The sequence below is a fragment of the Coregonus clupeaformis genome, chromosome 33 (assembly GCF_020615455.1).
Source record: "Coregonus clupeaformis isolate EN_2021a chromosome 33, ASM2061545v1, whole genome shotgun sequence".
NCBI classification, from domain to species: domain Eukaryota; kingdom Metazoa; phylum Chordata; class Actinopteri; order Salmoniformes; family Salmonidae; genus Coregonus; species Coregonus clupeaformis.
This window is the reverse complement of record NC_059224.1, coordinates 24,498,278-24,620,255: the sequence shown is the minus strand read 5'-3', so window position 1 is coordinate 24,620,255 and position 121,978 is coordinate 24,498,278. Positions and strand designations below refer to the sequence as shown.

General features: G+C 44.9%; 3 protein-coding genes and 1 pseudogene across 7 annotated transcripts; 1 reads left to right on the top strand and 3 right to left on the bottom strand.

Annotated features, from left to right (window-relative positions):
* Positions 1-5,625: 5,625 nt before the first annotated feature.
* Positions 5,626-25,199, bottom strand: fez2b (fasciculation and elongation protein zeta 2b). 3 transcript variants are annotated; one of them, XM_041860464.2, is made up of 9 exons: positions 24,645-25,199; positions 10,916-11,024; positions 10,592-10,708; positions 10,325-10,466; positions 9,267-9,508; positions 7,807-7,887; positions 6,696-6,771; positions 6,435-6,500; positions 5,626-5,769 (listed from the first exon to the last, which is right to left on the bottom strand). In XM_041860464.2, the coding sequence occupies exons 1-9, from the start codon at positions 24,944-24,946 to the stop codon at positions 5,753-5,755; spliced, it is 1,152 nt and encodes a 383-aa protein (XP_041716398.1). In that variant the 5' UTR covers positions 24,947-25,199; the 3' UTR covers positions 5,626-5,752. The 3 variants fall into 3 exon arrangements, with proteins under 3 accessions (XP_041716398.1, XP_041716396.1, XP_041716399.1); XM_041860462.2 differs by having other exon boundaries at positions 9,267-9,532; positions 24,645-25,196; XM_041860465.2 differs by lacking the exon at positions 7,807-7,887 and having other exon boundaries at positions 9,267-9,532; positions 24,645-25,194.
* A 588-nt stretch (positions 25,200-25,787) lies between these two features.
* Positions 25,788-49,782, bottom strand: wdr26b (WD repeat domain 26b). 3 transcript variants are annotated; one of them, XM_041860459.2, is made up of 14 exons: positions 49,052-49,782; positions 46,946-47,045; positions 46,333-46,389; positions 42,460-42,596; positions 41,817-41,914; positions 37,910-38,084; positions 34,558-34,696; positions 34,136-34,276; positions 32,067-32,186; positions 31,425-31,570; positions 31,060-31,138; positions 30,788-30,917; positions 29,121-29,315; positions 25,788-29,031 (listed from the first exon to the last, which is right to left on the bottom strand). In XM_041860459.2, the coding sequence occupies exons 1-14, from the start codon at positions 49,339-49,341 to the stop codon at positions 29,006-29,008; spliced, it is 1,833 nt and encodes a 610-aa protein (XP_041716393.1). In that variant the 5' UTR covers positions 49,342-49,782; the 3' UTR covers positions 25,788-29,005. The 3 variants fall into 3 exon arrangements, with proteins under 3 accessions (XP_041716393.1, XP_041716394.1, XP_041716395.1); XM_041860460.2 differs by having other exon boundaries at positions 37,928-38,084; XM_041860461.2 differs by lacking the exon at positions 49,052-49,782 and adding an exon at positions 48,701-48,817.
* A 3,922-nt stretch (positions 49,783-53,704) lies between these two features.
* Positions 53,705-65,352, bottom strand: LOC121548712 (adenylate cyclase type 3-like). The gene is given in 20 exon segments (XM_045210047.1): positions 53,705-53,914; positions 54,081-54,205; positions 54,270-54,396; positions 54,530-54,646; positions 54,914-55,060; positions 55,208-55,366; positions 55,579-55,710; positions 55,757-56,053; positions 56,951-57,067; positions 57,167-57,254; positions 57,396-57,557; positions 57,689-57,798; positions 57,888-57,989; positions 58,130-58,295; positions 58,418-58,576; positions 58,751-58,878; positions 61,160-61,271; positions 61,441-61,577; positions 62,698-62,847; positions 64,675-65,352. Coding segments are annotated over 20 exon segments (3,402 nt in total). The 3' UTR covers positions 53,705-53,725.
* Positions 65,353-67,061: 1,709 nt separating this feature from the next.
* LOC121548709 lies at positions 67,062-72,388 on the top strand (annotated as a pseudogene).
* The last annotated feature ends 49,590 nt before the right edge of the window (positions 72,389-121,978 follow it).

Genomic DNA, 121,978 nt, shown 5'->3' with positions numbered 1-121,978 from the left:
AGTGCTTTCAGAGCTATGTCGACAGAATGTGGTGCTATCACAGCGTTAACAATTGCTTCCATCATAGTACGAGCGCTTGAACATTTTTGCGCAGTCTCGGAATCAGGAAAAGCCTTTTTTAACCAGGCAGACGTGCAAAAATTCCCTCCGCAGCAGTAACAGCATCTTCTGTTTTACCTGCTCTCACAAAATAGTCAGTTAATTTACCTGACGAACTCTCTCCTTTACCTGCAACTTAGTGTTTTGCGGAGCGTATGTGGGCTTCTAGGTCGCTAGCACCTTTATTTGACACGTGCCAGCTTTGCAGGTCATGCATTCTGCTTCACACCGATCCCGACCAAGACGAAAACACGGGAATTTTCTCTGTAAATCGTATGTGAATGTACATTTGCTTTTGGCCATTTTTACGTTGTTCTGCAGCCATGTGCCACTGTTGACAAGCAAGCTGCTGCTCTGTCTCTTGGCTGTTGCCATGGTGAGGGTAATGATTGAGATGCAGTTTGACCAATGTTTGCGTAGGCCTACATGACCGACCAATGGTGGCGTGTGAGAATGCGGGACCTAAAGAGAAAGGTAAAAACAAGGCAAAACCCCAAAAACGCACACATTGAATGGCGACTGTAGAAAGCATAATCCCGGACATTTTGGGCGATTTAGAAATCCCGGCCGGATGCATTTTTTTAGGTCCAAAAAGAGGACATGTCCGGGAAAAAGAGGACGTATGGTCACCCTATTTCAAGACAACTTAGAACTCGGAAGAAAACAAGGTTTCATGATGTCAGTGATCTTCAGGTCGGAACTCTAGAAAGAGGCCTGAGTTCCCGACTTGGAATTCAGAGTTGAATGACGGTCAAAACATATTATCCCAGTCGGAGCTAGTTTTTTCCCCCGAGTTCCCAGTTTTCTTGAACACACTGAAGTCAGAGATTTCCCATTTCTGAGTTTCCAGTTGTTTTGAACATGGCAGAAGCCATGCTGGATTGAAAACATGGCCAATGTATTCAACCTTTTCTGGCCCATGGTGTTGGTTTGAATGTTTATCCTTTTCAACTTGGAAAAGAGACCCTTTCAGACAGATGTTTTAAATCCTTAAACCCAGACTTGGACCACACACCCTCTCCACCGAATAGCAGGCAGGGGAAGCAAAATAGTGATTGCTTTGCGACGCTTGCTGTTAGCCATTGATTACTTCCAAACCACTCGTTGAACTTGCGATTTCCGACTTGTTGTGTCATGTTTATGTCCAATGGCTGATTATCTATAATTTCTCTTCATATAGCAAGGATTGAAAAGGATTTGCCAGAATATTGTCCACATGATTCATAATAATGACTGCTTGTCTAGCTTGCTAGCTAAGATTTTGAAAGTATGATGTTGACATGATCAGTCCAATCAAAGTTACGGGTAGATATGTGATTTGACTTCATTTCATCTGTGGCCAATGGCCTTGAGCCTTCTTGGAGGGGCACTTCTAATGTAAATCTACTGTATGGCATCACCCAAGAGGGCTTGAACTGCCTAGCTCTCCCTGTAGATTCTGCGGTGACATAGTGTCCCCATGAGTGACAGAACACTAAGCCTATCACGACGCAACTAGAGAAGATTACCAATGCCTATGCTCTGTATTTTCACTGGCTTCCCCTCCACCACAGAAAGCACTGAGCTAGGCTGAAACACCTGCATTTTGGAGCTGATTTACTCAAGAAAGAGACCATGTTTGTATGCGGCTTTATTAACTCAAGGAATATTTTTTATTTTACATTGTTTGCAAACTGATATGTGACACACAATGCCAAAATAACTTGCAAAAAAATAGTTATATATATTTTATTTTTTTAGCTAAACAGGTGGGGCTCTGCTTAGAATTAATCCTATTTGGCTATGACTGCAATGTTGTGCAGTTTGGTTTTACTGCTCACGCCGACCTACCAGACAGCACGCTTGGGTGAAATAGAATGGAATAAAAAGAAATGAGTGCAAATAAATGACTCACTTCAGATTGTCTAAGAAAAGGACTTGTCTCGTGAGCAAGACTATGACATAATTCTGGGACAGATATGCATGAGTGCTTTCATGAAATAGGAGAAGACTCCCGAGGAGGTAGAGAGAAAAGCTCTGTTTCACTGAGAGAAGAACATATCCTTGTTTCAATTAGCAGTATTAAGGCATCCATTTATATTCACATTTGCTCTTATAGCTACACTGACCTAACATAGAAAGAGAAGAGTAAGGTATTTTTCATTTGATATAAAACATATTTGTACATTGACTTGCTGTTGCTTGCATGTAAGAATGCCTTTTGATAGGTTTCTGCACAATTTCTGTTTACAGATTTTATCAATTAAAAGTGTGGACCAATGTATTTTGATAGTAACTTGAATTAGAGTAAAAAGGTGATTTAATACCAACTATTGATCATCATGGATGCACCTACAAACCAATAGCATGACACCAAAGTAAACATTTTATTTGAAATTAGTTCCAATGCAATTCTGGCACAAAACGTTTGTACCACTACAGTCGATATGGTTACAAAACAAACATTTACTGAATAAATTAATGTACATTAGTACATCATGACAACAAGACAAGTAAACATAAAAACCCAAAATGGGGGAAGAAGTATATTGCATTAAAAATAAATGAATAGATTCTATTATACATTTCTGGCATTTACAAAGGCAGCCTTATTTGTTGCATGTGTTTATATAAATATACATCTCTAGATAAAGCGTGTATATACGCTGATATGTCTGCTAAAATAGAGGGACCAGGCAACGAGGGGCGGGGCTTCAGCCTGAGTCAATAACCTTCTCTGATCTCCGTGACAACCCCATGCCGCTCCAAGACAACCAGAATAATACTAGTTCTCAACTCAACTCCAGTTTCAAGGAGTCCAAACCACACACAAGCTAGTATACATTTCAGTTCGGCTTAACTTTCTTATTACAATGTGGTTCAATGCTAAGGATCCCTTTAGTGTGACATTGACATTTTAGTCATTTAGCAGACGCTCTTATCCAGAGCGACTTACAGTTAGTGAGTGCATACATTATTTTATTTTTTTCATACTGGCCCCCCGTGGGAATCGAACCCACAACCCTGACGTTGCAAACGCCATGCTCTACCAACTGAGCTACATCCCTGCCGGCCATTCCCTCCCCTACCCTGGACGACGCTGGGCAAATTGTGCGCCGCCCCATGGGTCTCCCGGTCGCGGCCGGCTACGACAGAGCCTGGATTCGAACCAGGATCTCTAGTGGCACAGCTACCACTGCGATGCAGTGCCTTAGACCACTGCGCCACTCGGTGACCTTATTCCTTATCATTCATTTTATTTCCTTGAAGTAAAAGTAGATAAAGCGCATGCTAGGGGTTCTGAATGCTTTTGAAGCTTGCTACAGTTGAAAGATAGTTACATATGATTCTGTACAGTACGTAGAGGTCTACTAGCTTTGCTGGCTTCACTTAATAAAGAAAGATGCCTTCTGAGACCCTCAACTAAAACCCAACATCTCTTCATAACATACACTTTCATACAGGGAAAAGAGAGCTTCCGTTAGACTCCATGATTCCCGCTAACTACCCTGGACTTCGAATAGTGAGGACTGGCACTACCATCGATTTACAGCGGCCCGCCGAGTACCTGGGATATCTAGTTGCTGTCTATAGGTGTCAGGCTGCCTTATTACAGAGTTAATGCAAGCTGGTGCTACAACGACCACTTAGCTAGATCTTCAAGTACTAGCCTATACTTGTCTGAAGCTTTATCACTGATGTTAGTATACTACTACTCAGGCCTAGGACAGACAAAAACGACTACATGGCTACTCAAGCTGTAGGATGATGGGCTTGCTAATGCTACAACATTATCCCCAAGCATGGAGTAACAACATCTACACTCTTCATCCTAACACGATCCATATTGCTGTACTTCTGTGGACAGGCTGGCTGCTGTAGAACAAACGCTCTGGGTGTACCTGAGTAGTGATAGACCGTGCCTGATCGGTTTGTGTGCTATTGTAATTATTGTGCACTGAGCTTAGTTACTGCTGACGATTTGAAAGGATTGTGGCGTACACAGGTGATATTATAGACAGTGCTGAAGGTTAGTGGTTGTGGATGTAGACAATGGGTTTTTGAAATGTTTGTTTGAAGGATCTCTCCTACTTTTGTACAGAAACCTCCGTACATCCTTTAAATTGTCTACATAAGTACATGCAACGATTTGGTGATCGACTACTGTTGCTACGTCCACTGGACAAGACAAGATAACATGTCATCACTAGATCCCCAACCTTTACACAACATCAAAGAGTTATTGGTTCTAAAAACAACATGGCAGGATCAACTCATAGCAATTTAACGTCCTAATATTATTTCTGTATCCATTAAATTACTCAAATAACCCTTAACTTACTGTACGTTACAGAGGATGTATGAGGCAAGTATACAGGGTGATCACTAGGAGGGGTCAGAGGTTGACGGCTAGTGTTTACATAACAATGGTGATGTCATAATAAGTGGCCACACACACTACTGGCAGTGAAAATCTCTCTAAAAATACAGAAAAAAAAAAGTTTGTTCTTTCAGTTACCTTACTAACTTCTGTCATTATTTTTCCCTGTTTCGAGAAGTTATCACTTTAAAAAAACATTTTAGATCTGTGCAATTTCACATTGTAGTATACAAAATAATGCTTCATAACATTTGACCGATGTAGCTCCCTAATCCTATGTAGCAGCATGCAAAGACATACACAACCCTTCAGGGGGTTTATGAAACGTAAAACCTAAGAGATGGGGAAAACAAGGCTTCTGAACCCCACTAATCCCCATGGTCTGTCAATCATTAATTGCTCTGAACCAATAGGAGCTCTCTGATAAAGTGGAGAGCTCTCATTGGACACCATGACTGATCCCACCCTAGTTAGACTGGTTCAAGAAGTCTTATTTCCCCATCCCTCCTATATATACACAGAGGGCCGGATTGGCCAGTTTAACAGAGAAAAGCTGCATCCCAATTGTCAAGTGACTTCTTCTCCTTGTCTCCTCACCCTAATCTTTACTGATGTGAAAAGGCAGGCAGGTGAAGGTAGAGGAATTTGTTTTCTGTCTCCAGTTCCTTCACATCAGTGCAAATGGAGGATAGGAGATGAGTACAGGAAGCCACTTTAGACAATGAAGAGTAATACTGCTAACATGCAGAGAAGACATTAAAACTAATGTGAGATTATAGCATTACAACATTAAAAAACATTTAAGATTACACGTAAAATGTGAGAAAATTATAATGTAAAACAGGCATTAAAATGTGAATCTCAAAGGTCGCGGGAAAAGTTGTGGTGGAGAAATAAAATACTCCATCAGGAAGAGTCCACATTATTAGGAGGGTGGGGTGGGTGACTCTCCTTCCATTGGTATGTTCTAGAACTCTGCATCTCCTGATTGCAGGCAGGCTCTAGCCTTTTGGGGGCTCTAAGAGAGATTTGGTTGGGGGCCCTCCAAGCATTTCTACCCATTTTACCATGGGATAAAAAAATCTCTGCAGTTTTAAAGTTAATTTCCTACAATTCAACACATTTTACCATGACTTATGCCATGTTATTGATATCTGAGTGAGAGTGACTAACAAAATCAATGGGGGCCCCCTGGAGGTCAGGGACAGTAAGCTGAGTACCTAAAATAAAATAAAAAAGGTGCTTATGCCTGGAGTGTTCAGTGTTGTAGAACTGGTGGCTCCTCCACTGGCTCTATGTGGGACACAGCACTGCAGGGACAAGAAGAACACCCAGAAAACAGCTGTCAACCTAAAATGATCTACCACATTGAGGAGAGCAATTAAGAAAGGATGGGGGGGTGAGCAAGAGTGTGTGAGTGAGTAGGAGGAGGGAGTGTGTGTAAGATAGTGGTTAAGTGAGTGTACACCATAATCACAAGCACAGCAAAGGCACACTACACTACAGCACATAGCCAGTGAAGGGGGCTGTCTCGGAGGTGTGTGAGAGCGGGCTCTCCACACATTACGTGTGTGTGCGCGTTTCTTGTATGCATGTGATTGTGTGTGTGTGAGAGCCTCACAAACCTCCATGTCCACCACTCTCATACCAGAGCTAGCGACAGAGCGGCGCAGCAGAGGCGAGAGACAAGGAGGGTAAAGGTCAAGATGAAAGGCTCAGAACAACCCTGCAGGCCTTCAGGGAACAAAGTACACACTGGAAGTAGACCCTCCTAATAACATGTGTCCTAACTGAACCCTCGTGTCCTGCAGTATCTTTCTCAGGCACTAGGTCGTAGTGAGACTGTCAATCTAGACAACAGCTCTGTTTTGAATGGGCGCAATGTTTTCTCAAAGTAATTGAGTACCTTTGAGAATGTACACCCTGTGCGGTAATAACGGGAGTAAGAGTTTTGTAACTGGTAGGGAGGGTGTACCTTTGAGAATGTAGTCTGTTAGGAGGCTGGGTACCTTCTCACTGTCCTCCCTCATGGCATGCAGAACTGCATGGAGAGAAGAGTGAGAAAAACACAAACACAGACTTGGGATGAGTTAATATCATGGTTATAATATGACATTTCAGTCTTCACATTACAGCTTTCATCAGTCGGCCTATGGTGAATTGCAAGTTGACAGACAAAGTGTGGTTTGTAAAAGAAATAAACCGTTGTAATAAACAGGAACATGTCAGTACTCACTCTTGGTGAGGATCTGAAGGTCTTCCACAGAGGGGGAGCCAGCGTTCTTCTCATATGGGATAACTGTGGTCAGATACTGAGAGCGAGAAACACGTCACAACCACAGAACAAGAGGAGAGAGAACAAGACACAGGAGAGAGTGAATGTAAAGGATGGAAGAACAGAAAGAAAATGAAAAACTGCACCATGATACAATAGAAAGTTATTGAGAATTTAGCATATGATGCAAAACTCGTCATACAGGCTGTAGTTCTGCCTGCTTGAACGACAAATAGATCAGATACACATAAAAACATGAAATGACCCCGGGAATCGATAGAACATCGCCCAGTGATGCAGAAATACAATATAACATTCAAAATGGGTGAATATTTCCTTTAAAGTGGAACCAACAGCATTTTAACTACTTTGCAGTGTTTTACTATTCGAACGGTTATTAAAAGAGACCGCGTCATTTGGCTGGCCAATTCCCGTCATCCCAAATTCCATGACCGTCACAACCCTAAACCTTACCATCACCATTTGTATAAATTGTTGAATTCAAGAAACTGATTATTTGAGAGAGAGAAAGTCATTGGTCGACTCTGAGCCAATAATGAGTGAAAGTAAGTTGTGATTGGTTGGCGTGTGGCTGTAGGTGAGCGATTGGGTTAAGGCCATTGGTTGGTTTTAGCTTGGTGGGAGACAGTTGGGCATTAGTAATAGGAGGATGCTTATTTGCAGGAAATAAGGAGTGCACACTATTGGATGATTCAGCATCAAGTTACAGACAATAGTTACAGCCAATCTCAAGGCTAAATGCTCAGTCAACAAGACAGGAAAAGCATTGGGGGAAAATAATAAGTCATAAAAAGAGAAGGATATGAAAGCTGAGAAGGAGAGCTGCTTAATTTGTGTTTGATGGACAGAGAGAATGAGCCAGAGGATGAGTGAGAGCAGAAAGGAGGGCTTGAGTTAAAAAACTGATAGAAAAAATGAAAATGAAAGATGGTAAAATAAAGAGGACACGTGGAAAACACAGCAGCGGCAAAAGCTGTAGAGAAAATAACTGTCCAAAAAAGTATAAGAAAAACTTAAAAAAAGACGAGAGGATAGCTAGAGAGAGGGGCACCTGTTTGTCCCCTCCTGTGATGCCGAAAGTTTGACGGAGGCCGTTCTGAATGACAGTGGACAGCCCTTCCATAGTGAAGAGCTAGAGGAAGGGAGATGAGGGAGAGAATGCAAGAGAGATAAAACTAGAGAAAGAATGAGAAACCCTCCAAAAAGACATGAGAGCTCTACAGAGCAGGAGAATAAGAAGAGGGGTATAGAACTGGATTCAACCCGCCATCGTTTCTGGTTCCAAAAAGGACAAATTATCTACACGGAAGTCCAACAGTTCAGATTGGACAAAAACAATGGCAGGGTGAATTCAGACCTACTGGATGCTTTATTTTACAGTCCTGATTTCAGCTGGTATTTACAAAGACATGTCAAAATGGCATACAACAAAGCCCAATAATTACAATGTAATGATGTAAATAAATACATTTCCACCATGTAAATAGCGGACTGTATAATAAAGCGTAAGGAGAGAGAGAGACCCAACAGGGTCTACAGGGTGAGTGGCAGAAGTTAGTACAGTACTTCCATGCATGCATGTTTCTCATGCATTTCTTCTGTTTCCAGTGCATGCATCTACCCGTGTGCACAATACACTTACAGTGGTGTCAGAAATAATTAAAGTAGTCAAAGGTTTAGTATTTGGTTCCATATTCCTAGCACACAATGACTACATCAAGCTTATGACTATACAAACTTTTTGGATGCATTTGCAGTTTGTTTAGGTGTTTTTCCCCCAGATTATTTTATGCCCAATTATTATTGTGAGTGAGAAAGTTGCAGAGGGTCAAAAGATCATACTCCCAAGACACGCTAACCTCTCACCATTACCAATAACAGGAGGTTAGCATGTCTTGGGGTATGATATTTATGCCTCTGTAACTTTCTCACTCATCATTGTTCACGATTAATTCAGGATTATGCGTAATCATGGTAACATCCACATTAATGTAGAAGTCTTTAGAAACCTATTATATTCTTATTTACAATAACAGTGATTCCAAAATGACACAATCCATTATTTACCATTCATTTCTATTGGGCACAAAATAATCTGAAAATAAATCAAATCAATAAAAACGGCAAATGCATCCAACAAGTTTGTAGTCACAAGCTTGATGTAGTCATTGTGTGATAGAAATATGGGACCAAATAATATGGGGGGTCAATAATTTTGACCACTACATTTGAGTTTAAAAATTATGACTTGTTAAACAAAATCTCTTTCTCTGAGCAATTGTATTAGTATAAAATAATATAATTTTCCAATTTTTTGGAGCATACAATTAGGTCAGTACTTGAATTATTTACTTTATATAGTCATTATCGCTCATCTTTATCAAGGGCGTCAATAATTTCGGACCCCTCTATCTATGTGCGTATGTGTGCATCACAACGTGTATTATATGCATTTAAATTTATACAATACTAGGTGTACGAATCTGTGTATCAGTGCCCCATCTCGCTCACCGTCCCAGGGACATGTGTCCTGTCGGCCCTCTGAGCGCTGCCTGTGGGCCTGATCTTCTTCTTCTTGCGGAGCAGCTCGCGGTGCTCCTTCTGCCGATTCTGCACGTCGATGAGCAGCGAGATGAAGCTGTTCTTCACCTCCTTCTCAAAGTCCAGCTCGTCTCTCAGGGCAAGGGCCTGGATCAGCTCCTCACTGTAGCGCCTGATGGCAGTCTCCACCTCCTCCAAGGCCTCGCTCAGCTCTGAGAACGAAAGAAGACGCAAGCCTGGGGGGAGGTAGGGATTAGAACATAAACATACTAAACGCATACTTATATAGGGCTTGACAAATACCATTAACACATGGCAGGATAACACATCACATACTTACATGGTCAGTCCCAAACGTTTGCATTACATCTTGATATGATGTGCATTTAAAGTTACATAACAAGTATGCAGTAATTGCTGTCCAGTTGTATCTAATGTCTATTATGTAACAATGCTACTGTGAGCCTGTATCTGCGGTCCAGTTGTATATACACTGAGTATATAAAACATTAACATTTCCATGACATAGACTGACCAGGTGAATCCAGGTGAAAGCTATGATCCCTTATTGATGTCACTTGTTAAATCCACTTCAATCAGTGTAGATGAAGGGTAGGAGACAGGTTAAAGAAGGATTTTTATGCCTTGAGACAATTGAGGCATGGATTGTGTATGTGTGCCATTCAGAGGGTGAATGGGCAAGACAAAATATTTAAGTGCCTTTGAACGGGGTATGGTAGTAGGTGCACCGGTTTGTTCAACAGTTTCCCGTGTGTATCAAGAATGGCCCACCACCCAAAAGACATCCAGCCAACTTGACACAACTGTGGGAAGCATAGGAGTCAACATGGGCCAGCATCCCTTTGGAACAGGGGGGTGGGGGTGGGGGGTGCACAACTCAATATTAGGAAGGTCTTCCTAAAGTTTGGTATACTCAGTGTATATGTATGGGGTTGTGTAATACAGCTGCAAGGAGCTGTTTATACTTGAGCAGTTAGTGATTTAGATGAGAGTTAGGAATAACTCACGGTCCTCATAGCTGGTGTTGGAGCTGGAGCGTTTGAGGTTGCTGAGGTCTTGGGAGAGCATGGACAGGTCTGTTTGGGACGGGCTCTCATCTTCCTCTGGGTCTGGAGACTCCTGCATTATCTCCTCAATCTCCTCAATCACCTGCAACACACACACGCATAGTTTGTGTTAAGAGTGTGGCTTTGTAAGTAGTAGTGTGTGGTGAATTTGAGACATGATAGAAAGAGAGTGCGTTGTCTGTCAAATGTGTGTGTGTGTGTTTGTACCTGCTCTGCAGTGAAGAGCGGCTCATCATTGATGCAGGACACAATGATGGAGTGCATATCCATCTGTTCCCTCAGCTCCTCATCATCAGACAGGTCCAGAGGCATGTTGTCCAGCTTCTGTCCATCACATAGAGGGAGAGAGAGAGAGAAGAGGGCGAGAAGATGGACAAAAAGAGAGAGATTGGGAGAGAGAGGAAAAAAGAGAGATGAGTCAGCTTGGCTGAGCTAACGAACAGGTGTGCGGAGCGGGGGAATGTGTACAGAGTGGGGCAGTGCAGACCATGTGTGTGAGTGTTTGCCTATGGGTGTGGGTGTGTGTCTTACCCCCTGCTTGCAGAGGTTGAGTGTGGGGAGATGCAGGGAGCGAATGTGAGATGTCTTCCAGTCCACTGGCATCACGTTGCCATAGTTATCTGTCAGGGCATTCCACACCCTGAGGGGGAGAGCGAGAGGAAGAACGGTGGAAGAGAAAAATGGTGAGGGGAATGAAGAGAAAGAGGGTGAGAGAAAGGAGGAAGAAAGACAGAAAATGTTAATACACTGCACATAAAAAAAACTTTCCCCCAGTGACACAGCATTAGTTGGCAGTTGAGTCATCCTCTTTTCACCAGCCACCCACACCACTTCCCTCTGTCCCTGACGCAGCTCGCCTCTGCCTGATAAGAGCGAGGAATCTAACATTTTAATAGCCTAGTCATTTTTTATGCCAAATGTATTGTCCAAGTCCTTTGTCAAAAGATCTTTGCTTTGTGCTATACTACAGGAAATAGAGAATACATTTTGTACATAGATACCGCTACACAATGGGAGTGAACATGTGTAAGATATGTGAGGATGTGTTTGTGTGTGTGTGTCTGACCCGGACTGCTATGAGCGATGCGAGGATGGGCACTGTGAACCCATGTGTCAGAAAGGTTTTGCGTCAGAGAGATTGCTGCACACACACTCAACTGAATACACGTGTTCTTCATATAACCCCAGTCTCTCCATCCCTCTCGCTCTCATACTAACACAGCATCATTATCATCAAGGAAAGGTTCTCTAAATGGGGCAATGCTGGCAGGAAATGATTTGGCCCTGCGGCTGTCACCCTGTGATTCTGGCATTGCTATATTTTTAGGCAGTCAAGAACACACACACACACACACACAGATGCAAGCCCTGCATAAACAAAAACAAGCACACACAAGCCTCTCTGTGTAGCTCCATGGGTAGTTCTCCTATGCCAAGGAAAGTTGCTCATGAAACTTTTCCCTAAAGCACATCCAGATACATGAAAACACACACTCATTGTCACGACTTCCTCCGAAGCTGCCTTCCCTCCTTGTTCGGGCAGGCTTCAGCGTTCGTCGTCACCGGCCTACTAGCCACTGCCGCTCCATATCTCATCATTCCATTTGTCTTGTCTTGTCAATTACACACACCTGGTTCATATCCCCTCATTAGTACATGTAAAAGTGTTCCCTCTGCCCCCCTTGTCCTTGTGGGTGATTGTTATTTGTGAGTTGAGTGTAGCTCGGTTGAGCTACCCGTACCTTGTCTTTCTAGGGATATTGTTCCCCGTGTGCCCGTATTTTGTTGACGCTACCAGCGTAACTGTGTCCTACGGAATAAACTCTGTATTCTGTGATTTACCCACCTGCGCCTGACTCCTTCAAATCACATTCTCACAGAATCACCCACCCGCACTATGGAGTCAGCGGGAGAGGAGCGCACGCCTGGAGTCGTGGCACGGGTCCAGGAGCATTCCACGATACTGGCCAGCTTGGGAGAAGCGATGGATCGGGTTCTTCAGGTCGTCCAACGCCTGGAGAGGAGAGTACCCAATCTGTCGAGACCAGCTGGCCAACCGGATCCAGCCGCCCACACCCCAGCACCCGGAGGGATCCAGATTTCCCGACCACGGGAGTTTGACGGGACGGCGGCGCTCTGCCAAGGATTCCTCCTCCAACTGGAGCTCTATTTCTCCAGCATCAGGCCGGCCCCATCGGAGCGGGAGAGGGTGTCCGCCCTCGTCTCCTGCCTGTCGGGGAAAGCCCTGGAGTGGGCCAACGCGGTGTGGAACGAAGGAGGAGCCGCGTTGGAGAACTACGGGGAGTTCGCTCGCCTCTTTCGGGCGTTCTTCGATCACCAGCCCGAGGGTCGAGAGGCTGGCGAGCGGCTGGTCCACCTGAGGCAGGGGACGAGGACCGCGCAGGACTTCGCTTTGGAGTTTCGGACTGGCAGCGGGGTCCGGGTGGAACGAGCGGGCTCTTATGGACCATTTCCGGTGCCATCTGTGGGAGGACGTCCGACAGGAGCTAGCTTGCCGGGACACCATGTTGTCTTTCACGCAACTGGCGGACATGGCCATCCGTTTGGACAACCTGCTGGCAGCCAGAGGACGTCCTGGAAGGGGTCTGCTCGTTCCCACCCCGAGCTGATGGAGCTGGGTGGAGCCGCCATCCGAGAGAGCGGAGGACGACAGCGACAGTACACCACACGGAGTCGTCAACGCTCTTTTGGGTCTGGAGGCGGCAGGCAGGGCACTCGCATCACCCCAGGTATCGAACACCCACACTCGTTCAGAGCCCTCTGCTGCGCACTGTACCCTACCCATCTACTTTCCCGATCACATGGTAGTTCCCCAATGTAAGGCGTTACTCGATTCAGGTGCAGCTGAGAACTTTATGGACAGGGCATTCTCACGCCGTCTAGGTATTTCATCAGAGCACTTGATTGTCGACCATTAGGGTCCGGGTTTGTTCAGGAAGTTACTGCACCAGTCACCATGATTACCCAGGAGAGCAGATCACTTTTTTTTTAAATTATTGAGTCCCCTGCTTCCCTGTGGTATTAGGTATCCCTTGGTTAGCACTCCACAACCCCACCTTCTCATGGGGGGGTTCTCACGGGGTGGTCACGAGTGTGTCAGGGTAGGTGTCTAGGTGTTTCTGTTGGTGCAACCACGGAAAGTCCGGAAAGTCCAGTACCTCCACCGTGCGCGTTCCCCCCCGAATACCTCAATTTGGTGCATGCGTTTTCAAAGACGCAGGCTACCAAGTTACCACCTCATTGGGCGGGGGATTGCGCGATAAACCTCCGGGTAGATGCTGTACCTCCCAGGAGTCATGTGTACCCCGTCGCAGGCTGAAACGGCGGCTATGGAAACAAATGTCACCGAGTCCCTGCGCCAGGGGTATATACACGTCCCTCCACTTCACCCGCCTCCTCGAGTTTCTTCTTTGTGAAGAAGAAAGACGGCAGTTTGTGCCCTTGCATTGATTATCGACCACTGAACAAGGAGACGATCAGGTTTAGTTATCCCCCCCCCCCTCATTCCGTCAGTGATCGAGTCAATGCATGGGGCGCGCTTCTTCGCCAAATTAGATCTCAGGAGTGCGTACAACCTGGTGCGTGTTCGGGAGGGAGATGAGTGGAAGACAGCATTCAGCAAAACCACGGGGCATTATGAATACCTGGTTATGCCCTACGGTTTGATGAATGCTCCATCCGTCTTACAGTCCTTTGTGAACGAGGTGTTTCGGGACATGCTTGGTCGCGGTGTAGTGGTCTACATCGATGACATTCTGGTGTATTCCACTATGTGCGCCGAGCATGTGTCCCTGGTTCGCAAAATGCTGCCCCGACTGTTGGAAAATTACCTTTATGCCAAGGCAGAGAAGTGTATGTTTTTCCAGCAGTCCGTCTCCTTCCTCGGATACCGCATTACCACCTCAGGGGTGGAGATGGAGGGGGATCGCATTTCAGCCGTGCGTAATTGGCCGACTCCCACCACGGTTAAGGAGGTGCAGCGCTTTCTGGGCTTTGCCAACTACTATCAGAGGTTTATCTGGGGCTTTGGCAAGGTCGCAGCTCCCACTACATCTCTGTTGAAGGGTGGGCCGTCCCGGCTCCGCTGGTCTGCTGAGGCTGACCCGGCCTTCAGGAAACTGAGGGGTCTGTTCACCTCAGCCCCGGTACTGGTCCACCCCGATCCATCACTACCGTTCGTAGTGGAGGTGGATGCGTCCGAGGTAGGGATAGGCGCTGTCCTATCTCAACGCTCGGGCACACCACCCAAGCTCCACCCCTGTGCCTTCTTCTCTAAGAAGCTCAGCCCGGCGGAGCAGAACTACGACGTTGGTGATCGGGAGCTGTTGGCTGTTGTCTGAGCTTTGACTGTGTGGAGGCATTGGCTCGAGGGGGCGAAACACCCTTTCCTCGTCTGGACGGAACACCGTAACCTGGCGTACATCCGGGCAGCAAGGAGGCTGAATCCTCGCCAGACCAGGAGGGCCCTATTAAATAAAATAAATAAATTGGTAATTTAGCAGACGCTCTTATCCAGAGCGACTTACAGGAGCAATTAGGGTTAAGTGCCTTGCTCAAGGGCACATCGACAGGTTTTTCACCTAGTCGGCTCGGGGATTAGAACCGGCGACCTTTCGGTTACTGGCACAACGCTCTTAACCACTAAGCTATTCTTCACCCGGTTCGATTTTACACTGTCATACATCTCGGGTACAAAGACCGTGAAGGCAGGCGCATTGTCATGGCTGTATGACACAGAGGAGAGGCCCAGAGACAACACCCCCATACTCCCGGCTCCTGCATTGTGGCGCCGGTAGTATGGGCGATGGATGCGGATATAGAGCAGGCATTACGCACAGATCCATCTCCACCTGTGTCCAGCTGGACTGCGGTACGTGCATGCTCTTATCCGTGATTGTCTGATCTACTGGGCACACACGTCACCCTCCTCTGGTCACCCAGGTATCGGTCGTACAGTGCGCTGCCTGACCGGAAAGTACTGGTGGCCTACCTTGGCTAAGGACGTGAGGGTGTATATGTCTCCTCCTGCTCAGTGTGCGCCCAGAGTAAGGCACCTAGGCACCTCCCAGCGGGTAAGTTACAACCTTTACCAATTCCACAACGACCATGGTCTCATCTAAGTGTTGATTTCCTGACTGATCTTCCCCTCTCCCAAGGTAACACCACCATCCTGGTCGTTGTGGACCGCTTTTCAAAGGCCTGCCGCCTCCTTCCTCTGCTCGGTCTCCGCACGGCCCTGCAAACTGCGGAGGCCCTGTTTACACACGTCTTCCGGCACTACGGGGTACCAGAGGATATAGTGTCTGACCGAGGTCCCCAGTTCACATCCAAGGTCTGGAAGGCGTTCATGGAACGTCTGGGGGTCTCGGTCAGCCTGACCTCTGGGTTCCACCCAGAGTCTAATGGGCAGGTGGAACGGGTAAATCAGGATGTGGGTAGGTTTCATGTGTCTCTCCTCAGGCCGGTGGTGGCTGGTCCGCTCCAGGAGTCTGAGGTGCGAGAGGTCCCTCCGCCTCCCTGGACGTCGAGGGGGCCCCGATATACTCTGTCCGTTCCTTCCTGGATTCGAGGCGTCGGGTGGGGGGCCTTCAGTACCTCGTGGAGTGGGAGGGGTACGGTCCGGAGGAATGGTGCTGGGTTCCGGTGAGAGATATCCTTGATCCCTCCCTGTTGCGGGGTTTCCACCGTCGCCATCCGGCTCGCCCTGCTCCGCATCCTCCTGGCCATCCCCAGGCCGGGGGTCGGCGCGCTGCTGGAGCTGCGCGTCGGGGGGTGTACTGTCACGACTTCCTCCGAAGCTGCCTCCCCTCCTTGTTCGGGCAGGCTTCGGCGTTCTTCGTCACCGGCCTACTAGCCACTGCCGCTCCATATCTCATCATTCCATTTGTCTTGTCTTGTCAATTACACACAGCTGGTTCATATCCCCTCATTAGTACATGTATAAGTGTTCCCTCTGCCCCCCTTGTCCTTGTGGGTGATTGTTATTTGTGAGTTGAGTGTAGCTCGGTTGAGCTACCCGTACCTTGTATTTCCGGGGATATTGTTCCCCGAGTGCCTGTATTTTGTTGACGCTATCCAGTGTAACTGTGTCCTACGGAATAAACTCTGTATTCAGTGAGTTACCCTCCTGCGCCTGACTCCTTCAAATCACATTCTCACACTCATTCCTCCATCTCCATGTCATCCTAGCTGTGCATCTCTGCTTGGAGCTAGGTCATTAGCCAGCTACAGTAGAGCTTGTTAGTAGGCAAGGCACGTCCTCCAAAAAGGGCAGTCACTCATGAAAGGACTCCTCTGCCCTCAGTGCACTGCTCTTTCAGCCCAGCTAAGACTTTTGTCCAAACTACCCCCTCCACCTCCCCATGCTCCGCTTCCCTCACCCACACATCCTCCTCACCCTAGTCTCCTTGTGTACTGTGTGTATATGTGCTCTCTCTGTGTGTATGTGTGCATGTCTGTGTGTGAATTTAACTCTTCTTTCCTGGAAATTGATATTATGCCCAAAACGGAGCTGACAATGTCACTGCTGTATCTGTATTGAGTGTGATAGCCTAGGAGGCCATTTTAGGGAGATGACACTGACTGTGCTGAAGTCAGACCATGCTGCTGATGAGTCAGCTCAGTTGGTAGAGCATGGCGTTTGCAACGCCAGGGTTGTGGGTTCGATAAAATAATGTATGTGCTAACTGTAAGTCGCTCTGGATAAGAGCGTCTGCTAAATGACTAAAATGTAAATGTAAAATGTCAATGATATTGATAGCCTAGCTACCCTTGTTTTAACGTGTTACTATTATAAAATAACCCCATTCTAAGATAACAGTGATTGTTCAGTTAAGGCTTACATATGGGAGTAGGGCTGTTGCGGTGACCGTATTACCGCCACACCGGTGGTCACGAGTACTGAAGGCAGTCATATTCCACGTGACCGTTTAGTCACGGTAATTAGGCTTCTCCAACCTCTGATGCTGCTGATGGTCATTAGTAGCCTACCAAACTTGCTAACTTCCTGGTACTCAGCACTCTATTGTCCCTCTAATCACTCTGACATCAATGCAAATGTAATCGAAAATCTAATCACACACACTTCATGAGAGCCCATGAGCTCATGTTGCGCAACATTTCAATAGGCTATGAAATTGCGCAAGAAAACAGAGTGATGGCCTCCACTGAAAAGAGGAGGATCAGCTTTCAATAGGCTAGGCCTACTATTTTTATTTGTCAACTTTCCTAATATTAAGCACATTGCTTATATTTACAACAGGAGTATAGCCTACCTGGCTGCCATGAAAATAAACCACGGGGAAAAGCGTTCCATTTTTTCCCGCTGTCCCTGTTTCGATACAGGTGCATGATAATGGTCCATTCAAAATCAAAACAAATTTCACACATATTATTTAGTATATGTAAAGACAAGATTAAATCAAGAATAGTCTGATGGGTGACAATATTAGCCTATCACTTGTTAATGACGCCCAGCGTAAGAAACAAAGCCTTTTTTTGCGACTTTTCGAATCATATTAAAACATATGAGGTGTGAGACTAAGGTTTGTATCACAACTAAAGTGGCCAAATAACTTCTTAAAATTAAGCACATTAAATCCGTTTTACAAGGGGTGTAGAGCCTAACTGGCATACATAAGCAGCGCGTGAGTTTCAAGTTTGGGGAAGATAATTTTCACCATACAAATGCACCTTTATAATACAAGCATTACATGCATAATTGCATTTGCGGTGACTTTTGATAAAGGTGTTTTCTGCTAATGGAACATTTGCGCTTATAGTCTACTACCAGGTGCGCATTGCTGCGCTTATAATGTGAAGAATAAGCCTAATAGTTTATCAACATCTTAAGCTAAACGTTCTGATCTGTTGCGTCAGCCACATTGCATAAAAAGGTTTTTGGGATGCTAGTGGTTGTATTAATTTGGGATCTATCGCATCCCACAACTGTCCCAGACTATGTTTGGAATATTTATTTCTCGCACAGAATAGAATAGGTTGACCTTTGTACTATGGGGGATAGTATATTGACATAGGCTAGTGCTTTTGCTGTTCGTTAGGGCAAATCATCTTGTTGGCTGACGAAAAGTAAATGTGGACAGTTCTTCCAATATCTTCAATATGCACCTCGGAATTGGATAAGGACGCGCGCAGTTGCGTCCCCGACGTGTCCGTCTTCACTTGTAGCCTGTGAGAAAGACCACATCACTGGCCGCAAAAGGCATGGATTTTTTTAGGGTGCATTACGGCCACACAAAAGGGATGCCGCTGTGAAATTTGAGCCATTATCAAGTGCTTGTTAAATTGTGAATGAGATACTGCGAAAAAACTAAGCAGAACACATGCCTTTCAAGCGACTTTTTTCAAATCATCATTAGAGTCGCATCATGCAGCCTTACAATGTACTAAAAATCTAAACATATAGCCCAACGTTTGTAGAACAACTAAAAGTTACATTAATAACTCTAAATGAAGCATATAGGAATACCTATTTCTTTGTTAACCACTCAACACATAACAGCCGCATGTGCACACTCCCTCAAATCGTTTGGAGAAAATATCCTTTCTATTTTATTCAGCTTTGTTCAATTGTATTCTTCATTCTATAAAATAATGCCACGGAATTCTAAGCCATTCTTGTTTGCTAAATGTACCTGTGTAGCCCACAGCCATTTGGCATAGCCAGATCAGGACCTAACATACGGACAACTCAGAGTATGCTATTCTGTTCTTCTGAAATAGACTACAGTGAGGGAAAAAAAGTATTTGATCCCCTGCTGATTTTGTACGTTTGCCCACTGACAAAGACATGATCAGTCTATAATTTTAATGGTAGGTTTATTTGAACAGTGAGAGACAGAATAACAAAAAAAATCCTGAAAAACGCATGTCAAAAATGTTATAAATTGATTTGCATTTTAATGAGGGAAATAAGTATTTGACCCCTCTGCAAAACATTACTTAGTACTTGGTGGCAAAACCCTTGTTGGCAATCACAGAGGTCAGACGTTTCTTGTAGTTGGCCACCAGGTTTGCACACATCTCAGGAGGGATATTGTCCCACTCCTCTTTGCAGATCTTCTCCAAGTCATTAAGGTTTCGAGGCTGACGTTTGGCAACTCGAACCTTCAGCTCCCTCCACAGATTTTATATGGGATTAAGGTCTGGAGACTGGCTAGGCCACTCCAGGACCTTAATGTGCTTCTTCTTGAGCCACTCCTTTGTTGCCTTGGCCGTATGTTTTGGGTCATTGTCATGCTGGAATACCCATCCATGACCCATGTTCAATGCCCTTGCTGAGGGAAGGAGGTTCTCACCCAAGATTTGACGGTACATGGCCCCGTCCATCGTCCCTTTGACGCGGTGAAGTTGTCCTGTCCCCTTAGCAGAAAAACACCCCCAAAGCATAATGTTTCCACCTCCATGTTTGACAGTGGGGATGATGTTCTTGGGGTCATAGGCAGCATTCCTCCTCCAAACACAGCGAGTTGAGTTGATGCCAAAGAGCTCCATTTTGGTCTCATCTGACCACAACACTGTCACTAAGTTCTCCTCTGAATCATTCAGATGTTCATTGGCAAACTTCAGACGGGTATGTATATGTGCTTTCTTGAGCAGGGGGACCTTGCGGGCGCTGCAGGATTTCAGTCCTTCACGGCGTAGTGTGTTACCAATTGTTGTCTTGGTGACTATGGTCCCAGCTGCCTTGAGATCATTGACAAGATCCTCCCATGTAGTTCTGGGCTGATTCCTCACCGTTCTCATGATCATTGCAACTACATGAGGTGAGATCTTGCATTGAGCCCCAGGCCGAGGGAGATTGACAGTTATTTTGTGTTTCTTCCCATCAAGGACAACTCTAGTATTTTAGATAATTAGCAACTACTTACTACTTTTTAGCTACTTAGCTAACCCTTCCCCTAACCCCTAGCCTAGCTAACGTTAGCCACTTAGCTAACGTTAGCAACAACAAATTGTAATTCGTAACATATCATAAGTTTTGCACATTCATAACAGATTGTAGGTTTTGTAAATTCGTAACATAAGATTTGTAATTCGTAACATATTATACGAAATGGATGATGGACATCAACAAATTAATACATACAATATGAAACGTAACACATCACACTAAATGGAGTTTCTCAGATTTACACACAGAATAATAAGAAATGCTCTGAGACCAGGTTGAACCACCATATACCCACCATCACTCTAAACAGTCGGGTAAACAATACCTTCCTGTAGATATTTTGTCTCAACCGGAAGTTTAAATGTAATTTTATAAAAAATTCTGGCTTGTAAGGTACATTTACACGATTTTGCAGGGATTTGTTTCAGGCTGTATATACCCATTAATTGTGTATTACTGCCTGATTAAATCAGACTAAGCTGAAGTGTGCCTTTTCAAAAACAATTACAAAGATTTACCTCTGTGTATGTGTTTGAACTTGTTTAAATGTCACAATGAATGAATGAAGATATGGTTATTCAACAGTGAGTCAATGGAGAACAGCCCAGACTCCTATCTGTCCGGTCCTGTCAATTTAGACAGACTCAGACGAGTCTATGATGAAGATCAAAGTCAGTATTCAATACAATAACTAGCTACAGTGCTAGAATTGGGAAAATGAATTGCTGTGCACATAGCTAGCTAATGCACGAGAAAACGGTAGCCTAGCTAATATTTTTAAGTCACTAATGTGAACGGAGGGACAGTTTACGAAATCATGCAATGCAAATATCACGGTAATTTTCAACATCTCCTTGTCCCAGTCTGTAATCCCTACATGTTTTAAAATGACCACCATCATTCCTGTCCCTAATAACTCAAAGGCTTCATGCCCCAACGACTACCGCCCTGTAGCACTCACTTCTGTAATCATGACAGGCTGGTTATGCTTTGAGAGGCTGGTTATGGCACACTTTAACTCCACCATCCCAGCCACCCTAGACCCACTCCAATTTGCATACCGTCCCAACAGATCCATAGATGACGCAATCTCAATTGTTTGCCACATTGGTATTCCTCTTATCTAGGTGGGTGAGGGCAATGTTAGAATGCTGTTCACTGACTACAGCTCAGTGTTCAGCACCACTGTCCCCTCCAACCTCGTCACCAAGCTTAGGACTATGGGTCTGAACACATCCCTCTGCAACTGGACTTCCTGACTAGCCGACCCCAGGTGGTGAGGGTAGGCAACATCACCTCCGCCAAGCTGACCCTCAACACCTGGGCCCCACAGGGGTTTGTGCTTAGTCCCCTCCTGTACTCCCTGTTCACCCACGACTGTGTGGCCACGCACGACTCAAACACCATTATCAAGTTTGCTGACGACACAACGGTGGTAGGCTTGATCACCGGCGACGATGAGTCAGCCTACAGGGAGGAAGTCAGTCAGTAAGACAGGGGACCTGATCGTGGACCACAGGAAACAGGGGGGCGAGCACGCCCACAAGGAAACAGGGGGGCGAGCACGCCCACATCCACACCGACGGGGCTGCAGTGGAGCAGGTTGAGAGCTTCAAGTTCATCGGTGTCCAAATCACTAAAGACTTAAAATGGTCCAAACACACACGCACAGTCGTGAAGAAGGCGTGACAGCGCCTTTTCCCCCTCAGGAAGTTGAAAAAGTTTGGCATGGGCCCTCAAATAGTTATACAGCTGTACCATTGAGAGCATATTGACTGGCTGCATCACTGCCTGGTATGGCAATAGTACCACCCTCGATCGCATGGGGCCGAGCTCCCTGCCATCCAGGACATCTACATTGAGGGAAAAAAGTATTTGATCCCCTGCTGATTTTGTACGTTTGCCCACTGACAAAGAAATGATCAGTCTATAATTTTAATGGTAGGTTTATTTGAACAGTGAGAGACAGAATAACAACAAAAAAATCCAGAAAAACACATGTCAAATTTTTTTGAAATTGATTTGCATTTTAATGAGGGAAATAAGTATTTGACCCCCTCTCAATCAGAAAGATTTCTGGCTCCCAGGTGTCTTTTATACAGGTAACGAGCTGAGATTAGGAGCACACTCTTAAATCTCAGCTTGACACCTGTCCACAGAAGCAATCAATCAAATCAGATTCTAAACTCTCCACCATGGCCAAGACCAAAGAGCTCTCCAAGGATGTCAGGGACAAGATTATAGACCTACACAAGGCTGGAATGGGCTACAAGACCATCGCCAAGCAGCTTGGTGAGAAGGTGACAACAGTTGGTGCCATTACTCGCAAATGGAAGAAACACAAAATAACTGTCAATCTCCCTCGGCCTGGGGCTCCATGCAAGATCTCACCTCGTGGAGTTGCAATGATCATGAGAACGGTGAGGAATCAGCCCAGAATTACACGGGAGGATCTTGTCAATGATCTCAAGGCAGCTGGGACCAGTCACCAAGAAAACAATTGGTAACACACTACGCCGTGAAGGACTGAAATCCTGCAGCACCCGCAAGGTCCCCCTGCTCAAGAAAGCACATATACAGTCCCGTCTGAAGTTTGCCAATGAACATCTGAATGATTCAGAGGAGAACTGGGTGAAAGTGTTGTGGTCAGATGAGACCAAAATCGAGCTCTTTGGCATCAACTCAACTCGCAGTGTTTGGAGGAGGAGGAATGCTGCCTATGACCCCAAGAACACCATCCCCACCGTCAAACATGGAGGTGGAAACATTATGCTTTGGGGGTGTTTTTCTGCTAAGGGGACAGGACAACTTCACCGCATCAAAGGGACGATGGACGGGGCCATGTACCGTCATATCTTGGGTGAGAACCTCCTTCCCTCAGCCAGGGCATTGAAAATGAGTCGTGGATGGGTATTCTAGCATGACAATGACCCAAAACACACGGCTCAAGAAGAAGCACATTAAGGTCCTGGAGTGGCCTAGCCAGTCTCCAGACCTTAATCCCATAGAAAATCTGTGGAGGGAGCTGAAGGTTTGAGTTGCCAAACGTCAGCCTCGACACCTTAATGACTTGGAGAAGATCTGCAAAGAGGAGTGGGACAATATCCTTCCTGAGATGTGTGCAAACCTGGTGGCCAACTACAAGAAACGTCTGACCTCTGATTGCCAACAAGGGTTTTGCCACCAAGTACTAAGTCATGTTTTTAGAGGGGTCAAATACTTATTTCCCTCATTAAAATGCAAATCAATTTATAACATTTTTGACATGTGTTTTTCTGGATTTTTTTGTTGTTATTCTGTCTCTCACTGTTCAAATAAACCTACCATTAAAATTATAGACTGATCATGTCTTTGTCAGTGGGCAAACGTACAAAATCAGCAGGGGATCAAATACTTTTTTCCCCTCACTGTATATCAGGCAGAGTGGAAGGAAGGCCCAGAAAATCGGCACCTGTGCATCAAGTCTGACACCAACAGGCTCTTGAACAGCTTCCATCCCCAATCAATAAGACTACTACATAGCTAACAAAATAGCTACAAAGACTATCGGAGTTAACCTTGTCAATAAAGATACCTTTTATTTTTGCACTGTCTCTATACACACTCACCAGGGCCCTACACACTCGCACATAATATGCACATCCATTTATGCTGACTCTACACACACAAGCTGCTGCTACTCTGTTTATCTTATATCTTGTTTTCTAGTCACCTTACCCTTATACATATCTTCCTCCATCACTTCAGTATCCCTGCACATTGTAAATATGGTCATGGAACTGACTCTGTAAATACCGTTAGTATGCTTACTTAATTATTAATGATTAATTATTGTGATCTTCATATTTCTTCTTATTTCTCGTGTTTTTTTCTAGTATTACATTGTTATTGATTATTGCATTGTTGGGTTTTGAGTTTGCAAGAAAGGCACGTCACTGTACTTGTGCATGTGACATGTGAAACTTGAAACTATCAAGTCGTTTACAAACTAAAGTTGGGTAGCTAGCTACTACCTTACTTAGCTAGTTACTTTGAAAACCCAGCTCAGCTAAAGTATTTGAACTACCTGCTAACAAACAACAAAACACTTATGCTTATCTTGAAGGCTCTTGTCTTGAAGTCCTGATTTTCTACGTTATCTTTACAGGTTTACATGCATTCCAAACAACATTGGCTTGCTAACTAACAACCCTGTTGTAAAATGGCTAGCTAGCAGCAGGTTAACATTAGCAATGGTATGCTAAATTAACTAACTAGCTTGAGATTGTAGATGTTAAGCTATCAATGCTTAACTGATAAAGTAGTAGCTACAAAATTCACACTCACTCGTCGTCTTTGAGGAAATTATCTTCTGTGATAGGTTTAATGGGGGCTATGTTTTCAGTCTTGGTGTTGTAATTTCGAAAGCAAACTGTCAGTTTCTCATCGAAGTCGTGGACAAGGTCCTCCATTGATGTGAAGCTGCATATGTCCCCCGAGAAGCTGTCGAGGTCTGAGAAATCTTCCACCAGGCCCGTGTCAGCCATGTTCGAGTTCAGCTGGTCCAGTCGGTTCGGCGACCCAGAGGCCGCCTTGAATTCATTGAAATCCTGCCAGTCTTCGTCGAAGTGGGCTAACGGCGCCGCCATGACTGATGCAGGGACTCGGTTCGGGCTGCGCTAACCCTGGATGGTGCGCTATCGTCCGCGATATGTAAATGATGAACCGGGACTGTAGAACAGTGGGTGGAAGCTCGCGGACTCTGACGTCACGATTGGTGGGACTCCATCCTCTACTATTGGAGATTTTGTAGTTTTTATTTAACCTTTAAGAACAAATTCTTATTTACAATGACGGCCTACCCTGGCCAAACCTTAATGACGCTGGGCCAATTGTGCGCCGCCCTATGGGACTCCCAATCGGTTGTGATACAACCCAGGATCGAACCACGGTCTGTAGTGACGCCTCTAACACTGCAATGCAGTGCCTTAGACCGCTGCGCCACTTGGGAGCCCAAATGTGAGTTCCCTCTCGAAGATCAAAACAAACATGGTTTTTGACGTGTTTTAGAGTACCTTTTTTAAAACTATGCAATTCTTACTATTTAATCTTCGAGTATGTGTGACTGTGGTCAGTAGCATATAGGATTCTCATTTAAAATACACATCCCTATTGTTGCAAACTGGAGGAAAAGGTCAAACAAATAAATAAATGTTGAATATTGTATTGACTTGGTTATTTCGGCTTTGAACCATGGACTGGGTTCTTGTATGTAGGCTATGTTATGTAAATAAAATACTATGGAAAATGTTATTGCAATAATATAATTTCCCACCTGGGGGCGGTGTTGAGCTAATGTAAAGAGGAATGGAGACAATTGGTCTATAGATGGAGGTAATACATTTAGTCTATGACCTGTATAATAACTGGCGAAGATAATGGCGTCAACACACATGCATCTCAAATTAGAAATGTATTTCAAACAAGATGGTTTAGTCAAAATAGTCACATTTTATTGGCAACAGATCTTGTTTTCCCCTACATTTGGCATTTGATCCCCTCTGATGCACATTATTCTTCTTTCCTGCCATGTGGCTTCTCTGAATTAACACCAAATTTTCAAGTGTGACTCAATCAACAATACAAAGTTAAACACAGGAAAATTTATAGCTCTTTTCAGTCTGAGAACTCAAGCTTTCCTCTAAAGTGTGTTGAGAGGTGTTGTCCCTTTACACTGATCGAAGGTCAGTTTAGCTCTGTACCCCCTCATGATTATGGAGGACTGTGGATAGGATTGGATAAGGTAAACTGATCCTGTATCTGTGCTTAGGGAGTGACTATGCTCCAGCCCCTTGATATTCCATGTAGGGCCACAGCTCTTTTTCAAAACTCTGAATGCTTTATTGAAAATATGCATACATAACACTTCTCCTACACAACAATACAAAACAGTTAAATCACTTTTGTAATAACACATTAAAAACGCAAACAGGTCCCCATCCCCCAATAACTATTTTAATCTGCTACCAAAAACCCTTACTCCCCCACCAAGCCCTATCACCTCCAGAGAGAGAAATAGTTATTATTAGCATCATCAAATCATAAAAAAAATCAAAAGACAAAAGAACAGAGTAGACACCAAGTTGCATACAGACATAGAATATGTCACCAGCAGGTGAATTATAACTTTGTGAAAGCTTTTGAGTTCTTCACTTTTGATTTGCCTCAAATCTTCAGACATGACATAAGGTGTGGATGGGGAGTTCAAGTCCATTCAGGGGTCCAGGAGATGGAAGGTTCAAGAATGGGAGAAGGACCATTCCAGACTAACCTTACAACATGGAATCACACACACGACACCCACAGAGCCACTTTTGGGTCTCAAGCGTTTTAGTAAGGGCAGAAATGGTAACTGCAACCAACAGTGCCACAAAAATAGATTCCCCCCCCCCCCGGTCTTATTCCACAGACATGCAAGTATTCAATCACCGTACATTGAGTCTCTTTTTAAAGGGGTGGACAGTTTAAACCTGATTCTTATAAGGTAACACACTCCCAAAGCATAAACCACCACACTCATATTGGCATGAGTGTTACTGCGAATATTCACTGATAAAAATGTAAGAAGTGGTGGATAAGGTAAACATTTTACCCAAAAGACAAAACTAATTATAAGCGGAATAAAAAAGAATGAGGACACCAGTTGTCTGGTTATATTTTAATATGATAATACAGGGAGGGGTCAACCAAAAAACTAATGAAATGAGAACAAAAAATAAAACAAAATATTCAGTAATTTTTAAACATGTAATATCAGTTCATAGCAAATAGTCATTACATACCCCGAATCAGAAAGGAAGAAAGCTCTGTATGGTGCTTTCACCACTGATAAGGTGGACTGGAGAGAAGGAAAGGGGTGTTGTGCAGAAGTCCCTCTCGCTCCGTATGGGCTGTATGTAAGATGTAACTTTAACTTCAAGAATGCTGTACTACTGTGTAGGGTGCATGGAATTGTGGCGTGGGCCAGATTCCAATATGATCACTTCATCCATAAGACCTTGCCCTATACCTACCCAGTCCTGTCAGACTGGGGGATAAGAGCAGGCGATCATATTGTAATTGAGCGTTTGTAGGTGTGACTTGGGGTAGACCTCTGAATGTGAAGCGTTGTGTTTTGGGTATACATGTGGGTGTGTGGGGTGTTTGTGTTAGAACGCTCTAAAATTGTAATTCTATACGTTGAACAATAAACCTCTTTCTCCAACGCTACAATCGTTAACTCCTCATATGAAATGACCCTTTTCTCACAACATTGTTTACAGCTCTTTTGAAATGCATGTCATTCACTTTTCTTTTTTAAAAGTTTTCCCACAATACAGATGTAACGCCGATCCCTCAGTGCCTTTCCAATGGTAGGTGGTGGTAAGGAGAAATATAAAAAAAGCAAAGTCAAATGTAAAAAGAAAAGCCCCAGATTTTAAAAAAAGTTTAGAAAATGGCTCTAAAGTATTATTTGTTCCACAGATAGCGACCTCTATGGGGCTTTGGATTAACTCTGAATGGGTTTAAAAGCCTCTTTAAAATGTCACTGGGAGGAGGGGGGAAAGCATGATCTTCTGCTGGTGTGAATAGAAACACACAGGTCTGCATGCACCTGCATTCAAACAAACCACACGGAAGCGCACCCAGACACACATTGACACACGCACATACACAAAGAGGAAGGACAGATGCAGTCCTCAGTGTACAGAAAAGTTGCATGTACAGACAACAGTATGTCCTTCTTAGAGAGATACTCAACACGAGGGCTGCTTCACACGAGACCAGCTACCACTGAACCCTCCCCTTTAACAGTTCACCTTTCCCCCCCTCCCCACAGGTAGATCTAGTGGAACAGTTAACAGCCGAAGTGGGAGGGGGGAGATAGGGGGTGTCAGAGGGTGAGACTTTGTAGCGAGTTTGTTCATTTTAGACTATAAAGGGATAAAAATAGCTTTTCCTAATTGAGAGCGTTTTGTTCACACTAAAGCACTCCACAGCCACTACCCCTAGTTCAACCCTAGGATTCACCTGTTAAATGATAATAATAAGAATGCTGACTATCGCAAAAAAAAAATCAAAATAAGCATAGCCTTTGCGTTTTACTTTGTCGGTTGGTTTTGTGCAGATTTTCAGCCTTCGTCCAACAACTCAAGTGCAAAGAAAGGAGCTAGAGTCAGAAGGAGAAGATAAAAACAAACAGAAGGAAGAGTTGCTATAACTCCCCCACCTCTTTTAACCCCCCCCAGACACACATGGGTACATGATAGAGACAGAAGACAGACACGGTCCAATCAGTGTGGCTGGTCTGTAATGGCTGTCTGGAGAGACACCAGGCCTGTGACCCAGGGAGGAGGTGGGTTTCCAAGGGGAAGATTCAGGGGAAAGCCCCTGTTGTGGCTGTGGCCTTGTTTGGGAGAGGGGTGGAGGAGTAGGAAGCCAGCAGGGAGTACCAGTGGATCGGATTTTCCAGGTCACTGGTTCTGGATGAAGACCTGGTTTTCTAAGAGTGTGTTCATCCTCACCTCCACAGTTTTGCCAGGTCATGAGACGCAACTGATTTACTTTTGTTTCTGTTTTGTTTTGTGTTTTGTTAGGTTTAGGATTCGTTTTGATGTTTATTTGTTGTCAGTTGGTAAAAGAGAACAAGTCTTCCATTCCAGTCACCATCAACTGTCCATGTTGCTGCAGTTCTCTGGGGAGAGATGAGAGGGACATGAATTACCTGTAAAACCTTTAGCCGTTTTACGGCCATTGAGCTAACAAAATGCTAGCCGTAGTTACCGTTGAGTCCGTCCATCTCCTGTGTGTTGAGGAAGGGTGCGGGGCCCCAGACACGCACGGTGCCGTCGTCCGAGGCGGAGGCCATGAGGCCTGGGATGACAGGGTTCCAGCTAACGCAGTTGACTGTGCGAGTGTGCCCTGTCAACTCAGCGATGGGCAGCTCACTGCGCCGGTGCCAGATATACACCTTATGGTCTGAGGGGGAGGGGGAGGGGGAGAGTAGAGTGAGGTGGGGTGGAGGGGGTAAGAGAGGGGAGGAAGAGGGAGTACAATGGTATTAATATTGAAAAAGTGGCAAGGTCGACCTTCCTATGATATGCTGCAAGGCAAAGTCACTGACAAAGTCACTGCATGTGTATGTGTGTGAGAGATAATTGGGATGCAACCATAGTGAGGGATACAGCGGTGAACATTTATTTTTATTTTATTTTTATTTCACCTTTATTTAACCAGGTAAGCCAGTTGAGAACAAGTTCTCATTTACAACTGCGACCTGGCCAAGATAAAGCATAGTAGTGCGATAAAAACAACAACACAGAGTTACATATGGGGTAAAAAACATAAAGTCAAAAAATACAACAGAAAATATATATACAGTGTGTGCAAACGTAGCAAGTTATGGAGGTAAGGCAATAAATAGGCTATAGTGCAAAATATTTACAATTAGTATTAACACTGGAATGCTAGATGTGCAAGAGATTATGTGCAAATAGAGATACTGGGGTGCAAAAGAGCAAAATAAATAACAATATAGGGATGATTATGTGCAAATAGAGATACTGGGGTGCAAAAGAGCAAAATAAATAACAATATAGGGATGAGGTAGTTGGGTGGGCTAATTTCAGATGGGCTGTGTACAGGTGCAGTGATCGGTAAGGTGCTCTGACAACTGATGCTTAAAGTTAGTGAGGGAGATAAGAGTCTCCAGCTTCAGAGATTTTTGCAATTCGTTCCAGTCATTGGCAGCAGAGAACTGGAAGGAATGGCGGCAAAGGAGGTGTTGGCTTTGGGAATGACCAGTGAGATATACCTGCTGGAGCGCAGACTACGGGTGGGTGCTGCTATGGTGACCAATGAGCTAAGATAAGGCGGGGATTTGCCTAGCAGTGATTTATAGATGGCCTGGAGCCAGTGGGTTTGACTGACGAACATGTAGTGAGGACCAGCCAACAAGAGCGTACAGGTCACAGTGGTGGGTAGTGTATGGGGCTTTTGGAGACAAAACGGATGGCACTGTGATAGACTACATCCAATTTGCTGAGTAGAGTGTTGGAGGCTATTTTGTAAATGACATCGCCGAAGTCAAGGATCGGTAGGATAGTCAGTTTTACGAGGGCATGTTTGGCAGCATGAGTGAAGGAGGCTTTGTTGCGAAATAGGAAGCCGATTCTAGATTTAACTTTGGATTGGAGATTCTTAATGTGAGTCTGGAAGGAGAGTTTACAGTCTAACCAGACACCTAGGTATTTGTAGTTGTCCACATACTCTAGGTCAGACCCGTCGAGAGTGGCGATTCTAGTCGGGTGGGCGGGTGCCAGCAGCGTTCGATTGAAGCCTGCAGGTCCCAAACATGTTTGTTCTAGGGCTCAATATCAGCCATTACACCAATCCTGAGCTTAAGGAGTAGCTGATGCCTAAAATGGCTGCTGTTGGGTCTGTGGGGGTACCTTCGCTGCCGCTGGCGATGAAGTCTTCATTGTGTCCTCCGAAGCAGGAGTGGATGGTGTAGAAGCCCTGGGTCACACCCTGGTACTTCCTCACCAACACCCGGTCCTGCAGGTCCCAAAGATGCACTCCCTGTGGGGGGGTAGAATGGAGGGAGGAGGGGAGCAGTTAGACACTAAAGACAGCCATTAGCACGGCCAAACTCCTACTCCTCCAACGTCTCCACACACACACCCGCTTCAGTGTTCAGGTATAGCACCATATCCCCACTCACCTGAGTTGCTACATTTAACAAAGCTAATCTTCCGTTCTTGGAAACAGTGAAAGACATGATAGGGTGGTCCTCCTGAACTCTGTAAGAGACAAATTCACAACAAATATGGTCAATTACTAATCTGTGTTCTGTTCAATATCTGTATAGACAATTGTATAAGTAAGATTAGTAATTCAGAGCGCATTACATGCTCCAGTATTGCTTCATTTGTAGGTCTATTAATAAACTATGTATAAAACAATAAACACTTAGTAACTCATGTATCATTTGTTAATATATAAACCATGCATTATTTATTACTAAGACTTCTGTCAACATTCCCTTTACATATTTTGAGTTAATCAACTGATGAATACAGCCCTCACATGTTTCTGTCTGTTAGGTCCTCAAAGTTGTAACCCCGGATCCGCTGGTGTGTGTCTGACGCTAGCACCGTCCTGCCGTCCCCCACACACCAGAGGCACTGCACACGCACGCCCTCCCATGAGTCCAACAGGTTACCGTCCAGGTCCTACCATTAACACAACAATCAATCAATGAAATACATAGGTCCAAATGGATATAGTCCAGATCCTGGGAATCAATCAATCACACACAGGCCAGTCCAAAATGTTAAATCGCTCATGCCCCTAGAAACTCATAGAAAAATCAGACACACATTTTAGCAATTGCACAAATACAGTTTGTAACAAACACACCGACACACTAGATCCTGACAATCTGTTTTGGAGGTCAGCAGGTTCCTGTCTAGTCAGCTAATCAATAAAAGGTGTGAAGCTGCAAATCTAAAAGTAGCCAGTCCATATGCTATCCTGTATTAGTCCCTCCCCGCTGTAGTGTATTCATTCCTGCTGTCCTGTATCCTCCTCACATATCACCCTGTACTCTCCCCTCTACTCACACACTGGCAGGACAAACTGAAAGAACTAACTGGTATATCTGGTGGATAGATCACACACACACACACAGCAAACTGGTACAACACACCTTCCCACACCAATACTTACACACTGGTAGAATTGTCCCCTCTGTCCCCCGGTGACGAAGCGTTTCCCATCAGGGTTCCAAGCCACACTGGTCAGACTGTCCTCGTGGGACTGGCTCATCTTGGTCCGCAACTCTCCTGTCTGCCCACCAAGGGACAAACACCACTCAGTCAGTACAGACACTGAAGAGTTCCCAGCCTGGAGGTCTACTGCGTGGTTGTTTTTATCAGTCGCATTTAAAATCAGGGACTATCTGGCCAATAGATTACATTAATTGATGTTTCTATTTATCTAATTAACTCCAATCAATCATTCAAGCCCCATCCTGGACGGTTGCAGTGTATGCCTGCACCAATTGAATACCAGCAATAACAGACGGCGTTGCCGGGCAGTGTGTGTGTGGGTTGCAATACCTGGATGTTCCAGTGTGTGTGTGTGTGTGTGTGGTGTATGTATGTACAGTGGGGAAAAAAAGTATTTAGTCAGCCACCAATTGGGCAAGTTCTCCCACTTAAAAAGATGAGAGAGGCCTGTAATTTTCATCATAGGTACACGTCAACTACGACAGACAAATTTAGAAAAAAAAAATCCAGAAAATCACATTGTAGGATTTATTATGAATTTATTTGCAAATTATGGTGGAAAATAAGTATTTGGTCACCTACAAACAAGCAAGATTTCTGGCTCTCACAGACCTGTAACTTCTTCTTTAGAGGCTCCTCTGTCCTCCACTCGTTACCTGTATTAATGGCACCTGTTTGAACTTGTTATCAGTATAAAGACACCTGTCCACAACCTCAAAACAGTCACACTCCAAACTCCACTATGGCCAAGACCAAAGAGCTGTCAAAGGACACCAGAAACAAAATTGTAGACCTGCACCAGGCTGGGAAGACTGAATCTGCAATAGGTAAGCAGCTTGGTTTGAAGAAATCAACTGTGAGAGCAATTATTAGGAAATGGAAGACATACAAGACCACTGATAATCTCCCTCGATCTGGGGCTCCACGAAGATCTCACCCGTGGGATCAAAATGATCACAAGAACGGTGAGCAAAAATCCCAGAACCACACGGGGGGACCTAGTGAATGACCTGCAGAGAGCTGGGACCAAAGTAACAAAGCCTACCATCAGTAACACACTACGCCGCCAGGGACTCAAATCCTGCAGTGCCAGACGTGTCCCCCTGCTTAAGCCAGTACATGTCCAGGCCCGTCTGAAGTTTGCTAGAGTGCATTTGGATGATCCAGAAGAGGATTGGGAGAATGTCATATGGTCAGATGAAACCAAAATATAATTGTCGTGTTTGGAGGACAAAGAATGCTGAGTTGCATCCAAAGAACACCATACCTACTGTGAAGCATGGGGGTGGAAACATCATGCTTTGGGGCTGTTTTTCTGCAAAGGGACCAGGACGACTGATCCGTGTAAAGGAAAGAATGAATGGGGCCATGTATCGTGAGATTTTGAGTGAAAACTTCCTTCCATCAGCAAGGGCATTGAAGATGAAACGTGGCTGGGTCTTTCAGCATGACTGATCCCAAACACACCGCCCGGGCAATGAAGGAGTGGCTTCGTAAGAAGCATTTCAAGGTCCTGGAGTGGCCTAGCCAGTCTCCAGATCTCAACCCCATAGAAAATCTTTGGAGGAAGTTGAAAGTCCGTGGTGCCCAGCGACAGCCCCAAAACATCACTGCTCTAGAAGAGATCTGCATGGAGGAATGGGCCAAAATACCAGCAACAGTGTGTGAAAACCTTGTGAAGACTTACAGAAAACGTTTGACCTGTGTCATTGCCAACAAAGGGTATATAACAAAGTATTGAGAAACTTTTGTTATTGACCAAATACTTATTTTCCACCATAATTTGCAAATAAATTCATAAAAAATCCTACAATGTGATTTTCTGGATTTTTTTTCTCATTTTGTCTGTCATAGTTGACGTGTACCTATGATGAAAATTACAGGCCTCTCTCATCTTTGTAAGTGGGAGAACTTGCACAATTGGTGGCTGACTAAATACTTTTTTTGCCCACTGTATGTATGTATGTATGTATGTATGTATGTATGTATGTATGGGGATTTCCATACTTGGACATTCCAGAGCCAGAGTTCAGAGCAGTCATCAGGACCGCAGGCGATCAGGTAGGTGTCATCAGGGCTCCAGGCTAGGTAGGACACACCGTAGGCATGGCCCTCTAGGGTCCGCAGCAGCTTCAACTGGTGGCTCTCCTAGACACCACACAGACCAGGCTCTGGGTTAGCGTAAAGCACTAATGTGAAGACAGTAGATCAGGGGTCTGCAACAGGCTTAGTTGCGGTCAATTTGCAGTGTATTATAATTTTGTTTGCTCCAACAAAAATCGTCCCGCGGCTGAATCTAGTTGCCTACCTCTGCAGTAGATGGTGGCTATCTTTGCCATTAAAGCAGCAGATGACTCCTCCTATATGGCATAAAGTGGGAATGTACACAGCCGGTGGTGTGGGGGAAATGGACTTAGCGTGGTACTCACAGGGTCCACCTGCCAGATGATTACGGTGGTGTCTTTGGAGCCGGTGGCCAGCTTGGTGCCGTCGTTGGAGAATTTACAGAACCACACCTCGTTACAGTGCTCTGTGAGGATCTGCTGCGTGTAGCACGGGAACTGCTTCCTGTGGATGGGGTCAACCAGGAGAGAGAGGTCATCCAAGGATTAAACAAAAAGGCCAGAGAAAAAAAGGGGAGGATGAGAAGAAAATACAAGAGGAGGATAGTGGAGAGAGAGAAAGGTATAGAATGAAGAGGAGTGGAGGATAGTGGAGAGAGAGAAAGGTATAGAATGAAGAGGAGTGGAGGATAGTGGAGAGAGAGAAAGGTATAGAATGAAGAGGAGTGGAGGATAGTGGAGAGAGAGAAAGGTATAGCATGAAGAGGAGTGGAGGATAGCAGAGAGAGAGAGAGAAAGGTATAGAGTGAAGAGGAGTGGAGGATAGCAGAGAGAGAGAGAAAGGTATAGAATGAAGAGGAGTGGAGGATAGCGGAGAGAGAGAGAAAGGTATAGAATGAAGAGGAGTGGTGGATAGTGGAGAGAGAAAAAGGTATAGCATGAAGAGGAGTGGAGGATAGTGGAGAGAGAGAAAGGTATAGCATGAAGAGGAGTGGAGGATAGTGGAGAGAGAAAAAGGTATAGCATGAGTATTATAAGAGGAGTGGAGGATAGTGGAGAGAGAGAGAGAAAGGTATAGCATGAAGAGGAGTGGAGGATAGTGGAGAGAGAGAGAAAGGTATAGCATGAAGAGGAGTGGAGGATATTGGAGAGAGAGAGACAGGTATAGAATGAAGAGGAGTGGTGGATAGTGGAGAGAGAAAGGTATAGCATGAAGAGGAGTGGAGGATAGTGGAGAGAGAGAAAGGTATAGCATGAAGAGGAGTGGAGGATAGTGGAGAGAGAAAAAGGTATAGCATGAGTATTATAAGAGGAGTGGAGGATAGTGGAGAGAGAGAGAAAGGTATAGCATGAAGAGGAGTGGAGGATATTGGAGAGAGAGAGACAGGTATAGAATGAAGAGGAGTGGTGGATAGTGGAGAGAGAAAAAGGTATAGCATGAAGAGGAGTGGAGGATAGTGGAGAGAGAGAAAGGTATAGCATGAAGAGGAGTGGAGGATAGTGGAGAGAGAAAAAGGTATAGCATGAGTATTATAAGAGGAGTGGAGGATAGTGGAGAGAGAGAGAGAAAGGTATAGCATGAAGAGGAGTGGAGGATAGTGGAGAGAGAGAGAAAGGTATAGCATGAAGAGGAGTGGAGGATATTGGAGAGAGAGAGACAGGTATAGAATGAAGAGGAGTGGAGGATCGAGGCTCTACGGGTGAGACGGAGTTGGTAAACGATTGAGGGTGATATCTTATGTCCTCTTAACTCTTGCAGTGCTCAAAAATAACATAAATAAAAAAAACGACGTACCATTCCAAATACACAGGACACTTCTGTACAAAATGAGTTCAGAAAATTGCAGCACGCCATTGCATTACATGCAACGTTTATACATAGGTTCTGAGTTTTTCCTGACCATGTGGGCCCCGAGTTTCCCCAAGTCAGGTCAAAGGGTCAGGAAAACTCTATAATACACAAAGACCCTATTTTGAAACATGCTTTTCTATACAGTGAGGGAAAAAAGTATTTGATCCCCTGCTGATTTTGTACATTTGCCCACTGACAAAGAAATGATCAGTCTATAATTTTAATGGTAGGTTTATTTGAACAGTGAGAGACAGAATAACAACAACAAAATCCAGAAAAACACATGTCAAAAATTTTAGAAATTGATTTGCATTTTAATGAGGGAAATAAGTATTTGACCCCCTCTCAATCAGAAAGATTTCTGGCTCCCAGGTGTCTTTTATACAGGTAACGAGCTGAGATTAGGAGCATACTCTTAAAGGGAGTGCTCCTAATCTCAGCTTGTTACCTGTATAAAAGACACCTGTACACAGAAGCAATCAATCAGATTCCAAACTCTCCAACATGGCCAAGACCAAAGAGCTCTCCAAGGATGTCAGGGACAAGATTGTAGACCTACACAAGGCTGGAATGGGCTACAAGACCATCACCAAGCAGCTTGGTGAGAAGGTGACAACAGTTGGTGCGATTATTCGCAAATGGAAGAAACACAAAATAACTGTCAATCTCCCTCAGCCTGGGGCTCCATGCAAGATCTCACCTAGTGGAGTTGCAATGATCATGAGAACGGTGAGGAATCAGCCCAGAACTACACAGGAGGATCTTGTCAATGATCTCAAGGCAGCTGGGACCATAGTCACCAAGAAAACAATTGGTAACACACTACGCCGTGAAGGACTGAAATCCTGCAGTGCCAGCAAGGTCCCCCTGCTCAAGAAAGCACATATACAGGGCCGTCTGAAGTTTGCCAATGAACATCTGAATGATTCAGAGGAGAACTGGGTGAAAGTGTTGTGGTCAGATGAGACCAAAATCGAGCTCTTTGGCATCAACTCAACTCGCCGTGTTTGGAGCAGGAGGAATGCTGCCTATGACCCCAAGAACACCATCCCCACCGTCAAACATGGAGGTGGAAACATTATGCTTTGGGTGTATTTTTCTGCTAAGGGGACAGGACAACTTCACCGCATCAAAGGGACGATGGACGGGGCCATGTACTGTCAAATATTGGGTGAGAACCTCCTTCCCTCAGTCAGGGCATTGAAAATGGGTCGTGGATGGGTATTCCAGCATGACAATGACCCAAAACACACGGCCAAGGCAACAAAGGAGTGGCTCAAGAAGAAGCACATTAAGGTCCTGGAGTGGCCTGGCCAGTCTCCAGACCCTAATCCCATAGAAAATCTGTGGAGGGAGCTGAAGGTTCGAGTTCCCAAACGTCAGCCTCGAAACCTTAATGACTTGGAGAAGATCTGCAAAGAGGAGTGGAACATAATCCCTCCTGAGATGTGTGCAAACCTGGTGGCCAACTACAAGAAACGTCTGACCTCTGTGATTGCCAACAAGGGTTTTGCCACCAAGTACTAAGTCATGTTTTGCAGAGGGGTCAAATACTTATTCCCCTCATTAAAATGCAAATCAATTTATAACATTTTTGACATGCGTTTTTCTGGATTTTGTTGTTGTTATTCTGTCTCTCACTGTTCAAATAAACCTACCATTAAAATTATAGACTGATCATGTCTTTGTCAGTGGGCAAACGTACAAGATCAGCAGGGGATCAAATACTTTTTTCCGTCACTGTATATCCGCATAGATAATTGCCACCATCTTTACAGATGTCTACAGTAAGCATCGTAAAAATAAATGGTTGTCAGGTTGTCTGTTTTTTTGCACATTTCAGCTGTGTTTGGCAGAAACTGTCACCCTGAGTGTGTTGCTGACCGGCTGCAGACGTGGTCCAGGAGCAAGGTGACAGAGTCCAGGCTGCTGTCCAGTTTGGTGTTATGGTAGAGGCAGCGGTCTCTCTGCAGCTCCACAGCCTGTCTGAGCAGGGTCTGCAGCCGGCGTGGAGGCAGCATCACCGACGGGGGCAGGTACGCTGGAGAGGAAGTGAGTTGGAAAGAAGGACCAGGAGTTAAACTATAGTCCAGTCTGAAGTACATCCCTAGACCCCTGTGAAGCCCCGTGTGAGTGTTTGTGTATAAGGTGTCATGAGGCTGTGTGAGGTAGCGTGTGTATTTATATTAAGTAGAATGTGTGTGTGCAGCTGTTTATGAGGTACCATTGTAAACTCAGCAAAAAAAAAAGAAACGTCCCTTTTTCAGGACCCCGTCTTTCAAAGATAATTCGTAAAAATCCAAATAACTTCACAGATCTTCATTGTAAAGGGTTTAAACACTGTGTCCCCATGCTTGTTCAATGAACCATAAACAATTAATGAACATGCACCTGTGGAACAGTCGTTAAGACACTAACAGCATTCAGACGGTAGGCAATTAAGGTCACAGTTATGAAAACTTAGGACACTAGAGAGGCCTTTCTACGGACTCTGAAAAAACCCAAAAGAAAGATGCCCAGGGTCCCTGCTCATCTGCGTGAACGTGTCTTAAGCATGCTGCAAGGAGGCATGAGGACTGCAGATGTGGCCAGGGCAATAAATTGCAATGTCCGTACTGTGAGACGCCTAAGACAGCGCTACAGGGAGACAGGACGGACAGCTGATCGTCCTCACAGTGGCAGACCACATGTAACACCTGCAAAGGATTGGTAAATCCGAACATCACACCTGCGGGACAGGTACAGGATGGCAACAACAACTGCCCGAATTACACCAGGAACGCACAATCCCTCCATCAGTGCTCAGACTGTCCGCAATAGGCTGGACTGAGGGCTTGTAGGCATGTTGTAAGGCAAGTCCTCACCAGACATCACCGGCAACAACGTCGCCTATGGGCACAAACCCACCATCGCTGGACCAGACAGGACTGGCAAAAAGTGCTCTTCACTGACGAGTCGCGGTTTAGTCTCACCAGGGGTGATGGTCGGATTTGCGTTTATCGTTGAAGGAATGAGCGTTACACTGAGGCCTGTACTCTGGAGCAGGATCGAGTTGGAGGTGGAGGGTCCATCATGGTCTGGGACGGTGTGTCACAGCATCATCGGACTGAGCTTGTTGTCATTGCAGGCAATCTCAATGCTGTGCGTTACAGGGAAGACATCCTCCTCCCTCATGTGGTACCCTTCCTGCAGGTTCATCCTGACATGACCCTCCAGCATGACAATGCCACCAGCCATACTGCTCGTTCTGTGCGTGATTTCCTGCAAGACAGGAATGTCAGTGTTCTGCCATGGCCAGCAAAGAGCCCGGATCTCAATCCCATTGAGCACGTCTGGGACCTGTTGGATCGGAGGGTGAGGGCTAGGGCTAGGGCCATTCCCCCCAGAATTGTCTGGGAACTTGCAGGTGCCTTGGTGGAAGAGTGGGGTAATATCTCACAGCAAGAACTGGCAAATCTGGTGCAGTCCATGAGGAGATGCACTGCAGTACTTAATGCAGTTGGTGGCCTCACCAGATACTGACTGTTACTTTTGACCCCCCCTTTGGGACACATTTTTCCATTTCTGTTAGTCACGTCTGTGGAACTTGTTCAGTTTATGTCTCAGTTGTTGAATCTTATGTTAATACAAATATTTACACGTTAAGTTTACTGAAAATAAACACAGTTGACAGTGAGAGGACGTTTCTTTTTTTGCTGAGTATGTATTTAGGCTCCCGAGTGGCCTAAGGCACTGCATCGCAGTGCTAGAGGCATCACTACAGACCCTGGTTCGATCCCGGGCTGTATCACATCCGGCCGTGATCGGGAGTCCCATAGGGCGGCGCACAATTGGCCCAGCGTCATCCGGGTTAGGGGAGGGTTTGGCCGAGGTAGGCCGTCATTGTAAATAAGAATTTGTTCTTAACTGACTTGCCTAGTTAAATTAAATTTAAAAAATTATTGTGTGTGTGGAACATCTCATCCTACATCAAAGACAACACTCCTCAGTATCAGACGGATGTAGCTACAGCAGCACTGGACTACCCCATAAAGTCAAAGTGGAATGATGTTTTTCAATTTTTTGTATACAAATTAATCAAAAATTAACAAAATGAAATGTTTTGAGTCAATAAGTATTCAACCTCTGTTATGGCAAGCCTAAATAAGTTCAGGAGTAAAAATGTGGTTTAAAAGGTTACATGGACTCACTCTGTGTGCAATAAGTGTTTAACATGATTTTTGAATGACTACTTCATCTCTGTACCCCACACACACAATTATCTGTAAGGTCCCCAAGTTGAGCAGTGAATTTCAAACACAGATTCAACCACAAAGACCAGGGAGGTTTTCCAATGCCTCAAAGGTTTCCTATTGTTAGATTCTGGGAAAAAAAAAGAAAAAAAGCAGACATTGAATATCCCTTTGAGCATGGTGAAGTTATTAACTACACTTTGGATGGTGTATCAATACACCAAGTCACTACAAAAGATACAGGCCCTCTTTCCTAACTCAGTTGGCGGAGAGGACGGAAACCGCTCAGGGATTTCGCCATGAAGCCAATGGTGACTTTAAAACAGTTAGAGTTTAATGGATTTGATAGGAGAAAACTGAGGAATCAACAACATAGTTATTACTCCACAATACTAAGCTAATTGACAGAGTGAAAAAAACTAAGCCTATACTGAATACAAATATTCCAAAACATACATTCTGTTTGCAACAAGGCACTAAAATAAAACTGCAACAAATGTGGCAAAGCAATTCACGTTTTGTCCTGAATACAAAGTGTTGTGTTTTATTGGATTTGCCCCAAACATATTAATTGTTAAGGACTGGAGAGTTTTTCAGGAAAAAAATAAATAAACAGAATGGAGCTAAGCACAGGCAAAATCCTAGAGGAAAACCTGGTTCAGTCTGCTTTCCACCAGACACTGGGAGATGAATTCACCTTTCAGCAGGACAATAAACTAAAACAAGTCCAAATCTACACTGGAGTTGCATACCAAGAAGACAGTGAATGTTCCCAAGTGGCCGAGTTACAGTTTTGACTTCAATCTACTTAAAGATCTATGGCAACACTTTAAAAGGTTGTCTAGAAATGATCAACAACCAATTTGACCGATTTTGAAAATAATAAAATGGGCAAATGTTGCACAATCCAGGTGTGGAAAGCTCTTAAGAGAAACCTACCCAGAAAGACTTGCAGCTGTAAATCGGTGCCAAGGTGATTCTAACATGTATTGACTCAGGGGGTTGAATACTTATGTAATCAAGATATATTAGTGTTTTATTATCAAATGATTGTGTAGTGGGTTGACAAAAACAATGACAATTAAATACATTTTAACCCCACCTTGTAAATCAAAGGGTGTGAATATTTTCTCATGGCACTGTACACAAACATTCTCGTCAGAAGAGCCTGATTTGATGATGATAATGTGTTTTCTTGAATACCGAATAAGTCAGATACTGTTGTTATGGGGGAGGCAAGAGGGAGAAGCTGATTTGGGAAGTGGGCTGCTCATTCCATTGTTACATGGAGCAGGCCTTTTCTGAAAAGTTCCTTCAATACCAGCCCCTCATGTCACGCTTGGACAGCCTGGGATACAAATGCAAGTTGGTGGTGTTATATTTGGCAGTCTGGGCCACGTACAGTACATACATAGGCCTATGGTATGTGGCTTTCAGATTACAGGCCTGCCTAAGAGTAGAGCAAAACAACTGGCTAGGTAGTCTGCTCCGTTTCAGCAGTTATTGGCAGTATTTAAAATGTGTGTGCTCAGTGTTCTCACTCTGTAGCTTGTCTAGTAGTCGGCAGCGGGAGTTTGTGCCTTTGCCCTCCCACTCAGCCTTGGCACGCAGGTCCTCTGCATGGCTACACATCAGATACCTACACAACACAACACGAGTCAGCCTACAACACACACCTCTGGATAAATCACTGTTACGCATGACCTGTAATAACAGTATTATTAACCTGTATTTACTGTAATAACACTGTATAACCTGGTTATTAATCCAAAGACACAGATCGAACTAGGACAATGTGACGACTGATCAACCACTGATGCAAAGTTGGTTGTTAGTTTGTCCTTATAATATACATGTTTTCAATAACTGATATACCTACTGAGTATGCAGCAGTTGGCATGATTGTTTTCTTTACATGCTGAATATTTGGATAATGTCCAAGTTGTACTTGACAGCATAACAGTTGATGATTGACTTGTGTTGACTACTTGACTTATGTTAATCAAGTAATAGACGAACCCACTGAATATGTGGATGATGTTTGTGCTTGATTGATCAGATAGTTGATTGATATAATCGGAAGGGACTACAATGGCATACTGACTGTGTGGGGGGGAAGTGTGTTGAGTGACATTTTTATTAGGCTAGCTAGATTAATAAAGTGATTGATATGTAATGACGTACCCGCTGAGAACATGGATGCGGTCCGTGTTATACTTGAGCGGAGTGAGCTCTCCCCTGAGCACCTGCAGCGCCTCGAGAACCTTCCCGTCCTCCAGGTACTCCAGATACTTCTGCTGCAGGAGCAGGAACTTCATACGCTACAGAGAGAGGGAGGCAAGGAAAGGGGTAGAGATAGATGGAGAAGAGAAAGGTGGAGAGCGGGAGATGAAGACAGAGGGGCGAGGAAATTTGAGAAAATAAGTGGGAGGGGGGTTGATAGATTCAAAACACAACCCCCCAACGACTAATCCTGTGCTCCAAAGGGGGCAGGCACTCATACCAACATCGTTTGTGTGACAGGCAGCATTGCCATGGTGAGAGTGAACCGGCGCCTATGGTTGGCCTTGGGCACACGTGGTGGGCGTTGGCTTAACCCCGGAGACCTCACTGTGCCAGCTGTAACTGGCCACTTCCTTATTAACTTAATACTTGTGACAACAAACAAGAGTGTTAACCAGTCTGGGTATTTTGGTCAGTTGTGACTTTTCTGGTATTAATAAAGGGAGTTTGTCTTATCTTGGGCCTGCAGTGTCTGCCACAGCCCAAGAGACGACTTAACGCACTGTAAAACATAGACAGCATGTGCACACAACAGACACACACCCTGTGAGAAGGACCAACACAGTCTTACGTTTTCAATTATAACCATGACTCTGGCATATAAATTACCATCGGCAAGTGCCAACCATAATCATAGTAGCAGCCATTCCAGGTTGACATACACTACATCTCATTCCAAAATCATGGAATGGGGTTGGTCCCCCTTTGCTGCTCTAACAGCATCCACTCTTCTGTGAAGGCTTTCCACTAGATGTTGGAACATTGCTGCGGTGACATCTTCCATTCAGCCACAAGAGCATTAGTGAGGTCGGGTAATGATTTTGGGTGATTAGGCCTGGCTCACAGTCGGCGTTCCAATTCATCCCAAAGGTGTTAGACTGGGTTGAGGTCAGGGCTCTGTGCAGGCCAGTCAAGTTCTTCCACAACGATCTCGACAAACCATTTCTGTATGGACCTTTCTTTTGAGCACAGGGGCATTGTCATGCTGAAACACGAAAGGGCCTTCCCCAAACTGTTGCCACAAAGTTGGAAGCACATAATCGTTTAGAATTTCATTGTATGCTGTAGCATTAATATTTCCCCTTCACTGGAACTAAGGGGCCTAGGCCGAACCATGAAAAACAGCCCCAGGTCATTATTCCTCCTCCACCAAACTTTACAGTTGTCACTATGCATTCGAGCAGGTAGCGTTCTCCTGGCATCCGCCAAACCCAGATCTGTCCGTCGGACTGCCAGATGGTGAGGAGTGATTCATCACTCCAGAGAACGCGTTTCCAATGCTTCAGAGCTTTACACCACTCCAGCCGACGCTTGGCATTGCGCATGGTGATCTTAGGCTTGTGTGCGGCTGCTCGGCCATGGAAACCAATTTCATGAAGCTCCCTACGAAAAGTTATTGTGCTGACGTTGCTTCCAGGGGCAGTCTGGAACTCGGTAGTGAGTGTTGCAACCAAGGACAGACAAACCTTCAGCGGTCCCGTTCTGTGAGCTTGTGTGGCCTACCCCTTCGCGGCTGAGCCGTTGTTGCTCCTAGACATTCCCACTTCACAATAACAGCATTCACAGTTGACCGGGGCAGCTATAGCATGGCAGAAATTTGACCAACTGACTTATTGGAAAGGTGGAATCCTATGACAGTGCCACGTTGAAGGTCACTGAGCTTTTCAGTAAGGCCATTCTACTGCCAATGTTTGTCTATGGAGATTGCATGGCTGTGCGCTCTATTTTATATACTAGTCAGCAACCGGTGTGGCTGAAATAGCCGAATCCACTCATTTGAAGGGGTGTCCACATACACTATATAGTGGGGAGAACAAATATTTGATACACTGCCAATTTTCCTACTTACAAAGCATGTACTTTTTATCATAGGTACACTTCAACTGTGAGAGACGGAATCTAAAACAAAAATCCAATAAATCAAATTGTATGATTTTTAAGTAATTAATTTGCATTTTATTGCATGACATACGTATTTGATCACCTACCAACCAGTAAGAATTCCGGCTCTCACAGACCTGTTAGTTTTTCTTTAAGAAGCCCTCCTGTTCTCCACTCATTACCTGTATTAACTGCACCTGTTTGAACTCGTTACCTGTATAAAAGACACCTGTCCACACACTCAATCAAACAGACTCCAATCTCTTCACAATGGCCAAGACCAGAGAGCTGTGTAAGGACATCAGGGATAAAATTGTAGATCTGCACAAGGCTGGGATGGGCTACAGGACAATAGGCAAGCAGCTTGGTGAGAAGGCAACAACTGTTGGCGCAATTATTAGAAAATGGAAGAAGTTCAAGATGACTGTCAATCAGTCTCCAGACCTGAACCCAATAGAAAATCTTTGGAGGGAGCTGAAAGTCTGTATTGCCCAGCAACAGCCCCGACAACCTGAAGGATCTGGAGACGGTCTGTATGGAGGAGTGGGCCAAAATCCCTGCTGCAGTGTGTGCAAACCTGGTCAAGACCTACAGGAAACGTATGATCTCTGTAATTGCAAACAAAGGTTTCTGTACCAAATATTAAGTTCTGCTTTTCTGATGTATCAAATATTTATGTCATGCAATAAAATGGAAATTAATTACTTAAAAATCATACAATGTGATTTTCTGGATTTTTGTTTTAGATTCCGTCTCTCACAGTTGAAGTGTACCTATGATAAAAATTACAGACCTCTACGTGCTTTGTAAGTAGGAAAACCTTCAAAATCGGCAGTGTATCGAATACTTGTTCTCCCCACTGTATATAAAAGTATCTTGCATGCAGTCTTGCTATAATGCAGGGCAAAAAAATGCTATTTGTTTTTAGACATGCATAAAATAGGATAGCCAACCTCTTACAGTTAAAATGGATTGCATTTGCAATAACAAGCCCTTGGCTTACAGCTAGTAAGTGCAACATAAAACCCCACAGGTGCAAGACGAAGCTAAGCCACAGGAGACCATTTTGAGATCTAGCCTATCCTGTCTCCTAATGAGCTAGCTAGGTCTGATAAGTATAATTTAGTCTAGCTGCAGTCCTCTGAGTGTTCTTTAGTTGACATCTGAATGTGCTGTACCCATGGGAGAGGCGACTCCCCTCATTTACAATCGCAGAAGAGCTGAATGACATATGAACTCCATCTCAGGGCTCCACCAGAATATGCATGGATTTTAGGCTATAAGATATAAAAAAAATATATATAAATATACAAGATATACAGTTGACTGAATTAATCAATGATTAACTCAATAATCCAACATTAAACACTAGCAATGTGATTATACAACTATGCTTTTGTCGAATAATACTAGTGGTGGCAAAATGTAATTGAGAAACATTCCCTACACTTGCCATCTGACTAGCAAATGACTAAATGCAGGATATTATACCCCCATGTATGAGGATATCTGTTGTAAACATTCCATTCAGTCCCTCCAAGGCATTTCAGAACACTTGAAATTCCACAGTCAGAAAGGATACGCCTCACAAAGGGGGGACTTTCTATTTACATTTCAGTTATTTAGCAGACGCTCTTATCCAGAGCAACTTACAGGAGCAATTAGGGTTAAGTGGCTTGCTCAAGGGCATATAGACAGATTTTTCACCTAGTCGGCTCGAGGATTCTAACCAGCGACCTTTCGCGGTTACTAGCCCAACGCTCTTAACCGCTAGGCTACCTGCCGCCCACTTTCTAATCTAGAACAGTCAGGTTTGGGACAGAACCGTTCTAGAACCTGTGTATACCCTTTCACTGCATGGCTGACTGTCTATATGGTCAGGTTTGGGCTTACCACAATAGCGTTGGGAGAATGCATCAGTGCTCTCAGCTCGTTGAGATCATTCTCAGCCTGGACCAAAACAAAGAGAAAGAGGCAGGGGAGACAAATAGTTGGCTCAGCACTTTCTCTCCACAAAAACGACAAATCAAAACAGTTGACCACTACAAGGTACCACCAGAAACAACACTTTCTCAGTGGAGGAAGTCAATAATTGTCATTATCATGGTGTGCGAAGCCATTTTGTTGCTACAGTTCAGATAGTGCGCAGTAGTATCTGTACATTTATGGGATTTTACAAGCCCAAGGCTCTTGGAATGGGAGCATTTTGGGTCAATGTAGAAGAGAAAGTTCAGCAAACTGAGCTAGTTTTATGATCAAATAACACATTCTTAAAAAGACCCCTTAATAGGAACGTACATATATTTGAATCACAGAGTTCCAATCTTTTGATTGGCACCTATGTTTATTAATAGCACTGTTTATTTACTCCATATGTAGCCTAACGTTGGTGTTGTACATGTGATAGATACTTATACTTAGTAACAGAACCATGCTATTGGTACAGTCTCTAAAGTTAAGCATAGCATTATAGGTGCAGGTGTAACTATGGTAACCTGGGACCCACCTTGTCCCACTCCCCCTCCATGACGTGGTTGCGGAACTTCGTGGCTGAGGTATGTTCCAGTCTGCAGCCCGACTCCTGCATCAGCAGGTCCACTGTTTGACTGCGGAGAAGAGAGGGGGGAAACATTACCTCAATGTGTATTGCAAACGTTAACTGAACATTAGAACAACAAGACAGACATGAACGTACAGAATGTAAAGGAACTGAAATGTCAGCACAAAATCAAATTGACCAGAGGCGGATTAAACATTAATTGCCTAAATGTTTATAGCAAATGTTTCCTTAATATTGGCCAACAAGCCAGGCAATGGACCTGATATGTTTTACCAGACAGACAAAGGAGAGAATGAGGGAGAAAAACAGACATAACATCTAAACCATATCCAGCAATAAGAGAAGTGGCATTAGTTATCATTCTAGAACAGACCTGACAACTGAGTGCCTTTGTGTAAATCTCTATAAGTGTGCTGAAAAGGTGTCTGTGCTAAAATGGAGTGGAGGGAGGGTGTACTGACACCAAGGCACGATGACATCATCCTCAGGTATCAAAGAAGAGATTGGCGCAGCAGTGTTTTCAGCATCACCCTGCTGGGTCCAACACGGTTCTCACTTGCCATTCCACATTTGAAACGTATGGGTGTCAGTTCCATAGCAGACAATGCATGTATATATTCCCCATATAAACATACCCAAACAGGCCGTGTAATGGCAGTTCCACTGGCAAACAGTCAGTGGCGAGCAGTAGCAGTCTGGGTCTATCGAACACTGCATTAACAGTCCATTATGGTGACAGGGGCCAATTTAGCCATGGAGGGCTCAAAATAGTGTTCCTGCGGAGTCCCGATGGGTTCAGCTTGCGCTATCTATTATTAGATTCAACCAACGTTTCTAATCTGAAACAGTTGGTTAGACGCGAATTCAAGAGCCGCCATGAAACCATACCCCAGTGGGGAAGCCGTTCTGACTACTTCACGAGCCACTACCACCAATAATGATAAAACGAGTTAAATATCACTCTGACTAAGTGCATCCAGTGCTATACATTGCGATTTTGTATGTCCTTATTTATACTACTGACATTGTTGACATGAGTGACAGACTTATTTGCAGACAAATAAAGAAGATGACAATAACGTCAGATCACATAAGCAGTTCGAAAGATAAACGTAACAGTGCAGTGGTATGATAAGGGGGCTATATGATAGCTAATGGTTGTTGTCGTTGAAGACGAACGCCACTCAAAGGTTTCAAAAGAACCACTGAGTGGATACAAAATGCCCCCTTCCGTTTTTCTACTTCACAACAATTTATCACACAAAACTCCTATAATACCGACGTTCCCGTTGTAAAAACCAAATGTCAATGTAATAATAAAACCTAAGCCATCGAAAGGGACAAATAAGGGATAACAGAACAAAAAACTAACAGACACTGTGAAACAGCGTATTGTTGTTTTCCCTACGCACTTCTGCGCAATCCTCTAAATGCAGATATTTCATTTCAGAAAACTACTCTACATGGTGCCACAGTATAAATAAAACAGGCCAAATCTAATCGGCCCTCTCATATGACAGGCTATGATCAAATACGTCCTATGGTTATATACGTAATTTGTAGCCACAAATCATTATGGCTGTTTCGCTGGATTACAAGGTGATGTAATGCGATTTCAATCCGTGTAAAAAATATCGCTAGATAACATTATACAAGCCACAACACGCACAGTTCAACTAGCTAACTAGCCTAGCTACTCACTGAAAAAAAGTTGTTGATGTGAGGTCAATGTAGCCAACCAAATTGTGAAATGTCTTGTGTTTTTATTCTGTATAAACATCAGAATAAACACCATAACGAAGGCTAGCTAACAGTTAGTTGTGCTATCTAGCTACCACTCTGTATTGTGCAAGATGGACCCCTTCTCCTTCAACTAACGTTAGCTTGCTAGCTAACTACCCCCTCCCCCATGTTTGTCTGTCAACCGCAGAATTCCGTTTTTATCAACTGCCACCATGCAGTTTCGCTCTAAACACGCACAAATAAATAATATTTAATGTGCTTGTATACTTCAGGAGCTTTTCGTTCGAATGACACATCGTGTAAACTTACTTTAGCCCTAACCCGTCGAGATGTTGTCCTATTAATCGGATAACATCTTCTTCAGACTGCGAAAGTCGTTTCTTCTTTTTCATGGAGCCGACCTCCAAGCCCGAACCCGAGGATGTGGAGGCGACGCAGGACCCAGACCCCAGTCCCGCTCCAACACTATTCCCATTGTTTGTGCTGGTCAGAACCCCATTGGAGTGCGTTCCCGCAGCCGAGGATGACTCCCCGTTAGGTGCACTGTTAAGGCAGGAAAGCTCCGGATCCTGTCCCTGTCCTGCCCCGTTTGACTGCATGTTATTGCCGCTGAGATTGTTGACAGGGGTTCTGTTAAAGTGAATAGCAGAGGTGGCTTGGAGATGTGGAGAAGTAGTAGTAAGTCCCAAAACAACTCCAGAAAGGCCTGTCGCAACTGTTGAAGCCCCGGGCTCTCCTGCTCCCTCCGCCGCCGAGGCTCGGTGTTTCTTCCGCGGGGGCGGCGACGCTCCGTCGGTGTCCGAGCCGGAGGAGAAGGAAGCGGAGGCCAGAGTTTCCTCACCGAGAGCGGCCGTGGTTAGAAGCCGGCGAAGCCCCGGGTGGGAAAGGAGGTTTTAGCTCCCAGGATTCAGCCTTCGTAACCGGCTGAGAACGAACTGACTCTGTGGTAGCTAGTCCCGTCAGTCGCTCCGTTTTTGTTGTTGTTTCTCTCAAAACAGCTGCAACCCCCTAATGGAGTCCAGACACACATCATTGGTCCAGACACGCTGACGTAACCGGAAATTCCTATACTACCCTGCTTCCGGGTATAATTATATAACCCATAGGTGGCGCATGAGAACCAATTTCGCATATTGATTATGTTTTTATGATAACAATAAATACATTATGAGAAAATGTCAGGCAGAAATTGCTTCAGATACATGGAATTAATACGTGTGGCGAGATGTTCTACTCATTGTCAGTGTTTTTATTATGGTTTATATTCTGTGGAAACAGCCAGGATGATCGATCCGTGTACGGTTCGGTTCGTTCAATCAAAATCTGAATTTAAACAACAAAGACAGATAATCAAATTAATTCGTTTTTCTATGTCGTCCACAAGATTAACGTTATTTAAGTTCTGACATTGGTTTAACGAACGGTACACGACACGCCATCCCACCAACAAATTATTGGTACCATCCTACACAGTCTCACGGTGTGTAAAACATTGCAGTGCTTCCAAAACCAAAATAATTAGAAATATGTGGTATTCTGAAAGAATTGCGTAGTAATACGACATACATCAGTTTTTAGTCCTCTCTTGCTTCTCTGTGGATCTGTTACACGTCTTCCTCTTAAATTTGAATCTGAACTGAATGTTTGAGAGCTTTACAATGGGGTGAAAAATAGTCACATCCTCATACTGTCTCATAGTACCCATCTGCAAGGCATAGTGCTTCGAGGGGAAATATGCACAGTCTCTGACAGATTTTCAATGGGATGCAAAATTCATACATGGAGCAACAATTACCCCCAGAGGCCAGAAATAATACTGCAACTCACGGTCATTTCACCGTGCTGAGGATTGCAGAAATACTGTACTGTAGTAGTTTCAAATACACACAGACCACATAAAAGTTAATGAATTTTTTTTTTATCAACACATTATAAATACAAAATCCTTCAAGCGTCATTATAGTACAAAACCTGAGCTCAACTGTTTAAAAACAATAAAAGAACATAGAGGATAATCATACACAAGGCAAACTGTCACACTAGTGAGTTTAGTTGATGTCATAACAGGGTGTAGTGATATATATTGTTCTATGAAGTAGTTGCCTATATGTGAATATATACACAGAAGCTCATATCTTGTACATTATTTCATATTTTTCACTTGAACTATCAGTTACCATAGAATCCAGAAGCGACTACTGGAGTACAAAAGTGACTGTGTTTTTGTTTTTCTTAGTCTGTAGAGACAGTATGCTTGCCTATGCATTAACTGTACACTTGCCTATGATATTTAAGTTTGATCTGTCATAGCATGTCTAGAGTATGTTACATAAGAATGATGAATCCATGTGTAATCTCTACTGTCTTGATAAGTTCCTTTCCTGAGGATGGCTCACCCCTCACAGTTCTGGGTGACTTTAACCTCCCTACGTCTGCCTTTGACTCATTTCTCTCTGCCTCCTTCTTTCCACTCCTTTCCTCTTTTGACCTCACCCTCTCACCGTCCCCCCCTATTCACAAGGCAGGCAATACGCTTGACCTCATCTTTACTAGATGCTGTTCTTCTACTAATCTCACTGCAACTCCCCTCCAAGTCTCCGACCACTACTTTGTATCCTTTTCTCTCTCGCTCTCCTCCAACACTACTCACTCTGCCCATACTCAGATGGTAATGTGCCGTCGCAACCTTCGCTCTCTCTCTCTCCCGCTACTCTCTCCTCTTCCATCCTATCATCTCTTCCCTCTGCTAAATCCTTCTCCCTCCGATCTCCTGATTCTGCCTCCTCAACCCTCCTCTCCTCCCTTTCTGCATCTTTTGACTCTCTATGTCCCCTATCCTCCCGGCCGGCTCGGTCCTCCCCTCCTGCTCCGTGGCTTGACGACTCATTGCGAGCTCACAGAAGAGGGCTCCGGGCAGCCGAGCGGAAATGGAAAACTAGACTCCCTGCGGACCTGTCATCTTTTCACTCCCTCCTCTCTACATTCTCTTCCTCTGTTTCCGCTGCTAAAGCCACTTTCTACCACTCTAAATTTCAAGCCTCTGCCTCTAACCCTAGGAAGCTCTTTGCCACCTTCTCCTCCCTGCTGAATCCTCCTCATCCTCCCCCTCCCTCCTCCCTCTCTGTGGATGACTTCGTCAACCATTTTGAAAAGAAGGTTGACGACATCCGATCCTCATTTATTAAGTCAAATGACACCGCTGGTCCTGCTCACACTGCCCTACCCTATGCTTTGACTTCTTTCTCCCCTCTCTCTCCAGATGAAATCTTGCGACTTGTGACGGCCGGCCGCCCAACAACCTGCCCGCTTGACCCTATCCCCTCCTCTCTTCTCCAGACCATTTCCGGAGACCTTCTCCCTTATCTCACCTCGCTCATCCACTCATCCTTGACCGCTGGCCATGTCCCATCCGTCTTCAAGAGAGCGAGAGTTGCACCCCTCCTCAAAAAACCTACATTCGATCCCTCCGATGTCAACAACTACAGACTAGTATCCCTTCTTTATTTTCTCTCCAAAACTCTTGAGCGTGCCGTCTCTAGCCAACTCTCCTGCTATCTCTCTCAGAATGACCTTCTTGATCCAAACCAGTCAGGTTTCAAGACTGGTCATTCAACTGAGACTACTCTTCTCTGTGTCACGGAGGCTCTCCGCACTGCTAAAGCTAACTCTCTCTCCTCTGCTCTTATCCTTCTAGACCTATCCGCTGCCTTTGATACTGTGAATCATCAGATCCTCCTCTCCACCCTCTCCGAGTTGGGCATCTCCGGAGCGGCTCACTCTTGGATTGCGTCCTATCTGACAAGTCGCTCCTACCAGGTGGCGTGGCGAGAATCTGTCTCCGCACCACGTGCTCTCACCACTGGTGTCCCCCAGGGCTCAGTTCTAGGCCCTCTCCTATTCTCTCTATACACCAAGTCACTTGGCTCTGTCATATCCTCACATGGTCTCTCCTATCATTGCTACGCAGACGACACACAATTAATTTTCTCCTTTCCCCCTTCTGATAACCAGGTGGCGAATCGCATCTCTGCATGTCTGGCAGACATATCAGTGTGGATGTCGGATCACCACCTCAAGCTGAACCTCGGCAAGACGGAGCTACTCTTCCTCCCGGGGAAGGATTGCCCGCTCCATGATCTCGCCATCACGGTTGACAACTCCTTTGTGTCCTCCTCCCAGAGTGCAAAGAACCTTGGCGTGACCCTGGACAACACCCTGTCGTTCTCCGCTAACATCAAAGCGGTGACCCGATCCTGCAGGTTCATGCTCTACAACATTCGCAGAGTACGACCCTATTTTACACAGAAAGCGGCACAGGTCCTAATCCAGGCACTTGTCATCTCCCGTCTGGATTACTGTAACTCGCTGTTGGCTGGGCTCCCTGCCTGTGCCATTAAACCCCTACAACTTATCCAGAACGCTGCAGCCTGTCTGGTGTTCGACCTTCCCAAGTTATCTCATGTCACCCCACTCCTCCGCACACTCCACTGGCTTCCAGTTGAGGCTCGCATCTACTACAAGACCATGGTGCTTGCCTACGGAGCTGTGAGGGGAACGGCACCTCCTTACCTTCAGGCTCTGATCAGACCCTACACCTAAACGAGGGCACTACGTTCATCCACCTCTGGCCTGCTAGCCCCCCTACCTCTACGGAAGCACAGTTCCCGCTCAGCCCAGTCAAAGCTATTTGCTGCTCTGGCACCCCAATAGTGGAACAAGCTCCCCCACGACGCCAGGACAGCGGAGTCACTGACCACCTTCCGGAGACACTTGAAACCCTACCTCTTTAAGGAATACCTGTAATAGTATAATGTAATCCTTCTACCCCCCCCCCCCCCCCAAAAAAAAAAAAAAAAAAAAAAAAGTGGTTGTCCCACTGGCTATCATAAGTTGAATGACCCAATTTGTAAGTCGCTCTGGATAAGAGCGTCTGCTAAATGATGTAAATGTAAATGTAAATGTTTCAGCAGGTGTGGGTCAGGATCAGGAATGGTCCACTACTTGGTGAGGAAGGGTAGTAGTAGTGGTGGGACCAGTGCCATTGCTACTAGTTTTGTCTTTCCCTTTCATGAAGAAGGTTAGTAGCTCCCCCTTCCCCTTGACAAAGATGGGGCCTCTCCTGACGAAGCGGAATCCGTACTCCTTTAGGATGTCATAGCAGTCCTCCACCACCTGGGGGCAGCACATCATAGGGTAATGACAGATAAAAATGGGACATTATAGGGCGTAGAATGAAAAGTGTCTATCAAGATAAAAGAGAGGAGAAGATTGGAAAAGACTGAGGGGGAAAAGTGAGGAAGGTAGTAGACAGGTGAGGAAATGTGAGAATGTGTGTTACCTGGATGTTGCCCATCACCCCAGTAGACTCCATTCTGCTGGCTACGTTGACTGTGTTGCCCCAGATGTCATAATGAGGTTTACGAGCACCGATCACTCCAGCCAACACCGAGCCCTTATTCAGACCTAAGAGGAAGAGATGTCAATCAAACACACACACACACACACACACACACACACACACACTTACCGATGCGTAGCATGAAGTTGTTGAAGGACTGATCGTTGAGTTTGTTGAGAGTGACCTTCATGGCCAGAGCAAAGTCTGCCAGGTCAGCTAAGTGCTGCCAACGTTCTAATAATGACTGTTCCTCTATCTGTAGGGGAGCAATAGAGCCTTCATCATGATCATCATCACAATCATCATCGTCATCATCATCAACACCATTAGTCATGCTGATATGCATTGAGCTTGATGCTGTATTCTGTGTTGTCAGTTGCTGTGGTTACCGGGCGGTTGCAGTATCCGTTGGTGTTGCTCTCGGGTGTGACTCCAGACGCAGCCATGTAGGTGCTTCCTATGGTCTTAATCTTAGTGATGAAGCGGAACTCATTCCTGTCCAACAGCTGGCAGGGGCAGAGCAAGGAAATTAATTATTCTGTTACTGTACTAAAAGACTCACACACAACACACACACACGCACACACGCACACACGCACACACGCACACACGCACACACGCACACACACACACACACACACACACACACACACACACACACACACACACACACACACACACACACACACACACACACACACACACACACACACACACACACACACACACACACACACACACACACACACACACACACAGTTTAGATGACTCACACTGTCGAAGTCAGAGATGATCTCATTGAGGATCCTCAGACACTCTATGCCCCCGTTGTTGATGCCCTCCTCTGTGTAGAAGTCTGAGAAGTTGGGGATGGAGGCAAACATCACTCCTATCTCATCATATGACTGGCTGTACAGCTCCTACAGAGGAGAAACAAAATTGATGGGTAAGAAAAACATCCATACATTTACAATTTCCTGTATCTTTTTATGCCCTTTCTTTGAGAGTCTCTCTCCCTTCTTTGTATTTTAATCGTCCCTCTCTCTATTCCCCCTTCCCTCTCTCACCTCGTCTCTCTTCTTAGAACCCAGGAAGTGTTTGGCGACATGTTCAGGCAACATGTTGGTGACCAGCGCTTCATTCCAGCGCCTCATCTCAAACACCTTCTCCTTCTGGTCATGCACCTCAATCTTCCACAGGAAAAGCTTCCGTGACTGCCTCTCCACCTAGGAAAAAGAGGAGGGTGGAGTGAAAGAAAGAGAGAGAGAGAGTGTTTTAAGCAAGCTCATACAGACTAGTGCTGTCAGGGGAATCAGTAACAACATCAAGTCTTTCTCAGTTTGTATTATTTCAGAGTTAGAGGCTGATGCTCATTGAGGTCTGACTCAATTTGAATCGGAGGTGTGATTGTGAGAATGTTCTGGAGGAGGTAACTCACATGTCTGGCAAAGTAGTAGAAGCAGATCATCATGATAATGATCATCACTGTCATCAGGTACTTGGAAGGGACTATAGACATCCTGAAGACGAGAGAGGGAGAGAGAACATATTGAGTATCCACAGCTTTCCACTTTACCTGCCAATGTAACTACCATGTAAGTACATGTTTTTAGCACCACTTGAGGGATTATAGTTCCTCACCTGTAGCTGGTGAATCGTATGAAGTCATACAGGTCGTAGATGTCCCTCCAGCTGTAGATGTTGACGGCGCCCGTTACCACGATGACCAGCAGCATGAGCCCCAGCTTGACCAGGTGGCTCACCTGCACCAGCATGGTGGTCGCCACAAGCGAAAGCACCGCCATGTAGCTGTAGTGTTTGGGGTTTTCTGCGCAACCCCCGTCGCCTAGCGACTCTGGGTTGAGGCCAGCACTGGTGTTGAGGAGCAGGAATGGAGGCTGGACACAGCTCAGCTACAATGTCAGGAGGGGTTGGGGTTACGTCAGAGAAATGTTCTATCGATAAATTAAGGCAATATTCCAGTGATGGCATGCACTAAAGCTCCCCTAATGCTATGTTAACATATAATGTTACAAAAACGTCAGTGTAACATTTAAACAAAAACAAACTAAAGCAATATTTTAACTCAAGCATAATTTGGCCAACATTGCAATAACAGTGGCCCCATATTCTCTATGCTCCACACTCCACTAGACATCTCTGCACCACTGATCTTTCCTCTCTTGACATTTGGGAGCCCTGTTCCTGCCTAACAGAAAAAGCAGTAAAGTGTGGAACAGGCTGTCCCTGTGGGGCCTTCCAAATGAGCGAGCAGGCAGTGAGACAGACAGCTAACTCTCCGTAATGGACCCCTATGGGGATAGGTAGGTTTTGACTAGGTGGTATAAGAAATCTGTATATAATGACGAGATGCTCATGTCTCCGCCCTAACAATGGGAGTCGTTGTCCCAAAGGCGGGAAGGCAGGCGACAAGCTTAAGTCCAAAATAAGCCCATAGAAACGCATTGGGCTTATTTTGGACAGATTTTGGTGAGAAGGAAACCTGTCGCTTTGCCGCTTCCTCTCTGGTGGTATACAGCTGCGACTGAAAGTGATTTTTTGTAGCAGGTTAGGAGAACTTACGCAGCAGGTTAGGACAATTAACATAGCTGGTTAAGGTTAGGAAAAGGGTTAGGGATAGGGTTAGCTAAAATGCTCTCCTAACCAGCTACAAAAAATCACTTCCGGTCGTAGCTGTACTCCATCTCGTCACAACCGGATAGGTACTCAAACACATGCAGTTTAGAAGTCACTGAAGAGTATGATAGCTACAAGGTAAGAACACACACAAGCTGAGAAAATAGGCTCACCATATCGGCAATCTCGGCCATGGTTAAAACAAAGATAGCTGCCATGGCCCAGGTGTTCCGTGCCCAACGGGTTCGATCGATCCACATCGAGAACGACACAAGCCTCTTCGAGAACATCTTTTACACAGACACACACAAACATGATTATAATCACCATCATCACCGCCATCATCATCACCACCTCCATCATTATCATCAGAGGAGGAGGAGACTCACACGAGGGAAGACGGCAGCCATGGAGCAGATAGTGAGAATGAGCAACAACACCTCTCCAATCGCCAGGGTCACATAGTTCACTACCAGCCTGTCAAACAGAGCCACACATACTAGCAGGGTCATGTGTTTAGCATGTGGTATGTTACATTTTGCAAGTTGTATGTTGCATGTTATATGTTGTAGTACAGTATATTGAATGTTTTGTGTTGAATATAATGTGTGAACTCACATTGGGTCTATGAGGACCTCCATGCCTGCAGTGAAAAAGAGGACCAGGCAGCTGCAGCAGAAAGCTACACCACTCTGTCTTTCCTTCTCTGCAGAGTAACGACCCTCCAACTCCCCATCCACAAACTGCAGGGACACAGGGTTGGTCCGACGCTCCCTCGCACTGATGGAAAGAGAGAGAGATAGAAAGAGTGAGAGATAAAAAGAGAGATTATATGGATGAGTATATACTTTTCCCTCTTTGCTTTGTCCCCCCATCCTATTCTCTCTTTCCCTTTCTCCTCCTCCTCTTACGTCTCTTCGTCCTCTCTCTCTAGCAGTTCCAGGTGCAGTAGTCTGTTCAGCTCCTGTTCACTCTCCCTGGCATCCACTTTCTTTTTTATCTGATGCTGAGGGCTCGTCACCTAGGCAACACAGGTCAGAGTTCATGGATAGGCTCGTAGTGAAATTCATACAATTAGTCAAATCTAATCAAGTTAGGGGTTAGGTGTACTTGTGTTTTTGCTTCCTGTTTGCGCTCTGTGGGTGTGGCCCGGACCGAACCGATGCTCCCATTGGTCTCTGTGGTGTTAATCAACTGGGGAGAGTTTCCATTCTGAAAAATGAGGAGTGGGGAGAGACAGAGAGAGAGGAATATAAAACATTTAATTTACAGAACCAGGTCAGACTGAGAGAGAGGAATATTAAACATTTAATTTACAGAACCAGGCCAGACAGAGAGAGGTCATCCCTTACCACCCCGTTGAGTCCATTGACCTGGGTGGTTTCCTTGGAGAACAGCACCAGGTAGGTATCTATGCCTTTCTCCAGCAGGTACTCACACCTCTCCCCTCCGTTCCCCGGCTCCAGGTCAAACTCTCCGTGCAGACACTCCATGGTGCTCTGGGAGATGTGGACACGCCTGGAGAACACGCACACACACAGACACACACTGCCTATGTAACCTCTTGGCACCGTAAGTGACACTCAGAGACATTGCTAGTGACCTCTCCCTGGCCAATGGTCTTACTGTACGTTTCTTACCCAGGTATCCCTCCTGACTCCATCTTGTTGGCCACAGTGACATCAGTGGACCAGACATCAAACTGCCACCTCCTCTGTCCCAGCACCCCTCCCAGCACAGTGCCTGTGTGCACCCCCACACGCATGTCAACCTCTGTCTTAGTCTTCTCACGCACATACCTGAGGTTGGAAGGAAAAGGGGTCAATTCAATTCAGTTTTTGTAAATGTTATCTTTTTCTAAATTATACACCCCTCAAGCTCACTCTTCCACCCTCTTCTCCCACCTATCCTACCCTTCTTCTCCCCCCCCCTTCCTCCTCCTTTTCCTTCCTCTCCTCCTTCCCCTCGCTTACGAGATGGCCTCCACCATGGCCAGGCCCATCATGATGGAGCAGGCTGCGTGGTCGTCACGGTAATCAGGCAGGCCACAGATACAGTAGTAACAGTCTCCCAGGATCTTGATACGCAGCTGATGGTGTTGCTGTATGGAGGGAGGGAGGGTGGAGATAGAGAGAGAGTAGAGAGAGGAGAGGAGAGACAATGACAGACATGATATGAATGTCAGTATGTTATGAGTTGTGTGTGTTTGTGAGAGAAATAAACAGTGTATTTTAAAGACAGCAGAGGTTTCCTTAAAGAAGACATAGGTGAGTCGGATGAATGTGAAAGACACCTAAGATAACGTATTGTTGTGAGAGATAAGGAGCGAACAACACAAGGAGACAGAAACACGACCATGAAGAAACAAAGCAAGGTATAGAGCAGGGTCTCCAACTGGCGGCCCGCAGGCCAAATTTGGCCAGTGGGTGTTTTTATTTGGCCCCCCAAGTTTTCTGAGCAAAGAAAATTAATTACTTTTTTATAATAATTGTATTGTTGGACATAAAAGACTGTACAAACACCAGGAAATCTACTCCAAGTGATTTTAATTTAGGAAATCTGTTCCCAAGTATTCCCTATAGAGAAGACACGTGATCGTACACAAATGTAATAATTTGAATTGATTATGGTTTAGTCAAATATTAAATCTGTTTGGACTTCTTACGGTCAATTTTCAATTTACAAATTATTTGTAATTATGCTCCGGCTCCCCGACCATCCGCTCAAGAAAAAATTGGACCGTGGCTGAATCTACAGTGCCTTTGGAAAGTATTCAGACCCCTTTAGTTTTTCCACATTTTGTTACGTTAAAGCCTTATTCTAAAATTGATCAAATAAAAAACAATCCTCAGCAATCTACACACAATACCCCATAATGACAAAGTGAAAACAGGCTTTTTTTTTGCAAATTAATAAAAAATTAAAAACAGAAATACCTTATTTACATAAGTATTCAGAGCCTTTGCTATGAGACACAAAATTGAGGTCAGATGAATCCTGTTTCCATTGATCATCCTTGAGATGTTTCTACAACTTGATTGGAGTCCACCTGTGGTATATTCAATTGATTGGACATGATTTGGAAAGGCACACACCCGTCTATATAAGGTCCCACAGTTGACAGTGCATGTCAGAGCAAAAACCAAGCCATGAGGTCGATGGAATTGTTCGTAGCGCTCCGAGACAGGATTGTGTCGAGGCACAGATCTGGGGAAGGGTACCAACAAATGTCTGCAGCATTGAAGGTCCCCAAGAACACAGCGGCCTCCATAATATTTAAATGGAAGAAGTTTGGAATCACCAAGACTCTTCCTAGAGCTGGCCGCCCGGCCAAACTGAGCAATCGGGGGAGAAGGGGCCTTGGTCAGGGAGGTGACCAAGAACCCGATGGTCACTCTGACAGAGCTCTAGAGTTCCTCTGTGGAGATGGGAGAACCTTCCAGAAGGCCAACCATCTCTGCAGCACTCCACCAATCAGGCCTTTATGGTAGAGTGGCCAGATGGAAGCCACTCCTCAGTAAAAGGCACATGACAGCCCGCTTGGAGTTTGCCAAAAGGCACCTAAAGACTCTCAGACCATGAGAAAGAAGATTCTCTGGTCTGATGAAACCAAGATTGAACTCTTTGGCCTGAATGCCAAGAGTCACGTTTGGAGGAAACCTGGCACCATCCCTAAGGTGAAGCATGGTGGTAGCAGTTGTGGGGATGTTTTTCAGCGGCAGGGACTGGAAGACTAGTCAATATCGAGGGAAAGATGAACGGAGCAAAGTACTGAGAGATCCTTGATGAAAACCTGCACCAGAGCGTTCAGGACCTCAGACTGGGGCGAAGGTTCACCTTCAAACAGGACAACGACCCTAAGCACACAGCCAAGACAACGCAGGAGGGGCTTTGGGACAAGTATCTGAATGTCCTTGAGTGGCCCAGCCAAAGCCCGGACTTGAACCCGATTGAACACCTCTGGAGGGGCCTTGAAAATAGCTGTGCAGCAATGCTCCCCATCCAACCTCACAGAGCTTGAGAGGATCTGCAGAGAATAATGGGAGAAACTCCCCAAACACAGGTATGCCTAGCTTGTAGCATCATACCCAAGAAGACTCGAGGCTGTAATCACTGCCCAAGGTGATTCAGCAAAGTACTGAGTAAAGGGTCTGAATACTTATGTCATTTATTTTTATATTTAATGAATTTGCAAAAAATTCTAAAACCCTGTTTTTTCTTTGTCATTATGGGGTATTGTGTGTAGATTGATGAGGGGAAAAAACTATTTATTAAATTTTAGAATAAGGTTGTAACCTAACAAAATGTGGAAAAAGTCAAGGGGTCTGAATACTTTCCGAAGGCACTGTAGTTGATGATCCCTGGTATAGAGAGAGACTCACAGCAGCTAGCTTGTCAAAGCGGGCGAACAGTTCGTTGAGCAACTTGACCAGCTCCTGTGCACTACACAATGAGGAGAGCTGGGTAAAACCCACTATATCAGCAAATAGGATACTGTAAGAGAGGGAGAGAGAGGGGGAGAGAAAGGGGGAGGCCGAGAAAACAAAATTGCTTAATAGGTTCACTCAATATCCATGTGTTGGAGTACAGATTATTGTCATGAGTATTTCTGAACAATAGCACATCTTCACATTGGCATTACGTTATATTAACATTGTCGAACCTGACGTTCTCATGGCGGTACATGTACATGGTGTTGAACTGCTGCTGCTGTACTTCGTTCTGGTTAGCCTGTTTCTTCATGCCCTCCAGCATCTCTTCTGCTATGTGTTTGGGCAAGATGGACAGCAACAACTCCTCCTGCACACACAGAGACAGAGACAGACGTGTGTGTGCCTGCGCACTTTGCGTACTGCATGTGTGAGACAGGAGTATAATTTCTGTGAGCATCCTCTCAGGGCTGCGTCGTCATGGCAATGTGAAGCAGTCAGATGTGTTCTGATTGGCTGGATGCACCCGTCTCCCAGAAGCCTACACTGCCTCTTTGGCACTCTGGGAATTCTGTCTTTCTAACTTATCTCTTTCTCTCTCCCTCTGTCTCGCTCTCTCTCTCTCTCTCTCCAGGGCCCATACTGTTTGCTCTACAAATAGTAGCAGTTAGGGAAAAGCATAACAGAGGATAGAGGATGGAAAGGACTCAATAATAATTGGCTCATCAGCTGCAGTGAATTAGGGTCGACTCAGTTAATTTGACAGTAATGACAGAGGGGATTGTGTGAGGGGACAGGAGATGGAGGAGAGAGAAGTGGGAGATGACAGAGAATGGAAAGGAGAAAAGGGAGAGAGGAAAAGGCAAGAGAAGAAAGAAAGAGGGAAGTGATGGAAAGAGAGAGGAAAGAGACATTAGCCCTGGTCCCACACCTCTGCATACCTCAGAATGTATGTGACCAACTTAAAGCATCCAACTGTTGCACCTCCCTAACAATGCCTCTACTGTAAAGATAACAACAGTCTGTCTAATTAGCCCATTAGCCCAGAGCCAGAGACAACACACTGTAATTAGAGCAGTGCTGGGTTATCCAGCACACTGCTAACAGCCAGATTGACAGCACACTGTTAACAGCTAGAGTTGACAGCACACTGTTAACAGCTAGAGTTGACAGCACACTGCTAACAGCTAGAGGTGACAGCACACTGCTAACAGCTAGAGTTGACCGCACACTGTTAACAGCTAGAGTTGACAGCACACTGCTAACAACTAGAGTTGACAGCACACTGCTAACAACTAGAGGTGACAGCACACTGCTAACAGCTAGAGGTAACAGCACACCGGTAACAGCTAGAGGTGACAGCACACTGTTAACAGCTAGAGGTGACAGCACACCGGTAACAGGGCACTCGGGCATCAGGGCACACACATACACACAAACACAAGGATGCAGATGCCCACACACACACACACACACACACACACACCTACCTGCTGGGTGCTCTGCTCCTCCAGGGTGAGTTTGACCTCCAGGGACTGGCGCGCCTCCAGGAAGGCCGTTCGGTACTTCCTGTCGGCCATGTAGTATGATATCACGCCCACGGTGACCACACACAGGTACAACACCCAGTTAGCCAGGAGCTGGGGGAGAGGGGCAAATGGGGGAAGGGATGAACATATCAACATGCTGCTGAAAACTAAGTCCTGACTGACTGAGGTTGTGAGGGGTGCAGTGGGAGCGTTGCGTTCCTAAGTGACAACTCTCACTGAGTACAGTGAGCAGGTTCAACAACAATCTTCCAAAATTACACTCAGCTCGAAGGGTGTCCCACAGGTCCCTGCACAGCTGGCTTGCATAACCTGGCACACAAAGGCAACTTAATGGTGATTAGCTGAGTTTGGAGTGTGTGTGATGTTTCAGGTCTTCTCACCTGTGTCATTCCCTATCTCACCTGCCAGTGTTCCCCTGTCCTCTTTCCCACACAGCAAATTGTCCAGTGTTGATTTTTCAGTGTAACATTTCTAGTGTTGATTCAGGAGTTAGATCAAATTAAATTAAATTGTATTTGTCACATGCTTCGGAAACAACAGTTGTAGGCCAACAGTGAAATGCTTACTTACGGGCCCTTCCCAACAATGCAGAGAAATAAATAAATAATAGAAAAATAGAAAAATAATAACACAAGGAATAAATACACAATGAGTAACGAGTCGATGTGCAGGGGTACAAGGTAGGGATAAAGTGACTAGGCAACAGGATAGATAATAAACAGTAACAGCAGCGCATGTGATGAGTCAAAAATAGTTTGATGCAGTTAGTCCGGGTAGCTATTGGTTAACTATTTAACTATTTAGCAGTCTTATGGCTTGGGGGTTGAAGCTGTTCAGGGTCCTGTTGCAAGAGTGAAATTAACACTCAGTGGTGTAAAAGACCCTCAGTGTTCTTTTTTAGGATTATTTTTAATATCTGTGTTTTTGATTGATTAATCTTACGCTACACAAAGATAAATAACATACATTTTCCTAAACTAATCCAATCAGTTAGTTAGATTTATTGCACCCATTACTGAATTGTTCCAGTTTGAATGGTTTAGGTAGTCTTCTTATCAACTTCCCTAACCCTGACAGTCATTCTGAATGCAGGTTGCGGGTGAATAAAAATTCCAACTGTTGGATATCCTAACACTGGCTGGATTCCAATAGGTATTACACATCACTTTGCAAGCCAGCATAATGTGACTTGCAGGCCTGATGTGGCCTGTAAACCAGGTGTTTCCAAACACCACTGTGTTAGGATGAAACTAGGCCATCAATGTAAGTCTTAATCGTATAAGTATTGTATTGTCATTGATGGCATAATGATGGTGAAAGCCACATACCTTTAAAATGAAATGAAAGAATGCAATAACCATGTCTCTGTCACTAACAAATACAGTCATGGGTAGTAACTCTACAATTCACTCAAAAAGAAAAGGCATCCTGGGAAATATTAGGCTATACACCATATAGTGTTAAAACAACACCCCAAAATGATTTACTCTAACACTACAGGTGTTAAGTTTGTACACTGAGAAAGTGTAACAGCGTCAGCACTAAGCAATGTAAGTCAATTTTACTCTAAATCAAGTGTTATGTTTTACACTGTAGGTGTTGCATTTTACTCTACAGTAGAGTTATGAAAACACCACAATCAAGTTCATTGTAACACTTTAAGAGTTGAATGTGGAACACTGCAATAGAGTTACATCTTTAACACTTTCAAAAGTGTTATTTTAACACCAGTTCAGTGGGACTCATATGTTCACTGAGAATAGTGTAAATGTATCACTTTCCTAATTAAATGTACACCATTGATTTAGCTGTGCACTCACCTATCCCCTCACTCATACCATCACCCCTTCCCTTTTTGCCCACCTTTGTTTTCACCCACCCCATTCCAATCTCTGCCCACATCCACCTCTCCTTTACCTGTCTGAGCAGTATGGTTCCATGCAGGCTGTCCTGGTGCCTTTGGGCGATGGTGATCCCCAGCACCAGGGTGTGGATCCCACAGGACAGAGCTGTGAGCAGCAGGAGAGGGACCAGGGTCAGGGGCAGCGTCAGGAAGCAAGAGAAGCTGAAGAAGGCCTGCCAGCCCGCTGTGTCACTGGCGTGGGGGGAAAGCTGGTAGTTCAGCCCCAGGTAGCACAGCACGTGCACGGCTATCATCAGCCAGAGTATGTATGGTATCGCACCGCTCACAACAGGCGCCGCGGGGAGCTTGCGCAGCCGGCACAGCGTGTAGAGTACAATATCCGCAGCAAGGCCAACTGCCGCGACCACGACCATTGTACGTTTGTCCGTCGTGTACACCACTGCGCACATGACGATGACATAGCAGTTGAAAAGCGCTGCAAACACCACCAGCACCAGAAGAGTCTCCTGTCGCTGCCGTCGGAAGTAGACCTGGTAGAGCCGCTCGAGAGACTCGGGCGCAAAGGTGAGGCGCATGATGCGCGGCAGGCACACGCAGCAGCCGGAGTTGCGCACGGTCACCTCGTGCGTACGACCTGCCCCGTGCCCGTTGTCCGACGCGACTGTGGCCGAACATTCTCCAGAATCCTCTGCAGACTGCTCCGTGTCCGTGTAAACCCGGTTTAGAGACATATTGGCTCCAAAGTAAGAGTTCCAGTCTCAGTGAAGGTAATCCGTAATCCTACTTTTCTCCAAAACGCACTGGATCCTTGAGTACGCAGGCAGACAGGGTGTTTTTTGCTTCAGAGATTCAGTGAGATGTCACGACTGGCAAACCCTGTCATTGCTTTACAGGGGAATTAATGACATGATGCCATAGCCTAACCACAGTAGGCTAACTAAAAGTGTCTCCAGTGAATCGCATCAGACCGTCATTTCAACGACAAGAGAAACGCAATATATGCATAGCCGGCAAGATTATGACAACATGTTTTACTTGGATAAATATATTTGTTAATACAAGTCTGTGGAGTTATATTTCGTAAAGGTGGGTTTAAAGCCCTAGTGCTCCAGGTCCACCATATCTAGAGAAGACTTGGTCTGACTAACACCACCAAGTTTGACATGACCTCCCCTTACCGCTATGAAAAAATATGTCCATGTTTTCCGATTCACCATTATGTCAGCTCTGAAAAATAATAACATTTGCGATGCTTGAAAATGTCTCCCTCGCCTACCAGATCACACAGTCACTATCTCTGCGCCACTGTCCTCCACCGTTTCCATGGCAAACCTTGCAAAAGAGCAGCATGCAATACAATCATATTGGTTTTCCTTTTATAAAGACTGATACTCGGTGATCTCAAGAAGACATCATAACTTGTTTCTTGTCTTGATTCACTTTGCCTTGGATGGATAACAACCGATAGTTATCCAATTACGCATAACACTGACACATCATATCCTACACTACAGTATGAAAACAAAATATGAGAATACTTTGAAATGTGTAAAATACACAATATCATTATTCATTTATTCTAAAGTAGGCGAAAGTAATCTAAAAGCATTAGACAAATTCATTTGAAATTGATAAAATGCAATATAATCAATATTATCTAAAACAATTACAATCTTAGTGCAAATGTGGTATTTAAAGACTTGGCAACAGGTTTGTTTAAAAAACTCAAATAGTTGTGACAACTGTCATCACCTAAAATGCCCTAATTAGTCAGGTTTGAGGTAAATATCCAACAGATTCCATAAGTACTCACGAATGGTTTTAGATCAAGGATGGCAAAACATTGTCAATTGCATCATTGCTTTTAATCCTCTTGGAGTCAGAAGGATTCTTTAAACTGTTTTCTTTCCAGCAAACAGACCAATCTCTCTCGCTCTCCCTCTCTCTTTCTCTCTTCCCTCCCCCCTCTCTCCCTGATGTTGCTAACGCAGTTGAAACCAAACTAACTACCGGATTGTTATTGTGTCTTGGGGGAGGAATGGAGGATGGAGTAGGGAGGTAGGGAATGGAGAGAAGATGGAAGGGAGGGTGGTAGTTCTCATACTTCCCTAACTAAACCCACAATAAGCAAGTTATGAATCCTACATCCTCATAATGACCATAATCATAATCATAGACAAAGGATACACACCTTGACTTATCCTTCATGTTGATTATGATTTATAGGTCATTAACTGGCCATGGTCAGCAAATAATGTCAGTGCACTCTGTAAAGTCTCAGTAAAGTACAAATAGGTGTACAAACACGCACGTGCGCACGCACACACACACACAGACAGACACACACACAGAGAATCAACAGTCTGCTGCTGTAAGCCACTGTCTCAGTCTCCCAGTCCACATGTAGTTTTTCCTAGTACCGCTGCCACCAGTACTCCCAATGTCCCCAGTCTCCCCAGTGCAGCTGTTCCTAGCAATGCTGCTCCCAGTGCCCCTGCTCAGAGAGATGCAGCTGCCACGGTTACAGTTTCCATGCAGATTCCTCCCATCATGCTGGCCCCTGTGAGGACCCCTCATTTTAATCTGAGTATGGAACGGACTCTTTGGTGCACATAGTATAAAGGACCCCACTGCAACAAGGGTTACTGTTATTAATTCTGCTGGTCCCAGTATGACAGTTCCCTATGCTAGACCCTGCGAGCTTAGCACCGCCCCTACTGCTACAGAGGTTCTAAACTCGTGGCCCCCATGCTGCCCCTTCGACCCCAGCAAAGAGCATGCTGGGAGAATGAGTTTCAGGGCAGATGAGAATGACCGTCACCCTCGCTGCCCCTTTTTAGTCTGAAACTCACCACAGCCACTGTTCCCAGAGCAGCTTCTAGCAACCCTGCAGCCAGCATCCCCACCCACAGCAATGACCCCAGCATCACAGTTGAAGTATTGAAACCAAACCATATGATTTGAATGAAAAGTATTTTAATAAGCAACATGAAAAGGTGACTGTAAGAAGCGCATCACTTCAAATAGGCTACATGTCGTACTAAACAGCATATAAACACTCTAAATAGGTCAGGAGCCAGACAGGGAGCCTACGAAGGAACACAAATAAATTATTTAGGCTATATTATTAGCCTATTATTTTAATTATTTCAAGGCTATAGCCTACAAAGAAATTAATTGTGACACATTGTCACGCCCTGGCTCTGGGGACTTGTATGTTGAGCCAGGGTGTTAATTTCTTTGTGTAGTGTCTATGTTTTGTGTTCTATGTTCAGTTTCTAGTTCATGTGTTTTCTATGTTGGCCGGGGTGGTTCCCAATCAGAGGCAACATGAATCAGCTGTTGCTTGTTGTCTCTGATTGGGAACCATACTTAGGCAGCCTTTTGTGCACTTGTCATTGGTGGGATCTTGTTCCGTGTTGGTTTGTGGTGTTAACCGAGGACTTCACGTATCGTTTGTTGTTATTGTTTTGTTCGTGTGTGTACAAGTAATAAAAGAAGATGTACGCATATCACGCTGCGCCTTGGTCCGTTCATTATGACGATCGTGACACGCATTTGCGACACACTAGGCTGGCAGGAACATTAAGAGCTCAGCATTATAGTCTATAAATTGCGCATATAGGCCTTGACTTAGAATCAAATAAAAATGAAACAAAAAAATGCCTTATTAGGCTCAGCCTACAGTGCCTTTGAATTCACTTTTAAAAACATGAGTTTGGCCAGAGTCTGTGGCTTCAGCCTCATGCGATGGTGCCTAAAGAGCAGACTAGCAGCGGAGAATACCCTCTCCACGCTTGCAGAGCCACTGAGGATGCTAAGCACCCTTCGGGCCACTCTTGCCAGGCTGGGCAGGGATGCATAGTTGTTTTTCTGTATTTTTCTATAGGTAGGCCTAAAGGTTTTTAGGCAAAATAACCCTATCAAATGGAAAGCTGTAATATGTCAGGCCTACTGGGACAAAATCAATGATAGCCTATTGTATAGATAATATAACTAAAATGAAGGAAACTTTTAAGAGATCAGATGTTTTGTTTATAAATCCTTTGCTACAATGACACACTTAGCTAGCTACCCACCTCGTTCCTTTCTGTTAGCATGTACACGTAGTACACATCATATTTTCGGGATAGGCCACCATTTTTCAGATTCCACAATGATTCTTTAGTTGTGGACTCTACATCACCGCACTCCCTCTCTTGCTCATGGTCCTCCTCATCTTTGTATACCAGTGGAGGCTGCTGAGGGGAGAACGGCTCATAATAAATGTCGGAACGGAGCAAATGGAATGGCATCAAACACCTGGAAACCATGTGTTTGATGTATTTGATACCATTCCACTGATTCCGCTACAGTCATTACCACGAGCCCGTTCTCCCCAATTAAGGTGCCACCGGCCACCTGTGTTGTAGACTGAACTAAAATATAAATGCAACATGCAACAATTTCAAAGATTTTACTGAGCTACGGTTCATTTAAGGGAATCAGTTAATTTAAATAAATTCATTAGGCCCTAATCTATCGATTTAACATGACTGGGAATAAAGATATGCATCTGCTGGTCACAGATACCTTTAAAAGAAAAGGTAGGGCATGGATCAGAAAACACATCTCCTTCGCATAGAGTTGACCAGGCTGTTGATTGTGGCCTGTGGAATGTTGTCCCACTCCTCAACAATGGCTGTGCGAAGTTGCTGGATATTAGTGGGAACTGGAACACGCTGTCATACACGTCGATCCAGAGCATCCCAAACATGCTCAGTGGGTGACATATCTGGTGAGTATGCAGGCCATGGAAGAACTGGGACATTTTCAGCTTCCAGAAATTGTGTACAGATCCTTACGACCTGGAGCCGTACATTATCATGCTGAAACATGAGGTGATGGCGACGGATGAATGGCATGACAATGAGCCTCACGGTATCTCTGTGCATTCAAATTGCCATCAATAAAATGCAATTGTGTTCATTGTCCATTGCTTATGCCTGCCCATACCATAACCCCACCGCCAACATGGGGCACTCTGTTCACAACGTTGACATCAGCAAACCGCTCGCCCACATGACACCATACACGTGGTCTGAGGTTGTGAGGCCGGTTGGACGTACTGCCAAATTCTCTAAAACGATGTTGGAGGCGGCTTGCGGTAGAGAAATTAACATTAAATTATCTGGAAACAGCTCTGGTGGACATTCCTGCAGTCAGCATGCCAATTGACAAAACTGCACATTTTAGAGTGGCCTTTTATTGTCCCCAGCACAAGGTGCACCTGTGTAATGATCATGCTGTTTAGCTTCTTGATATGCCACACCTGTCAAGTGGATGGATTATCTTGGCAAAGGAGAAATGCTCACTAACAGGGATGTAAACAAATTTGTGCACAAAATAAGCTTTTTGTGTGTATGGAAAATTTCTGGGATCTTTTATTTCAGCTCATGAAACATGGGACCAACACTTTTTACATGTTGCGTTTATATTTGTGTTTAGTGTATGTCACCTTGATTTTGCACCTGTGGGTTTTATTAGTCTTTTTCTGAAAATATTTAGCGAACTCCATGACAGTAGCTAAAGCAAGGCTATAGCAGCACACAAGTAGCCTACAAATGCATGCTGGGCCGGGCATGCCCTGAGCTGGTGAAGTGAAGTGAGCACTATTGGAGCTGTACTGGAGCGAAATTGGAGTGGGTGAGAAGGCCAACGCTCCAGCCTTTGGGAAACTCGATCCGTGCTCCAGTCAAATTGGGCACACTCCGCTCCAGGTCTGCTCCCCTCACATAGGCCTACTCTGATCTATACCCACTGTGAATATCCACCACTCATATTGTCCACCAGGTGTCAGTAAAGGACAACAGTAGAACAACCAACACTTGAATGCACTGAGGGACTGTCATTTGAGCTAAAAAAGTGAATAGATAGTGTATCACTATGGAATGCAGTGATATGTTTGGTAAACATGTGGAACAGGCTAGAAAACAAAACTGTCAGTAATCCACTCTTGCTTCCTTGTCAAGACTAGACACTATGTCACTTGAAATGGAAACTGAAACCACAATGCACCCTTTCATTAAAGGCACACTCTTCAGGAATGGAGGAAGCAGAGTGATGGCATGTTGAAGTTGGCAAGCCAGTGGGGTTTGTGGAGCTTGTGATAAGGATGCCACACTCCTTAATTTGTGAATACCCTCAAAGACTGGGCAAACATAAAAAATGGATCCCATTATATTTTCACATGCAAATAACACGATTTACGTTGATACAAGTATTGACTCAGAATGCGAGTTCATCAGAGCGGCCAGCACGCAGGCTCTTTCAACATGATGGCAAATTCAGCACTCTGATTTGGTTGTGCCCACACTCACACATTATGCTTTTTTTCTAACAGAATGTAACATGTTTGTTTAACCTGTGTATATTTAACCTCCTCGCTCAGGTTCCCAAGTGGCTCCCCCAAACTGGCGCGCTACATCAATGACTGGGGCTGAAGCTGGTTATCACGGGGACATGGGCATACATACGTGTGGGGTTTATCCTGGTACCCCCCTGGACAAGATCACAATAGATGCTCAGACTTTTGCTGACTGGAAAGTGGACATGCTGAAGTTTGACGGCTGTTACCCCAATGCTATGGAGCAGGAGCAGGGTGAGAGGGGGATGAGGAAGGGAGGACAGATGGATGGAGAGTGGGAGAGAAAGTTGGATGGATGGATAAGGGGAGATACAAAGACATTGGGATGGACATGCTGAAGTTTGAAACAGGAGATAAGTGGGTTACTCAACTCTCAGCTTTTTGCTCGCTTGAACACTGTTCTTTCTTTCTTACTTTCTTTCTTTCTTTGCCATGTCTAAGGCTCTGAATGCTACCGGACGCCTCATTGGATACTCCTGCAGTTGGCCCGCCTACCAGGGTGGACTCCCTCCCAAGATAAATCCAATATCACTAATAAGGATGGGTTATCGAACCCTATCGTTAGTCAATCCATATTATATACAGACAATATGAAGTATTTGACATTTTCTTCTGCAGGTGAACTACAACCAGCTAGAAGAGATCTGCAACCTGTGGCGTAACTATAGCAACATAAAGGACTCATGGGGTAGTGTGCTGAGCATCACTGATTCGTTCTTCAACAACCAAGATGTCCTGCAGCCTATTGTCTCTCTCCCTCTCCACACTATAGACACATGCACACATGGTGGTGTGAGGGTGGTGAAAGGGTTTGCTGTCCTTTTTTTTGTGCTTATTTCTATCTTTCTATATATATATTTTTGTAGGTTAAGTGATATATTTTAGTGGTTGTCATGATGGTGACCAGGCAGTGAATTATCCGGTTTAGTTATGTTTACTAACTTTTAAATCAGTCGATTAACATGCAGTCCACCGAGCTACTATCTGCTAGTCCTCATTTCTAGGTTAGTCCTATCCGGTTATGACGATGACACACATTACCAATCAATGATGGAGATATCTATCAGACATCACTACTCCTCCCCTTTCTGAGAGAAATTAAAACTATAACATCCTCTCTACCTAATACAAATATTCACCCTGTGGACCGTTTAAATACAATCTATTTGTATTTCAATAACATATATTTGTCCACAGCAACATAAGGATTATTCTGCCTGAAACAGTTGCTGTTCCTATACCTCATTTTTTTTTCATATTTTTTTTTCAATCGTCTCTGAACCTCAGTGGTAGTTTTACCTCTCAACCTCTAGAGGTCATTCTCATCAGTTGTGGTGAGGCTGGCTGAGGTGGTGGACTGAGTGAGGGGATGGGAGTTGGCTGGCTCACAGGTGGGGCCTGTGTGCTGTCCTCACTGGTAGACCGGGTGACTCTTTCGTTGTTCTGCTTCTGTCTCTCTGGAGTAGGTGTCACACCCTGATTTGTTTCACCTGTCTTGTGCTTGTCTCCACCCCCCACCAGGTGTCTCCCATTTTCCCCCATTATCCCCTCTGTATTTATACCTGCGTTTTCTGTTTGTCTTTTGCCAGTTTGTCTTGTCAGGTCGTACCAGCTCGTTTTTCCCCCCAGTTTTCCAGTTTATCACGTTTTTGTTTTTAGTCTTCCCGGTTCTGACCCTTCTGCCTGTCCTGACCCTGAGCCTGCCTGTCGTCCTGTACCTGCCTGACTCTCCTGGATTACGAACCTCTGCCTGCCCTCAACCTGCCGTTTGCCTGCCCCCTGTGTTAAAATAAACTTTCTGAGAATCGAACTATCCGCCTCCTGTGTCTGCATCTTGGTCTTATCCTGATTCGTGATAGTAGGTGACTCTGGAAAAGCCTGAAGGTGTCGCCTGTTTCTTCAAGCGATTGCCGTGTCCAGCACGGGGACCGTCGTCTGGATCTGACGTCCAGTCATAAGTTGTACTGGGCTTGCTCCTGTTGCGTTGAGGGGCGTGGTTCAGTAGCACATCAGAGCCATGTGTGGGTCTGGTTGTTTAAGAATTTGTTTAGCTGTCTGTACAGCTCTCTCCGCAGCTCCATTTGCCTGCGGGAAGTGGGACTGGAGGTGGTATGAGCGACACCATACTTCTTTCTGAACTCCTTGATCTCAGTGCAGACAAACTGAGTAGCGTTGTCGCTAACGAGCTCAGTAGGTATCCCCCATCTTACAAACATACCTTTGAGGCGGGTGATGACCTGCTGGCTAATGGTAGTGGGCAGGTGAGCTATGTCTATGTCCCTAGAATAGTAGTCCACCACTATGAGGTATTTCTTGCCCTCTAGCTCACACAGGTCGGCTGCGATCTTCTGCCACGGACCCTTAGGTAAAGGTGTCATGACAAGTGGTTCTCTCTTTTGAGTTGGTTTGTTCTCTGTACAGAACCTGCATGACATCACTTTTCTCGCGATGTGAGCGCTGATGCCCGGCCACCACACTGACATCTTGGCTCTTTCTCTGCACTTTGTCAGCCCCATGTGACCTTCGTGTATGTGTTGTAGAACTTCTTCTCTCTGTGAAGCTGGGATGACAATCCTGTCTTGATATAGCACAAGTCCATCCCGTTCTGATAGATGCGCTCTCGCTGTGTGGTATCCCGGTAGCGAGTAGGGTAGCTGCACCATTCTCTGAGGCCAGCCTTTTCGGATGTAGCCCACGACCATTTGGAGGTCTGCATCGTTGCGTGTCGCCTCTCTGATGTCATCCAGCCTGTGTGCAGACACTGTTCTGCTCTCCCCCACAGCTTCCACATATGCTTTGACTTCTTCTGTGTCTGATGTGTTTTCTTTCAGTGGGTTTCTTGACAGTGTGTCAACCATCCTGCTTCCCAGGAACGTGCACTGCTTTCACATTGGAACGCATGAGGCACATGAGCAGTCGCTGACACCTGAGTGGTGCTTTGTCCAGGTCGTATGTGTTGATCAATGGAACGAGTGGCTTATGGTCTGTCTGTAAAACAAAGCCGCCCATGCCCTGCAGGTAGCGGGCAAATCGTTCACATGCCCATACACCTGCCAGGCACTCTATTTCGATTTGCGCGTACCTTCTCTCAGTCTCTGTTAGTGTGCGTGAAAAAAATGCAACAGTACGGAGCTCGCCACCCTCTTGTTCCTGTAGGAGGGTAGCTCCAAGGCCATAGCTGCTTGCGTCCGCACTGACCACAGTTGGTTTATCGGCATCGCAGTATGCCAATACCTGTGTTGACACTAACATAGCCTTGACCTTGTGGAAGGCCTGCTCCTGTGGGTCTCCCCACATCCACTCTGTCTCTTTTTTCAACAGCTCAGTGATGGGGTGTAGCACTGATGACAGGCCCGGCAAGAATTTGCCCAAGTAGTTCATTAGTCCCAGCATTTGGCGAAGCTCAGTGATGTTTGTTGGACTGGGCATCTCGGAGACGGCTTTCACTTTGCTGTCATCCGGCTTTATCCCATCCGCTCCAATCACATGACCGAAGTACTGCCTCTCCGACTTCCCAAAGTGGCACTTGTCTTTGTTCAGCTTTAGTCCTGACTCTTTGATGGTCTGTAGCACTTTGCTCAGATTCCTGTCGTGTTCTTCGTTGTTTGCACCGTAGACCCGTATGTCATCCATCACGACGATCGTTTCCTCGTGTCCTCTCAGGAGTTTGCTCATCTCCCTCTGAAAGATCTCTGGCACACTGGTTATTCCAAAAGGAAGGTGCTTGAAGCAGAATCTCCCCACAGGAGTGATGAAAGTCGTCAGTTTTCTGCAGCTGGGTTCAAGCGGTATCTGCCAAAACCTGCTAGACGCATCGAGTGTGGAGAAGACTCTCGCCCTGGATAGCTTTGGTGCTATATCCTCCAAGGTGGGTAAGATGAACCTCTCCCATTTCACTGCTTAATTGAGTCGTTTTAGATCTACGTATGTTCTCACTTTGCCATTTTTCTTCATCACCAGCACCATGGGAGCACACCAGTCTGTAGGCTCGGTTACTCCCTCGATGATGCCTTTTCTTTCCATTCTGTCTAGTTCTTCCTCCGCTTTTGGAAGGAGTGGAAAAGGAATTCTGCGTGGCGAAGTCAGAGAATATGGGACTGCATCGGGCCTAAGCTCAATCTTGACCGGTTCACAGTTCAGTAGCCCTATCTTTCCAAACACATCTGTGCTGATCTCATCTGCTCTGAGGACCAAACCCATCTTGCATGCCATGGTTCTGCTAAGTAGGTTATTAGCATATGGTCTTTAAATCACAAAGATCCAGAATTTTTTACTTTTCTCCTTTTCTTTCACTCGTGGCTAGGAATTTTCCAATACAATCAATCCTGCCATCTAGGCTGCGAACGTCAGTTTCAATGTTAACCAGCAGGAGGCGCTGTGGCAAGCTCTGGTAAGTGCTCTGAGACATCACTGTAATATCAGCACCAGTATCAATGTTGAACTTTACACGTGTGCCATTCATTGGGATGCCACTGATCTTCAGAATCAGACTGCTTAGTAACTGATCCTAAAAAGAATGCCCCTTGCATTTCCTCTTCATCCTCAGCTGTATCTTCTTTGACCATTTTTGTTTTGCATGCAATCACAAAATGCCCCATTTTGTTACACTTCCTGCATCTTTTGTTGCGTGCTTGACAATTTTCACTGTCATCATGGCTGCGATTACAACGTGAGCAATTTCCCTGTTTGACTGACTGTTTCTTTGCTTAAACTGTTTGTTCTGGCTGCCTGCAGTCTGCTTAGAATGTTTGTTGTAATTCTGTGGTTTGCGTCTCACCTCATCAACGTAGTTCTCAGGTCCCGCGCGCATGTCAGCATGCTACTTCTTTATCTGCTCTGACTGGCGCGCGATTTTTATCGCCTTCTCCAGTGTCAAGTCTGGCTCGAGCTGTAGCTTTTGTGAAACATCACTGTCCATAATGCCAATCACAATCCTGTCCCTTATTTGTTCGTCCTTTGTAGTTCCAAACTCGCAGTGCTCAGCTAGCTCATGCAGATTCCTCAACGATTCCACTGTCTCCCCCTTTTTGAATCCGTTTATGGAAACATACTCGTTCGTGAATCACGTTGCGCCGTGGCACAAAATGTTCAATTCAGTTTTATATCACCACATCATAGTCGAACTCATCATTAAAGTCATCAAAGGAGAATGCATTGTGGACAATCTCTGAAGCTTTCCCAATTGCATAAAGTAGTGAATTCACCTGCACCACACCGGTCTCCTTATCCAGTTTCGATGCCACTCGAAAACTGGAAAAAGGTTGTCTCCAGATCGGCCATGCCGACGGCTGCGACAAATCGAACGGCTCTGGTGGGTTGAATTTCGACATTTTCCTCACTAATCTTCAGCGTGTGAGTTCTTTAATTCTGACACCACGTCATGATGGAGACCAGGCAGCGAATTATCCTTAAATCAGACAATTAACATGCAGTCCATCGAGCTACTATCTGCTAGTCCTCATTGCTAGGTTAGTCCTATCCGGTTATGACGATGACACGCATAACCAATCAATTACGGAGACATCTATCAGACATCACTACAGTGGTATAGCCTACATTGTCAGGTGAGTTAGTCGCTTGCGTGGCATTTGTTTGGTGGGAGTGGGGATGGCGTCTCACGAGGAGAAGCCATCCCTCTCTCCGCCATAGGTTCAGATATATGCCTGAGCCGAATGTGACAGTGGGGGATGTTCTCCTCGCTTGTGAGAGAACAGGTTGGTCATGAAGATCTTTCAACGGCTTTGTGAATGAATAAAGCAGTGGTTGTGTTTCTGAAAGAGGAACGCCTTGTCAACCGGATGGTTGAGACACGTGTTACTCTAAATGATGTATTTTTGCAAATTACGCTGCTGTTCTCTCCGGCTACTGGGGTTACTAAATCCAATGTACCACCGTTCATTCCTGATAGTGACCTGATGTTAGAGCTCACACGCTACGCAAAATTTGCCAGCCCAATGAGAGAGTTATTACTTGGATGTAAAAACTCACAGTTGAAACATGTTACTACTTGTAGACGGCAGGTTTTCATGTTTTTACACTCACCGACAAAAAATGTAGATATTTCGTATCAGGTGAGGTATGAGGGGAAAGCCTACATGGTTTATGCAACTACAGGTAGTCTGAAGTGTTTTGATCGTGGGGATATTGGACACAAGCGGCAGGCATGCACACACAGAGAACGGGGCGAGCAGGGCACTGATGGATCTTCTGTCGCGTCTGGCTCCAGATATGAGAGCAGGCTTGGGGTTTCTGGTCAGCCTCGGCCTCCACCCCGGGTCCAGACTCAACCCCAACCATTGGAATTGCAAGGTTCCGTCGCCCATACTGTGAATGTTAATGTAGCTGAGGTTGCCGTAGTGGTGAGCTCAGGGGCGGGGCTCCCGGCAGTGGTTACCGAGGGCAGTGGCAACACTGACTCTGAGGCTGATACACCTGTCTCACAGACAACAAATGATGTATCCAGTGAAATTACAGTACATAGGGTGATATTGGGGAGGAGTTGGGGGCAGTGGGGGGACTTCGGATTCTGTGAGGATGGAGGAATGGAGGAAGAGATTGACCAGCTGTCGGATATCCCCATAAATGAAGATGTAGCATCTCAGGGTGAGTCCCAGTCAGGTTCACTGTACACATTACAGTAGGTTGATGATTTTTTTGCAGGATTCATTTGGTAAGAAGATTGACATACAGGATTTATTTTCCTTATGTAGAGAAGTTTATCAGGACTGTCAATCATATTAAGACATATAGGGGTTTGGATAAAGTTAGTCAGAGGGGGCGTTGGAGTCTGAATGGCCATGTTGCAGGAGTAAGGAAAGCAAAAGGTCCAGCAAAAGGAAAGAAAGTGGTAGAAAAGAAAAGTTAACAAAAAATGATGGGTATAATCATGCATCACAGGGAGATTTCTTTCCCTTGTCTGTTACCTCTGTTGGTTTTCTTGCTTTCCTTTTCATACCTTTTTATGGAGGCTTTAAGAGTGGGCTCTTTAAACATAAATGGGGGAAGAGACAGGAATAGGAGAGCTGTAGTGAATGAGTTTAGTAGGCATAAACTTTTAAATGTGGTGTTCTTACAGGAGACCCACAGTGATAGTGGTAATAAGGCAGTGTGGGGCATGGAATGGGTGGGGGAGTATTTCCTTAGTCATGGGTCTAATATAAGTGCAGGAGCAGCAGTTCTGTTCTCATCAGGCCTAGATCTTAAAGTAACATCTACATCAGAGGTGGAGAAGGGGCGGGCGTTTGTGGTTCAGGCAAAAATAGGGGGTTTTCCGTTTCTGTTTGTTAATGTCTATGCCAGTATGGGGGCTGACCGGGTGCAGTTTTTTGAGAAGCGTAGACAGGACCTGCTGCAGTATGACAGGGATAGCTGTATCGTAATGGGGGTGTACAACAACAGATTACACACTAGATAAGAACTGGGTGGAAGCTCATCCACATTCAGGGGGTAGTTTTAACTAATATGTTGAAACAGTATGGATTAGTAGATATGTGGAGTGACAAATCAGGGAGGAGCTATACATGGGTGAAGGTAGTGGAGGGGAGGATTAATGCAGCAATGCTAGATAAGATCTATGTCAGTAAGGGGAGCTGTAATAGGGTTTTGGGCTCCTGGATCTGCCCTAGGGGGTTTTCAGACCATCATATGGTAACAGTTGAGTTTAGCTTCTCAGTTGTACCCTGTCCGAGGTCTTACTGGCACTTTAGTGCTAAATGATTGCATAATGCCTCATTTTGTGAGGGGTTTGGTGTCTTTTGGGAGAATTGCAAAGGGAGGAAAACTGAGTTTGAGAACTTAAGACAATGGTGGGAGGTGGGGAAAACACAAGTAAGGATGTTTTGCCAGCAGCACTCTTCCCATAGGCAAGCTAGGATAAGGTATACTATTCAGAGGTTGGAGAAGTATATTAGAGGCATTGGGCAGCAGGATGTAGGGTCAGAGAAGGAGTTGAGGGCTAAGCGGACGCAGCTGGGGTCTTTTTTTTACAGGATCAGGTAAAGGGTGAGCTTATTAGATCATGGATGGCTACCCTGATGGAAAGGGATGCTTCGAGTGCGTTCTTCTTCAACCTGGAGAGGAAGGCGGCGCAGCAGAAGCAGATGTTCCATCTGCGGCGTCCTTCAGGGTCTCTGATGTCGGATCCAGCGGAGATGAGGAAGAAGACTATGGACTTCTATGCAGACCTCAACGGTGACAGCAACACTGATCCACAGTGTGCTCAGGAGATTCTACAGAGGTTTCCTAAGCTCGGGCCTGAGCAGAGTGCTGGGCTGGAGGGGGAACTTTCTTTTCAGGAACTAACAGCTGCTGTGCAGCAGCTCTCCCCAGGCCGTGCGCCGGGGATCGATGGACTGACAGCTGAGTTTTATAACTGTTTCTGGGGTATATTGGGGAGGGACCTCTTAGAGGTCTTTCGGGAGTCCTTTGAGAGCTCTGTACTACCAGTCAGCTGCCAGCGGGCAGTGAGGTCACTACTGCCGAAGAAGGGGTACCTAGCTCTATTGAAGAACTGGAGGCCAGCATCGCTGCTCTGCTTGGATTACAAAATACTGTCCAAGTGTTTGGCAAATCGGCTGAAAGGTTGTTTGAATACAATAGTTTATAGGGACCAGGCATACTGTGTGCCTGGGCGGGCAATAATGGACAACTTGTTTCTTTTGAGAGACAACACTAGAATGTATGATCAGGACCTAGGGCTCATTTCGATAGATCAAGAAAAAGCTTTTGATAGAGTGTGTCATGCCTATCTGTTTGGCCTGGGAAGTGGGTTTACATCATGGGTCAAGGTATTGTATTGTGGGGCTTCTGTTATGGTAAAAGAGAGGGGGTTGGCTGAGCCGGCCAGTCCCAGTTAGGAGAGGGATTAGGCAGGGGTGTCCACTCTCGGGTCAGCTCTACTGTTTAGCCATAGAACCACTGCTGTGTAAGCTGAGGGAGAGGCTGCATGGGGTTGTAGGCTGAGGGAGAGGCTGCAGTGGTTGTAGGCTGAGGGAGAGGCTGCAGGGGTTGTCAGTTCCAGGGGTAGTAGGTGGGAGTCAGTTTCATTGTCAGCTTATGCTGATGATGTAACAGTGTTTGTTAGAGGGGAGGGAGATTTAGAAGAGGTTAGCAGGGCTTTAGTGTTGTTTGAGGGGGCGGCATCAGCTAAGGTGAACTGGGAGAAGAGTGAGGGTCTGATTATGGGGAGATGAGCCAGAGCAGGATCTCTTAGTCTTCCTGGGGGGCTACAGTGGGGCAGAGTAGGGATAAGGTTCTTAGGGGTGTTCATTGGGACCTCAGAGTTTCAAGAGAGAAACTGGGAGGGGCCGGTGGATAAGTTGTCTAAATGACGGTGGTTGTTGCCACTGATGTCTTTCAGGGCAAGTGTCCTGGTCGCTAACAACTTGGCCGCTTCAATGCTCTGGCACAGGCTGATGGTGTTGGATCCCCCACAGTGTCTCGTCAAGCAACTACAGAGGTTACTGGTGGATTTATTTTTGGTCTGGTCAACACTGGACACGCACAGCGGTGTTGCACCTCCCTTTGCATGAGGACATTGAGTCCAGAGTGACAGCTTTCTGTTTACAAGCTGTACAGAGACTTCTGTTCCAGCAGGGGATGTGCTGGAGAGACACGGCTTGGGCTGTTCTGAGGAGAGAAGGGGACCTTGGGTAAAATGGGTACTTGTTCCTGTTGGATATGGAGCAGGACGATATGTCAGCCATTACGCCATTCTACCGCGCTGTGCTTTGGGTGTGGAAAAAGACTCACAGAGACGTTTATTACATTCACTTACTAGGTAAGCTAACGTTAGCTACAGTAGCTAGCTAACTTAGCTAACGTTAGCTAGCTAGCTAATATAGCTAACGTTAGCTAGCCAGATAGTTATTTATTGTACACATTTCTCCATCCTCGAATTGATCTAGGCGTTGTTATCTTCAACCTATTAATTAATCAGCTGGGTTAATAGAGAATTGCACCATAAAATAGCACTTTACTATGACAGTAACCTTATATTGTTGTATTTCTTTTTATTTTGTAGAGTCAGGATCACTGCAGGAGCCAACCAGTGATGGAGCAAGGGTGTCAAGGATTCAGGGAGCCAGTGAGGAAACCTCAGCAGTTAGTCAGGGAGCCATTGAGTCAGTGGCAGCAGGGTTCACCTGGGAACAGGCAGTCGTCCTTCTCCTCATTGCACTTTACGAACAATACAGATCGAATTTCCATTCTTGAAAAGCTGCCTGGGTGCTCATAGCACTAGAAATGCAGAAGAAAGGCCATAGGCCACCAATAATATCAAATAACTAAAAAATCATGCTCAGGAAGGGCAACATGCCCATATTTTAATGCACTAGACACCCTCCTTCATAGATACCCCAACATCAACCCTGCATCAACACTATACAAAATGTAATGTTCTGCAGCCGATGAAGATGGCGGCCTCGCGACAAGCTCTTAGGACACTTTTCAGTATTTAGTTTTGTTATGTATTATGTTTTACATTATTAGCTCAGAAAGTGTTTTGCATCATTACATACAGCCGGGAAAAACGATTGGATATCAGAGCGGCGGTAACTCATCAGCATTACGACCAGGAATATGACTTTTTATATTTGCCATATATATTTCAACCGTACTGTGATGTTTTACAAAAGTTCTGAACCTTTCTATTCTCATTGCTTCTACAGATTGTGAATTAAAAATAAACATTTTTGATAACTACATGGTCATGTAAAAATTGTATTTTTTTGTGATCCAATACGTAATATAGTACATTTGTCATAATTTGGTTGTAATCCAGAGAGTTAGAAAATGTATCTAGATCCTCTATGAGGCTGTGGAGGGATTGTAGTTGTGGATTTAAAAGAAAACATGAATCATCAGCGTACAATGACACCTTTGTTTTTAAGCCCTGGATTTCTAATCCTCTGATATTATTATTGGATCTGATTTTAATAGCTAACATCTCGATGGCCACAATAAATAGATATGCCGATAGTGGACAACCTTGTTTCACTCCTCTTGACAGTTTAAAACTTTCTGAGAAATAGCCATTGTTTACTATTTTACACCTAGGGTTACTATACATGATTTTGACCCATTTTATAAGAGATTCTCCAAAATTGAAATGCTCCAGGCATTTATATATAAACCCCAGTCGAACTTTATCAAATGCCTTTTCGAAGTCTGCTATGAATAGCAGGCCTGGTTTCCCATATTTTCCATAGTGTTCTATTGTTTCCAATACTTGCCTTATATTATCTCCAATGTATCTTCCATGTAAAAAACCTGTCTGATTAGAATGAATAATATCCGACAATACCTTTTTAATTCTATGCGCTATACATTTTGCTAGAATTTTTGCATCACAACACTGAAGTGTAAGGGGCCTCCAATTTTGTAAATGGACTGGATCTTTATATTTTCCTCTTGTATCCTGTGTTAGGCTATGGTTCAACCCAGCACTCAGAGAAACAAACACGACAAAGGGAGTGGAAGAAACAAAAATATTTAATAAAAGTTAAAATTGTCTTAGTCCAAAAACAACTGAAGTAAAGGAACAGAGTGGGCTAGTCGGCTCCGGAGGAAGGAGAGGCTGAGGCAGGCAGGCAGGCAGGCAGGCAGGCCGACAGGCAGGAAGGCAGGCAGGTTGGGAGGTATGTCCGAAACTAAAGACAAAACAAATGACAGGTTAAGGAGAGTGGAGAGCCAGGCTGAAGACAAAGACAAAATAACTTTACTGGTGAGCCAAGTTACCGCTCTGGTAAGAACAACGATCTGGCGCCGGTGGAGAGCCATGCCCCGGAATTAGTAGTGCAGGTTGATTAGAGAATAGGATGCAGCTGCGTAGGCAGGAATCACTGGAAACAACCCGCAGCTGCACAGGAGAGGCAGATCCTGAGCACGCCCCTGATCCACTCCAGACACACCCACATAAAGGGGACAAACACACATACAGATACAACAGACACAGAGGGGACAAAACAAGGAGGAAGGGAAACAGAAAAGGGAGAGACAAGCTGCCCACATAACAGTACCCCCCCTCAATGGTCGCCACCTGGCGACCCACCAGGCCTGTCAGGGTTGTCGTGATGGAAGTCCGTGATCAACTGAGGATCCAACACAAAACGCTTAGGGACCCAAGACCTCTCCTCTGGTCCATAACCTTCCCAATCGACTAGGTATTGGAGACCCCTACCCCGCCTCCGAGAGTCCAGTAGCCTACTGACGGTGTAGGCCGGATGGTCGTCAATGAGACGAACAGGTGGAGGTGGAACAGCCGGCGGACACAAAAGGCTGGAGGACACAGGTTTCAGTTGGGAGACGTGGAAAGTAGGGTGTATCTTCATGGCTGAAGGCAACTTCAAACGAACCGCAGCGGGGTTAATGATGGACTCCACCACAAACGGACCCAGGTACCGAGGAGACAGCTTGCGTGATTTGGTACGAAGAGGTACGTTCTTAGACGACAGCCAAACCTCTTGACCAGGATGAAACACAGGTGCGGGAGTCCTGCTCCTATCCGCTGTCCTCTTGTTCCTGTCGGTGGTCCGAAGCAACGCTTCCCGAGCGTCGCGCCACACTCTCTGGCAGCGGCGGAGGTTCTCCTGAACCGAAGGAACAGCCAATTCCTTCTCCTGAGCAGGAAACAGAGGGGGTTGATAACCCATGGTAACTTCAAAGGGTGAAAGACCAGTGGCAGAGGTGGTGAGGGAGTTGTGGGCGTACTCTATCCAAGGCAGATGTTTGGCCCAGGATGATGGATGTTGAGCAGCCACACAACGAAGGGTTGCTTCGAGGTCTTGATTGGCTCTTTCTGTTTGACCGTTGGTCTGGGGATGAAACCCTGAGGACAGACTAACGGAAGCACCCAAAGCAGAACAGAAAACCTTCCAAACACGGGAAGTAAACTGTGGGCCTCTATCAGATACGATGTCCACAGGTATTCCATGGGGACGGAATACATGTTGGACTAGGAGGTCCGCTGTCTCACTGGCAGACGGTAATTTTGGTAATGCTATATAGTGAACAGATTTAGAGAATCTGTCCACAATGGTAAGTATAGTATCATTACCTTCAGACTTGGGTAGGCCGGTGACAAAATCCATGGCTATGTGGGACCAGGGACGGCTGGGAACTGGGAGGGGTAGCAGCAGCCCCGAAGGGGACTGATGGGAGGCTTTGCCCCGAGCACAGGTTGAACAGGCTGCCACAAAAGCCCGAACGTCAGTTTCCATTGAAGGCCACCAAAAATGTCTCCTAAGCAGCGTCAACGTGCGTCTCATCCCAGGGTGACCAGCAAAACGGGAGGTGTGAATCCACTGCAACACCTGAGACCGGACCGTCTCGGGAACAAAGAGTAGGTTGGGAGGTCCATCACCCGGTCCCGGGTCCGTGGCAAGTGCAGTCTTCACAAGAGACTCGATCTCCCACTGAACAGCCGCCACGACGCATGAGGAAGGCAGGACTGCCTCAGGCTCGCTGGTCTCCGAAGGGTCAGCAAACTGGCGGGACAAAGCATCTGGTTTAACATTTCTTGACCCCGGTCTGTATGTAAGAATAAAGTTAAACCTACTAAAAAACAGGGCCCATCTGGCTTGGCGTGAGTTGAGTCTCTTAGTGGCTTGGATGTAAGCCAAGTTCTTGTGGTCTGTCCAGACCACAAACGGCAGTTCAGCTCCATCCAGCCAGTGCCGCCATTCTTCCAGTGCTAGCTTGACCGCCAGCAGTTCTCGGTTTCCAACGTCGTAATTCCGTTCTGTGGGTGACAATTTTTTGGAGAAAAAAGCACAGGGGTGAAGCTTTTGGTCAGTGGGGGGAGCGCTGGGAGAGGACGGCTCCCACACCTGAGTCCGACGCGTCCACCTCCACAACAAACTGCAGAGAGGTATTGGGGTGTATCAACACAGGGGAGGTGGAAAACAGTTCCTTCAAAACCCCTACCGCCTGCTCCGCCTCAGGGGACCACAGAAAAGGGACTTTTGGGGATGTGAGTCTAGTAAGGGGTGCCACCACTTTACTAAAACCCTTAATGAACCTACGGTAGAAGTTAGCAAAGCCCAAAAATCGTTGAAGTTGCTTACGGGTGGTGGGTATGGGCCATTCCGTCACTGCCCGGATCTTCTCGGGGTCCGCCTTCACCTGCCCGCTCTCAATGATGAAACCAAGGAACGATGTAGACTGTTTGTGGAACTCACACTTCTCTGCTTTGACATACAGCTTGTTTTCCAAGAGCCGTTGCAGGACTTGACGGACGTGTGACTCATGCTCCTCGGGTGACTTGGAAAAAACAAGAATATCATCCAGGTATACAAAGACAAAACGGTTCAAAAAATCCCTAAGAACATCGTTCACCATGGCTTGGAAAACAGCAGGGGCGTTTGAGAGCCCAAAGGGCATGACCAAATACTCAAAATGTCCCAGTGGAGTGTTGAAAGCGGTCTTCCACTCATCTCCCTTACGGATCCGGACAAGGTGATAAGCGTTCCTGAGGTCGAGCTTGGAGAAAACTGTGGCGCCATGCAGAGGTTCAAAAGCAGAGTTGATGAGTGGAAGGGGATACTTGTTTTTAACAGTTATGTTGTTTAAACCCCTGAAATCGATACAGGGGCGTAACGACTTGTCCTTCTTTTCCACGAAAAAGAAACCTGCACCCAAAGGAGACGACGAGGGACGGATTATGCCCGAGACCAGAGAATCACCAATGTACTGCTCCATTGCCTCTCTTTCCGGTCGGGACAGATTGTATAAGCGACTAGAGGGCAAGGGAGCACCAGGAAGCAGTTCAATAGGGCAATCATAAGGCCTATGTGGTGGTAGAGACAGAGCCTTGTCCTTACTGAAAACCTCCGCTAAGTCATGGTATTCTTTGGGGACAGATGACAGATCAAGAGGAGCTGAGGGATGAGTTGGGTTACACTTAGTGGGGGGAACCGCTGACCTAAGGCACTCTGAATGGCAGTTAGTGCTCCAACTGAGAATGGTGTGACGTGTCCAATCAATTTGTGGGTTGTGAAGAGCCAACCAGGGGAAGCCAAGGATTAGGGAGGTAGCTGAGCCAGACATAACTCTTAGCTGAATGCTTTCACAATGATTGCCAGAAATCACTAGGGAAACGGGGGTGGTTTGATGAGTTATCTCCGCGAGGAGGCGCCCATCAAGGGCTGTGACCCGAATGGGGGTAGGTAGTGGCTCCATGGGGATACGAGCTTGTGTAACGAACTGGTGGCTAATAAAGTTGTCTTCTGCACCTGAGTCTATGAGAGCTGAGAGTGGCAGGGAATGACTCTGGAAACGTAAGGTTACAGGTACTTGTAATCGGGGAATGATGGGTTCAGGATCTAACTCTGGGCTCGCAAGTAGACCCACCGTTACGAGCGAGCCTTGTCTTTTGGCCGCTTAGGGCATGTAGCCAGAATGTGTGTGGCGTCTCCACAGTACAGGCACTCACCCGCCTGGAGGCGCCGTTGCCGTTCTGCTGGAGGTAGTCGAGCTTGACCCACTTGCATAGGTTCCTCCTCTGTGCTCGGGATGGAATCAGGAATAAGAAGCTGCCGGCTCCGGGGAGGCGAGACTCGAGTGGTTGAAGGCTGGGGAACTCGTCCTCCTAGATGCGGCCGACCGCCTCTCTCCCGACGCCTCTCCCGCAACCGGTTGTCTAGCTTAATGGACAGGGAAACGAGAGAATGTAAATCATGTGGCTCGTCACGAGCAGCCAGTTCATCCTTAATGGCTTCATTCAAACCGTTTAGAAATGCTCCTTGAAGTGCCACATTGTTCCACTTGGAGTCCGCTGCCAAAGTCCAGAACTCAATAGAGTACTCAGCCACACTGTTAGAACCCTGCCTCAAATTAAAAAGTATCTTGGAGGAATTACCCACATGATCAGGATGGTCAAAAACAGTCTTCAATTTAGCAGAAAAATCAGCGAAAGTCAATCCAGTCAAAGTTTGATTTGAGCACACAGCCTCAGCCCAAACCAGAGCTCTCCCTCTTAACAGCCCCAGAACATAATGTACCTTAGAGGAATCAGTAGAAAATGACAGTGGTCTCTGTCGAAAAATCAAGTCACACTGAAGCAAAAATCCCCGGCACTTGTCCAATTCTCCATTGAACGGTTCAGGCGACGTGACAGGGGGTTCCCGATGGAACGAAGCCTGCATCATGTCCGAGGAACCAACTTGGGGTGCATCAAACTGGGGGTCAGAGAGAGATGGAGAACTGATAACAGACAATTTAGAGACTTGTGTAGTTAACTGAGTCACCTGGTTCAGCAGTTGATGATTATTTTCCAAAAGAGTCCGAATCAGTTGGTCATGCTGTCCTAGCAACGTTCCTTGAGCCTGGATAGCTTGTTGGAAGCTGTCTTCGTTTGCCCCGTGCTGTCTCTCTGTTGGGTCCATGGCCAGATCGTTCTGTTAGGCTATGGTTCAACCCAGCACTCAGAGAAACAAACACGACAAAGGGAGTGGAAGAAACAAAAATATTTAATAAAAGTTAAAATTGTCTTAGTCCAAAAACAACTGAAGTAAAGGAACAGAGTGGGCTAGTCGGCTCCGGAGGAAGGAGAGGCTGAGGCAGGCAGGCAGGCAGGCAGGCCGACAGGCAGGAAGGCAGGCAGGTTGGGAGGTATGTCCGAAACTAAAGACAAAACAAATGACAGGTTAAGGAGAGTGGAGAGCCAGGCTGAAGACAAAGACAAAATAACTTTACTGGTGAGCCAAGTTACCGCTCTGGTAAGAACAACGATCTGGCGCCGGTGGAGAGCCATGCCCCGGAATTAGTAGTGCAGGTTGATTAGAGAATAGGATGCAGCTGCGTAGGCAGGAATCACTGGAAACAACCCGCAGCTGCACAGGAGAGGCAGATCCTGAGCACGCCCCCTGATCCACTCCAGACACACCCACATAAAGGGGACAAACACACATACAGATACAACAGACACAGAGGGGACAAAACAAGGAGGAAGGGAAACAGAAAAGGGAGAGACAAGCTGCCCACATAACATCCTGTTTCAGTAATAATGAGATCAGACGTTCTTCTTGAGTGTCAGATAATCTACCATTTACATAGGAGTGGTTAAAACATGCTAATAACGGTCCTCTTAGTATATCAAAAAAGGTTTGGTATACCTCGACTGGTATGCCATCCAACCCTGGAGTTTTCCCAGACTTAAAGTCTTTAATTGCATCCAGAAGTTCCTCCTCTGTAATTTCACCATCACATGAGTATTTCTGTGAGGCTGTTAATTTGACATTATCAATAGAAAAAAAATCTCTACACTTAGCTTCAGTTAAATCAAATCAAATCAAATCAAATTGTATTGGTCACATGCGCCGAATACAACAGGTGCAGACATTACAGTGAAATGCTTACTTACAGCCCTTAACCAACAGTGCATTTATTTTATCTCAAACGCATTAAGAAGGAAAGAAATTCCACAAATTAACTTTTAACATGGCACACCTGTTTTTTTTTTTTTTAACAACAAAAAAAGTACAAATAAAACAACAACAAAAAAAGTGTTGAGGGAAAAAAAGAGCAGAAGTAAAATAAAGTAACAGTAGGGAGGCTATATATACAGGGGGGTACCGTTGCAGAGTCAATGTGCGGTAGTTGAGGTAATATGTACATGTGGGTAAAGTTAAAGTGACTATGCATAAATAATTAACAGAGTAGCAGCAGCGTAAAAAGGATGGGGTGGGGGGGGGCAGTGCAAATAGTCCGGGTAGCCATGATTAGCTGTTCAGGAGTCTTATGGCTTGGGGGTAGAAGCTGTTGAGAAGTCTTTTGGACCTAGACTTGGCACTCCGGTACCGCTTGCCGTGCGGTAGCAGAGAGAACAGTCTATGACTAGGGTGGCTGGAGTCTTTGACAATTTTGAGGGCCTTCCTCTGACACCGCCTGGTATAGAGGTCCTGGATGACAGGAAGCTTGGCCCCAGTGATGTACTGGGCCGTACGCACTACCCTCTGTAGTGCCTTGCGGTCGGAGGCCAAGCAGTTGCCATACCAGGCGGTGATGCAACCAGTCAGGATGCTCTCGATGGTGCAGCTGTAGAATATTTTGAGGATCTGAGGACCCATGCCAAATCTTTTCAGTCTCCTGAGGGGGAATAGGCTTTGTCGTGCCCTCTTCACGACTGTCTTGGTGTGTTTGGACCATGATAGTTCGTTGGTGATGTGGACACCAAGGAACTTGAAGCTCTCAACCTGTTCCACTACAGCCCCGTCGATGAGAATGGGGGCGTGCTCAGTCCTCTTTTTTTTCCTGTAGTCCACAATCATCTCCTTTGTCTTGGTCACGTTGAGGGAGAGGTTGTTGTCCTGGCACCACACGGCCAGGTCTCTGACCTCCTCCCTATAGGCTGTCTCATCGTTGTCGGTGATCAGGCCTACCACTGTTGTGTCGTCGGCAAACTTAATGATGGTGTTGGAGTCGTGCCTGGCCATGCAGTCATGGGTGAACAGAGAGTACAGGAGGGGACTGAGCACGCACCCCTGAGGGGCCCCCGTGTTGAGGATCAGTGTGGCAGATGTGTTGTTACCTACCCTTACCACCTGGGGGCGGCCCGTCAGGAAGTCCAGGATCCAGTTGCAGAGGGAGGTGTTTAGTCCCAGGATCCTTAGCTTAGTGATGAGCTTAGAGGGCACTATGGTGTTGAATGCTGAGCTGTAGTCAATGAATAGCATTCTCACGTAGGTGTTCCTCTTGTCCAGGTGGGAAAGGGCAGTGTGGAGTGCAATAGAGATTGCATCATCTGTGGATCTGTTGGGGCGGTATGCAAATTGAGTGGGTCTAGGGTTTCTGGGATAATGCTGTTGATGTGAGCCATGACCAGCCTTTCAAAGCACTTCATGGCTACAGACGTCAGTGCCACGGGTCGGTAGTCATTTGGAGGCGACTGAAAAGAAAACATATGCTTAAAGTACTTTGTTTCTTCCTTCAAAATATCATTTGGTGAATTATGGGTGACTCCGTCAATTGTAACCAGTTTCATTAAGTTCTTTTTGGTAGCATTCCTATGTTGAAGATTAAAAAATAATTTTGTGCATTTTTTCCCATATTCCATCCAGTTTGCTTTATTTTTTATAATATATTACACTTGATCTTTCTTGAATAGGTTTCTCCATTTCTTTTTGTTTTTCCTCTAATTTATTCTGAGCCTCTATGTTACAGTTTTTATTGCCATCTATCTGTTCTGTTAGACTTTCTATTTCCTTTCTTAGTAAAAACTCTTTTGACCTAAATTGCTTTTGTTTTCGAGATGAGTACTGAATTGCATGGCCTCTAAAGGCACATTTAAAGGTGTCCCATACAATAAGGGGATTCACTGTACCTATGTTATGTTGGAAAAAGTCAGTTATAAATTCCTTTGTTCTAATTATAAATAAATTATCATCCAATAGGCTTTGATTAAATTTCCAATATCCTCGCCCACATGGAAATTCAGTAAGAGTAATGTATATGCCTATTATATGATGGTCCGACCGCATTCTGTCCCCTATCAACACTTTTTTTTACTTTTGGTGCCAACGAGAATGAGATAAGAAAGAAGTCAAGACGACTAGCTTGATTCAGTCTCCGCCATGTATATCTCACTAGATCAGTATATTTAAGCCTCCATATATCTACTAGTTCTAATGTATCCATGACATTCACAATTTCCTTAAGAGCATGTGGGTGATTGTTTGTGGTGTGATTTCCTTTACGGTCCATTGAGCTATTTAAAACAGTATTATAATCCCCCACCATAATAATATTGTCTTGAATTGCTTGCAGGGTTGATCATTTATTATATATATTGTCAAATAATTGTGGATCATCATTATTTGGTCCGTAAAGGTTAATGAGCCATATCTGTTTATGGTCCAATAACATATTTAAAATAATCCATCTACCTTGCGTATCTATTTGGACAATTTGCACATTCGGATCGAAATTACTATTAATTAATATCATCACCCCTTTTGAATTTCGTTGCCCATGGGAGAAGTATATTCCCCCCCATTATTTTTTCCACGCTACTTCATCTCGAATTGTTGAATGAGTTTCCTGTATACAATAGATATTATATTCCTTCTCTTTGAGCCATGTAAATATTGTTATTCTTTTGTTATTATCAGCTAAGCCATCACAATTATAACTGGCTATACTTATTTCACCATACACCATAATGAGATACAAGTTTCAAGTCTATTTATCATTATATATGTTTGTAAATTTACCAATAAAAAACACCGTAATGATTGAGTGTCCATATAGCTGTACCGTGATATTTGCATTGCTACGGAGTAAACCTTCAATTGTTCTCCACTAATTCCCCCGCTAAAGCCCCTCCCCATCCCAAGTTGAGCCATCATCCCAGTGATCAGCATCCCACCCACGTCCCTCCGGATCCCTAAGGCCCCGAGAGGCCAGGACCCATCCATCGAAAACAGCACACAGTGCCACCTACAAAACAGAAGCAGATTAACCGCCAAAAGCATTTCCAATGCTTTCACCTCTATATATATATCTATATAACTATTTAAAAAATATTATGCATATCCTATTTTCCGTCATTATCAATTAATATGCGTAATAATGTCGGCAGTTCACGCGTAGGATTCTAACATATAACCCGGATTGCCATTGTATTACATTTAATTCATTGACAAGCAATTATTATCCTAGCAAACAATTCCCGTGGTCCATCCCATACCCCCCCTCCCCCCCAACATCCCCACCCCCCCACAACAGATGCCAGACAAGCACACATGCACATACTCACATACTCCAACACACTCAACCCCCCTCCTCCACAATCCACCATAAAATCAGATACTCAACGGCTGTTATATCCCAGAGCCCAACTTGAGAAATAACCTGATTTACGAGTGCACATACAGTTAAAGCTGATTGAGAAAGCATGCAGATTGAGCAGAAATTGATAACAATGTGAGATTTGATTAATCTACTTAATCTATGTCAAGTCCTAGGTGATGGAGATCAGATCAGAAGCACATCCTTTGTTTGCTCTCCCCAGGGCAACTGAACTGATTCCAGCGGCTGACCCAAAACATCGCTTGCGGAGGAGAGGCGCTCGGAGCGGCCTGCTGGTTCGACTTAGGAGGCGCGCACACCACCCACCGCTTCCAAGTATTCTACTCGCTAATGTTCAATCTTTGGTTAACAAGGTCGACAAACTACGGGCAAGGATTTCTTTCCAGAGAGACATCAAGGCCTGTAACATACTCTGTTTCACGGAAACATGGCTCTCTTGGGATATTCTGTTGAAATCGGTCCAGCAAGATGGGTTCTCAGTTCATCACGCAGACAGGAATAAATATCTCTCCGGGAAGCAGAAGGGCGGAGGTGTGTGTTTCATGATTAACGACTCATGGTGTAATTGTAGTAACATACAGGAACTCGAGTCCTTCTGTTCACCCGACCTAGAATATCTCACAATCAAATGCCGACCGTATTATCTCCCAAGATAATTTTCTTCGGCAGTATGGAAATGTATGCACTCACTAACTGTAAGTCGCTCTGGATAAGAGCGTCTGCTAAATGACTAAAATGTAAAATGTTATAGTCACGGCCGTGTATATCCCCCCTCAAGCCGATACCACGACGGCCCTCAAAGAACTTCACTGGACCTTATTCAAACTGGAAACCACATATCCTGAGGCGGCATTTATTGTAGCCGGGGATTTTAACAAAGCAAATTTGAGGACTAGGCTGCCGAAGTTCTATCAACATATCGACTGTTGTACTCGCGCTGCTGAAATCCTCGAGCATTGCTATTCGAACTTCCGGGATGGTTATAAGGCCCTCCCCCGCCCTCCTTTCGGCAAATCTGACCATGACTCTATTTTGCTTCTCCCTTCCTATAGGCAGAAACTCAAACAGGAAGTACCCGTGCTAAGGACTATTCAACACTGGTCTGACCAATCGGAATCCACGCTTCAAGATTGACTGGGAATATGGCAGAATACAAACAGTGTAGCTACTCACTCTGCAAGGGAATTAAATTGGCAAAACATCAGTATAAAGACAAAGTGGAGATGCAATTCAACGGCTCAGACAGGAGACGTATGTGGCAGGGTATACAAACAATCACGGACTACAAAAGAAAACCAGCCACATCGCCGACACCGACGTCTCGCTTCCAGACAAGCTAAACACCTTCTTCGCCCGCTTTGAGGATAACACAGTGCCACTGACGAGGCCCACTACCAAGGACTGTGGCCTCTCCTTCTCCATGGCCGACGTGATTAAGACATTTAAGCATGTTAACCCCCGCAAGGCTGCCGGCCCAGACGGCATCCCTAGCCGCGTCCTCAGAGCATGCGCAGACCAGCTGGCTGGTGTGTTTATGGACATATTCAATCTCTCCCTTTCCCAGTCTGCTGTTCCCACATGCTTTAATATGGCCACCATTGTTCCTGTACCCAAGAAAGCAAAGGTAACTGAACTAAATGTCTATCGTCCTGTAGTTCTCACCTCTGTCATCATGAAGTGCTTTGAGAGACTAGTCAAGGATCATATCACCTCTACCTTACCTGTCACCCTAGACCCACTTCAATTTGCTTGCCGCCCCAATAGATCCACAGACGATGCAATCGCCATCACACTGCACACTGCCCTATCCCATCTGGACAAGAAGAATACCTATGTAAGAATGCTGTTCATTGACTATAGCTCAGCATTCAACACCATAGTACCCTCCAAGCTCATCATTAAGCTCGAGGCCCTGGGTCTGAACCCCGCCCTGTGCAACTGGGTCCTGGACTTCCTGACGGGCCGCCCCCAGGTGGTGAAGGTAGGAAACAACATCTCCACTTCGCTGATCCTCAACACTGGGGCCCCACAATGGTGCGTGCTCAGCCCCCTCCTTTACTCCCTGTTCACCCATGACTGTGTGGCCAAGCACGCCTCCAACTCAATTATCAAGTTTGCAGATGACACAACAGTAGTAGGCTTGATTACCAACAATGAGGAGACCGCCTACAGGGAGGAGGTGAGAGTTCTGGGAGTATGGTGCCAGGAAAATAACCTCTCACTCAACATCAACAAAACAAAGGAGATGATCGTGGACTTCAGGAAACAGCAGAGGGTGCACCCCCCTATCCACATCAACGGGACCGCAGTGGAGAAGGTGGAAAGCTTCAAGTTCCTTGGCGTACACATCACCGACAAACTGAAATGGTCCACCCACGCAGACAGTGTGGTGAAGAAGGCGCAACAGAGCCTCTTCAACCTCAGGAGGCTGAAGAAATTCGGCTTAACACCTAAAACCCTCAGAAACTTTTACAGATGCACAATTGAGAGCATCCTGTCAGGCTGTATCACCGCCTGGTACGGCAACTGCACCGCCCACAACCGCAGGGCTCTTCAGAGGGTGGTGCGGTCTGCCGAACGCATCACCGGGGGGCAAACTACCCGCCCTCCAGGACATCAACCACCCGAGCCACTGCCTGATCACCCCGCTATCATCCAAAAGGCGAGGTCAGTACAGGTGCATCAAAGCTGTGACCGAGAAAATGAAAAACAGCTTCTATCTCAAGGCCATCAGACTGTTAAATAGCCATCACTAGCACATTAGAGGCTGCTGCTGCCTATTGAAATCACTGGCCACTTTAAGAAATGGAACACTAGTCACTTTAATAATGTTTACATATCTTGCACTACTCTCTCATATGTATATACTGCATTATATTATATAGGATTCTACTGTATCTTAGTCCATGCCGCTCTGTCATTGCTTGTCCATATATTTATATATTCTTAAATCCCATTCCTTACTAGTTTTGTGTGCATTGGTTATATGTTGTGAAATTGTTAGATATTACTTGTTAGATATTACTGCACTGTCGGAGCTAGAAGCACAAGCATTTCGCTACACCCGCTATAACATCTGCTAAACACGTGTATGTGACAAATACAATTTGATTTGATTTGATTTGAATAGCCAGCAACGCCAGTGGGTTTCAGCCCATGTTAGGTCTACCAATTGCTCCAAAGCCCACTGCTCAACCTGACCTGACACAAGCAGAGTCCACTGAGCCAGAGGACAATGCACACCAGTCAGAGGATGAGGGACAAACAACCCAATCTGTGAAGCCACCACATGAAGAAAAGGAAACCTGCAGAGGAGCCAGCTTGGCTTCAAGATTACAGGGTGGAGGTTGATACACGACAGCTGGCAGCTGGAAAAAGGGCATTGAAAGCACAGACATGCCACACAGAGAAGATGGCCATGATGAAACAACTACTGGAACAACAGATCACTGTAGTAAACATCCTCCAAAGCTTGAAGAAGTGAAGTGGCAAAAATTAAGAACCTGAAATTAAATTAATTTAAAGAAAATAAACAGTTTTATTTATTAATTCTATATTAAATAAATATAGTCACATCAAAACAGGTTTAGGTTTGATATAGGCATATCAAAACATTTATTTACAAGTTCATTATAAGTAGTAAATTAAATACATTGACTTTAATTATTCAATAAAAACTATTTAAAATTGTTTTCTTATTATGTGTACAGATCCTTGCGATATGGGGCCGTGCATTTCCAGCCAACTTGACAACTGTGGTAAGCATTGGAGTCAACATGGGACACACGCAACTCAATATTAGGAAGGTGTTGCTAAGGTTTGGTATACTCCGTGGATAACAGACAGTATGCTGTTGTGGAGGGTAAGCTGTGCTTTGAAAGAGGCTGTGCTCTGACCTTGAACCTGAGGATTGTTGTTTGTTTAGTCTGTGCTGGTCTTAAAATAAAACACACACATCACACACTCACCAGTTGGTCTCGGCTTCCAAACCAGTATCTGGGAAGCTCTATTGACGTTTGCTGTAGATCTATATTTAGCCAGTAGAGGTAGCAGTAGACCACAGTGCATTGCTGTTGAGACAGTTTTTGAATGCAGCTGAGCAGCAATGGAATTGCTGGAGTGTCAGACACAAAAGAGCAATCACACATAAGCTGTAGATGGTGTCATGCACATGCTTCATACTACAATGACAGACAATACCTCCCTTTCTCCTCCTCCTCCTCCTCCTCCTCCTCCTCCTCCCGTGCTTTGTGAATTGTATTGTGTCTGACCTTGGCCTGAAAGGAGTGTGTGCACACAGACCAGATTGCAGCCTTTGGTCTGGTTACATGATTGGAAGGTAGACACATCAGTGTGTGTGTTGTGTGACACACGTAAACTCAGGGAGCGATTTATCTGTCTGGAGGGAAGAAGGGGTTCTACTGATATCCGCACGCATGCACACATGCACACACATAAGCGTACTTGATTACTCTTAATCACAATGAAAGACAGAGGGCCTGTATTTATGCTATAGGGCCTTGGATATGTAGAGTACACCGTAAGTGTTGTTGAATGCTATATGGCTTATTTTGTCTGAGTATGTTACAGATTATACTGGGTAGATTAAGAATAATATACATTGGTAAGTGTGAATAAGAATTTGTTATGTGCTACTGCAAATGCACACGGACAAGGACACACATGGTGTGGCAGGTTGTCTCAGGCCACATTTGGTGTTTGTGTGTGTGTGTATTTCGGGGAAAGGGATCTTTGCCTTCCTTTCTCCTCCTTTCACTCGTCTCAGATATCCGCCAGCTGGACGAATGTGACACATCTCTCATTGTCAAGGTCTCCGCCCTTTGGGAACGAGAAGAGACAGAGAGAGAAGCAAGGGAGTGTGAGAGAGGGAGCAAGAGAGAGGGGTAGCGAAAGAAAGAGTGTGTATGACAAGGAGCAAGTGGGTGAGGGAGGGGGAGAGAGAGATGAGAGAGAAGAAGAGAGATGTGAGAGCAAGGGAACGAGGCAGGGAGAGGGGAAAATAGTGTGTTCCTGCCGATGCTCACGTAGGCCCACAGCTGCAGAGCTGCAGTTGCTACTCTTGTCCCCCTGCGCCCACCCCCCCATCCACCCTCAAATCTGGTCCTTCCCCCCCACCTCCCCCAGAGTCACGCTCCCAGTCACGCTTTCTGCCTCTCGCCTCAATCACCAAGAGAGACCGGACGGGGAGGGGCTTGACCGCATGGCACGTGGCTACATCAGGGGGGCTGGGGGATATGGAGGGGTGGGGGATAGAGGAGAGGGAATGTGGGTCATCCTGCTTTTCAAAGGGAGCGTGATTCTCCCCTCCTGTACTGTACAATTCCCCAAAATAGTATTGTCAAGCTGTGTGTGCTTGTAAGACTGTGTCTATCTTTGCAAAAATGTTTCCATTCATATACATAAATACTGTGAGTAATATAGCCTACTGTGCTAAATAATGGGAGCACTGTATGTGTGTGTGTGTGAGAGTGAGGGAGGTAGGGAGGGAGGGAGAGATAGACACAGAGAGAGAGACACACACACAGAGAGAGAAAGACACAGAGAAAGAGAGACAGAGAGAGAGACACAGAGAGAGAGACACACACAGAGAGAGAGAAAGACACAGGGAGAGAGAGAGAGAGAGAGACAGGGAGAGAGACACAGGGAGAGAGAGAGAGAGACAGGGAGAGAGACACAGAGAGAGAGAGAGAGAGAGAGAGAGAGAGAGAGAGGGAGAGAGAGACAAGCAGGGAGAGAGACACAGGGAGAGAGTCAGAGAGAGAGACACAGGGAGAGAGTCAGAGAGAGAGACAAGCAAGGAGAGAGACACAGGGAGAGAGACAGAGAGACACACATATAGAGAGACACACAGAGAGAGACTGAGATGGAGAAAGAAAAAACGGTCAGAATGTACCATTTAAAAATAATGTCAACTAGATTGCCAGATTCTAGCTTTTACAATACGTTGCTGTATGTGTAATTTCTCTGCTAATCTTTATGTTATTTGCATGGCTATTTATGACTCTGTGTAGGCCTATATGGCCATATATGGATGTATTGGTAGGCAAAGCTAATGCCATATTCCACTGCTGTGTGATTTTTATGAATGAGTTTCCCATTTGTCCGGCAGTGGCTACTGTTGATTCAGTGGAACAGCCACAGCCATCTCCACGACGCTACGTTGCCAAGGCCGTGTATGAGGCGAACTGCACGTTGCTGCGGCGCTAAGTGTGTGCGTGGCGACGTGCCAGGCTGTCAGCTGCCTACTGTGTGGGTCAAAGTCAGAGATGCCAGCCAGAAACCGCTGACACACACTCATGCACACACGTACAAACACACACACATAATTATGCGCAAAGGATACACACATGCAGAGAGGGCATGATAACTGAGCTCTGCTCTTTACCACACCCTTACATTCTCTCTCCCCCTCTCTCCCTCCCTCTTTCTGTATTTATCTCCCTCGGTCTGTGCCTCTGTGAACACTGTAAATTGTAGGCCCACAACTCCAGGATGGCATCCTACAGTGCAAACACATTTACCTACTTCTGTGTGTGTGTGTGTGTTTGTGTGTGTGTGTGTGTGTGTGTGTGAGTGTGCACGGGTGTGCGCGTGGGCCCACTCTCTAACTGTACTTTACTGGTACTGTATTCTCATTTTACTGCTTTACTTGGCTCTCTCGCTTTTCTTCCTTTCTCTCTATGACTGTATTCAAACTCCAGTGTCCGGGCACCAGCACAAAACTCAGGCTCCCCCCAGGATCCCACAATCTGGACCAAGTCTCAAGTGTGGGAAAAGCAAGATGGGCCAATGTCAATGTCCCATGTTGCCCTGCTTAGTTTTTCCCCATTTGGAGACCAGCCCTTTTTGTTTTTAATAATACAAAATAAAATAAAAATAGTAATTTAGCAGACGCTCTAATCCAGAGCGATTTACAGTAGTGAGTGCATATATTTTCATACTTTTTCGTACTGTTTCATTTGTGTATTTTGCATAGTTTGCAGTGACCTTTATTATATACAGTGCCCTCTGTAATTATTGGGACAGTGAAGCATTTTTTCATATTTTGGCACTATACTCCCAAAGTTTGGTTTTGATGACTGTAAGGTTAATGTGCCGACTGTCAGCTTTAATTTGAGGGTATTTTCATCCATATCGGGTGAACCGTTTAGAAATTAAAACACTTTTTGTACATAGTCCCCTCATTTTATGGGACCAAAAGTATTGGGACAAATTCACTTCTGTTTATTAAAGTAGTAAAGTATTTGTTCCCATATTCATAGCACGCAATGATTATATCAATCTTTTGACTTAAATCTTGGATGCATTTGATCTTTGTTTTGGTTGTGTTTCAGATTATTTTGTGCCCAATAGAAATTAATGGTAAATAATGTATTGTGTCATTTCTGAGTCACTTTTATTGTAAATAAGAATATAATATGTTTCTAAACACTTCTACATTAATGTGAATGCAACCATGATTACGGATAATCCTGAATGAATCGTGAATAATGATGAGTGAGAAAGTTACAGACGCACAAATATCATACCCCCATGCTAACATTACAATAACAGGGGAGGTTAGCATTTTTTGGAGGAATGGGAGGACCATCCTACTCAGTGAATTTCCTAAAAATAAAAAGAATGAACCATTAAAACCATTATCCTAAATATATTCACTTCACCAAATAACTGATTAGATCACACTGTTTTGTAATGAAGGTCTACAGTAGCTTCAACAGCACTCTGTAGGGTAACAGCATTGTGTAGCCAGAGGACAGCTATATTCCATCCTCCTCTGGGCACATTGACTTCAATACAAAACCTAGGAGGCTCATGGTTCTCACCCCCTTTAATAGACTTACACAGTAATTATGATGACTTCCGGAGGACATCCTCCAACCTTCCAGAGCTATTGTAGCATGAACTGACTAGTTGTCCATCCAATCAAAGGAGCAGAGAAAAATTGTACTGAAAGCATTAGCTACAGCTAGCTAGCACTGCAGTGCATAAAATGTGGTGAGTAGTTGAGTCAAAGAGGGAGAAGACAGTTTTGAACAAATTAATTTCTAAAAAAATTAAGGAGAATTCACTTACTCTAGCTAATGCAGCAAATTTAACCTACTCAACAACTTGACTCAAACAGAGAGGAATGATATTTATGTAAGCTAGCTGACATATCCAACACTCCAACTCTTCCAATTCAAGGTAAGCTTTCAGTTTTATTAATTTATTGCCACCGGGGCACACCGGTGTAACTGCTAAACTGTTTGATATACACTACTGCGTGATTGTACACATGGATTGGATTGTGGGTTTACTAATTTCTAGTAGCTATGTTGAGTATGACGTTAGCTAATTTGGTGACAATGATCTAGGCTGTGTGTAGCGGTTATGGTATGAAGGTTTGGTTTGGAGAGGATTTTTCGCCTGGTCACAGACAGCTGTTGTGTTGTGCACTGAAGTCCACAAGCAAAGGGAAAATGTGAGAGGAGGAGAGTGTGTAGATGTGATGATGCTGTTTGTATGGCTGCTATGAAAGTGAACTGTGTGTGCCTTAATTCTGTTGCAAAACGTTTCTTAAACGGAATGAAATGGGGATGGACCTACCTGAATTTGTCCAATTGAAACTCTCATTGTAGTTGCAAAACATAACGATTTTCAACTGTTTGGACTAATGATTACACCCTAGATCAGCTACAGTTGAAGTCGGAAGTTTACATACACCTTAGCCAAATACATTTAAACTCTGATTTTCACAATTCCTGATATTTAATCCTAGTCAAAATTCCATGTCTTAGGTCAGTTAGGATCACCACTTTATTTTAAGAATGTGAAATGTCAGAATAATAGTAGAGAGAATGATTTATTTCAGCTTTTATTTATTTCATCACATTCCCAGTGGGTCAGAAGTTTACATACACTCAATTAGTATTTGGTAGCATTGCCTTTAAATTGTTTAACTTGGGTCAAATGTTTCGGGTAGCCTTCCACAAGCTTCCCACAATAAGTTGGCTGAATATTGGCCCATTCCTCCTGACAGAGCTGGTGTAACTGAGTCAGGTTTGTAGGCCTCCTTGCTCGCACACACTTTTTCAGTTCTGCCCACCAATTTTCTATAGGATTGAGGTCAGGGCTTTGTGATGGCCACTCCAAAACCTTGACGTTGTTGTCCTTAAGCCATTTTGCCACAACTTTGGAAGTATGCTTGGGGTCATTGTCCATTTGGAAGACCAATTTGTGACCAAGCTTTAACTTCCTGACTGATGTCTTGAGCTGTTGCTTCAATATATCCACATAATTTTCCTTTCTCATGATGCCATCTATTTTGTGAAGTGCACCAGTCCCTCCTGCAGCAAGGCACCCCCACAGCATGATGCTGCCACCCCCGTGCTTCACGGTTGGGATGGTGTTCTTCGACTTGCAAGCCTTCCCCTTTTTCCTCCAAACATAACGATGGTCATTATGGCCAAACAGTTCTATTTTTGTTTCATCAGACCAGAGGACATTTCTCCCCATGTGCAGTTGCAAACCGTAGTCAGTTTTTTTTATGGCAGTTTTGGAGCAGTGGCTTCTTCCTTGCTGAGCGGCCTTTCAGGTTATGTCGATATGGGACTTGTTTTACTGTGGATATAGATACTTTTGTACCTGTTTCCTCCAGCATCTTCACAAGGTCCTTTGCTGTTGTTCTGTGATTGATTTGCACTTTTTGCACCAAAGTACGTTCATCTCTAGGAGACAGAACGCGCCTCCTTCCTGAGCGGTATGATGGCTGCGTGGTCCCGTGGTGTTTATACTTGCGTACTATTGTTTGTACAGATGAACATGGTATCTTCAGGCTTTTGGAAATTGCTCCCAAGGATGAACCAGACTTGTGGAGGTCTACAATTTTTTTCTGAGGTCTTGGCTGATTTCTTTTGATTTTCCCATGATGTCAAGCAAAGAGACACTGAGTTTGAAGGTAGACCTTGAAATACATCCACAGGTACACCTCCAATTGACTCAAATGATGTCCATTAGCCTATCAGAAACATCTAAAGCCATGACATCATTTTCTGGAATTTTCCAAGCTGTTTAAAGGCACAGTCAACTTAGTATATGTAAACTTCTGAACCACTGGAATTGTGATACAGTGAATTATAAGTGAAATAATCTGTCTGTAAACAATTGTTGGAAAAATTACTTGTGTCATGCACAAAGTAGATGTCCTAACTGACTTGCCAAAACTATAGTTATTAACAAGAAATGTGTGGAGTGGTTGAAAAACAAGTTTTAATGACTCCAACCTAAGTGTATGTAAACTTCCGACTTCAACTGTAGATGCAGGTAAGAGTGTGCAAGGCGGTATTGAATGTGTCACTGTCTGTCACCTTGATTACTCCAATTCGTATCTCGACCTGTGCACCTACGTTATAATGTTTCATTTGTAGGCTAGGTTATAGCAAACTCATAATTGGTATAGGGCAAATGTAAATGCACCCCCCTCTTTTGCTCTCAGAACAGCCTCAATTTGTCGGGGCCTGGACTCTACAAGGTGTCGAAAGCATTTCACAGGGATGCTGACCCATGTTGACTCCAATGCTCCCTACATTTGTGTCAAGTTGGCTCCATGTCCTTTGGGCGGTGGACCATTCTTGATACATTCGGGAAACTGTTGAGCATGAAAAACCCAGCAGCATTGCAGTTCTTGACACAAACCGGTGCGCCTGGCACCATAACCCGTTCAAAGGCACTTAAATATATTGTCTTGTCCATTCACCCTCTGAATTGTACACATACACAATCCATGTCTCAATTGTCATAAAAATCCTTCTTTTACCTGTCTTCTCCCCTTCACCTACACTGATTAAAGTGGATTTAACAGGTGACATCAATAAGTGATCATAGCTTTCACATGGATTCACCTGGTCAGTCTATGTCATGGAAAGAGCAGGTATCCCAATGTTTGTACACTCAGTGTAGATGGTACAATGATCCCTACACTATTCAGTGCTTGTTTTCTCACATAAACTGAAATTGAGCGAAAAGTGTAGAATTTTAGCAACCAAGAAATGACTGAGCAATTTCTACATTAGCCACTTGACCCGATTTCCACTAGATAACACAGCCACAAAAAAACAGCTTTCCCATATTGACAACAGAGCCGGCTCGGCGGGAGAAATACGTAGGTGAATATCACAGCCAATCACAACACTAGTGGGTAAGTAATAATGTGAAACACTATCATTCCACTATTAATGCAGATATATTATGGACATTTTCTGAAATTACAATGCAAAAAAAAAAAAAAAAAGTCCTTTGTGTAGCACCTTTAAACAGGTTAACATTCGCAAGGCCATTTTCAACCTAGCCCATTTTCAACCTATCCCTGACCTGGTCTGTAATACAAACTTGTTTCAAGCAAACAGCCATAGTCCCCGTGCCCAAGAGCGTCATTGTAACATGCCTAAATGACTATCGCCCCGTAGCACTCACATCTATAGCCATTAAATACTTTGAAAGGCTGGTCATGGCTCACATCAACACCATTATCCCAGACACCCTGGACCCAATCCAACATTGCCCTCACCCACCTGGACAAAAGGAATACCTATGTAGGAATTCTGTTCATTGACTAGAGCTCAGCATTCAACACCACAGTCCCCTCCAAACTCATCACCAAGCTCAGGACCCTGGGACTGAACACCTCCCTCTGCAGCTGGATCCTGGACTTTCTGACGGGCAACCCCCAGGCGGTGAGGGTAGGCAACAACACATCCGCCACGTTTACCATCAACACGGGGGCCTCTCAGGGGTCTGTTCTTAGTCCCCTGCTGTACTCCCTGTTCACCCATGACTGCGTGGCCGCGCACAACTCCAACACCATCATCAAGTTTGCTTACGACATGATGGTGGTATGACTGATCATGATGAGGCAGCCTATAGGGAGGTCAGAAACAACCTCTCCCTCAATGTCAGCAAGACAAAGGAGCTGATCATGGACTACAGGAAACGGAGGGGCGAGCACGCCCCCATTGACATCAAAGGGGCTGTAGTGGAGCGGGTCGTGAGCTTCATGTTTTTCGGTGTCCACATAACTAAGAAATTAACATGTTCCACACACACCCACACAGTTGTGAAGAGGGCACGACAGTGCCTCTTCCCCCTCAGGAGGCTGAAAAGATTTGGCATGGGCCCTCAAATCCTCAAGAAGTTATACAGCTGCACCATTGAGAGCAACTTGACTGGCTGCATCACCGCATCGTAAGGCAACTGCAAGGCACCCAACCTCCTAGGCGCTACAGAAGGTGGTAAGTACGGCCCAATACATCACTGGGGCCGAGTTCCCTGCCATCCAGGACCTCTATACCAGGCAGTTTCAGAGGAAGGCCAAACTATTTTTCAAAGATTCCAGCCATCCAAGCCATAGACTGTTATTTCTGCTACCACACGGAAGCGGTACCAGTGCACCAAGTCTGCAACCAACAGGACCCTGAACAGCTTCTACACCCAAGACATAAGACTGCTAAACATGACTGCTGAATAGCTAATCAAATGGCTACCCGGACTACCTGCATTGACCCTTTTTTGAACTAACTCTCTTGCACTGACTATACACACACACTGGACTCTACCCACTCTACCACATATGCTGCTGCTACTGTCTATTATCGATCTTGTTGCCTAGTCACGTTACCCCCACCTACAGTGGGGAGAACAAGTATTTGATACACTGCCGATTTTGCAGGTTTTCCTTCTTACAAAGCATGTAGAGGTCTGCAATTTTTATCATATGTACACTTCAACTGTGAGAGACGGAATCTAAAACAAAATCCAAAAAATCACATTGTATGATTTTTAAGTAATTAATTTGCATTTTATTGCATGACATAAGTATTTGATCACCTACCAACCAGTAAGAATTCCGGCTCTCACAGACCTGTTAGTTTTTCTTTAAGAAGCCCTCCTGTTCTCCACTCATTACCTGTATTAACTGCACCTGTTTGAACTCGTTACCTGTATAAAATACACCTGTCCACACACTCAATCAAACAGACTCCAACCTCTCCACAATGGCCAAGACCAGAGAGCTGTGTAAGGACATCAGGGATAAAATTGTAGACCTGCACAAGGCTGGGATGGGCTACAGGACAATAGGCAAGCAGCTTGGTGAGAAGGCAACAACTGTTGGCGCAATTATTAGAAAATGGAAGAAGTTCAAGATGACGGTCAATCACCCTCGGTCTGGGGCTCCATGCAAGATCTCACCTCATGGGGCATCAATGATCATGAGGAAGGTGAGGGATCATCCCAGAACTACACGGCAGGACCTGGTCAATGACCTGAAGAGAGCTGGGACCACAGTCTCAAAGAAAACCATTAGTAACACACTACGCCGTCATGGATTAAAATCCTGCAGCGCACGCAAGGTCCCCCTGCTCAAGCCAGCGCATGTCCAGGCCCGTCTGAAGTTTGCCAATGACCATCTGGATGATCCAGAGGAGGAATGGGAGAAGGTCATGTGGTCTGATGAGACAAAAATAGAGCTTTTTGGTCTAAACTCCACTCGCCGTGTTTGGAGGAAGAAGAAGGATGAGTACAACCCCAAGAACACCATCCCAACCGTGAAGCATGGAGGTGGAAACATCATTCTTTGGGGATGCTTTTCTGCAAAGGGGACAGGACGACTGCACCGTATTGAGGGGAGGATGGATGGGCCATGTATCGCGAGATCTTGGCCAACAACCTCCTTCCCTTAGTAAGAGCATTGAAGATGGGTCGTGGCTGGTTATTCCAGCATGACAACGACCCGAAACACACAGCCGGGGCAACTAAGGAGTGGCTCCGTAAGAAGCATCTCAAGGTCTTGGAGTGGCCTAGGCAGTCTCCAGACCTGAACCCAATAGAACATATTTGGAGGGAGCTGAAAGTCCGTATTGCCCAGCGACAACCCCGAAAACTGAAGGATCTGGAGAAGGTCTGTATGGAGGAGTGGGCCAAAATCCCTGCTGCAGTGTGTGCAAACCTGGTCAAGACCTACAGGAAACGTATGATCTCTGTAATTGCAAACAAAGGTTTCTGTACCAAATATTAAGTTCTGCTTTTCTGATGTATCAAATACTTATGTCATGCAATAAAATGCAAATGAATTACTTAAAAAGTCATACAATGTGATTTTCTGGATTTTTGTTTTAGATTCCGTCTCTCACAGTTGAAGTGTACCTAGGATAAAAATTACAGACCTTTACATGCTTTGTAAGTAGGAAAACCTGCAAAATCGGCAGTGTATCAAATACTTGTTCTCCCCACTGAATATGTACATACTCTAGCTACCTCAATTACCTCGTACCCCCGCACTGTACAGGTACTCCCTGTATATAGCCATGTTATTTTTTACTCGTTACTGTTATTCGTTATTCACTGTGTATTTATTCCTCGTGTCAATATTTCTATTGATTGATTGATTTTTATCTTTAACTCTGCATTGTTGGAAGAGGACCCGTACGTAAACATTTCACTGTTAGTCTACACCTCAATCAAACAATCAATCAATCAATCAAATGTATTTATTAAGCCCTTTTTACATCAGTAGATGTTACAAAGTGCTTATACAGAAACCCAGCCTAAAACCCCAAAGAGCAAGCAATGCAGATTGTTTACGAAGCACCCTACAGGGTACAGACGTCAATTCAACATCTATCCACGTTGGTTCAATGTAATTTAATTGAAATGACGTGAAAACAATGTTTATTCAACCAGTGTGTGTCCAGAGGGATGTCAAATACAATTACATTTTATTTGATATTATTTGACAATGGGCTGGGTGCCACAGATGCTTGATGACAACAGACCACGAGGAACAACTGGCAACTGACTATCAATGGGCAAATGCTGGACGACCAACGAGCGACCGATGGGTGTTTAATAACGACCCTCAAGCAGCATGGACTGTGAGAAGACAGAGAAGAGCAGGTGAGATAGAAGAGAAGGAGTGGTTAAGATGGAGTTCAGACTCGTTTTCAGGTAACATTTAAACCAGATTTTCACCAGATCTCACATGACGTCATATGTAACAGAAAACAAGAAGACTGGTCTCGGGACACCAGTGTAACAGATGTGATCATACTTCGTAACTCTCTGGCGTTGTGTTTTTAAAGAAAGGAATGCCCAGCCAGTGGTCCCAGTTGATTGGTGTTTATTCTGATGATAGACACAAGGAAGCACATTAGTTGTGCAGGTCAACAGTATGTTGATGGCTGTAGATTCGTGATTCGACACTTGCATGTAGATATCAGACTGGTTATTTTGTTAAAAAAAACATAATGACAAAAATAGTACAAAATACAATAAATGTAACTATCTGACGATAGACACAAGGAAGCACATTAGATGTGCAGGACAACAGTATGTTGATGGCTGTAGATTCGTGATTCGTCAGTTATCACGAGCATGGCGCTTGCAACGCCAGGGTTGTGGGTTCGTTTCCCACGGGGGGCCAGTATGAAAAAAATTTATGCACTCACTAACTGTAAGTCGCTCTGGATAAGAGCGTCTGCTAAATGACTAAAATGTAAATGTAATTGTTATCATGGAAATAACTGAGAATTAGCAGGGACAAGGCCCAAATCCCCGTCATTCGCAGGAGAAAGAGACAGAGATATCGTGGACGTAGGTCGGGGTGCCTTGTAAGGATCCGACGGTGAGCGAGTAAACTGCCTCTTCCAACAATCCTATTAGCCAATGTTCAATCCTTTGAAAATAAATTAGATGACCTAAAATTACGGTTATCCTACCAACGGGACATTAAAAACTGTAATATCTTATCTTTCACCGAGTCGTGGCTGAACGACATGGACAACATACAGCTGACGGGATATACGCTACATCGGCAGGATAGAATGGCTGACTCCGGTAACACAAGGGGTGGTGGTCTGTGTATATTTGTAAACAACAGCTGGTGCACAAAATCAAATACTAAGGAAGTCTCAAGGTTTTGCTCGCCTGAGGTAGAGTATCTTATGATAAGCTGTAGACCACACTATTTACCAAGAGAGTTTTCATCTATATTTTTCATAGCTGTCTATTTACCACCACAAACCAATGCTGGCATTAAGATTGCACACAATGAGCTGTATAAGGCCATAAGTAAACAGGAAAACGCTAATCCAGAGGCAGCGCTCCTAGTGGCCGGGGACTTTAATGCAGGGAAACTTAAATCCGTTCTACCTAATTTCTACCAGCATGTTAAATGTGCAACCACAGGAAAAAAACTCTAGACCACCTTTACTCCACACACAGAGACGCATACAAAGCTCTCCCTCGCCCTCCATTTGGCAAATCTGACCATAACTCTATCCTCCTGATTCCTGCTTATGAGCAAAAACTAAAGCAGGAAGCACCAGTGACTCGGTTAATAAAAAAGTGGTCAGATGACGCAGATGCTAAGCTACAAAACGACTGTTTTGCTAGCACAGACTGGAACATGTTCCGGGATTCTTCACATAGCATTGAGGAGTACACCACATCAGACACTGGCTTCATCAATAAGTGCATCGATGACGTTGTCCCCACAGTGACCATACGTACATACCCCAACCAGAAGCCATGGATTACAGGCAACATCCGCACTGAGCTAAAGGGTAGAGCTGCCGCTAACCAAGATGCTTATAAGAAATCCCACTATGCCCTCCGACGAACCATCAAACAGGCAAAGAGTCAATACAGGACTAAGATTGAATCGTACTACACCGGCTCTGACGCTCGTCGGATGTGGCAGGGCTTGAAAACTATTACAGACTACAAAGGGAAGCACAGCCATGAGCTGCCCAGTGACACAAGCCTACCAGACAAGCTAAACAACTTATATGTTCGCTTCGAGGCAAGCAATACTGAAGCATGCATGAGAGCACCAGCTGTTCCGGATGACTATGTGATCACGCTCTCCGTAGCCGATGTGAGTAAGACTTTTAAGCAGGTCAACATTCACAAGGCCGCATGGGCCAGACGGATTACCAGGACGTGTACTCCGAGCATGTACTGACCAACTGGCAAGTGTCTTCACTGACATTTTCAACATGTCCCTGACTGAGTCTGTAATACCAACATGTTTCAAGCAGACCACCATAGTCCCCGTGCCCAAGGACACTAAGATAACCTGCCTAAATGACTCCCGACCCGTAGCACTGACGTCTGTAGCCATGAAGTGCTTTGAAAGGCTGGTCATGGCTCACATCAACACCATTATCCCAGAAACCCTAGACCCACTCCAATTTGCATACCGCCCCAACAGATCCACAGATGATGCAATCTCTATTGCACTCCACACTGCCCTTTCCCACCTGGACAAGAGGAACACCTACGTGAGAATGCTATTCATTGACTACAGCTCAGCGTTCAACACCATAGTGCCCTCTAAGCTCATCACTAAGCTAAGGATCCTGGGACTAAACACCTCCCTCTGCAACTGGATCCTGGACTTCCTGACGGGCCGCCCCCAGGTGGTAAGGGTAGGTAACAACACATCTGCCACGCTGATCCTCAACACGGGGGCCCCTAAGGGGTGCGTGCTCAGTCCCTTCCTGTACTCTTTGTTCACCCATGACTGCATGGCGAGGCACGACTTCAACACCATCATTAAGTTTGCCGAAGACACAACAGTGGTAGGCCTGATCACAGACAACGATGAGACAGCCTATTGGGAGGAGGTCAGAGACCTGGCCGTGTGGTGCCAGGATAACAACCTCTCCCTCAACGTGACCAAGACAAAGGAGATGATTGTGGACTACAGGAAAAAAAAGAGGACTGAGCACGCCCCCATTCTCATCGACGGGGCTGTAGTGGAACAGGTTGAGAGCTTCAAGTTCCTTGGTGTCCACATCACAAACGAACTATCATGGTCCAAACATACCAAGACAGTCGAGAAGAGGGCACGACAAAGCCTATTCCCCCTCAGGAGACTGAAAAGATTTGGCATGGGTCCTCAGATCCTCAAAAAGTTCTACAGCTGCACCATCGAGAGCATCCTGACTGGTTGATCACCGCCTGGTATGGCAACTGCTCGGCCTCCGACCGCAAGGCACTACAGAGGGTAGTGCGTACGGCCCAGTACATCACTGGGGCCAAGCTTCCTGCCATCCAGGACCTCTATACAAGGCGGTGTCAGAGGAAGGCCCTCAAATTGTCAAAGACTCCAGCCACCCTAGTCATAGACTGTTCTCTCTGCTACCGCACGGCAAGCGGTACCAGAGCGCCAAGTCTAGGTCCAAAAGGCTTCTCAACAGCTTATAAGTCTTATGGCTTGTAAGACTCCTGAACAGCTAATCATGGCTACCCAGACTATTTGCACTGCCCCCCCACCCCCACCCCATCTTTTTACGCTGCTGCTACTCTGTTAATTATTTATGCATAGTCACTTTAACACTACCCACATGTACATATTACCTCAACTACCTCAACTAGCCGGTGCCCCCTCACATTGATTCTGTACCGGTACCCCCCTGTATATAGCCTCCCTACTGTTATTTTATTTTACTTCTGCTCTTTTTGTCTCAACACGTTTTTGTTGTTGTTGTTTTATTTACTTTTTTATAAAAAAATAAATGCATTGTTGGTTAAGGGCTGTAAGTAAGCATTTGCAGCACCTGTTATATTCGGCGCATGTGGCAAATAAAATTTGATTTGATTTGATAACTACTACCAGTCTTCCGACACCGGTTCCTACAAGAGTTCCTGTTATAACTTCAATGTGGAAAAAGAATGCTTAATGAATTCTCAAAACCAAAAGCTGTTAATTCTGATGTCTTGTATCCTATCCTATCTCCTTTCTCTCTCTGACGACCTACCTCTGTCAGCACCAAGGTGAGCGAATCTCCTTACGTAGGCTTGTTGACTTTGCCTCAGGTAGGCTGTAGTGGTTAAGTGATCTGTGTGTGTCTTGTCTTTGGTCCAACCCCTCCTCCCTTGTCGTTCCAGAGGGAAAATATCAAACAGTGGCTATAGGGATAACATTCAGTCTGCTGGGCTGAGGCTTTTTATCACTGCAGGCATAATGCCTCTAAACATTAACCCTGGGGAAAAATAATCTGTTAATGGAATACCATTGGAATGCTGCAGAGTGATTTGAGATGTTAATCGAATACCTGCTGTAAGCGTGGCACTCTAACACTGATTAAGTTTCACCTACTGTCCCTCATAGACACAAGTCTAGTATGATAGATAGTAAGAGAGCATAAGTGAAAGAAAAAGGGAGGTGAAGAGCGACTTGGAAAGAGAGAAAGAGAGAAAAAGAGAGAGAGAGAGAGAGAGAGAGAGAGAGAGAAATTGTTCTTCAACCTCCATAATCTGTTCCATAATCAGTTGGTTACGCAGTTGACCAAACACCGATCAGGGTGCAGAGACTCCTGTTATATTGGCACAATCAGAGCAGAGTCCCTCTGATGCTGCTGCATGCTAGGGCCTTCCTGCACACTGGGACCAACATGTATGCCCTCCTGCACTATGGAACCCACCTGTACAATAGGGCCCACCTTAGCATTGGCACCTGCACCATGTGGCCCACCTGCATACTGGGACCTACTGCCAAACTTAAGCCCTCCTGCATTGTGGAGCCCACCTGCACCAGGGGGCCCACCTGCGCAGTGGGACTCTCTCTAGACTTGTGTTCACAGCCTTGGAGCCAGTATGTGAACAGCTATGCTCTCAGTGCAGCATGTAGCAAACACAGTGGACGCTTTGTGTCAAAAGAGACACTTTCAAAACATTGATGTAAATGTCCTCTTTGCTCTGTAACAGAGACAGTTAGCCGCAGATAAGACAGCTGATCACATCGAGAAGGGTATGTGAAGACTTTCACATACTGTATATATGAGTCATATGTCTACGTTGCCAACAAGTAACACAGGGAGCAAAGTGCCGTATCTCCCATGGCTTTTAAAATGTTTGCCATTGTAGCTTGGCAGGCTAACAGTACAGGCACGTAGCTGTATAGCGAGCCAGAGAGTAATGGTCTGTTACAGCTGTGGTGGCTTGGAGGCAATAGAAGAGTCATGGAACGAGACTATGATTCATGCTTAGCCAATCATCATAGAGTGTTTTCAATTCGCAAATGAATTACCATTAGCTTGCAGGTGGCCCATCTGAAGTAAATTTAGTTAGTCTTTTAGTGTTTTTCCCCATTTGGAGGTACCCTGATGAAAGATTTTTAAACCTTTACTAATGATAAGAATAATAATAAGGCTTCTTATTGTTTAATTTCCATTTATTCACCTATAATGACCGTCTGTCATTTGTATATCCACTCAGCATTATGTCATAGGTGTCCCTTACCTGTCTCTCATTATAATAATACTTTCATTTGTAGAGCGTTTTTTCATTTAAAGACAGAAATCACAAAGCTCTTTACGACAGAGCCTTTGACCAAGCAAGCGTGTTATACGAGTCTGTGTCTTGGAAGAGCCTTTGGCCAGCAGGGGGCCATATGTGACTCGTTCCAGGAAACTACGCGTATGTCTCACATCACTACTTTACAGGAGCACCATTTGAACGTAAACATTTTTTATCAAAATGCATTTAGGCAGAAATGCCTTCTGGAACATGTGAACTTTCATGTGCCTTAATAACAAACTTGTATTCCATCCATAAATACAAATAAAATTGTTAAGTTACAAGACTAGTTGGTTTAGCCATGGAAAAAGACAGGAACCTTCCCACTAGCCATTATTGGCTGAGATAATGTATGGACTGGACATGCCGGGAGATGAGTTTGGATTGGTCTGCCATGTAGGACGCTTCTGTCTATAACGTGAGCTGTTCAGTATGTGTTGACAGTCCTTTCTACCGCACCGTTTTTGAAAGATTTAACGTTAGCCACCGAGAACTACAAAAGTTTTGCTACTTTTCTCAACAACATCGATTCCCTGAATTTAGCAGGCGCTATCGACAGATCAGTAGGAAAAAGTGATGGGCTACTTTCTGCACACGCTATGGTCAGTGTGAACTGGAGTGACTTGACACAAAGCTGGCCAAACAAGATGTAGCTACAAACAAAATGGAGTTAAATGGTTCCAGTCTGCCATAAAGCGTTCATCCATGTATACGGGTAAGAGTCTAGCTACATTTTCCAGATATAATTTTCACATTTTGTTAGAAAGTTATTTAAGTTAAAGCATACTGTTAGTTAGCTAGCAAACGTTAGCTTGCTGGCTCGCTAGCTAACGTTACGCGTATGATCTGTGTAGTAATATTATTCGAATCAGAAAACCATTTGCATTGCTAGTTATAGCCTAATGTTAGCTAGTTAACATTGAACGTAGTTTGTTAGCTTTAGCTACCTGTAGATTCATACTACAGCTATGACAATGTTTGTATTGGTAGTAGTATGAGTTGGGGTTATGCCGGTTCATTGTTTAGCTAGCTAGCTACCTATCTATCTACATGTCTAAACAAAAGACTCTACTTTAGCCGGATTATTACATGACCCATCAATTTAGACAAGTGTGTCAGGTAAGCGTAATCTAATAACGATAAAATATTTATAAAATATATTTATCTGGACACTTTCTGTTTTTGATATTGCTACTATGCAAGTATGCAAGTATTATCACTGTACCGTTTACACCTTCTGTATCCTGTGCATGTGACAACTAAACATAGATTTTATTTGATATAGCGTGTGTTTACCACATGGCCTCACATGTGAATCCTTAAAGAGATGGGTGGGACTAAGGCTTAAAAGGTTGTAAACGATGCTGAATGGGTGTAGACAAAGAAGAGCTCTCCAGTAGGTGTACCAAAACATCAAGGGCCATTTTCTGAAAAGTGGGGTTACAAGTTTATCAACTTTTAAAACAGAATTACTTTCCCATTGTTCCTCAACTGCAGTGTATGATATACCATTTTCTAGCTCTGAGATGCTACTTTTATCCAATGTAAAAAACACAATTTTAAATTTTGCTACGTAAGACTGAATCGAGGCGGTCGTTCACATATAACAGCCTGGCCCAGTGTTGGGGATCAGATCACGCCCCCACTCAGTATTTACCACAACACAACACCACAGACCCAGATGATCCAAGTCTTATCATTCCGTCTCGACACAATTGTTTACAACTGTCTGTCATTATAATGCATCTTATTTTCTCACACTAGATTATGAAAGCTCCCTATCATGTAAGGGTTCTGCTTCTAAACTTTTCTCCAGCTAAGAACTGCTTTAGGATCAGCTTTATAAACCCGATTTAGACCATAAACGCAAGTGGTGAAATCATAAAACTGGTCCTGGACCTGTGCTTGTAGACATTTCCAGTCTCCACCAGTCCAACTCAGGTACCATATTCTGTAGTGTGTATTGATTGAGTTGAGTCCGTGGCAGAGTTTCCTGGAAGCTGAGTGTTCTCCTTGCTGCCAGAGGGTACATTAGGTCATTGAGAGAGCGAGAGAGAGAGAGCGAGAGATAAAGAATTAGAGAGAGGGGGGGGATAAGAGAGAGCGAGAGATAAAGAATTATAGAGGGTGGGGGATAAGAGACAGAGGAACAAGTGCACATAGTGAAAATAAATGGTTGGCTGGCATTTCCTCACCCTTCTGAGAAGTCGGCAGTGAATGCCCTCACCTTTTCTTCGTCACAACAACACATTAGGCACACAGGCACACACACTTCGGTTATTTACAATGGATTTTGGAATAGCAGTTGAACTGTTGTGATACTCTGATTGACTTGTGGTTCTAAAGCAAAGGAAAATATACATATGATCATATTAATATAGTTGCACATGCAATAGGAATATATACACAGGAATTAATCCCATAGGATTACACCAATAAGGGCTATTCAAAAAGCAGCACATACAGTACCAGTCAAAAGTTTGGACACACCTACTCATTCAAGGGTTTTTCTTTATTTTTACTATTTTCTACCTTATAGAATAATAGTGAAGACTTCAAAACTATGAAATAACACATATGGAATCATGTAGTAACCAATAAAGTGTTTAAAAAAATAATTGTTTCAAAGTAGCCACCCTTTGCCTTGATGACAGCTTTGCACACTCTTGGCATTCTCTCAACCAGTTTCATGAGGTAGTCACCTGGAATGCCTTTCAATTAACAGGTGTGCCATGTTAAAAGTTAATTTGTGGAATTTCTTTCCTTCTTAATGCGTTTGAGATAAAATAAATGCACTGTTGGTTAAGGGCTGTAAGTAAGCATTTCACTGTAATGTCTGCACCTGTTGTATTCGGCGCATGTGACCAATAAAATTTGATTTGATTTGATTTGATTTGAGATGATCAGTTGTGTTGTGACAAGGTAGAGGTGGTATACAGAAGATAGCCCTATTTGGTAAAAGACCAAGTCCATATTATGGCAAGAACAGCTCAAATAAGCAAAGAGAAGCGACAATCCATCATTACTTTAAGACATGAAGTTCAGTCCATCCGGAACATTTCAAGAACTTTGAAGGTTACTTCAAGTGCAGTTGCAAAAACCATCAAGCGCTATGATGAAACTGGCTCTCATGAGGACCGCCACAGTAAAGGAAGACCCAAAGTTACGTCTGCTGCAGAGGATAAGTTCATTAGAGTTACCAGCCTCAGAAATTGCAGCCCAAATAAATACTTCACAGAGTTCAAGTAAAAGACACATCTCAACATCAACTGTTCAGAGGAGACTGCGTGAATCAGGCCTTCATGGTCGAATTGCTGCAAAGAAACCACTACTAAAGGACACCAATAATAAGAAGAGACTTGCTTGGGCCAAGAAACACGAGCAATGGACATTAGACCGGTGGAAATCTATCCTTTGGTCTGGAGTCCAAATTTGAGATTTTTGGTTCCAACCACCTTCTCTTTGTGAGACGCAGTGTAGGTGAACGGATGATCTCCGCATGTGTAGTTCCCACTGTGAAGCATGGAGGAGGAGGTGTGATGATGTAGGGGTGCTTTGCTGGTGACACTGTATGTGATTTATTTAGAATTCAAGGCACACATAACCAGCATGGCTACCACAGCATTCATCCAATCTGGTTTGGGCTTAGTGGGACTATCATTTGTTATTCAACAGACCTCCAGGCTGTTTAAGGGCTATTTTACCAAGAAGGAAAGTGATGGAATGCTGCATCAGATGACCTGGCCTCCACAACCACCAGACCTCTAACCAATTGAGATGGTTTGGGATGAGTTGAACCTCAGAGTGAAGGAAAAGCAGCCAACAAGTGCTCAGCATATGTGGGAGCTCCTTCAAGACTGTTGGAAAATCATTTCAGGTGAAGCTGGTTGAGAGAATGCCAAGAGTGTGCAAAGCTGTCATCAAGGCAAAGGGTGGTTACTTTGAAGAATCTAAAATCTAAAATATATTTAGATTTTTCTAACACTTTTTTGGTTACTACATGATTCCATATGTGTTATTTCATAGTTTTGATGTCTTCACTATTATTCTACAATGTAGAAAATAGTAAAAATAAAAAAATTGAATGAATAGGTGTGTCCAAACTTTTTACTGGTACTGTACATATATCAACAAATGTACAAACATCTCCCGGAGAGAGTGTGTGAGAGAGAGAAACAAATTAGTCAGACAGGCAAGATTTATGGCCATCTCTCTCTCCGGCCTGGTGGAGAAGTGCAATTGCAGCCCTCTCTATTGGTGCATGTTTAAGCAAGGACTCCAGTACACAGGCAGGAGGCGGGGACATTCCAGTACAGTAGGTAGCGGTAATGCACCATAACGTTGGATGCCAAGGAGCAGTTCGGGTTAGTTATAAATATCTTTGATGGTAGGTAGTTAGCTAGCTTTCCCGCAGTTCTGTTAACGACAGCAAGGGCAGGTGTTTGGCAGGCGGGAGCAAAGGGAGAGGTTATATGGACATTTTGATGCCGTTTGTCACGCAGTGAGAACGAACGGGTTCGGTTCAGTCAGTTCAGTTCAATCAGTCGTCTTGATGAGCCCTCCCCAGCTAGCTAGTTTATGCTTGTGGTTAGAAACTTAAGCGAGAATTTGAAACTTGTATGCCGAAGTTGGGACTTGGGAGTGTTCAAAATGTTACGTTTTTAGCTGAGTAATTGTTGTTGTTTTTCTTTACGAAAATATAATGTTAGACGCTAATGCCGTAGTTGAAAATCACTACAATAAATGTGCTTTAGCTGTCACCCTGGCCTGATATTTTCTACACTATCTAGCAACTTTCCTCTCCTTACAGCGGCAAGCGGGAGCAAAGGACACTGTGCCTAATTGTGTTGTCGACTTGCAGCGAAAACTCTCACCATTGAGCAGTGTAGACTATATCACGGTGACATCCAGATGATTACTACCAATATTACAAGTTATTTATTGTGTAGGCTGCTATCCTATTCCAAATAGAATCTAGTGGGATGGAACAAATTGGAAATGCTGACCAAATCCAGATGGTGATCAATACTACTAGTTTCCTCCATCGCCCATCGAAATTACGGAACCCCTGAAGGGACACATAGAAAATAAAAAAAGGTAATTATTTTGGATTTCCAAACAAAATGTTTTGGGTTACCTCGCAAAATGATTTGCTTTCCCTCGCAAAATGTTAGCTAGCTAGTAACCTTGTCCCCAGGCTATTGTACACAGCATATTTGTGTGGAAGTCCCTGGGAACTAGATTAGCTATTAGCTAGCTAATCTACAGCTACCTTCACAACCAAGAGGACATAGACGAACAGGCTTAGGTGAGTGTCATTTTTGTCTTTTAATTTCATATTTGGAAGGTGCATTGAAACAATTAACTAGCATGATTATATCATTTTTAGCACAGCCAACTAGCTAGCTTGCAAGCTATATAATGCACCAAAATTAGCTACTCTTGAGGGGATCACAATGGTAGCTAGCTGTGGCTAGCGACAATGACATGATAATGAAGGCAAAGTTGTTTCCTACTAAACATTTGCCTATTTTAGCAATATCATCATATGTCCATGCCACTATAGTGTAATATAGACTAAATAGTCCTTAGCTTCCGTCTATCACAACTTTTGGGCACCACTATGGCGCCGCAGGCAGGGGGAGGCTTGAGAACGTTCATAACAATGGCATTACACGAATCAATGACGGAAGTTCAACCTATGAAAAGCAACATTTGTTTTGCATTTGTCTATTTTGCCCAGCTCTCAGACTGTGTGTGTGTGTGTATGTGTGTGTATGTGTGTGTGTGTGTGTGTGTGTGTGTGAGTGAGTGAGTGTGTCTGCTTGCCTGTTTGCCAGCCTGCCTGTCTGGGAGTTCCAGATGTAGCTGGAGGAGTGGTGGAGGCCACTGGAGGACAACTTTACTGGAGCACATGTAGGAGCTCATCGTCATGAAGTCTATAACAGCTAATACAAGGAGCTGTCCCATATTAGGTACTAGTACAGTGCTAGCTGTACATACAGTGCCTTCAGAAAGTATTCACACCCCTTGACTTTTTTTTTGTTAGAAAGTGGGATTAAAATTGATTTAATTGTCGTTTTTTGTCAACGTTCTACAGAAAATGCTCTAATGTCAAAGTGGAATAATGTTTTAAAATGTATTTATGGAAATTAGATTAGAAAAGTATTCAACCCCTTGAGTCAATACATGTTAGAATCACCTTTGGCAGCGATTACAGCTGTGAGTCTTTCTGGGTAAGTCTCTAAGATCTTTGCACACCTGGATTGTAGTATTTGCCCATTATTCTTTTAAAAATTCTTCAAGCTCAGTTAAGTTCGTTGTTGATCAGTTCTAGACAGACATTTACAAGTCTTGCCATAGATTTTCAAGCTGAATTAAGTCAAAACTGTAACTAGGCCACTCAGGAACATTCTATGTCGTCTTGGTAAGCAACTCCAGTGTATATTGGCCTTGTGTTTTAGGTAATTGTCCTGGTGGAAGGTGAATTTGTCTCCCAGTGTCTGTTGGAAAGCAGACTGAACCAGGTTTTCCTGTAGGATTTTTCCTGTGCTTAGCTCCATTCCATTTATTTTTGTATTCTGAAAAACTCCCAAGTCCTTAACGATTAGGATATGCAAGATGGCACCGACAGACATGGCAGCTCTGCTTCTAGCTCCTAAGCAACTTTTCAGTTTTTTTTTATTTTCTTACATTATTAGCCCAAAACGTTTTTGTGTTATTACATACAGCTAGAAATAACTTTTGGATATCAGAGTGGTGGTAACTCACCAGCAGTACGACCAGGAATATGAATTTCCCGAATTGGATACATTGTTTGTACCCCCAAGGGCAATTGAACTTATCCCAGAGGCTGCTCCAAGACGCTGCCGGCGGAGTGGACTTCTAGTCTGACTCAGGAGGCGTGCACACCATCCACCGATTCCGAGTATATTACTCACTAATGTTCAGACTTTGGACAATAAAGTAGACGAGCTCAGGGCGAGGTTCTCCTTCCCATAGAGACAATAGGGACTGTAACATACTCTGTTTCACGGAATCATGGCTCTCTCCGGATATACTGTCCCCGTCCATACAGCCAGCTGGGTTCTCAGTACATCGCGGAGACAGGAATAAAGAACTCTCCGGGAAGAAGAATGGCGTGGTCTATGTTTCATGATTAACTACTCATGGTGTGATTGTGATAACATACAGAAACTCATGTCCTTTTGTTCACCCGACCTAGAATACCTCACAATCAAATGCCGACCATATTACCTCCCAAGAGAATTCTCTTCGGTTATAGTCACAGCCGTGTATATTCACCCTCAAGCCGATACCACGACGGCCCTCAAGGAACTACACTGGACATTGTGCAAACTGGAAACCACATATCCTCAGGCCGCATTTCTTGTAGCTGAGTATTTTAACAAAGCAAATTTGAGGAAGACGCTACCGAAGTGCTATCAACACATTGACTGTAGTACTCGCGCTGCTAAAATGCTCGACCACTGTTACTTCCCCTTCCGGGATGACCACAAGGCCCTCCCCTGCCCTCCCTTCGGCAAATCAGATCACGACTCCTTCCTTCCCTATAGGCAGAAACTCAAACAGGAAGTACCTGTGCTAAGGTCTATTCAACGCTGGTCTGACAAATCGGAATCCATGCTTCAAGATTGTGTTGATCACACGGACTGGGATATGTTCCGGGTAGCCTCTGAGAATAACATTGACGTATACACAGACACGGTGACTGAATTCACCAGCAAGTGTATAGGGGATTTTGTTCTCACTGTGACTATTAAAACCTACCCAAAACGTCAGTACAGAGACAAAGTGGAGTCGCAATTCAACGGCTCAGACACGAGACGTATGTGGCAGGGTCTACAGACAATCAAGGATAACAAAGGGAAAACCAGCCACAGACAAGCTAAACACTTTCTTTGTCCGCTTTGAGGATAACACAGTGCCACTGACGCGGCCCGCTCTTAAGGACTGTGGGCTCTCGTTCTCCGTGGCCGACGTGAGTAAGACATTTAAGCGTGTTAACCCTCGCAATGCTGCCGACCCAGACAGCATCCCTAGCCGCGTCCTCAGAGCATGCGCAGACCAGCTGGCTAGAGTGTTTACGGACATATTCAATCTCTCCCCATCCCAGTCTGCTGTCCCCACTTGCTTCAAGATGTCCACCATGGTTCCTGTACCCAAGAAAGCAAAGATAACTGACCTAAATGACTATCGCCCCATAGTACTCACTTCTGTCATCATGAAGTGCTTTGAGAGGCTAGTTAAGGATCATATCACCTCTACCTTACCCGACACCCTAGACCCACTTCAATTTGCTTACCGCCCCAATAGATCCACAGACGATGCAATCGCCATCCCACTGCACACTGCCCTATCCCATCTAGACAAGAGGAATACCTATGTAAGAATGCTGTTCATTGACAATAGCCTAGCCTTCAACACCATAGTACCCTCCAAGCTCATCATTAAGCTTGGGGCCCTGCGTCTGAACCCCGCCCTGTGCAACTGGGTCCTGGACTTCCTGACGGGCCGCCCACAGGTCAGTCAGTTGCTACTCAAAGCATAGTCTACCTCGGTCAATAGAGCGTTGCATAGGGATGAACTTGGCTCCTACTTCGGCTGGCGGACTTCTTCCTGACCTCAGCGATGGTCAGCAGACTGCACTGAGGGGTAAAGGACAGCAGGGGGATCTGATACATGCTCACCTCTCCTGCAATATAAGTGTTGAATGCAGAATAAAGCATCTCTCCTGGCGATTGGATGTCAAATAAATCCTTGACAATAGTTGAGAAGAGCTTCTGTTCCTAGGCTAGTCCCATATCTATATGTCCACTCACCCAAATCTACTAATCATAGACCAGGGGGTCAATCTGAAGTTATAGGTAGGATGAAGGAGAGAGAGAATTCACCATCAGAGTAGGAGTGCTGATCTAGGATCAGGGCCACGCTGTCCATATAGTAGTATTCATTATGATCTTACGTTTTGCAAATTCTTAGTCTGGATTGTTCTCTTGGGTCAAAGTCGACCCTGTATATTAATGAAATATGAATTAGTACTGTAGTAGTACCTTACAGTGCATTCGAAAAGCATTCCGACCCCTTTAATTTTTCCACATTTTGTTATGTTACAGCCTTATTGTCACGATCGTTGACAGATGAAGCAGACCAAGGCGCAGCGTGATAAGCGTACATTCTTTATTTAGTACACACACAAACCAAAACAACAAACAAAACGATACGTGAAGTCCTAGGTTATACACAAAACCTAACGGAACAAGATCCCACAAAATACTAATGCCCAACAGGCTGCCTAAGTATGGTCCCCAATCAGAGACAACGAGCTACAGCTGCCTCTGATTGGGAACCACCCTGGCCAACATAGATCAAAACGAACTAGAACCAAAAACATAGAAAACAAAACATAGAAAATCCACACCCTGGCTCAACATATAAGAGTCCCCAGAGCCAGGGCGTGACACTTATTCTAAAATGGATTAAACCGTTTTTTCCCCTCATCAATCTACACACAATACCACATAATAAAAAAATAAAAAGAGGTTTTTAGAAATGTTTGCTAATTTATTACAGATAAAAAACTGAAATAACACATTTACATAAGCATTCATACCTTTTACTCACCTTTGGCAGCGATTACAGCCTCGAGTCTTCTTGGGTATGACGCTACAAGCTTGGCACACCTGTATTTGGGGAGTTTTTCCCATTCTTCTCTGCAGATCCTCTCAAGCTCTGTCAGGTTGGATGGGGAGCGTTGCTGCACA

What these genes read in the sequence shown, in the direction of transcription:
- wdr26b (XM_041860459.2), bottom strand. Translation starts at nt 49,341, where the DNA reads ATGCAGTCAAACGGGGCAGGACAGGGACAGGATCCGGAGCTTTCCTGC. An exon ending in CGCATCCATGTTCTCAGCGG is followed by an intron (nt 41,915 to 42,459) that starts GTACGTCATTAC and finishes TGTGTTGTGTAG; the next exon opens with GTATCTGATGTGTAGCCATG. An exon ending in TCATCTGGCAGGTGGACCCT is followed by an intron (nt 34,277 to 34,557) that starts GTGAGTACCACG and finishes TGTGGTGTCTAG; the next exon opens with GAGAGCCACCAGTTGAAGCT.
- fez2b (XM_041860462.2), bottom strand. Translation starts at nt 24,946, where the DNA reads ATGGCGGCGCCGTTAGCCCACTTCGACGAAGACTGGCAGGATTTCAAT. An exon ending in CGCTCTTCACTGCAGAGCAG is followed by an intron (nt 10,467 to 10,591) that starts GTACAAACACAC and finishes TGTGTGTTGCAG; the next exon opens with GTGATTGAGGAGATTGAGGA. An exon ending in GGACACATGTCCCTGGGACG is followed by an intron (nt 7,888 to 9,266) that starts GTGAGCGAGATG and finishes CCCTTCCTCTAG; the next exon opens with CTCTTCACTATGGAAGGGCT.